This window comes from Liolophura sinensis, chromosome 6 (assembly GCF_032854445.1).
Source record: "Liolophura sinensis isolate JHLJ2023 chromosome 6, CUHK_Ljap_v2, whole genome shotgun sequence".
In the NCBI taxonomy this organism is placed as follows: Eukaryota; Metazoa; Mollusca; class Polyplacophora; order Chitonida; family Chitonidae; genus Liolophura; species Liolophura sinensis.
In genome coordinates, this window is record NC_088300.1 from 25,081,606 (window position 1) to 25,225,784 (window position 144,179).

General features: G+C 39.4%; 3 protein-coding genes across 5 annotated transcripts; 2 read left to right on the forward strand and 1 right to left on the reverse strand.

The window, feature by feature from the left end:
* Positions 1-886: 886 nt before the first annotated feature.
* Positions 887-7,489, reverse strand: LOC135466783 (tubulin-folding cofactor B-like). Its single transcript, XM_064744469.1, has 7 exons — positions 7,210-7,489; positions 5,746-5,889; positions 5,067-5,160; positions 4,381-4,525; positions 3,563-3,618; positions 2,493-2,565; positions 887-1,562 (listed from the first exon to the last, which is right to left on the reverse strand). Exons 1-7 carry the CDS (start codon positions 7,327-7,329, stop codon positions 1,442-1,444), a joined length of 753 nt encoding a protein of 250 aa, XP_064600539.1. The 5' UTR covers positions 7,330-7,489; the 3' UTR covers positions 887-1,441.
* A 195-nt stretch (positions 7,490-7,684) lies between these two features.
* LOC135469102 (baculoviral IAP repeat-containing protein 6-like) lies at positions 7,685-59,335 on the forward strand. Of its 3 annotated transcripts, none has more exons than XM_064747630.1 (58): positions 7,685-7,868; positions 9,493-9,674; positions 10,247-10,381; positions 12,060-12,310; positions 12,703-12,831; positions 13,147-13,220; positions 13,625-13,674; positions 14,010-14,105; positions 14,344-14,456; positions 14,832-14,986; positions 15,243-16,622; positions 17,930-18,133; positions 18,635-18,854; positions 19,492-20,035; positions 20,490-20,734; positions 21,327-21,500; positions 22,386-22,511; positions 22,913-23,167; positions 23,610-24,363; positions 24,892-25,230; positions 25,664-26,457; positions 27,712-27,854; positions 28,137-28,268; positions 29,053-29,321; positions 29,677-29,901; positions 30,405-30,588; positions 31,010-31,150; positions 31,437-31,656; positions 32,081-32,240; positions 32,550-32,711; positions 33,161-33,631; positions 34,250-34,377; positions 34,831-35,807; positions 36,368-36,748; positions 37,374-37,650; positions 38,092-38,342; positions 38,772-38,877; positions 39,197-39,427; positions 39,782-40,341; positions 40,750-40,946; positions 41,421-41,565; positions 42,687-42,932; positions 43,666-43,785; positions 44,923-45,072; positions 46,281-46,436; positions 46,951-47,204; positions 47,688-47,901; positions 48,399-48,610; positions 49,380-49,553; positions 50,302-50,654; positions 51,123-51,277; positions 51,991-52,101; positions 52,624-52,838; positions 53,798-53,959; positions 54,502-54,579; positions 55,245-55,433; positions 56,113-56,247; positions 56,942-59,335. In XM_064747630.1, exons 1-58 carry the CDS (start codon positions 7,691-7,693, stop codon positions 57,224-57,226), a joined length of 14,967 nt encoding a protein of 4,988 aa, XP_064603700.1. In that variant the 5' UTR covers positions 7,685-7,690; the 3' UTR covers positions 57,227-59,335. The 3 variants fall into 3 exon arrangements, with proteins under 3 accessions (XP_064603700.1, XP_064603701.1, XP_064603703.1); XM_064747631.1 differs by having other exon boundaries at positions 42,687-42,923; positions 43,663-43,785; XM_064747633.1 differs by having other exon boundaries at positions 42,687-42,923.
* A 3,386-nt stretch (positions 59,336-62,721) lies between these two features.
* Positions 62,722-83,760, forward strand: LOC135468512 (uncharacterized). Its single transcript, XM_064746800.1, has 10 exons — positions 62,722-62,866; positions 70,571-70,781; positions 71,247-71,288; positions 72,544-72,710; positions 75,153-75,237; positions 80,737-80,863; positions 81,103-81,153; positions 81,529-81,656; positions 82,135-82,185; positions 82,706-83,760. The coding sequence occupies exons 2-10, from the start codon at positions 70,587-70,589 to the stop codon at positions 82,856-82,858; spliced, it is 999 nt and encodes a 332-aa protein (XP_064602870.1). The 5' UTR covers positions 62,722-62,866; positions 70,571-70,586; the 3' UTR covers positions 82,859-83,760.
* The last annotated feature ends 60,419 nt before the right edge of the window (positions 83,761-144,179 follow it).

A 144,179-nucleotide genomic window follows, 5' to 3' on the forward strand; every position in this document is an offset into this window, starting at 1 on the left:
AAATAAGAATGGTGAGAATATTAGATGTGATGAAACTTTCTCCTCACATACTACTGTCAGCTGCTTTCAGACGTATTTTGAAACTCTAAAAGTAGTAAATAACTGCCATATTTTATGTACTTGATAGGTGTTTAAACATTGTACTCAAGAACATTACCCTTTACAAGAGGGTTCAGGGTTCACATCCATAGCCATGAATTAATACCAGACAAGCTTCCTGACCTAAAGCCACACAAGAACCATTGATTTATTTGTTTATTTCACTGAGGTTTTATGTTGTGCTCAGGGATATTTTCATTAAACAACAGCAACCAGCGTTATCATGGGAGGAAACTTATCAGAGCCTCTGGGCAAGCCCACTGCCATCTGCAGGTAGCTCTCAGGCCTTCCCATGTACATGTATGACCGGAGAGGAAGCCAGCAGGAGCTGGTTTTGAACTCACAGCCATTGGATTGATCAGAATCTCCTGGGTCACTGTTCTGCGCTAACCACTAGGTTGAACCTTTGAGAGCAGGGCTCCAGCCAGAGACCTCCGCCAAGACTATATGCTCATTTACATTAAACTGAAAAGATTTATTTGTGCTCTTGGTAATGTACATGTATATCCAAAAAAAACAAAAAACAAACAAACAAATAAATAATTTAAAAAATCATTGATGTCAAAGTACCAGAAAATAGGATTTGTTCTTTGAATTTAGCACTTAAAATCGTATTTTATAGGTAAAAAATTAGATGCAATTTCAAAAAGCCCCAATTTGTAGAAGTACATGTGTAAATGCTCAAGCATGAAAGCTGAATTTTTTACCCATTCACAGTCTTCCTCTGTTAGTATTATCAACCAATGAACAATGTCTTTTTTCACCATTAGGAGATTTTTTTTTTTTTTTTTTTTTTTTTTGATTGGTGTTTTACGCCGTACTCAAGAATATTTCACTTATACGACGGCGGCCAGCATTATGGTGGGTGGAAACCAGGCAGAACCCGGGGGAAACCCACGACCATCCGCAGGTAGCTGACAGACCTTCCCACATACAGCCGGAGAGAAAGCCAGCATAAGCTGGACTTGAACTCACAGCGACCGCATTGGTGAGAGACTCCTGGGTCATTACGCTGTGCTAGCGCGCTAACCAACTGAGCCACGGAGGCCCCACACCATTAGGAGAATGGACACAAAGAGCTTCATGGTCTTTCCAGATTTACAAACTTCAAAACTGTGCACAATGAGTCTATCACGAACATTTCCTTCTCTGTTTGCCACATATCACACAGAGCAGATTAAGAGCTAAGATACTCACTGACAGCGCATATACACATTAACATAAATGAAATGATATATGTGAGGTGAGCACTTATGCTTAACAATAAAGGCATACGATGACTGAAACTGTCCCAGCTGAGCAACGTGAATTTCGAGAAGATAAAGCATTAGTAAGTTTGCTTTCACATTTCATCATCACTTAACATTAAGTCCTCTTCAGGGAAATCGCCCACTGTAACTGTCCCTGGTTTCACAAAACCTCCATACTTTGGTGGACACTCAAAGTACCGTTTTCCCTTGACACTGCAAGGAGACACAGGTGGAATTTTCAGCATACAGAGACATTAGAGTATGAGATATTACTTTGTTTACTGTTTCAAAACGTACTATAAAACATGGAATACAGTGGCCTATGACTTTGGTTTAAAACCTCCCATCAAAATAAAATACCCCAAAAAGTGCCAGTCAGTCACTGAGTCACCAATATCTCTCAACATGGATGCTGCGCTTATATATATATATATATATATATATATATTTGAATTAATTCCAAAACATCCATCATTTTAAATACTAGGATGTCTATTTTATTTGATTTGTGTTCTACACTCTTTACTTCCCCCTCAAGAATATTTCATTTACACCACAACGGCCAGCATTATGGTGGAAAAAACCCGAAAAGATCCCCACAACCATCTGCAGGATGCTGAAAGACCTTTCCACATACAATCGGAGAGGATGAGAGCATGAGCTGGACTAACCATGCTAACCACCAGGCCATGGAGGCCCCTATGAGCTTGACTGACTACTGAAAATTTGGTATAAGGGAGGCCAGGTAAAAAATTTTGACTGCTCCAACGAAATTGAACTTTTAGCTTAGGCAAAGTAGTCATCACTAAGGAACAACTCAGAAATAAATTTTCCCTTACAAATTTATTTTCTTTATTGGTGTTTAAAGCCACACTCAAGAATTTGTTCATGTACAGTGTACAGTGACAGTCAGGTATATAGATGGTGGAAACCTGTGACTGCCTGGCTCAGTAAATATCCACCTTTTGCCATATATGTAAACCTTCTGACCTTATCAAAAGCTGATAGCTGAACTTGACCTTATGACCTCAATGGTCAGGGGCTGATTAGCTGCCATAAGAACAGTGCTTCAGACAAATTCATTCCACTGCATACCACAATGTGTGTATTAAGCTCCTAACAAGAGATATGAGATAACTGTACCTTCCATCATTCTTTCCTGTCGGCTCATCATACTGTACACCCACCCAGTAACCTGGCTGAAAATCAGTCAGTCCTGTTAAGGGAAAGAACAATAAATAAATTTATTTATTCACTTACATCTGGTGTACAGAAGGAGATTTCATTGTCAGCCTTCAATGCTCATGTCACATTTTCAGCAAGAACATTAGCAAGTTTCAAGAGGTGTGCTGGCTGAATACAAAGGGCTGCCTATTCTGCTCATATTGTATTTCAGCTTTATACATGATGGGATATTTCACTCATATGATACTACATAAAAATTTAATGGGTTAGCAAGAACAGAGTGTTATCCTTATTAAACCTCCTGAACAACATAAACTGATAACAGTACTGTAGAGGTTAATGTAGACAGTGATATTGAGTGCTCAGGGCCCACTCTCTGATCTGACAATGCAGGGAGACATTTATACTGCTGACTTGGTGTGTCCTGCTTTAACATCTGTGTTGCAAAATCAGGACTTTATTGCAACCTGACAAAACTTTACAGCTGGCCCACGTGCACAGTATCACATATGATATTTTTACTTCAGGCTGTGGTGGTGCAGTCAGCAGATGAAGGTTCTGTCTTGTAAGCAGCAAATTTGGAGTTCAATCCTGTGTCCTGTCATACTAAAGACTTTAATATCTGTAGCCTTAGTACCACCTGAATTGGCGCTCAGCGTAAGTGTCAGTGTTGTGTCTAGTGGCTTCGGAATGGCATTGCAATGAGGCACCACTGATAGTATGTCGGGACAGGGACATTGATATTAGTCCCAATCTAACAAACACTCATTTCCTGGAAAACTGACGAGTAATAAATGCATGCTACACAATATCACAAAAGAGAAACAAACAGATAGTTTCTCCCTGGAGCAATGAAATGATGGAACAACACAGATCATGTTGCCCCTTGACATGAAATCTAAATATTTTAAACCTCAGAAAAATTCTGTAGCTTATATTTTAGAAAATTGCAGGGTTGGCCTTGTTCTGGGCAAAATGTATTCCTTATCTGTTGTCTTTTCCTTCAAGCTCAATATGCGGACACTCACCAACATATTTAACAGTTCCTCTTCTTGACATCTGGCCTGGAACAGCCACCTCACACCTAGGAATACAAGGATTACCACTGGTTGCATCATGGATTAATGATTAGTTATTAATGATGATGACCCAATGCTGTAGTATACGGGAGTTAAATCTCACTACGGTCACATAAACATATTAAATATATGTCAACCCATTCTCGAACAGGGAATTTTCTCTCTTCACTTGCTCTACAATTTACTTGCCTTTTTGATTGGTATTTTACACCGTACTCAAGAATACATTTATATGGAGGTGGCCAGAATTATGATGGGAGGAAACCCAGCAGAATCTGGAGGAAACCCACGACCATCTGCAGGCTGTTGACAGACCTTCCCACATACAGGCCAAGAGAAAGCCAGTTTGAGCTGGACTTGAACCCACAGCGACTGCATTGGTGAAAGGCTCATGAAAAGGGTCATTGTACCACGCTGGCACGCTGATCAAGGAGTCCATGGAGCGTGGTTGGTCTGGAAATTAAGCAGCCTGCTGTGGTGACATCAGTGGTGATAGCTGTTGACACAACTTTGTTAAGCTGGTCCTGCAGTCCAAGTATGTCCATTGATGTTATTCCCTAATACTCCCAGCTACTGATGGAATTATGCATAAACCACAGGGGTTTATAAATATAGAATATACCTGAAAATGAAAACCTTTGTCTCAGCTTTTTGGCATATCTTTTTTTATTTTCCTTAAAACTGTACTCTTTGTTTTATAGTGCTTCTTCATGTATCCTTTGTGTATGTATGTTATATTTTGTACTTCAATTCCTCATGAATCTAACCTGTCTCCAACTCTGATACTCTCAGCTAACTTCTTTTCCTTTTCCTCTTTCTGTGCCTTTTCTTCATCCAACCTCTTTTGTTCTTCAGGATCAACTTCTCTGAACCGTCCTAGTTTATTTCGCTCTTTAAATGCTTTCACAGAATCTATAACAAAGACACAATGACTTATCATTCAACTTAAGATAAGGTTTTTGCAGTACATATAAACATCATAATTACTGTTACAATTAAGCAATTCTTAGCTTCTTTATTTCAAAATGTTATAAAAATATATATAATTTAAAAATATTCAATGTTCATCAGTCGGATTGAGAAGGTTTTGAGGTCATATTCATATATAATCGAGGGAAATAAGTCAAAGAAGAGAGGTAACTCTTTCTAACATACATGACATTATATCCAAGAAATGTGGATTTCTTTTGCTGACTATGGGCATTGGGCAGCCACATGTTCTGTTACTCTTATTTTAATTACACAAGTTCACACATTTTAAAAAATGTACAGTTAGCTGCACTTTATTCCCTGCCAGGGTACAAGAAGCATATACGAAATCATGATTCACCATGAAAATACTTGCACATGACATGGATATAGGCCATTGAAAAAACTAATGTAAACTTTGGAGTTATCAAATAATTATACATCTGTGATGAAAAGTGAAGTTCATCACCAGTTTATGCTTCACCTGTTCTTTGGTCATACTCCTCTGCAGTCAGTTCAAACTTTTCTACTTTTGACACATCTTCAAATTCCCCAGTGCGCAGTGATGAATCAACCACCTTTCAACATATATGTTTACACAAAAATCTCTGTATTTAAAAGATCATGGTGAATAGCAGTGCTGACCCCGAATTAAATAAAGAAATAATCTGGGAATCTGTTAAATAGTCATTCTTCAGCATAAGGGCTAGGGCTCACTTTCTCACACATCAGAAATCAATTTGTCAAGACTCTTCTCACAACTCAAATGTCCTAATGACATATTATCCTGGGCCACATTACTTTTCAGCTTCGGAGTCTTTGGTTTTACAATTTTTTACAATAGTGGGCTGTCTACTTTCATAAGCAACAATCTTTCTCAAGTGAGCTAAACAAATATAACAAAATCTAGAACAGAAAAAAAATATCAAACCAAAATAAAAATGACATATATAAATTGCAATTGTGCATTCTTTTATGAAGATATTTAGAATATCATTACGTTTTGAATACACTACTCGATGTTTTTTCTTATCTGAACTTGCCTACAAGGCTTAAATTTACTACTTACACAGTACTACAAACACATCAGTCTCAGAAAAAAAAATCAAGAAAACCTGCAGTTCTTCTTTTCTCCTTAACCCCTCAATCAAAAAATGGCTTACATGTAATCTCATGCCATCCTCTACAGGATATGATCCAAACATAGCATTATCATTGTCCAGTTCACAGATCAGTTTGTTGTCTTTAGTGTACAACTCAAGTTTCATTGAGCCTGTTGATGACCCAGTTAGCAGTTCCAATTTTCCCTGTGAGAACACAACAGTATATCATTTAAACTTAAAGGTACTACGAGTGGGGGATGGGGAGAGATATGTGTGTGTGTGTGTGTGTGTGAGGTGGGGGGGGGGGAGGTGTCAGTTAAAAAAAAAATAAACAGAAAGTTACACATGTAGTTTATTCCTGTTTGTAATTACGTTTGTAATTTTTGCAGTTACTTGATTTCTTTTAACACAATACTCAAGAATTTTCAATTACATGAATAGGGTGGCAGTCAATTTTATAACTGGTGGACACAGGAGTGTCCCAGGTAATCCACTGATCTTTGGTAAGTAAAAGATTACTTTTCAAGCTGGTTCAGAATTGGGCGCAATTGTGTCCCAGTGTAGCAAAATGAAACTTCAACTCTGTACAGGCTGTCACACCTGACTGCACATCCATTCATTGTAGAGTAAAACTTTTGGAGTTACTCCACACACACACACTGCTCAATAAACACACACAAGCCACGTATTCCAGTGCATTGTCCTAATTCTCTGTGACCATAATGATAGATTTTTTTATTTATTTGATTGGTGTTTTACGCCGCACTCCACTTTTCACTTGTACAATGGCAGCCAGCAGTATGATGGGAGGAAACCGGGCAGAGCTCAGGGAAAACCCATGACCATCCGCAGGTTGCTGGCAGACCTTCTCACTTATGGATGGAGAGGAAGCCAGCATGAGCCGACTTGAACTCACAGCGACCGCATTGGTGAGAGGCTCCTGGATCATTACACTGTGCTAGTGTGCTGACCAACTGAGCTGCGGAGGCCCCCTCCCATAAGGACAGATGTAAGTTGTATAAGTTTCTTGTCTCTAAAGTTGTGTGCAGTACTTCATCTAAGAATTAAGGTATGCCTTTTCCACATGGTTAATTGTCCATTCAACAGTGTTTTGATAATTTTATTTTACTAGTATGAGGTCAATGATTTGAAATTTCTCATGACCTTATGTCGTCAAAGCTGTCAATTGTCAAAATTCACATAAAATGTACTGGGCCTAAATAATGCAAAGAACAAAAAAAAAAAACATCCCATTCTCTTCACTCTACAAGTTATGTAGCTAACTGAAATGGGTTACCATTGGAATGACACAGGCTTTGGAGATAATTATGTAGCACTAGGTAAAAACAGTAGCAAGGCCATCTGTGACAAGCAACAGATTCGCGCTTCTGTAGTTAACCCTGTCCGTAGTTAACATCAAGACTGATTGTTAATTTTCAAAACACGTTTACAACTACAGCCTGACTGCCCAACAAACATCTTGAACAAAAATAAGTGCAACTACGATGGCAAATTCCCTCGAACCTTCAAATTAGCAATGGTAAGATCTTTCGGGAACCTCCTTTCGCTGCCGAAACTGTTCACAGAACTAGTCACTGTAACGTGGACTAATGCCTGTGTAATCACAGAGTATTCCTCCGTCATGATGTTTACGTTTAATTTAACCTGTTTTTAAGCCCATACGACCGACACAAAATCTACAAAAAAGATACAGGTGGATGACTCAACGCGTCGCGCAGATAAAATCAGCGTGTTATAAATTCGTCTGCATTGTCCATACGGAATTTCATTGCAAATCTCGCTCCATGTGTCACGTGACGTACTGATCATGCCAGCTTTCTGTGATTATCCTGAGTAAAGAGCCTATAGGACAGGCCGAAAATTTGGATATTAGTTTATTTGAAGAAAATCTAGTTATCATAATAACACATATTTCAAAAGCTACTTTCACTTCCTAAAATAACCTGTGATGTCACGAGAGTTGCGAAGCTCTGAGCGAGTAAAGATGGCGGCCACCGAAGAGTGGTTCGTGGGGGAAGACGGGTGCATATCCGTTGGGGAACCCACCGCCTCGGTGACGTACCACTCATCTCTGAACACGATAATAGTTGTAACAAAAGAACCGGCTTTGAAAGTCATCGATGTAACGTCTGGGTCGCTTCTGCAGAAGTCAAATTTATCAGGTAGGCAAGGTGATCACCGGGCACTCGTTACTCTGCCCGGAACTCTATGTGGGGATTTTTTTGTCGTCTGTTGTTACCGTCGCATATTTTACAAACATCGCAGTCGTACGAAAACATAGAATACGTATTCTTCTAGTCGATTTCTTCTTTAGTTTCCACGCTGCTTAATAAAAAAGATGCGACTGTCATAATGGTCAAGAGTGTTTACAAGATCTATTTGTTGTGTTGTTGTAGTACATTGATAGTAGCGTTCTTGAGGGCATTGAAACATCCGGGTAATCAGTTGTGTAATCTGACAGCTGGCAGTTTTATGAAAGTAAACAGGTAGAAGTATTAACACGCAGTTACCACAAGTTTACACACGGACCTCTGTATTTGTTTACTCACTGAAGCCATGTTTTGTTTGCTAATTTTTTTTTTCTCATTGCCCATCCCCAAACAGAAGAAATGTCAGATCATCTCTAATTCTCATTATATATGTTATCATGGATTACATAAAGTTACCATTGATGTTATATGTTACATACTTAACTAGATACTGTGTTTATATTTTAATTTATATGTTTATGAAATCTGCAACCAACCAATTGCAGATCTAGCCCTATTAGATCACTATGAATTAACTTCCCTCTAGCTTTAAGAATAGCACATTTCCTTATTTGGCAACATACTTTCATATTCTGAAAAATGGCTAAATTTTCCTGTCGCATACAACTTTTTGTCTAGGCTGTCAGAATAGTTTACATGTTTTTGCTTATCATTTATGTGGTTTAACACTGATGTTAAAAGTAAAATAGAGCCAGAAATGAAAAGGGTGTCAATATTAGGCCTGCAGAGGTGGTGTTGTAGTGTAATTTATTCTAAGTTCATTTGCCATTATCTGCAAGCGTTAAATGTGATTTAAGTAAAACTTTTATGCATTAACTATAACGTCTATCCAACGGGATGGATACTTTTAATGGATAAATTTTAATACTGACAGGTTTAGGGTGAGATCAGATAATTGTTTATGTGACTTTGTCACTTTCTAATGTGACCTGATGAGCAGTCATATCTGATCAGAGATGGGCAGATAAATGTCATTCAAAATATCACCATGTGGCATGTGATGTGGCACCAGTTTCAAACATAAATTAAGTCCCAGGCTTTGTGCTGGTGACGCCGTGATCAGCTGTGCGCCATCACTGTTTTCTCTCTTGCCTGATGAAGGAATCTGGTGTTAATTTTAGCCAAGAAACGTATTGTCAACATAAACGTACTGTATTTCTGCTGTTTTTTCATGTGAAAGTGCATTTTCAGAAGCATGTAAAGGCTTTTAAATTATACTTTTGATGCCATGACTTTTTCTGATCAGGAATTAATCAAACTTCATAAAAAGCTCTTTCCATGAGGTGAATGAATCAAGACGAATGTGTGTATTGAAAAAAGGCTGTACTTAAGGTGAAATGCAATATATATTGGCTTAGTATGCATGTCCGACAACAAGCATTTCTCTTCTTCATATATTATTTACAGACTTCTAGATAATAAGATATGTACTGCTACATATATTCCCTGATGTTTTAAAAACAATAAAAGACAACAAAACTTGCAAATTATTAATTTTTTAATATTTGCCCCATAGCATGCAAGTCAGATGCCATCCACTGCATGTACCTGCCAGTGAGGGACAGACTAGTGTTTTGGGATGAGCACAGGGTGGGGGTGAGAAAAGACCTGAGTGGTGTGATGCTCCTGGACACAGCTCTACAGGCATCTATCACGAAAACAGAGGCCCCTGTATGTGTGGAGTTACCATTGGCTGAGGTAAGGCAGGTCCAAATTACAGGTGTAAGAATTTAATTGCATTTCATACCACTTGGGTTTTATAGTGGTTTACATCATTGAAATAAAATACTTTCCATATGTAATCACCATAGTATGCCTTAATGTTTCATTCATTCTGTATAGAAATTTGAACAAAGTTCTTGCATGCTATCAGATGCAAGTTATCCAATCTTCCATATATTCTATCGAAGTACCTTGAATCTCTTTCACTGTCAACATTATCACAACACACTTAAATAATGAGTTCAGAACCTAGTTCCTTCAGTTTGTTTTATTTCTCACAGTACTGACGTGAAATGGTGAACAAAAAAAAAATAAAAAAGTGGCCAGTGACCACAAAACTAGTTTACTATGAGCTAAGTAATGTGTAAACAACATTTGTATTCTGTTAATATACATGTATGTTAATCATGTTTATTTCACAGAGGGATATACAAGTTGTCTTGAGTGTGGCTGATGTGTACAGTGTGAAGGTGCCTGTACGTGTATAGCCCAAAGTAGTGTTTAAAAAGTTTATGAATAAGTATTGAATCTCTTTGTTTACTTTGTAGGCCACTCACCTGTTCAAATCATTGGTGAATAGTGAACTTCCAGGTGTGGATTATATAGAAGAAGTGTTAAAAGAATTAGAGAAAGGAATAGATGCTGCCCAAGAAGCAACAAAGGGAAATCATAAAACAGCAAAAGTAAGTTTATTGGCATAGGATTTTGTACACAGCTTTATTCCCATAAATGTGCATTTTTCCTGGTAAAAAAGGCATGACATATCATTTTGATATGCACCACGTGTAATATAAATTCCAACAGTTTGATTGGTCCTTATATCTTTTCGTTCATCCAATCGACCAATCAAAAGTTACAACTCTGCTGTAGTGGCACTACTTTTTTTTCAACTTTTTCTTGGCGTCTGCAAATGTCAACATGGCTGACTGTCGACGTGTTTGTGTTATTGAATCCTCATCCAAATCTTCAAAAGAACACTAGCTGATGCCTAAATTCCAATTAGCCATTACAATTCTGTAGACTGTTTTGCTTGTTCAACCTTCGTTAAGTTAAATTGTCAGTTGTTTTTACTTTAAAGTTGCATGACGTGTACTCAGTGCACATAAAATTTGTCTATTTTTAGACAGTAATTCTTTATGTAGTAAAATGTAATATTCTTCTCATAAATATTAACGTGTTTAACGATATATTGTATAAAGCAAAGTTTTGACATGTCTTTGGTATAAAAAAGTCGTTATGTAAATAATTTCTTTTGTACTATATTATACTCCACCATGTACTTGTCATTTACCGATGACGCTTCACTTAACCTATATGTGTTATATCACTACGCTATTGGACGTCAGTGCAATTTCCGAAAAGTTTAAATCATAATGATTTTTCCTGCTATAAATTTACAATTAGACATTTATGGGATAAATACGATATGAAATTTGTGACCCTCGATATCAAATTTATTAAACTCCAGAAGTAGTTTTCATTTGTTGAGGCTCGAAGCAAATGAAAACTACTACTCTTGTGTAATAAATTTGAGTCACTCGGGTCACCCATTACATATCCTCTATTTACACCTACATATATGTAATATATAAGACTGGGAGGGTAATTCGAATGTGGATACCACTACATGTAAACATGTAAGAATCCTATTTAACTGCTTAAGCATTAAAATCAATGGAAAGATGTTTATGCATGTGTATTTGCGTGATGGACTGGAGAAGTGCAAAATCTGTGGAGGCATTGCATGTACCTCTAGCTGACTTTGGTCATCTGATCCTAGGATTAATGTTTAAAATCTTATTTATATTGAGGAGGTGATTTCATAAATCTAACTGAAGTCAAAAATTTTTTATGAGGTGGTCAAGGCTTTAATATCTTGGGCACAAATATTTACTCCAAGATAGTATTTCAAGTTGACTTTTAAGTCAGAAACAGCGTTCTGGAATTAACTCCTGGCCAACAACTGCTACAGACTTTTGTGACAAATGACTTTAACTCCGATTTGCTTGCTGCAGCAAAAAGTACTGCTACAGAATTTTTCATTCTGGTAGTAAGATTGCTGTCTTTTCAAAGGCATCTGAATTGTAGCCAGGAATGCAGAATCACAAAAAGTGATTTTATGGGCCAAAGAAACTAATGCGCAACAAGTCCCTTAGTGTTGATGAAGTCATCTGTGTCAGATTTTGTTTTCCTTTTGTGTGTATCTAGAAAAGAGCTGAACCAGTACAGTGTTTTACCTATGTATAATGATCCTCATGTCCTTCTCTTTCATTGGGTTACAGTGACATTGATGTATTGGGGATAGAAACTAATGACTATAGTGCTTTACCTTATAAATTTATTTGTTTCTTTTTTTTTCAGTGGGCTACAGTGACTTTGATGTTACCACACTGTGCCCTCAAATCAGTCTGTGGAAGTCTAGTGATGGAGATGAAGCGACTCCATCACCACAGCCCAGGGCTTTCTGTCGCCTCTGCAGTCAATGACAGGCTGAGTTATCTCCTCCCATCCACCCTCCCAGACATCAGTGGCGGAAACGTTGACCGCTCTCTCATGTTCAGTGAGGCTGCGAGGAGAGCTACTTTTGGGAAATGGCCGCACATGAATTACAAGTATGCTGAATAGATATTCTGTTTGTGTTTGTTATTGTCAACATTTTTGCTGCAGACACAATTGTCTGTGTATGACTTATCTTCAGCCTTTAAGAAGTAATCAAGCCAGGCACGCGGGTTTCCTCCACCCATAAAACCATTACATAAGTGAAAAATTCTTGGTTAAATAATGGTCAATTAAATGAATAATGAACCTGACGTGCAGTAGTGAGTATACAAGGTGTGTTGTTTTAATAATTTGAAATCATATTATTGTTACATTGTTACATGAAAAATAATCCACTTAAATGAAAAACATGTTTCCAGTAAAATTTAGTGGAAAAGTTTACTCATATTTAAATGTTGTTCTTTTGTGCTTGAAGTTTTGTGTGATTTTATTTCTTCTATTGCAGGTGGGCATTACCTGAGCCCATGGCCCAGGCTGGCTTCTACCATCAGCCTAACTCCTTAGGGGATGACAGAGCTATGTGTTTTACCTGTAATGTGTGTTTGGTGTGCTGGGAACCCACAGATGAACCCTGGTAAGACCTCTCACATAAAGTTTGCTGTGCCTATTGCAGGTAGCTACATCAGGAAGCAGGAAATCAGACACTTCAGTGGTTAGCTAGCTATGGCAGCATAATGACACAGGAACCACTCACCAATGTGGCCACTGAGAGTTCAACTCACACCAGTCAAATAAATTATTTTAAAAAAAAAATTAAAATGGAGTTGCATATTGAATTACGGCCATTATTGCTGCAGCTTATTGGCTTTTGACTATGGAGGTTACATACCCAAGTCTAGCTTGTACTGGTGCGACTGTAACTGTATTCTAATTTCTGTTCTTTCTTCAGGTCTGAACATGAGAGACATTCTCCATCTTGTCCCTTTGTGAAGGGAGAGTACACACAGAATGTCCCTCTGTCTGGTATGTATGCACGAATAAATCGGCACTCATGAGGGTACATGTACAGTGTAGTTTGATGTGATGATGTCTGTATATGTGCAAGAATGTAGGTGTATTCAGACTAAACATGCCCTGCTTTAAAATATTACTCTTTTCACTATTTTTATTTATTTATTTTTGGATAAGAAAAGTATTTTATTGGAGAAATCCAGGTGAATATTCCGAAATTTCAATGGTGATAATCATATGAATGAATGGCTTAATGCTACTTCAGCAATATTGCAGCTATATCATGGCAAGAACTTGTTTAAACCAGACCACAATAATGATAACAGTATGAAGATATGTACAAAAACTAAGTACCAGCATTATTCTCATTGTACATGTAACATTGTGTATGTTCTGATTTGTTTATCTGCCTGTAGTGACTCATGCCACTCAACCAGCCTGCTTTCATGGTGATTACTCAGACAAGGTAAGCTTCGTGTCTCGTGCTGTTTGTACTGTCCGCATTTCACTGTACACATTGTGACAGTTGGTAATTTTATTGATCTAAATGCTCTCGATGGTGTTATGGAAAGGAAGGTTATATTTATAATTTAATTTTATTGCTTGGGCACATGTACAACCCAGTACTTTCATTGATGTTGGTAATTTTGAATGTAGAGTGTATGGATAATTTAAAAATCTACTTACATACATTTATGATAACCATTTCATCATCATTGGACATGAAAATAAACACTGTAAAGAGAGAACCTGGTGAAGAAGATTTGGCAGTAAATTTGTGATTTATTTATTACTTTTCAGATTGAATGTTTGAGCCCAACCAACAGTGAGAATTATTTAGCCACTTCTACACTGAATGGAAATGTTGTGGTATGGAGCATTGGGCATATTCTGAAGGTAAGGAATCATCTCTGTCTCTGTTTAAAATATTAAAATACACATAAATGTGTACATGTCAGGATTTGTATGTTATGGAAATTTATTAATGCCACATTTTATTAAAAAGATCATCATTTCTGTGACTACTCCAAAAAGATCATCATTCTGTGACTACTTCAAAAAGCAAACAAATTAATGTTGATCTATGTGAATAGTTTTAAATCTGTACTGAGGTGTTCTTTCTTTCATCTTTCAGAAACACTGTCAGTTCAACATAGAGCCATCAGACAGTGTCATTGCACTGAAGACTGGCTTACAGAGAGATAAAGAAGAGGCATCTGGTAGTAAACCCGCTGATGGAGCCAGGAGGTATAACATGCCACCATTTTAATTACTCTTGTCAGATTTGGTCAACTGCTGTGTATTATATATTTACTGTAAATCTTCAACCTTTTCAACCACTTTTTTCATTTATATTTCCGCATATAATTATTATGAAAATGACCTTTCATAAAGTTGGTCACTGAGGCAATTGAGTAGGTTGAAGAGTTAGGGTAATCGCACTTTTTTGCCACTAAATTTTTCTAAAAACTACATGTATTCCTTAGTGCCTATCAGCAGCCAAAGACCCTTGTACAACATACTTCATTTCAGATATAATTGACAAATTTATCTCCTGTCAAAAACCTTGTAGGCCTAATGAGTTTCACTAAGGGAACCTCTTTTTTCCTTCTGTGTTATCAGTCTGCAGAAATCACCCTCACCCTCCACACCAGAGCCTGTGGAAGAAGGGGAATCCCGTGTCACTCCAGGGATGGACTGCCCACCAGTCAGCTTGTCAACATCTACCCTTACCAACTGCATCCAGGAAATCCCCTTACATCATGATCCAGCTAAAGGTACATTGCTAAAATCATTCAATTATAGTTATGACTTTCAGATAATGTTAAATTATTTGAAGTACATTCGGTACTGTTAACCAATTACAGGTAAGATTGCTATGATTTTGGTGCAGTCTGTCTCAAAGCAAATGTGAATCTAGTTTGTCCATTTTACTTAAATTTTGATTTGTTGTGAAAGTAGATTCCTTGTGGACCAAAGCTAGTTTCTTGGCCTGATCGTGATAGTACATGTAAAACCTGGTTGTGATTACAGAGAGCCGACCACAGAGGAGAACCCGGCCTTCTCAGGATGTGAGAGTACACTCTCTGTGTATTGTGGACAAACAGAAGCTGGAGAAACTTGAACAGGCTGCTGATAACCTTGCGACAGCCCAGACATCATCTTCACCCTCAGCATCCCCCTCTGCTACATCCACATCTAGCTCAGGCTCAGCTTCCTCACCAGTGAAAGGAAGCTCAGTCAGTTCAACCCCCTGCCCTAGCCTCTTGTGTGGTGTTTCCTTGAGGACGGGCAAGTTTCTGTTCACAGACTCTGACGACTCAGAAAACAGGCAGGACGACATGAGAACGGACGTCCAGCTCATGAACAAAGTGAATGAGGTTGTTAGCACTGATGAGCCTCCTCAGATTATCACAGACTCTCAGGAGTCCTTGCAAGATTGTACAGCAGAAATATCTTCATTTATCCCTTATTTATTAGTTGTTCCAATTCGGCCCGAGGAGTCACGAGTCAAAGGAAGCAGTTGTTCTGGGGAATACCCGCTGAAGGCATTGACCAGTGCGAGCAATGTGCTTCCCCTGCATAACTGCCCAATAAAAGATGATTGGGGTCCACTTGACCCGATCTACGAGTCGGATATAGACCCTGATATTCAGATTGTAGGTATCACACCTCCTCCAGGGAAAACCACATTTTCAAACTCTGTGTCAGACTCTCAGAAATTGACTCACTCGTTAGTGAATGGGATTCCAGAGGGGAAAATGGAGAATGCCAAAGAGTTTCACCCAGAATCACCGTTGAACGTAGAAAGCAAGCCTGTGACAGTACTGAAAGGGTATAGCATGTTACAGTGTGTGGAGTTGCCAAGCTGCTGCCAGTGTGAGTCATTAGTAATCAATGCTATTATACCTACTGTGGATAACTGTAGTGTTATTGTGACTCTGGTCCCCAAAGAGGCCCTGGACATTAATGTTCAGCAGTCTGACAGAGGGGGAAAACAGTCTGAGAGCCCACCAGAGGTGGATACTGAAGCCTCAGGGGCAGGGACAAGGAAAACTAGCCCTGCTCCTAAAGGGGGCTATATTCTTATCTACAAGCTTAAAGTGATAGGGGAATTTCTGGGGCTGGAAGAGACACCCTCAGCCATTCGGGAGATTGACAATGTGGGAGATGCAGTGACAAGTATTCTGACGCTCCCCCTTGAGTTCAGTCTTCAGTCCGAGGAGGAAGAGACGCCCACAGAGGCTCAGAGTTCCTCAGTACTAGGCCAGTCGCAGAGTACGTGTGCTGGACAAGTGGCTGTGACCACAGCAGCAGGCAATGTGCAGATCATCAACCTATCCAATTTGACTGTTTGTGGGAAAATTTCTCCAATGGAAGGGGATAAGTTTGTGTCTCTTACCTACTGCTCAGGTTTGTGTTTTAATGAAAAACAAGTGGCTATCTTTTATGATGGAAATGTGTCATGCATTTGTCATTTAAAGACCTTCTAGAATAACATTAGTGTATAGTGTGTGTGCGTACAAAATGTTATGCAGTGAGCCCAAGTGTACACTTTGCTGGGGTGGCCACCACATTTTGTGGAGACATGCATGTGTTCTGTCTTGACTTTCCATATGCCAGATGAAAGTCGACAACCTAAATACGGGATTTAAGAGTTCAGTCAAGGCTGTCTGAGTACTGCCAGTGCACTGGGACTGAGTTTGTCATCGTGCCTGATGTCTTTGGTATAGCAGCTGAGATAAGGCTTTAAGTACATTAACATTCTGCTAGGATACTGTCATGGTATGTAAGTAATGTTCATTGAGGATTTAACCCAAGAAACAGTACTGTTAAAATCATCTGGTGTCTTGTTAATAAATACAGGGAACACTTGGTAGATTTTGGTGTAAAAAAGTTGGGTCTTAGTAAGTGGATCAAAGGGCTTTCCCCAATATACATTAGATTTAGTAGGGAGCCTCTGTGGCTCAGTTGGTTAGCGTGCTAGCGCAGCGTAATGACTCAGGAGCCTTTCACCCGTGCAGTCGGTGTGAGTTCATGTCCAGCTGGCTTCCTCTTCGGCCGTACGTTGGAAGGTCAGGCAGCAACCTGCGGATGGTCGTGGGTTTCCTCCCACCAGAATGCTGGCCACTGTCGTATAAGTGAAATATTCTTGAGTATGGTGTAAAACATCAAATAAATAAATAAATGAATTAGATTTAGCAAAGAGTCTTTCGATGAACGAGTATGTGAGAAATGAAAGCGAAGGAAATGTTCAGATTGTGGACCACCTTTGTAAGATATTTGGGTAATGATATTCATTTCTTTTTCAAATACAGGTACATGTACTGTCATTCCAAATTTTTTTTTTTTATGCTAGCCTCTGTTACAAATGTTGCATCTCTTTATATGTTGCACACGATAAAACAAAGAATACAAATGCATGTTTTAAGCATAGGCATTATACTCTGTAAGTTTCGGTTTTAAAATAAATCAACTGATAGCCAGTCACCATAAATTAGGTTTTACATTTTTCATGGAAATAGCTTTGCATTCACTTAAAGATGAATTACTTTTTTCTCAAAGAATATTCCATAGCTTATCTGAGTCTTGACACTTAATAAAGCCTGGTGCCTTGTAATGTTTGAAGGCCACTTTAGCTGTCAAAATTACAAAGCTATCCACATTGTCAGCTCATTTATATCGTGAACATCTATTCTCATGTGCATCTTGTTTTCTAGGTATGGAACGTCTGTGTGCATCTAGTTCAGGGGGGAAGCTTCATTTCTACCAGATATCCCAGCACAATCCTGACTTCTCCGAGCAGGACAACGCAGTCACATCTAACCACAGCAGATTGCCACAGACTGTGGTGATTGATGGTTCAGATGTGACGGGTAAAGGGGAAGACCAAGGTGATCAAACGCCACACAAGTCACCATCAGGCAAGTTATCAATGTAACCATTGTTTGCTCATTATTCATTTGACAATACGTGAATATGTACATATACTGAGTGCTTTAAATGCATTGGACTATTAGTGCTGAGGTCGCATGTCTACATCAGACTCCTGCTGTGACATTGGCTGCACATCAGGAGGCTGTTTCAACATGACACTTCTTGAAAATGAATATTTCAGAAATATTTTTTTATTGTAGAAATAATATACGTGTAGTTTCGAATTTAACATATCTATAAAACTCAACGGTATCATAATTTTTGTTAGAACATTTGTCTGTTCCTGAGAAAATATTTTTACTTAAAAACACAAAATTACAACCAGAAAAAGATTTTTATCTTGTGAAATGTTTCCTAATTTTAGACTATTTTATTGTGATGAGATTACTTTTTATCTGACTCTATCATTCTGTTTTGTCAGCTTCCATCATTTTAGTTTCCATTTCTTTCCTGGAAATTACCTTACATTTTGACGTTTTTATCTACAGGGTCTGATATTCTTGCTAAACAACCTCTAACAACAGAGTCACTGATGCAGCTTCATGACTTGATACAGTTGAAAACCTTATGCCAAGGTTTAGTGCAACTGTACCACCATGCTGGGCAGAAATACAGCAAGAGCAGCAGCAACGGCGCCACCCCACAGCATTTGCAGCATCAGGGGGAGGCAACTCAGCACACCAGGACCTGGAAACTTCAGACAGACAGGTATTGACAGTGTTGTGTCATGCTTCCATTTCCTCAGCTAGTTACACGTACCTCTTTGCACATCTTGAAAGAACACATGATACATGTTTTGGTTATAAGATAACGTTTAATTCATGTGTAAATAATTATTTTAGGGTAGCTGAACTGTAATATACATATGGAAGAACAGTGAAGACATTTGTGATGAAGTGTAACTCTGTACAAAAAGATTCATAATGATTGCCAGATTTTGATTAAATCCACTGGACAATTTATGAATGCACAGCTTTTTTAAAATTTTTTTTTGCTTTATTGGGGGGAGGAGAGGGGGGCTGGAAGTAGTGGTATAAACAGAAGATTGTCTTCATGTACCATATATAAGTTCACCTTCAAGATTTGGCAGTATGTGGAGGACACTTCTAGTTTAGTATGTGATAGTACAAGTTATAGTAATGCCTTGTGATACATAATGAACCATTATTTCCTTAACCTCTTATTTCAAAGAGTGTAGTAAATGATTAAACTGTCATAAATAACACAAATTTGGTGGAATGCTCTGTCTTTAACATGCCTCAGGGAGTGAAATAGCTTTAACACTGAAATCTGTAAAACTGTAATTGTTGCAAGTTTCTTATCATTTTTTCACCATTCTCTTCAGCAACACCTGGGATGAACACCTGTTTGAACTGGTCCTCCCACGCCCATGTTATGTAGGTCATGTAGATGTCAAGTTCTCCTTACACTCCATGTGTATGAGCCCACCTAAAGTGGAAGTCACTCTGCTCAAACAGAACATTAGTAACATTGGCCGACAGACAGGCACGGTGTCCAGCTCATCGGCAGCCTCTCAGGACAGCAATAGCGTGTCATCCAACACCAGTCTGCCCACTGCAGACGTCGATGAGGCAGTTGGTTTCAATGGCATTCTTAACCATGGCTTCAACCCACAGTCAAAGTCAGACAAACAAGAACCTGCCGCGGTGAATAATGTTTTAGATCCAGCTTTCTTGGAGATGCATAATGCGGAGATCCTCTGTGGACCAGTTGATATCGGCTCCTGCCTTGACTTGTCCTGCACCAGCGGAATTATCTCCCTTACCAGCCCACAGCTCTTCAGTTGTAAACCACGATCTTTTCTCGTCCATATTAAGGCCCTGGCTTCCAAGAACTCTGAGAAGGAGGAAAAGCCGAAAGTAGTCCGGGTAAGATACGTAAATGCATTAGGCTAAATGAAGTACTAAATGCATTTTTTGAAATTACTGAAGAATCATGCATGTTCGGTGCAATGAACACTTCGATCCAAGCTGAATTGACCTTTTTCTCTTGCAATGAATGAGTAATAAGTATCAAGTTTGCCATCAAAACATTGCAAAGGCACAAGTGTCTTTAGTGGCAAGGTTGTTAAAATGTTTCACAGGATGACGTGGTGTGAGACAATTTTTATATTTTTCAGATTATATATCTAAAATCAGTCTTCCAGCTACCCCTTAATATTAAGTAATAATAGATTTGCATGTTACTGAAATGCTAGACATGTTCACGCATGATTTTGAAAAAGAAATTTTTTTTATTCTTTTACCTTACCATTGACATGTCATCTATAAAGGACATAAAGTCAGGTAAAATTCATGTTACCCTCTTTTTTCCCCACCTCAGGAGAGCAAGAAGAAATCCTCCGTGGCTGGTAACAGTCATTCCGGTGCTAATGAGAAGCAGAAATCAAAGACAATCAAGGCTTTGTTTGAGAACATTCCATACAATGGTTCTGGGCTGAGTGCCATGGAGAGACTGGCTGCTACAGCGCCCAAGGCTAAGCTGGAGAACCTCAAGGGTTGTGACTTCATCCAGGAGATCTCGGTGACTGTGAGAAAGTGCAAGAAGTCAAATGTGCCAAAAGAGCGGTAAGGACAAGACTCACTTCTGAATGGTTATTTATGTCATTAGTGTGAAACGCTATACTTAAGACTGTTTCACCTGAACAAAGGAAACAGAAGTGCTGCGCATAAACCACCACCTTTTACCATTTGTCTGACAAACCTCCTGGCTGAAAGCCTCAGCTGAATCTGCACGATCTGGATTGTTGCCTGCCACCTTGCTGGTACAAATGTTTATTATAAATGTGGTCCATGTTTTTCAATGTCTCAAATGTAAGAGTTTAGTATGTCATTCATACAGCTGGAATCTAATGTTTCAGTGCTCAGTATCTAGGTTTAAAGGGTGGTTGAAGACTTCTTTTGGGCATTTAGGTTATTTGTAGTGGTTAAGTTACATGTATTGTGATTGTTCAGATGTTATGCTGTGCTCAGGTAGAGGTAGCCTCTGTATTAGTGTATTTCACCTCAGGGCAAGATTTATTGGTTTTCTTCTCTTTTCTTGCCAAGTTTACTAAGTGGTTCTCCTGTAAACATGGCATGTGCTTGCTTCCATTGTTTTACATTGGGTGCATTCTGTCTTTAGCACACTGTCACTAACACTCGATGTTTGTGTTGTCAGGTTACAGCGATGTGCAATGCTGGAGCTGGCCTCGTTCCAGGAGCGCTTGCTCGGGGTGGCGTGTGCTCAGGACCAGAGCATGGAAGTGACCACCAGCTGGGACCACTGTCAGAACCTGGCCCTAGACATCCTCAGCTGGATCACCTCCATACAGATGAATGACCCAGACAAACGGTACGCTCACAGCGATACATCAAACAAAAAAATGTACACAAGAGGATTTGTAATTACTATTTATTTCAGATGAAGCTACTGATATTCTTAACTTCAGTCGTTGCTCTGGACAAACAGTAAAATACAAAGATAAAACAAAATAGATAAGAAAATGATTTTTACTTAAATTTTACTTAAATAGTGACTCAAAGTTTTACTATATTCACATGTATCCTATGTAGTTACTATTTCTTGAAAATAATTTTAAAGTTTGAATCTAATAAGTGTCAGGCTTCATGAATGACTTTGACAAACAGGATAGTGACAGAGTTTAGGAAAAAAATAAGTATAATGTACTTGTATTTTGCATTTTTCTGTAATTTTGCGGAGTTTTGAAATTCAGAATTTGCTGTGGGTATTTTTTGAAATCAGGTTACTGTTAACCTTACATTTATCAAGTAAAGAATGTATTACATACAAATCAAATACATGTTTTGGTTAAAAAAAAAATTTCTAATTAATAGTTGTTGTTTATATGAAATGTTTCTATTGATCCAGGGGCCTCCGTGGCTCAGTCGGTTAGCGCGCTAGCGCAGCGTAGTAACCCAGAAGCCTCTCACCAATGCGGTTGCTGTGAGTTCAAGACCAGCTCATGCTGGCTTCCTCTCCGGCCGTACGTGGGAAGGTCTGCTAGCAACCTGCGGATGGTCGTGGGTTTTCCCCAGGCTGTGCCCAGTTTCCACCCACCATAATGCTGGCCACCGTCGTATAAGTGAAATATTCTTGAGTACGGCGTAAAACACCAATCAAAAAAAAAACAAAAAAAATCTATTTATCCAAAGTTTATCAGGGAAAGGAAGCACAAATGAAAAACATCAAAAAATTATTTGTATTGTTTGTTTTCAGAGACAAGAGGAAGTGTGTAGTGCTGTTAATACAACAAAGTCTCACTGAACTGGTCAAGGCATGTTTTATCTCAGGGACACGGGCCACCGCTCACAAATGTGCTCGGCTCATAGCACTGTGTATTGAGTAAGTGTAGCATGAGATATCCATTGTAAAACGATGCTCAGGACAAATCTTTCCAGAGAACTGTGAACATATTATATTGGCAAAGGAAAGAAGAGTTTTGCCTCATTTTATATCATTGTTTTGTCATCTCATCATTAAGTTGAAGCCAGTTTTCACACCCAGCATAAGACTTATCTTCCAGCCTCTAACCAGATTAAGTTTTTTGATGAAATTGGTTGCTGTGGATTCTTTTTTTTTTTTTTTTTTTGTCGACTCCCTGAGAAACCACTAACACCATTGATTGTTTGAGCTAATACTAAAAGGTATTAAACCTCAATCAAACAAATCAGTATCTAATCTCAAAGAAATGCTAAGTGCTTGTTTGCGTAGGTGTTGTTAGTTTGTATTTGTCTGTCTTTCAGATATAGTAAAAACTGCACAGACCCAGATCTGGCTCCAACCTTCAGTTATGTCCTGCTGAATTCACTGTTGGATAGCCTCCCTTTGTTACCCTACTCGTACTCTGCTGGAGGGCTGAAGTGGTACTTCACTCTGCTGAACCGTGCAAAGTGTATGAATGTTGGCAGTGTGGCCGAGAAGTGTGTGGACATGCTGACCTGTGTGGCCAAGCAGTACAGTGAGAGGACAAACCCAGCCCACTCACTGTTGAAAACAAGGTACTTTTTAGACATCATTCTGTGTCCTCTGATTACACTAGCCAAATCTTTAGTTGTACCTTAAAAAAGCTAAGAAATATATAGAATCATGTAGATGGTTGTAATGATCATTCTTTCAATAGATGTTTAAGTGAAACCACTTTACACCAGAGTTTATTTGTATCATCCATATGCTGAGAATAAGTGTATTGAAGGCATGCAGTTTTAGGTTGATGGATTTATTTCCTGAAGGAGTTTGTATGTATTCTTTTATGCTGCAGGGAGTGGTAAGAGTCTTAAAGACAGCAATGTAAATCTCCAAATTTTGCAAGTGCTTATCTTAACTGATCATGCTTATTTGTAATTCATACCAATTGCTCAGAAAACAACCATGCTTATATTTATTGTCAAAGAACATCTATCATTTCATATGTATATGTACATGCACTATATTGTGTTGTAGATATGGATTGTATGGTCATCCCTTTGAAGTGGATTTGTTTGACACAGACCCTCCCCCTACAGTCAGAGTAACCTCCTCATCCTATGCCTCAGTGGTGGGTGGCTGTGTGACAAACTCCGCCTCAGCCAGCACTGTCAGTCAGGGCCAGGACGAGGTGGACTTCAGGGACCTATTCATGTCGATGCCTGACAAATCTTCTGGGAAGTCACAGTACGAGTACCTGAATAACTCAGTGTTGGGCCTGCTGGAGGTGGAGCCTCTACATTTCACCTGTCACTCCACCAGTGACGGGACACGCATGGAGAGGCTGGATGTCCTCTCTGTCAATCCCACGTCAAACCCTTCCAACACCTCTGTGTTATCAGGCACGATAAACTTTGGGGAAGGCCTGTCGTCTGGAGGAGCTGCTGGGGCGGCATTAGGCATGGCATTGTCGTCATTGTCCACAGCCATGTCCACAGCTGAGCAGCAGTTACAACAGTTACAAAGCCAACAGTATCAGCTGATGAAGCTACAACAGCAGAAGCAGAAGCTCGAGCAGAAATTGGCTGAGTCAACAAAATCAGGCTCGGGAGTGGGCGTGGGAAACATCTACACCTCAGAACTGTTCCCCCCCACACCCAAGACCACCCCTCTGTTCATGACCCCTCCCGTGACTCCACCTAATGAGAGCTGGCAACAAGGGGTCTTGTCCTATGGGCTGCCTGTAGACCTTGATCCAGGCAAACCACCCTTACCTAAAGGCAGCTCCAAGGTAAATCGTGCTTTGCTCTTGTGATGTTTGCATGTGCACTCCAGTACAGAATATGTATAATTGTCAGGTTTTTGTTTCTGTGTCATACATTTATTAGCAAATAGACATATAAATTTTATTACATACACATTCTGGTAATGTTTGATGAAGAAGAAAAATATTCTATTCAGAGTGCAAAATGCAACTATTTTGCTGGAACATTACATGTGCATCTGGTCCTCGCTGGCTGAGATGGTTAAAAAGTTGGATTGCTGCATGGCAGCGACTATAAGATCTTTGACCAGTAAGGCCGTGTTCTCAAAACTAGGTCTCGCCACCTTGGCAGCAGGCATTGTCATTGCTTTGCTGAATGTCAGTTGTTTACTCCGAGCACTTTGGTTTCCTCTACCCATATACTGGACAGCCGTCATTTAGGAGAATTTTTCTTAGACATCAATAAAATAAATAAATAAAATTATATATACGTCACAATGTCGTTTAAACCCAGAATGTACAGCACTAATAACAATCCTACGCTGAATGTTTCAGAGTAACTTTGGCAAATACGACCTGCTGCCGTCCACAACCAAGTCTTCTCTGCCCATCACCCAGACCCAGAACCTACTGCAGACGCCCCCACCACAGGTACTGGTCATAGAGAGGATGCACTCTGGGGCCCGCAGGTTTGTTACCCTGGACTTTGGCAAGCCCATTCTGCTGACAGACTTAATCATCCCAGCCTGTATGGATCTGGCATCCCTCTCCATAGATGTGTGGATACAGGGAGAGGAGGTGGATGGTCAGAGATTGGTGGTCGCTTCAGACATCGGCATGAGGTCCTTGATCATGAACAACATCATGCCTCCTCCTATCTGCAGATACCTAAAAGTGAGTCCAGTAGACTGTGTGCTTTATAGCCATGGAACTCATTGGGCGATGTGTTAATCATGGATTGTCAACTACACACTATTTCAGGAGTGGTTGTTCTTAGTTCAAATAATGGTCACTGATGTGTGTTACTGGAGATACTCTTTCCAATATGCTACGTGTATCTGTAGTATCATATTATGGAAGTTTAGGTGAAAGTTACAAAAGGTAACATAAAAACTTTTCCTTTTGTTTGATTTAACTGATTCTTACTCCTTATTGTTTCAGATGAATGTTGTTTAAAGAAATGTTTTTTTTCTGTATGATCTTTTAGTAGGAGTCTGAAAAATAAAATGAACAGTGATTGTTAGCTTTTTTCAACAGACTGATCAAATTATGTTATGTGGAGAGTTGATCTATAAGAGACTGTAGCTATTGCATTTCTCTTCCCTAGATAACAACCATTGGACGTTACGGAGGGAGTACCACTCGATCACGGATACCGATTGGTACATTCTATGGCCACAGCTACATTCTACCCTGGGAGTGGAATGGTTATGCTCAGAATCTTAGTGCACCAAGTACCAGCTCAGCTGTGAACCTCACAGTGGTGAACGAACAACCTCAGCTCTTGTCTCAACTAGGGTTGTTAGTGTCACTCCAGGAGGACATCCAGTGTCGATACAGCCTGGCAAAGGCTCGGCTGGAGAACCTACTCGGGGGGCTGGACTCTTCTCAGCATGCCACCTCCCACACCCAGTATTTCCTGAAGAAGACAAACAAGAACAATGATGAAGACAACATGGTGATTCAGGCTTACCATGACTGTCTACAGCTCCAGCTACAGTTTAACCTGGCTCAGAGAGCGATTCATAGACTGAGGCGGGCATTCGGGATTCACCCCGTCCACATGGCATCGAATGGTAGTCTTCCCACTGTGCTCAAGCAAACTGCCACAGATAAACTGAGGTTTGTGCTTGAGAGACTGCTGGATACGCTGCTGGGTATGACAGTTGTCTCCCTTTCTAACCCCCAGCTGCCAACGTCACTATACTCTGCCCTGAACCCTGGCGTGTGTGAGTCACTCTTTAGGCATCTGTGTGTTGTCGGCGGCAAACACATGCAGATACACACAGGAATGCTGCTGGTGAGGATCTGTGGCAGTCAGCCATGGTGGGGAGAGTTCCTGGGAAATGTGCTTCAAGAGTTCTTCAACTCTGAGCAGTCTCAACTGTTTCCTCGGGATAGGTATGCTCATATTGACATGTACTTGCTTGTGTAAAATTTTTGGTAAAACACTGAAAAACAAGCCTTACCTAGTCAGCTCTACTTTCAATGTGAAATCTGATTCTTGTCATGGTGCCCATAAACCAAAACTAGAGGAATCTGCCCCATAAAAAAATCACATTGAAACTGATTTTTATATTAGAACAACAGATACCGTGCTTCACAGAGTTAAAGTTGTGAACGTGGAATCCCAAAAATCTCTTCACTTTTGTATTAAAGCATTCACTCAGAAGAACTGCCTCCTTAAAGATTTGATAGAGATATAGACAAAATCTACGGGAATCTTTTAAGATTCTGATAAAACAAGATGAAAGTGAAGACCGGCAGTGAAATCATTCTTCTTCATTTTGTGAAAGGCAGATGATTTCAGAGAATCTGATTGATGTCATGAATGGTATGTAGGGATAACACACTTTCAGTACCCTTCTTTTGAAAAGAACTGACTTACAAGAGCCAAAGTCATATTTGGAGGGTTCTTTTTAAATATAGTAAATATAATTTACTGCAATTCTTCTACCTTTTTTGCAAGGTGTTTATTCAGGCATGTCCTGGAGGCATTTTCTGTGTAGACTGATAAAATTATACTTTTTGTGGAGCACTGAAATTGGCCAATCCGACCAAATTTGCACTGAAAGTTGTTCTTTCATATGCGAAAAGGTTGAGAAATTAAGGTATTTAGGTTTTGATGAAGTACCAATATTAACAGCATGTAAATGAAATTCTGCTTCTTGTCCACCACCATGGAAAATGCAGATGAACTTACACAGATTTATGCATAGGTTATCCAACATCTGTTTGAAAGTTAGAGACCAAAAAATTACTATTTGACATTTCATTCGGTATTTTACAAATTGTACATAATGGAGAGAATCTGTTGATTCTCGATTGTTAAAATGTGCTTTGTGAAACTAAAAGATGCCAACCTTTAAATGAACAAGCAGTAGTATAATGTATTCACAGAAAAGTGAAAGCTTGTTCCACAGAAAAGTGTGCCAATGATCTTTGATGTGAAACTGTGAGTCCTTGTACACTTCTGGAGTTACTTCTCCTTGTCAAGGATGGTTTCGTAAGTTGGAGCCTCATAGTCGATAGAATGCTTAAGGCCCTGGTTTAATGTGATTTCCTTGAAGAAATTTGTTTGATAGCTCACTACATATAAGGTAGAGATTGATTGTACATGTGTAATGGCATGTTATCATTTGTCTTTACCCCCAGGGTATTCATCCTGATCACAGCCCTAGGGCAGAGGTCTCTAATGGGACCCTCAGCGTGCAGCATTATGGAGAGTCTGCTGGGTATACTAGCCAGGATTCTCTCCCCTTTAATACCATCACCCCAAGCACCACGCCATCAGTCTGGTAAGTAACCTTGTGTACATGCACTGCTGTCCTAAGAACATTTTTTCTGTGCGATCTATGCATTGTTGCAATAATTCTTAAGAGAATTGATGTGGAAAAACAAACTGGACACCAGGATAACTTATCAGTTTGTTTATTTTTTGTTTCATTTATGTTTTTGTCAACAAATGCTGTACAGTATCATTGCTGTAATCTCTTGGTGTTCTTCCTATGTACCTGCACGTGTAAAATCCTGATTAAACCCTATATAGATGTTTATTATCATTTTGTTCTGATTAACAGCCTGGTTGGACCTGTCCCTGATTGGGTGGATTTTACTGTTCCTGTGTCGTAACCTTGACAACGGCTGGAGCAGCTTAAATAACTCAGAGGATGACAAGGCAGGGGCCAGCAGCAGCAGCAGCAGGGATAATGGTAACAGCTTAGTGACTTTAATTTCACAACTTTTTAAGAACATAACGACCCATGAACCACATAGAACATGCATTCTGGCCTCCAGTGTTCATAGAGCACTCCCTAGAATCATTAGGGTCTTGCATGAGTTTTGTTGAAGATAATTTGCATTTCACAAATAGGACATGTATGTTAAGCTTGCCCTGCAAGGGGAAATCTGTATGCTTCATTTAGAAAGACTTGTGATTTACTCCAGGCAAAATGGTTTTTTCTACCCATAAATTGAGCAAGGAAAACTTGGATAAGGGCTTCAGCTCATGTACTGTTTGTTAAAAAGGCTGGGAATGTAAAGTTAGATTTACATATGGATAGGTGAACACACAAAAAGGAACTGATCTTTATGTCCAAAGGTATAAACTGGTGCTGTTTTTTGAAACATTTATACGATCCAGAGCTAACAATAAAGTATATGAAAAAATGTTACCAAGATTTCGTTCCTTGGTGTTTTTATTCTGCCGTATTCACATTGTCAAGAGTTATTACTTCACCTGTTAATTGGGTATAGGCCTTTTCTCTCTGCAGCAAATCAGCCTCTAACACTTGAGGTTGCAGGATCAAATCCAGCTCTCCTTGGTTTCTGTTGCTGCCTCAACTACCTGGAGGTTTCATAGGCAACTGAAAAAAGGGTAGTGGTTTTCTGTAGGCATTAAGGTTTCATCCACCCTTAAACCAGACTACGATTCTTGAAGTTAAAAAATCTTGTGCATGGTGCTGTACAACAAGTATGTATGATGTTTTTTATCAGGCACAAACATGCCCAATCGCTGGAGTTTCATCCAGGGAGAGGCTGGCTTACCCTCCACCAAAACCAAGTCCCGCAGCACTGTGAAAAGGTACCGCAGTACCCTGCAGAAGAGACTGATGCACCACAAACAGAAGCTGATGGACTTAGACCAGGCTAAGAAGAAGTTCTACGAGAAGAGTTCAACTAGTACAGTACCCAAGGAAGCTCAGAATGTTCTCAAACAACAGGAGCAGTTGTTCAAGAAAGAATTCTCACAGTATGCCTCCAAGGTAAAGCTGCCAGAAGGCATACTTTGATCATCTTCCTGATGTACAAATATCATAATGTTGTTATTATGCCCCATCAGAGCTGAAAAATGTTTACTCTGTGTTCTCAAGTTTTACTACATGTTAATAAAAAAAGTTATGAAAAAAGTGAAAAATAAAGATATAAGCTCAGGAGTGTACATGTAGTACTTGAACTGATTTCCGTCACCATTATACTATGGCTCAGACAAGTTCTGGTTTCAAATTAGCTTTATTTCTCTATACTTGTGGAGCCACGGTGAATTTGAGCGACCATACCTGCTGCCACTACCCAACAGCTCTGGATATCTATCTCAGACACAGCATGTTTCGTTTGCAGCATTTAAAAGACATTGTGCAGATTCGAAGAACTGACGGTGAGATCCTTAAAAAGTTACCCAAAGATGAGAATGGAGGTAATGGCTCTAAGGACAGTGACAGTGACAGTGAACTGCCCCTGATTCTGCCCAGAGAAAAGTGTTTACCTGTTGTCCGTGGCCTGATGTCACTAATCCTATCCATGGACTTCACCTGTAATGTAGATCTCTTCCTCATAGCCAGCAAGGTGAGTACCAGGCATTCAGCTTTTAGGGTCTGCCAAAAGGTTGGTTGTTTACTACTCTGATTTCCTATTTCCTATTTCACTATGAATATAGTGTTAAACAATAAATAGATAAATAAATACTTAGGTATTCTCTGTTGAAAATGTTTGCTTGTATCTGTACTGCCATTTATCGCATACACTGTAAATGAATGAAGACTGGTGCATTCTCTCTTGCCAGTGTTTGTTCATATCCCTACTACCACTCATGGGGTTAGCCAGAAATATTAAATATGAACATACCTTTTTGGAGCCATTGTTTTATAGCAGGGTTTCCAGATCTCATTTCTCCTATCTCTCCCATGTTAAAAGTGCTGAAAACAGGTGTCCAAATAGCAACAGTTTTTGTGTTACTAATCCTCTTGGACAGATAGACGGGTAGTTGGCTAACTGTATGCTGCCATTTGTCATTTACTGTGTATTCCAGGTGTTTGCCACTCATCATGTACAAGTGCTCTCCGTTTCAGGTGTTTGCTCGTATCTGTATCGCTACACGCCCTGCCATCAGCCTGTCAGAAGCCATGACCCAGGAGCAGCTGGAGAGGCTGATCATGCTGTCAGCTAACTTTGAGTTTAACCATGGTAACGTGGCATGGGGAGGACCCTGGGCAGGACATGCCATCACTTGTCTGCTGCAGGATATACTTGATGGTTAGTTCAGGACTGATCTCATATTACAACATGTTAACTACTGTATTGTTTTGTTAATACATGTACATACCAACTGTAAATATGCGTTACCTTATGCTAATCATGGGATATTTATCATTTTATCTATTCTATTGTAAGAATGTAACTCACACCTATTTAATTTGGTTCCTTGACAAATGTTGGAATACGGTGTTTGATAGAGTTTGGGGATTGAAACAAGCCCTGTTTTCCTTTGACTGTTTCTTATTGCCAGCATTTCTATGATTGATTTATGAACCTAAGATACCTGATACATTAAAGTGTATCCAGTTTAATACATGGAAGTATTCAGCGCCAGACTTTCCTTATTAGGTGGATATCAGCAAACTTTGGGCATCAGTACTTCTCAGGTTTGGTTTTGGTATCTTGTTTATGTTTTCAGGTGAGAAGTTGTACCCCTCAGGGCTAGGCCTGGAAGGTGTGACTGATGATGAGATTTCAGGAACGATGACAGAGACTGATGAGAGCCTGGCCAACAGTGTCAGCTTACCAACCATAGAGGAGACCATCAGTGAAAGCTCAGGTTAGTTAGAACATTTATTAATTCATTCCACAAAGCTTTTAATAAATGAGATTTTCCCAGGAAAAAAGGCTCAGGAATTTAAATTAGGACTTTAAGTTAGAACATTTAGTATTTCCTTTATTAAGAGTTCAAAAAAAAAAAACCTTCTTATTTAGAATGAAAGAAATGATGAATAATGAGGAATTGTCGCCTTACTGAAAAAAAAAATAGTAGTCTTCCTACTCACTTAAATGCTGTTGGTGTTGAGTGAATCAGCAGTTTGTTATTTCTGTGATTGTGTTAACAGAGATTGAGGTTCTGGGGAAGGACAGTCCAGTGAAGGGTATTCAGGAGAAACATGCTAACCTCATGGACATGGCTTATGGTTCTGATGAGGGAGAGTACTACGATGTGCCGCCCCCTAATGTCACCCTTCCAGAACCCCCTAACGATGAGAACGCTTACCAGATCATGTTTGGGCAGCCATCAGCCGTCAAGAACAGTCAGCTCATGAATGCCATCTCTGTGTAAGCTGGACTTTTCACTGTTGTGATAATGTTGGTAAATTTGCTGTATACAAATACATTTTATACAAGGTTGGAAATAATTTTTTTAGTCTGTGCAGGATGTAATGGTAAATTTGCCAGCAACTCACATTATTTAAAAAGTTTCAGTGTTATTTTCATTGCAGTTTTATCTTGTATCAAACGGTGGGTCCCTGCAAATCCTTGTCTTAATACTTACTTTCAGACTTGCATATATTTTAATTATTGTCATTGTTACCACTTGTCATTTTGAAAGTAGGATTTTGGTTCACTAAAGTATGTCTTATTTCCAGTGTACTTGGTGTATCTTTTCACCTTCTTTTTCACGTGGATTGGTGGAAACATGAATAACCGTGATGGATATATTGCTTATGTGTTTGTGTATTCTACATTTTGTTAACAATAGGGCTTTACAAGGTCCAGATGAGAAGAAGAAGCTGGGATACTGGACAACCAAAGTGGCAGATTACCTGAACAGTAAACCCTCGGGATCTCAGGGCGTGTCTACTGCTATGGACTCCAGGCTAGAGTGTGGACTGGACACCCAGCCAGAGCTAAGGCTAAAGGTGACCTCCTCATCGAGAAAACGTGGCTTTATTCTCTAAAATCTGGGCATGGTGTTCTGAAATAAAACAAACAAATAAACTGCTTTGATAGTTGATCAAAGACCACAATGTCTGAAAAAATCATAATGCCAGAAAAGGTGTGTGAGTTTTGCCGAAAAGTGGAAATGTTACATGGGCATTTTGTTTTTGAGGTGACATTTTACACAGTATGAAAAAGATCAAAACAAATAGTGGAGATTAGCCATGTAAATGGTCACATTGAAGTCAAATCAAGACCTGCTCGTCTGTACATGTACCCTTTATTTTCAGATGATGATGTCCATACTGACTGAAAATATTCAGGTTGCTCTAACATCAGCTTTGCCAGTAGCTCCTCCCACTGGCCATAGTCTCAGCCAATCAAAACCTCCCACAACAGATGAAGAGCAGCTGTCAGAAGCCAGCTTTCTGGCAAGCATCAATATTGACCAGGTAAACATTGCACTTTCATCTTTTTGCATGTGTATGTGCTTCTGAGATGATGATGCCTTGCTCTAGTGCTGGAGAACAGGGGAGGTAACTGTGTAATTGTGACAGCATTGCAGAAGTTTGTGTGCTCTCAAGTCCAGTGTTACTATAGTACAGCCAGATCCTAACCATCAATCCTGCGCTCATTGTGGTCGGATGGTCAGTGTGTCATACACCCACTATACGCCAACCCTGGCCAGACCCTGATCAAACATGTGGTCATCCTCCGCCTCCCATCTGAGTAGGGTTCATTTTAGGATCGGCCATTTTGCTCTCCAATGAAAACCAGAGTATTTTCTTTGTTGTGGGATAAACTTAAATACATGTAGTTTGACAGTGCTGTACATTTTCCTTGACATTTTCTTCCAGCAGTGGCATGAAGTAGTAACTTTATGGACATGTTTGTGTTGTAGGGTCGAGCCTCTTCTCTGATGTTGAGCCAGTGTTTTGACAGCCTGTTTGCTCAACTCCTTCAGCAGAGAGTTAACTTGGACTCCTTACTCCAGCTGTGGCTTACTCTGAATGAGGACAGCATCAACCACGACGACGGCAGCACTACCAGTTTTGACCCGGCTCGCAGCCCCTCCATTCTATTGAACCAGACATCTGTCACCAGTCTGCTGGCAGCCTTAGCCTGGATCCCTAACATCCCTGTCAGCACATGGGTGTTGGCCTTCCATGTCCTCACACTACTGTGTAACCAGCGTGTGACGTCTGCGCAGCAGCTAGGGGCGGCGTCTTCAGGCTCCGCCTCTTCCTCTGCAGGCCTGGCGTCTATGGCGTCCCTGGTGATTGCAGACAGTAACCTAACACCTGTGTTAATGAAGTTCCTGTCAGGAATGGTGATAACAGGCCCGTCTTCAGCCAGCTTCCAGTCCACCCAGGTGAGAAACTGTGTCCTTCTAACCAAGACTATATTATTTTCTCTTTCATGTATACCCTTTCTTGCAAGTGAAGCATAAAATAAAAGGCTGTTGCACATGTACTAAACTTCTATATGGTGTCGTCTCATTTTTTTTTTAGAATACTGTAAAAGTGCTTCCAAAAGCGAATAAAAAAGGTTACTTCTTAACAGATTCTGATGCCTAAATTTAAAAAGGATCTTCATGTTTTTGTTTAATTATATTCCCTTACAGGTACCCTATTCTTCAACCTTTTCGTATGTGAAAAAGGAACTTTCAGTGCAGTTTATGCACCCTTTTCATTTGATTTTATAAACAAAACTATACTCTTTGAATTGGCCAGTTTCACAGCTTCACATAGAGTTCAAACGTTTTCAGAATATGCTTAAACACCTTGCAAAACATGCGAAAAGTGTGAATAGGTTAGAATAGAATTACATTAGGTAATTATTTATGTTTTTAATGAGTCAACAATTGAAGTACATGTACATTGTTTGTAATATGATCCTTCCTTTTGATAGTGCATGTATAGCTAAATATTTATTTTATTTATAATTGGTAAACTTTGTATATAAATTATCATTTCTTTCTTGCTGACAGGTTGGTCCATCAGCTACCAAGGCATTCTTTGAATTTCTGTCACGACTGCGTGTGAAGAGTGCTGAGGAGAATGAGCAGAGTCTTAAAGAGCTGTTGTTGAAAGTTGTGTACAGTCTCACTGCTGACAGGTAATGCCTTTGTTCATACGGATAGGCAGACAAACCCCAATAAGTTTGATGCAGGCCGAAAAGTTCAGTGTGTCAAAATAGAAGTAATTGTAACAAAATAAATGTAGTCTTCATATGAAAGTGAATTGTCCATGACAAAGCTCCCCCTTGTATACGTGAGGCAACACATTCCAAGGGAAGCTACTTTTGTTATGTGTATGGATTTTTTTGTATTGTATTTCATATATTTTATCAGGGAAGTTATTTGCATAGTTGTCTGGTTTTGAAAGTAGAATTACTTTTGGATAAATGTTTTTTTATTTTTAATATATTATTTTTATTTTTTATTTATTTATTTTTTTTCTGTTGCTGGTTGACTGTTTAATAGCTGACAGGTGAACTTGTTAGCAAATCCAATTTCCAATTAAAACTGTTAGCTATACAATATAACTATTTGTGCCTTTAATCTTACAGGGGAGCATTTTACAGTGGCCTAGGACCGTTGGATGCCCAGTGTAGGTTCCTGGATTTTGTGCTGGACCTGGCTTTTGACCAGGTAGAGATCAGCAATGCTATCAGTGTGATTGAGTCCATCAGCTGTTTAGTTCATCAGCACATCCTTTGCCAAGAACGTGTCACCTGTAAAAGTTCATCAGAAGTCAGTGTTAATGCCAGGTCCTGCTTTGGTGGAATGTTTGCAAATCTCCTAAGGGGCAGTGACTCCAGGTCAAACCTCGGAAATTCCAACCGAGATGTCCTTATGTGCAGCCTTCTGAAACTAGTTAACTCTCTTGTTCAAATCAAGCTGCCAGAGCGATATGGCCGATCTACTTCTGCTTCTGTGGTAACGGACGTTGCTCCCGAGCCTCGAACGCCCGTGTCTTTGTCAGAATCTATAACGGACTCCACTAAACTGAGCCAAGCCCTGGCAACTTCTACCCCTGCTGCCAGCACGTCTATATCTGATGAGGAGAAAGCTAGAGAGACTGATGCATCTAGTGGGGCTCCTAGCTCTGTACTCCCGGGTTCTAGCAGAGCCCAGAGTTCTCAGCCAGAGACCAGGCCCCCCACAGTCTCGGACAATCCTGGGGTGTTCTTGGCAGAGATCATCCTGGGCCATAGGACAATCATGTCAAACCTCATCCAGGCACTGAGCTACTGTAACAGCAACACGATGGCTATGATCATAGGCAGCAGCGGACTGTCCGGCAACATGCAGGACACAGTGACCAGCTCGGATCCTCTGTCAGTAGGGGACGGCATTTACCAGATACTCTGTACCCTCACTAAAAAATGCTCGAACAGTAAGCTCATTCTGGAGCCCATATACGCCTACCTCTCAGGCCATCAGAGGGGTCAAGGATCGCTGTCACGCCTGTCAGAGCCACTGATCTGGTTCATCCTCAAAATACTGGACTCTGTGCAGACGATCAGGAACTTCCTCAATATGGGTAGGTGCTTGTTTTCAGATTAATTATTGTGTACATCCATTGCATGTATATGGAATATCCGCAGAAAGACTGCAGGTGTTAAAGCATTCTTATAGACCAAGGCAGACCTGGTTTTAATCCCATGTCAGGCCATGCCAAAAACTGTAAAATAACAGTGTAACAGTGCCTGTATGGAAGGGCGCCTCATTGGTGAGATAAATGTGGCCTTGGATAGTTATTGTGGCTGCCATTATGTGTGATTGTGTGAGTCAGTCAGATGGCTGTTCTTGATTACAGCGTAAAACACCAATCAAATAAATAAAAAAACAAGTAAATATTCTTGATTACAGCGTAAAACACCACTCAAATAAATAAACAAACAAATAGCTTAAGCATACGTACAAAATAGAAAACTGCGTACTTTACACATCATATACAGTTTATTATGTATAGGGTCATTATTTCAAAAAGGTATTGGGATTTCCTTTATCCGTCTTTCCCTGTAAACTTTTTATTAATACACTGCCCAAATTTTAACTGTATAATCTGTTGATGTTTAATGCTTGGCTGTTGTTGGACAGGTGGTGTGGAAGTGATCTGTGAAAACCTGGTGAGCTGTAACCAGAGGATCATCAGTAGTAATCCCAGTCTAATCTCCACAATCATGCATCACCTCAGCAATGGTAAACCGGGAGTCAATGAGCCGAGAAAGAGCACAGACGTGGACAGCTCAGAGGGATGGCATAACTTTGCACCTCTGGGAACGATAACATCTAGCAGTCCGACAGCCAGTCCTGCTGACGTCCTGATTCAGGCATCACCTCCACACAGAAGAGCTCGCTCGGCAGCCTGGTCATACCACTTCTACCCGGACGAGGCCTGGGTGGACCTCACCATACAACTGCCATTTGCAGTGCTCCTCAAAGAGGTGCAGATTCAGCCCCACCTGACTTCACTTGCAAGTAAGCTGAGAAAACTGTCAGTGTGTTACAAATCATCCTCTATGACAGTTTGTAACATGCTCTTGCAGTTGTCTATATGCATATAACTCAGTAATTCAACAGTTATCATCTGAACAAAAACTGGGGTTATCCAGTATGATTGATGGGTGTGAAATGTGTTAGGTCCCATTTATATCATTGGAAAACAACATGGGAGAAGATAAAGTACAAAAGTTTATCATTTATGAGTCCCAAATTATTAATATTTGCATGATAGTCAGTTTTGTGATGACCTGGGCTCAATTTGATGTCCTTGTTTTCATTTTAAGCTTTTAAAAATGAGTGAATGACCAAACATTTTGACTGCTGCAGCTCATGTGGAGTTTTACATGAAAACATGGTAACAAGGTTTCATTTGCCCTAGTTACGGACCGTTAAGGTTTGTGTTCCAGGTTTCCATTGTTTCTATGGTAACGTACTTGATTGGCAGGTCTCCTTGTGTGCTATGTGTGGGATAATTGTGATAGGTTTGTAAAGTGATGTATTCTTTGTACTATAATGGGGAAAAAACTTCAATGTGTACTGTTTATAAATATAAACTATACTTATTGAATACTGTCATTAAAAAATGTTATTATTGTTATAGCCTGTCCAGCCTTTGTGTCTCTTGAGATAAGTCGAGATGGGTCCACAGTTACGCCCCTTTGCCCTCCGCTGATGACCAGCAGTCTGGCGTTCATCAAACTGCAGCTACAGAAGCCTGAGATAGCCACATCAGTGATAATTCGTTTACACAAGGCTCGTGACTCCACAACCATAGGCCTCTCACAGGTCCTCCTCATGGGCTACAGCGCCTTTGGGGAGTCGGGCTACAAAACTGGCAATATATTCCTGCCTACTGAAGACCTTGTCTCCAGAACCAGGTATGGAAATTCATTCAGCGCTGTAACATGTTTTTGGGTTTGTTTCTTGTCATTATTAGTACAATGTAATTTCCTCTGCATTCTCAGTGCAAATGTACTTTTGGTGACCAAATGTCAAAAACTTACCTGTCAAATTACATTTGGTAAATATTTTACCTGTCACATTACATTGGCAGACAAAACGTAGGTGCAGGCAGAAGGCTTTCTCAATGTCTAGCACACTATTCCCATGAAATTGTCATGGGAAACATACGGAATATCGAGGACAAATTGTAACTTAGACACTCAAATTTGGCTAAATCTGTAACCACAAGTATCATGTCAATGTAGTCATAAAAAAGCTGGTTTGTACACATCACCATCTGTAATAAAAAATATTTGCAGGTTTATCATTCTTTCTATCTATTCGGACACCTCTACCTGTTCTGTTGTTATCTACAGTTTTGGCTGGTTGCGTCTGCTGCATCACTGCCTGACAGCCCATGATGAGGTGACGGAGCAGGTGTCAGCCTCTGCAGCCCTGGTCCCTAACCTCCTCACCACCTGTATGGCATTACTCGTGTCACCTGTGGCAGGTATCTACGCCACCAACATGGAGGCAGTGCTGCTCAAGATAGGCTTACACTCCTCCGTGATGGGCCTGGCCCTCATAGACAACATTCTGAAAAATGTCTCTACTTTGCAAGAGACGGGTATGTATGTTCATTTCACGAGTCAATGGAGATGTGAAAGTAAACAGTAATGAAAGTTCACCTAAGGTTTAGAATTTTTCAAGTGACACATTTTGCTTGAATCATCCACCTCATTGGGCCACATAGGAGTCTTTTGTGAAGTTTGATCATTTTCTTGTCAGCAAAACTTAATTGTTGGCATTAAATGTATCTTTTTAAGGCCCTTTGTGCTTCTAAAAATGACTTCAAAATGGGAGTTGTTTATGGTATTGTTTTAGTCATGTGGTAGAGTATATGATATCAGTTTCATTAAAAAGCTGCTTTTCACAATTAACAGCTGAATAAATTGTAAGTGGGTCAACGACAAACGAAAAGCACATCATCAAGTTTACTAAAAACACTTCTGTACTGATTTAAGACTCTAAAGTTGTGTTTGTTTTTACATTTCAGATGCCACTGTTCCATACTTAGGCAAGGTGAATGGCATAGCAAATGACTCCACCATAGAGATATTGTACAGGCTAGGCATTACACAAGACCATAGTACAGTGGACAGGTGGGTATAGCCTCTTGTAATGAATTCAGCATCAAAATATCGCTTGATGTTTTACGATTTTCGTGAGTACCACGTAAAACACCAATCAGATAAATGAATAAATACTCTTGACCCCTCACAGATATAATTTGCTACAGTAACTCTTGTGATATATTACCATTACTATGGCTTTGAAGACATCGTTATTCAAGTTTCAAAATAGGATTTTGATTTTTTTAACATTTAGTTATAATAGTTTGAGTTCAAAGGTCTTATTGCTGTGTTCTAATCTCGGATGCCTCATGCTGCATCATGTAACACCATGCTGATGTGTTGACAGAATTCGTGCCCTGGCTCAGTGGTTGGGTGATAGTGCCGGGCTAGCACTACAGAGGACGTCCATGTTTGCTGAAAACAGCTTCCTCAACCCACAGGCTAGTCACAACCAGTACTTCTCCCTGCCTAACCCTGCCCCTGCCCACATCCACTGTATTGGGGCCATCCTCTGGCAGAGTAGGGGTCAGGCAGATGAGCATGCCCTAAGGGATGTCATAACAAAGGACTTAGTCAGGTAATGGCAGTGTTTTGGTTTTAAACTTAACTCTCTAGATCTTAATTAGATTAGATTTTGGTGCTGCAGGTTTGACTGTTGGACTGTTGTAGTAATTGTGATTGGCTACTGCTTGTCTGTAAGAATTAGATATCTCCAGAACTGTTTGACGGAAATTAATCAAATATAGTTTCAAGCTTTCTTACGAAGACCTTTGTAATTAATTAGGTTTTGGTCGTTTGACCATACTTGAGCTATTTTAATTGTGTACTATTTGTCTGCAAAATATCTCCTAAATCTCTTAGTGTGGGACTTTTTTAGACAGTTAATATAAGAGCACAGGGTGATTTAAAGTTGACTGTTTCTCTATCACAGTGCCATCTACAAGTGGTCAATGGTGTTACCTGCTGACTCCCCACTGAAGCGAACGGTAGATTTTGTGTTGTGCTCACTGTGTTACATCCGTCCTGAGTTCTTCACACTGGTCCTGGAATGGATAGGTGTGGTCGTGGATGTGAACAGCAGTGCTAGTCTCTCCATCACAGATGACACCAAGGACCATAACTCCCAGTACGACGACGGACACGGGCTAACAGACGATTCCAAGGAGGCGTGCAGCAGCACGCACAGTGCCCAGCCAATTAGAGACAATACCCAAGGTCACATGACATTTCAGCGATTCGGTCACTTGACCTTGGACGAGTGTCACCTTAGGACGTTGGCGACAGCGTGCAAGTCCCCTACAGCCATCAAACAGTTACTTGACACTGGCTTCCCAGCTGTGCTAGCACAGGGGGTGTTCGAGTTCTGTTCCCGGGAAATGCACCAGTTTAACACAGAGCACCTATCCCCCACAGAGGGCATGACGGACCAGAGTAAAAGTATGAATGGATCCACATCAGGCAGGGAGGGCTCCAACAATGTCAACTTTTGGGGTAGGTCTCTAGGGTGATAACCTGACTTAAAATCATGTTCATATCTCAGTTTTGGGTACATTGCGTTACTAGTACTTTTGTCGTGGTTTATACCCTATGTTTTGTACCCTTGACAGTTTAGAATTCTCACTTCCTCCATCCCATAAACCTGATTGGCATCACATATTAAAGTGATGAATTCTTGAGTTCTCAAATTCTTGGTGTTGAACATGTATGATATTAATAAATAAAACAAGAATTGTAACTAAAAGTCTTACCTGAACTGAACTAAAAGTTTTTACCCAAATTTGAATAGTATGTATGAAGAAACTTACCATTTTATCAAGGATTCTCATTAATGTTTATATAGCATAGGCCTACAATATATCATAGGGTTCATTATTAGCATGGGAAGTTGTTGTGTTGTAGATCGCTCCCTGAATATCACCCCTGACCTGATGGCTGCTGTGCTGAACTTCTTTGCTGAGGTGGCCAGTGAGGTAGTGATGAAGGATTGGTTAGGGGGCCCAGAGGGGAACATCTTCTGGCCTGCTCTGCTGACCATGCTGTGTAACACTCTACCCCCTCAGCCAGCCAATGGCCACACACTACATAACAAACACAAGGTATGCTGTAGAGAGCTGTACATGTCCTAACGCCGGGTCTCATGATGTGATTTGTAGTAAACACTTGTGACACATTACCAAAATGAAACATGGGAACAAACGTGACATTTTGGTGAAATGCCCTATATCAATAGGAAATTATGTAATTATGCATTTTCATTTGACCAGAATTATGTCAGATTTGTTTTGAATTAGGAGTCAGGGTCTTTGTCCGCTTAAGTTTATGACACATTACACAGGGCTAGGAGAGCATATTAAAGTCACCAGCCTTTTGAAGTACATACATTTGGCTTCTTGCATTAACTGTAAGTTAATAATATATCTGTATTTTATTGCACTTTAACTAGAACTACAAGAGCTCTGATATGTACAAACATACAATATATTAATGCATATGAACAGGACATAACCCCAGTTTTGTGGGAAGGTTTTGTTGTCAAAGTCTTGCTGATATTGATCACATTTTTGTCTCAGGTGACGACAGTAGAGGAACGGGCTGCTGTAGAGACGGCAGCTGTCTCTCTTTTCTCACAGGTCATCTTCTGCCACATGGCCAATCAGCATCTCTTTGCCAAAGTTCTCTGTGATGTCATCAAAGGTCAAGGAGAGGTCAAAACTGGTGAGGCATATTTCTGTAAAATGGTACTCTGTTCTGTAGCAGTCCAAATACCAGTCAGGAAAGCTTTTAAGGACTATTATGAGTTTGTGGATGTGCAAATGTCCAAAAAGGACAGGAAAGACCCTTTCTTATGAAAAAGGAAGGTTTAGGAAACAAGTACACATCATATAAGTGCAAATTTTAAGTTAGATGTTTAAGGCACATACCTGCGAAAGAAATTCAGAATTTTTAAGTTGGTTTAGCTATATGCAAAAATGAGTTGCTTTGGACTCCTAAATAAACCCCCATGAGTCTATATTTTCCGAAAAATGTCAGTTATGGGGAAATCCGTCACTGGTCCAAACTGTCCACCCGACGAGATAACATGCAAATGAGGCAGTGCAAAGATTTCCAGCTTGCAACCTTGGCTTGTGGATCGCACATGTAAACAATAGGATGGATTAAAAGTGAATTAAAACTCTGGTAAACCAGATACAATCTTCCTGTCTAGCGATAATGTTTTATAAGGTATTTGTAATTCCCAGCAATCTGTATGGCAGAACTGAAGTTATATGGTAGACAGCATAATCACATCACAATACCGTGTCTGCCATTTCAAGTTTACTGAACACCTGCCGTCATCTAGACAACATGGGGAGGTCATCTAGACACATCGAGTGAGTTGATGGTCAAAGGGAAACCCCGAATAAATTTGAACATGCAATTGTTCACTGAAAGTCAGATACATGTCAGCAGACATTTGGAAGTCTAGACTTCATGAAGATCATGTCAGAAATAGCAGCCCAAGTGTTTGATGTTGGCATTATGTCCCTTTAACTTTTCTGTAGTATAAATCACTGTAGAGTAGCAATGGGGGCCTCTGTTGCTGAGTGGTTAGCGTAGGGCAGCGGTCACTGAAGAGCCTCTCACCAATGTGGTAACAGTGAGTTGGGAACATATGTCAGCAACCTGCCATAATGTTGTGTGAAATATTCTTGAGTACAGCGTAAACCACCAAATAAATATTATAAAAAAAATAAGAGTTGCAGTGTGTGTCTTGACGTCAGTAGATCATTTGAGACTCCAGTGAAATTGAGAGAGTGTATTCAAACTCATCACTAAGGTGTATTGTTTCCCTTCAGGTGTGATAAGCTCTGCCTCTCCTCTGTCCGGCTTCACTCGCCGCCTTTTCCTACAAGTGTTACTGGAGGATGAGAAGTTATTGGTGGCCATACAGACCACGTCTAAACAGTTCCGCTGGGAGATTAACAAGATCAACAGCCACATCCAGCACCCTAAGTTTGGGGCAGGACGCCTCTACCGGACCATGGTGACCAGTCTGCAGTCAACCTGTGGTCAGGTCATTTCCAAGGTCTCGGGTAAGCCAGGTTTGTCTCCCCTTGGCTTTTCAACCTTTGCTTACCATGCTTCTTCTCATTTTGGACCTATTTAACTGGTTTACCCCATGAAACTGTCCTGAAAAGTTGAACTTATTTTGACCTTACATATTAATAATATATGATGTACCAGAACGATATGAATAATTTGACATCAACAGATCTGATGTTAACATTCTGGTCTGATATATTTAGAACTGTTAAGGACCACACATATTAGTGGTCCTGTAAAATGAGAAGAAATATGGTATAATATACCATATGGTACTCTCTGTGAGTGAAATTTTGACTCAACCTTCTCAAAATATACCTAAACCAATCTCTCTCTTCCCATCGGATATTAAAAACCTAGCTTGTTTTACTTACCTTCCTAAAATTTCTAGTAGACTTAAAAAGTGTTTCGTTAAGTATCCGTTCCTTAAAAAATATTTTTTGATGAAAGTTGTCTATCTGAACTGTTCTAATACGGTGTGATGTGTCTTCAAAGGGATTTCTTATTTATACCTATGATGGCTTTGATATGTGAAATCCCGATCAATCTTTTCCACATTTTAAATGGAAGTTTATTCATTCAGTCAAGTTCATTACTCACTGTTGACGAGCTGTATGTTGATCTTAAATCTTTCAACTCTCATTAATGCTTTTCATTTGCTTGAATTGGTCTGTTGCGCTAGGACTTGAGTAAATGTGTTGCTTTATGTTCTCTCTGCCTTGTCACAAGCAGATACGCCCACCCTGACAGCAAGCATCATGGAACAGCAGGAGAAGAAGAGAACTGAGGACCCCAAAAAGGACACCAGTGAGCTGGGCATGGAGGTGGTTGAGTACCTGTCTACTGCTGCAGGTGGGTTATACTGCTAAAACTACCTTCATTGATCTCAAATTTCGCCCACAAAGCTTCATTTTTAGAGGTTAATAAATATCACAAAATATGATTTTTGGTGCTGAAATTCTCCAGTAGAATATCATCCCAGGTTCCCAATAACCCTCAAGACACCTTTTTAAACTTAATAGAATCCTCAGAATCAGGAAAAGTATGGACAAAATTTACGGGAATTTAGGGTACAAGTGTAGTGTAGGGTAAATGGCATGCCTCTATTCCGTGTAGCGTTAATTCCACAGCTGATAAAAGTATGGATGTGAAAGCACAAGGTTTGTCATCATTCTAGTTAGATGATTTCGTTATTCAACTATTGATATGAATAAAATGACTCATATATATGTGTTATTGAACGCTGCAATTTAGATAGGAGAATGCACCATACCCTCTTTCTTGTCAAATTGGGGCTGCTCATATTAGCCAACATATATGTAATTCTTACAGGAATATTGAGTTTCTTTTTTTTCTCATGGCTAGACCATCTAATGCACAATATACTCATATCTTTACTTTTCCAAAAGGCTGGTAAAGAAATGTAATATTCTACTTTCAACACTACTATCGTCGTCATATGACTAAAAAAGTGTTAAGTATGACGTTAAACCCCAAGCACTCTCTCACCCAACATTACTAATATCTGTCCCAACTTTTAGGAGAATTAGGGTACATGTATTAGTTATTAAACCATCAGACGTATGTTTGTGACATAAAACCCTATACTGCTTATGGCATGTACATTGTTTAAAGGCACAGAAGGATGAAAGAACTGCCATTGAAGGTCATGACATAGACGTGTCATTCCTCTTGTGTATATAGTTTGACATTCAATAAGGCATGGCTGCAGCTGGTTACATTTGTAAGAAAGTGATCAGTTCACTTACAGGAACTGTGATGAATAATTCATTAAAAGTTGTGTTGTTTTTTGTTGTTTTTTTTTGTTCATTTTGTTTATATTACATGTAGGCACAGTATGCCTTTCACAGCCAGCTGATTTACAAGAAGTTCAAAATTTTCTTATGTGAAGGGGTCTGAAAGGTTGTCCCCAAAGTACATTACAGTTGTCCAGATGTACTAAACAAAGATCATTGTGTGCTTATATAGGTGTATCAGCAAAGGAGAGAAGAGAAAAAAGCCCTGCCCAGAAGAATTTGCCCCCACGACCCCCATCAAGGAGAGGGCGACACACAGCAGAGGTGCTAGCTGCGGAACTCAACATCCCCACTCTCTCTCTGCATCATGAACTCATACCCAGTAGGTCCACACTCTTGCTGTATATCCAGGGTTAGGGTTAGGAGGTCTTGCTGATCACAGCCTTACAGTCCAACCCAAACACAGGGTATCAGAGTTTGGCAATTTTTATTATGTGTCATTTATGGTCATCGCTATATCATCACTGTTTGGCAACACATACGTGACCAACGGAAGTTTGAAACGTCCACAATCACAGTTAAGACCCACAAGGTGCTCTCTGTTAATTGAGGCGAGTTTCAGAACTGTTCTTAAACTACTTAATCTTGGAGATTAATGATTTATGAAGTGAAACCAAAATTTCTTGCAATTTCAAGGAAGCCTTGGGAATTTATTTTCGTCTGAAAAGCAACTGAAGAGAAGTGTTGGAAAGCCTCGTAGAACTGAGAGATTTTGATGACTATTCTGTCCGTCATTCTTTTAAGTTGTATTCTCCAAGATGCATGAATTTTCAGAAACTAGATTGTGGGCTCCCATGGCGAGAGACTGTCAGTAAACTGCCCAATCAAGTCAACTCTACTGTTGAACCATTTACACACAGTGTTGAGTGCCAGGAATAATCATAAATTGAAAAGCCAGCTAACCATATTGAAAATATTCTTGCCAGGATATTCCTGTGTTCAGTTTGGGCTTTACACATCGGTATTGATGGGTGGAAAAAGTATACTACTTACTATGAACTGAAAGACTTAATACAGAGTTCCCACTGATCCTTGAAATTCCTACAAGTGTTTGGAATTTGTTGAAGGTTTTTCCAAGTACCTGATTTTTTTAATGTCAAGTATCACATTTTGTTAGGGACCATCCCCATAAATCGTTTGCATCAGGTTCAGTTAAAATGAATGAAATGAACGAACACTCAAACAATGGGTGTCAAGGGTGTAGATCTGATTTGTTTCTTCAGAGAAAAAAAGAACAAACGAATCCAAACAATTTATGGGGACGGTCCCTTAGTTCTAACTGAATCCATAACTAAACTTCCAAAATAGTATCCATTGATCACCACATGAAAATTTGTTCTTGTTAAAAGCTCGGTAGCCATTGAAAGCATTGTAATTAAGTCATTTGATCATTTTGAAAAACATTGCCTTTCAGTGATGGTATCCCTGTAAATAGTAACATTGGCTTTATGCTGCAGAGTGCGAACCAGCTTCCACGGCATTCAAAACCTCATTCACAGTTGGTTAACACCCTTGTGTTCTTGACTTCAGGACAACCACTGCCCAGTGAGCTAACTCTGTCCCAGCTGCTGACCCTCCTGTATCAACATGGACTGGCCCAGGGCTGCTCCTCCCTGGAGTTTACAATGAAGCTGTCCCGCAAGAGGATTGCTGGGTCCTCATCTACATCCATCAACTCAGATCCAGGTATGTTGGTAGACTTGTGCTACTCAGGTTGATGTAGTAGGGAAAAATTTGGTTTGGACGAGACATCTCAAAATATCTGAACTGAAAGTGTCATAGATAAGATTTTTTTGCAGGGAGATTGGAGGGAAGCTTTCAGTATTATATTAACAGAGAACAGAAGTGACTGGTTGGTAACTTCTTGCTTGTGCAGTACATGAAGAACAGAAGTGTACATGAGATATGTGGAAGACAAATGGTCACCTTGAGGCTACTGCTCTATGTGGTGTGTGTTAAACATGAAGAAGTTTGAATTTGCTACAGGTAGATAAATTACCTTAGACACTGTTTCCTCCACCCATACACCTGACTGCCATCCTATACATCTGAATGAAAAAGATTGGAGTTAAACATGAGTAAAATACGTAAAATAAATAAAGTAATGAATGTTTTAGAAACACTTCGAATCCTTATCAAAGATTGTGCAACCTGTATACATTTATCTACTTATCTGTATGTATGTCACTGTTGTTCACAGAAGAGTCCTACGAGTCAGAGGAGGTTGACCTGGACCGTCTACCAGATGACCTGCTACTGGAGACCCCAGCATGTCAGTCTGCCCTGCACGTATTTGCCAGCGTGGGTGGCCTGGCCCTTCTGGCAGAGCACCTGCCCCTCCTCTATCCTGAGATCACGAGACAGGCCACTGTGGGGGAGACGGAACACAACAGTGCGGGCGACATGATCGGCTCAGACTGGGTCACGGTGGAACCCTCAGATGACTATTATGAGGTGGGTGGTAGAACTTGCTTGTGTGAGCTCACCACATTACACTGCATGGCACTCAACACAATTCAGTTATAAGAATTTTAAAAAATCATGAATACTATCATATCATTGAACACACACAATTGATTTATTGTTTTTATTTGATTTGTGTTTTACACCGTACTCTGTGAAGCTTATACAACGGCGGCTGGCATTAGAGTGGGAGCAAACCAGGGTAACACAATTGATGAAGTGTGGTTGTTTTCACAGCTCAGTTTTCCCCACCCATAAACCTGATTTCTGTCACGTGAAATGTCCCTGTGTATGGTATAAAACAGGTCTTGAATTCTTAAAAAAATTTGCCATATGTATGAACTGGTACCAAACTATGTTTACCATGCTGATTGCCATAAACCACTAGCATAAGGGAAAAATTCTTCAGCACGGTGTGAAACACCAATCAAGTAAGTTAATAGATGTTTAATGTGCTGTTTCTTTGTTTTTCAGCCCTTCTATGAACCAATGTCACCTGCACCACAGTCCAACTCGCGGCCAACAAAGCAGGCCCCTGCTGCTCTACCCACCATTCCTCCCCACTCCCTGGTGGCATTTGGGCTCTTCCTGCGGTTGCCAGGATATGCTGAGGTTCTGTTGAAGGAGAGGAAGAAGGCCCAGTGTTTGTTACGACTGGTTCTGGGAGTGACCGATGATGGAGATGGAGGTAAATCTTTCTGTGCATATCAGTCTGAGGAAAAAAAACAATGTAAATTTAACTGTTATGTTATTTTTTTTTATGTTAAACACATGTAGTGCTTGTCAACAGGCATGGGATTTGTCTTGAAAGAATTCCTCATTTTTTGTCCAAAGATTTGAGGGGGGGGTGGAATTTGGATGTACCATAGATTAATAATGCCTGAAACGACAAAGTGATCAGGTGTGTTAGTTGTTTTTTCATCCCAGCGTCACTAAATTAATTTAGTCATTCACATGTACACGTATAATGCTAAGAATAATTTTTTTTTTTTTTTTCAATTTCCCTTGAAGTTATCTTTCAAAATGTTGACATACATGTGATATGTTACAATAGCTTGGAGCTTGGTTCAGGTAGGAGCTAATGCCTGAAACACATTCTTTAAATTTTGTCTGTACGTTATTGCAACGATTTTGTTCTTGACTGCAGGTGAATCAGTGTAAATATTTTTTCCTGCCCTATTTTAGGTCACATCTTGACCTCCCCCATAGCTGGCTCTTTGCCCACCCTCCCATTCCATGTGCTGAAAACCCTCTTTGACGTGACAGCCCCTAGCACAGATGACGGTGTCCTGCTGAGGAGGATGACTCTGGAGATTGGAGCTCTTCACCTGATCTTGGCCTGTCTGTCAGTCCTCAGTCACCATGCCCCTCGCTCCGCCCCACCTGTACAGAATGAGGTATGGCTGGTTCAAGTTAGAATGATAGCAATGGGAGCGCTCCCAAGGGACATAACTCCTTGTAAATTAGTTTGTGAATGGGTATGATCACTCGACATCCTACCTCTACTTGCCTATTCCAAGCTGTGTATAAAAACCCCATGCTCTGCTGTTACACTGCAGTGCAAGTGACATGATTCTGCTTTAGGAGCTCAATTACACATAAAACAATGACACATTAGAGAAAATAACAAAGACGTACACAGCTTGGACTGATTTGATTTATGCGGGCAATGTTCCCTACTAACAGTCCCGGTTTTGCACGTGGGGGATTTGCATGTGTTGCAATCACGCTGACAAACAAAAGGTTATTTTAACATTTGAATACTAGTTAAGCAAAAGTGCTCCAAGATGGCTGTTAAAAAAGATAATGCAAACCTTTCATTGGATGTCACTGCTACTCATAAAGAAACTGGATTTTCATCTGAGGAGTTGATTACAGCTACTGTCATGTCGTGTAAGTTTAACACGTCCTGCCTTGGGATATAGCAAATTCGATTGATTATTGCCAAAAGTTGACTTGTAGAAGAGAGTACCACACCCAGAAACTACTTCATTGTTGACATGTACCTTGATGCACATAATTTTAAGTATGGGAGACAAAAAAATTATTGATTTTGTACCACCTAAATTCTTTGTTTTTTTTTTGTTTTGTTTTTTTCAGAAATCTAGTGAGCAAATTCTGTGATACTACTTTAATAAACTATATTTTCTATTCTACCTTGTACAGACGGTGAGTACCCCTACCAACAACACGACGACCCCAGTAACAGAGGAGAAGACGCACCATTACTGGGCTAAGGGCACAGGGTTCGGGACAGGTTCCACCACTTCCAGCTGGGACGCGGAGCAGGCCTTATTGAGGCAGAAGAGTGAGGAAGAACATGTCACCTGTCTCCTACAGGTAAAATTGTTGCTCTTTCCTACATATCTCTACAAGTATTTATACAAGAATGGTGGAGATTTTGCAGAGGTACTGAAGTAGGCTATACTAGAGATTTTGGGGCAAGAATTGATCAGCGGATATGCAGTTAAATGTTTGCAATCATTTTGAAATAACCTAAACAATTACCTTTCATAACATATCAGCCTAGTCTGTGCACGAGTTACCATTCCAAATGTATAATTAAGTTGATAAACTTTATTAAGCGGGTCACATTGTATTAACTTTTTCAACTTTTTAAAACCATAAATAGTACAGGCATGACTCTGCTATGTACTGAAAAATGAAATAATTTGAACCATCATTGGTACAGAAAATTTGATTTGATGAATGAATATGGATTTTTGCTAAAAAATCTCCAGTACAGGCTTTTTAATTTTTTATTGGATTGGCTTGCATATGACTTAATGGGGATTCATAGTAAAAGTTAGATACACTAATGTTCTGATGAAATGAATATTTTCACTCTAATTCTGTCTGTAAATACTCAATACTGATTATGGCTTTATGCCTCTTTCTAGTATTCTAGCCATATCATTGTCACTTTGAAGTTTTGAAGTTTCATTTCTGTGATTATGAAAGGAAATTTTAATTTTGGGGGAATTAATTCATATTTATAGATGATAAGAAAGTGTTTTTTGATATTCCAAGTACAAGTATGTAATTTGGATACTTTTGTTTTTAAAAATACATGTACTCTGCTTTGCAGGTCTTGGGCAGTTACATCAACTCAGGGGGAACAATTCCCAAAGGCTTTCAGTCAGGCTCAAGCTCTGAAGAACCAGACGACAAGAGTTGTCTCCCTGCTGTAGTCCCAGAACTGCTGACCCAGTCCTGTCTAGTGCCAGCGATCTGCTCATACCTGCGTAATGACTCTGTCCTGGACATGGCACGCCATGTACCCCTGTACCGTGCTCTGTTAGAACTGTTACGTGGCCTGGCTGTGTGCCCATCCCTGGTGCCTTTACTACTGCCCCTAGACAAGGAGGATTCCGGCTCCTCCATAGGGGTTCTCCTGGAAAAGATGAAGGGCTGTGTGGACACATATGCCTCCAGGCTTAAGTGAGTCAAATGTTTTTGTTGCCACCTTTGTATAATGATGTTTGGTTGATACTTTCATACATCGCGGCCACTTTCACATCACTGTGTACATGTAATTCAATTATTCATGACTTCTGTCCGTATTCTGAGACTTTATTATGCTATTATTTATTAAGTCCCCCATACAGTTATGAGAAAGGGCTTTGTGAAAGGGGCCTCAGAATTACAGTGGTGAATTATTCAATCCTCACAAACCCTTGAAGTGTTGTTATAGCAGGTTGTGAAGTTCACTCTATGTTATAAAAATACAATTGCTATTCAGGTGCAAAAACATTATATCTGAAACATTCCTGAAGCTTTGTCGTTTTAATAAGATATTGTGCTGGCACTATTCTTCTGCCTCTTTGCAAACCAGCTTTCCGTCATGTGACTGAGGATTAGTAGAAACATTTGGTTATTTTCATCTTGATGTCTGTTGTGTGGTTTCAGGTCTAACAAGTCCAAGGGAGGTAATGGGAGTGGTGGAGGGGGAGGTAGTCATGAGGAAGAGGAGGAGAACGAGGGGCTGGCTCTGCTGATACCAGATATACAGGAGACAGCCAGAATTGTGCAGGTGTCCACTGACAGGCTCAAGGATAACTCGGGTAATACTGTGGTGTACTACTTTGTATATCAGATAAATGGTGTACAAGGTCATGATTTATTTAGCATTCACTAGAACAAACACAAGGTGCAAGTTCAAGCCTGACTTTGGTCAGAGAAATTGTAGATTCTCCCTCACATTGTTCACTGGGCCTTAGTGGCGAAATTTGGTGAACAGTTCTTGTGTGTATGTTTGCATAGTCTAATGTTTGTTGACTGGTAAAGACTGCTGGCCTTCCACCAGTATGGCATCCAAGTGTATATACATCACAGGTGGGAAAGTTTGTCAGTAGCTTGCTGAAGTTCATTGGTTTACTCTGGGCATTCCCGTTTCCTCTGACAGCCATATTGTAATTGAAAATTTTCTCTGTATGCTGTTAAACAGCAGTCAAATTGTACATGTAAATGGTTAATTCTGTTGGAAAACTGAGGGTGGTGAAAGTCAGAGTACATATTAGGAGATTTTTGCCATGGCTACCATCGGAAATGTACACTGCTTACTGAAAGTCATCAGGCTTGCCATGACCAGTGTAAATGCATGCAGAAACAGTTTATATCAGTTCCAAACATTTAATAGATTTTTTACAGTTCAGTTGAATAATTGGAAGTAAGCTTGACCTGATTTAATATATTGCAATGTATATGTAACAGAAAAGTGGTGTACCCTAAAGACAGGTCTGTAAGCTGTATCAACAACTCTTTTGTTTGCCCTCAGATGAAATGGCTGATTGTGGAAGTGAGTCTGACAGCAAGGGAGGCTCCAAGCGTAAACGTAATGAGACTGCTGATGAGCGATACATCAACACCATGAAGGAGCTTCAATTCGGTGAGTTCACACATTCATGCTGATGGGAAGCTTTACCAGCCTTTTACACAGTTACAAAATGCAACACACAGTTGTGTAATGGTACATTACTGTGTTGCATTCACAGCACACTTTCGTAAAAATGGTACAGATGAGGAAAAAAGAATTAGCACTTGGCATCTTTTGGATTAAATGCAGCCTATTTACTCCATTCTGCTTGAGTTTATAAATGGTCATTTATTCATTTTTTCTGACCTGTGTACCAGTGCAGATTACAAAGTGAGTCATTGGTAATCAGGTTGCCTGATCATAGAGGTGTTCCGAAGGTATGGGTGTGCTGTATAAAACTTTGTTCTGGGCAGCTTCATTTGCCCTTCCAGAACACTTGAGAATTTATCAGTCTGTGGATTTAATGAAATTAATTGTCCGAGTTTTTTTTGCATATTGCATGCTCATTTATCATAAATCACGAAAAGCATTCGATACTCATAATATTCATAACCTGTGGATTTAATACACGTTTGACTTGCTTTTTATCTACAGATACTTATGAAATGGTGGTGGATGAAGGAAATGGCATAAAGTTTACATTGAACCATCATTATGAGTCTAATGTGAAGGCGACCGGGGATGTGAACAACCCTGCTAGGGCGAGGCGGCTGGCCCAGGAGGCTGTCACCCTTTCCACATCTCTGCCCTTGTCAGCCAGCAGCAGTGTGTTTGTCAGGTGTGACGAGGAGAGGCTTGATGTCATGAAGGTAAGCTCTCTTCTACTTTTGGGAGGCGATAGATCCAGGGTCAATCCTGGGTCGGGTCTCACCTGAGACCTTAAAAGAGGAAGTTGTTGCGCAACAACTGGTTGGCTCATATCAGTATAGTGGTTCGAGCGGGCCGGCTTACTTGCCTTTGCTAAGTCATCTCTGTGAAGCAGCACTGGATAAAAGAGTGGCGGAAATCCGCCCTGCAACAAGGAGGCACATTATATGCACTTTAAGGACTCCTTTGTCATCATATGACTAAAAAATTGATAAGTACTATGTTAAACCCCATGCACTCACTCACTCACTCTTAGTTTTACAGCTATTGTACTTGTTAGATATTAGAGTATGGCCGGATTGCCTATTGTATTCAACTTGATATTACTTGTACATATATCGTGTGGAAATGAGTATTTCAGAATTGGGGCAAAAATACAATGAACCTTTGTAGGTCAGAAAGTATACCTAGAAAGCTTGAGAGTTAATCGAATACAGGTACATTTTTGTGTTGGTATTTTAACATTTATGAGCTTTTGGTCATTTTAAAGATATACAGATAGCAAATGTATTTGCTACACAGATGAATTATTAAAGGCTCATGTCAAATTACTGAGTACTGAAATGAGGAATGTTTTTCCTGAGAGTTTTGTCTTTGTGTTAGATCCTTGGTGGATATTCTGAAAGAGCACCGTGAATCTATACATGTACCTTTTCTGCAGGTAAAATTATTACATCAATAATTCATCAAATATAGGTTTGAAAAAGAGACTGTGTCCATAATTAGGACAGGCAGTAAGGTCCATGAAGAATGATTTGTATTTCTTTGCGACATGTATCTGTCAAATCCATGGACAATGTTGTTTTTGCGGGAGTTCCTTTAGTTTCTCCTCTAAAACTTCCCTGTTATCATTATTATAATACAGCCGTAGCTTGACACTGAATTCTATTGCTTCTCCCAGGTGCTTATTACGGGTCCCAGTGGTACTCCGTATGCTAATGGAGGGTTTGAGTTTGATGTGTGTTTCCCTCAGGACTATCCCAACTCACCTCCAAACATCAATCTTGAGACCACAGGCAACCATACTGTCAGGTTCAACCCTAACCTCTATAATGATGGCAAGGTAAGGCACAGATGTTGATATTACCAATCCACTTTTGTAACATAAATTATTCCAGATCAAAGCAAGAAAGGATTTTGTGGAATTTGTACAAGAAAAATAATTGATATGGTCAGTGTGCTCCATATCTACCTGTACAGAATAATTGATTGTTTGACTAACAGGTAAAGATTTTCTCATTTCATTCTGTGTGGTAAAAATTTCTAAGTTTCAAAGCTGCTGTAATAAAGTAAAAGTATTATTGAAGTAGTAACAATGAATGTCTTAATATTTTTGATCTTGGATATACAAAAGTAAAATGATTTAGAATTATCTCTGAAAAGAACTCTTTGGCCCTGTTATTATGCTGAAAACAGGGTGTCCAAATAGCACCAGTTTTCTATTTCATGCGTCCAAGGGGGTAGCTGATTAACCGCATGCCCACCTTAAGCTTGAACATCGTCATGTGAGTTCAGTAGTCTCGAGTACAGCATAAAACCTAATCAAAGACAAAAAATTACATGTATATGATCATTTCTCCCAAACCTCCTCTGTCCATTGGTTAGGTATGCCTAAGTGTTCTCAACACCTGGCATGGTCGGCCAGAAGAGAAGTGGAACGCTCAAACCTCAAGTTTTTTACAGGTCAGTATGCAGAAGTCTGTCCAAATTTCTTTGCGTATTGCGTGCTCATTTATCAGGAAATACGAAAACCATTCCATACTCACATTTTTTTGTTTACTTCCACCCAATATGCAGTGCTTTAAGAGGAGATGATAAAGTTTTTCCCCATGATAGAGTCAAGTTTTTGACTCTATGCACTTGCTACAGTTTGAAATTGTCAGACTGCCAACAGACATGACAGAGGATTATTAAAGTTGAAAACAGTCCAAAACTAATAGTGATGCTTGACTGTGTTAATCAAGAATGAATGACTGGGGTTGAAATACTGGTAATACCTGTTTAATGTGCTTGAGTTATTTCGGCCATAATATAACTAGGAAAATTATTTTTTTAAAGGATTTTTTCAGTATTGTTTTGATTAAATATATAAAAATTAATTCCTGCTAACCCATCTTTGCAGTAAATCTGCGAAAATAAATTCCAGCAAATATTAAGTACTTTACAGTAGATGTAAAAACTCATTGTGACATGTTTGAATACATTATTTCTCATGTAGTGATCAGGAGTTTCTGAACATTTAAATATTTGAATGCCAGAAAGTGACATTCCTAGCTGTAGATTGTTGTAAAGTTTCTTTCCGTTCATGCCTGCTGTGATTACAAGCCTGCCCTGCTCTATTTCTGAAGGTGTTGGTGTCCATCCAGTCTCTTATCCTCGTCTCTGAACCTTACTTCAATGAACCCGGCTATGAGAGATCTCGAGGCACCCCGCCTGGCACAGCCAGCTCAAGGGAGTATGACGCTAACATCCGACAGGCCACGGTCAAGTGGGGCATGTTAGAGCAGCTCAGGAATCCCTCCCCGTGCTTTAAAGAGGTAAGCTGGTAGCTCCAGATGTCAGAAGTTACTGTTACTCATATAAGATATGAGGAATCAGTATCTGGGAGAAAAATATTTCCTTCGTTCTGACAGCAACTTACAAAATTTTTTACTTGTTCAAAGTTTTGCCTTTCCTGTGGCAAGATCTCTGAGTAAAATCTGATGACAATTCATTAAAACAAGCCGTGGGTCTGAGTTCTAAGTTTGTGAAAGACAGTCCTAAAAAAAAACTGGCAATCTTTGAGTGGTTACCAAATTGTATGGCAGTTATGCAAAGAACTTCGGGGGCCGAAGGGGTTAACATGACAACACAGCACAATGACCAAGGAGCCTCTCACCAATGCGGTTGCTGTGAGTTCAAGTCCAAATACTGCTGGCTTCTTCTCTGGCCGTACATGAGAAGGTCTGCTAGCAACCTGCTGATGGTTGTGTCTGTCCTTTCACACTAATGCTGATGGCCATCGTATAAGTGAAATATTCATGAGTGCAGTGTAAAACACCAATCACATGAATCAAATAAATCAAATAAATAAAAATAGAGCTTAGATCATGTTGATATTCAGTTTTTAGTTTTATAAGTTGATGGGAGCTTATGTTTCATGCTTTGTGTAAGAGTTTTGTCTGTGAACACATACGTATTTATATGCAGTTAAATGAGGTGACATTTATTCTGCAGGTTGTGCACAAGCATTTCTGGTTAAAGCGTCACGAGATCCTGCGACAGTGTGAGGAATGGATCAGTGAGATGGAAGGTTATACCAGTGACAAGAGGACAGGCAGGTCAATAGCGCACAGTATCATGGCGCTCAAGGTAAGGCGGCCCAGTCCAGCTGATCTGCTACATGTGATATGATCTAATGGTTAGAGCGTCCTCCTTAAAGTTGGGAGAAATGGTGATCTAACCCGGATGGGGTCATACCAGACTTGCTGCTGCATTGCTTAGCGCTCAGTACTGAGAGTTTGGCACAAAGAAATTGGATTGGTGTAGACTGTAGAAGTAATACTTGTATAATATGACTAGCTGGGCTGTAATGTCTGGCTGATAAAATACTACGCTGTGAAGTTTGAACATCATGAATATTGTTCTGCCGAGAGGGGAGATATTTGTAAGGAAACAGTTTAACAGTAAAAGAAAAAAACATTCATTTCTTTTCTATCACGGGTCATGATACACTGACTAGCACTGGTGACAATAATCAGTCAGCAATGATGATTGAAGACAACTCATTTTCCATCAGTGTGGTGTGCATGTCTGTATGTCACATACATGTATCAGAAACTTTCTCATGAAATTGTTAAAGTTTATGGTTTACACCAGGCACACTGGTTACCTCCACCCATAAAATGATAAGTGTGTGCGTGTTTGTGTGTGGGATTTTTTTTTTTTTTTGTAAGTCACCCATACAAACTGACCACCGTCAGACCTCGAGTGAAAAATTCATGAATGTGACATTGAATAACTATCAGATAAATAAATAAATAGAGTGATTGTTGTCTGTTGACAGAGACACTACAACCAGCTGAGGGAGGAGCTTGCCAAACTGAAGCCCCCAGCTGACTTGGAGGAGGAGGAAGAGGAGGACGAGCCTATAGACCCCCAGGAGAAGCAGTACTCCACAGAGCAGGGGGCGGGGCCAGGGCCTGGGGCCACCGCGCCTGAGGGGGCAGAGAAGGAGATGACCAGCACCTCTGCCCAGACAGCCACCTTCCCTGATCCTGTCCCTCCTCAGGCAGACTTCGGGGGACACCTGGAATTCATCATGTTAGGAGAGGACGTGGTGGACTGCTGACGATGGCTGCCTCATAGGAACCTAATTTATTCTTCCTTCTTCCTGGGGTTAAAGCCATCAGGCTTCTGAAGCATACACACAAACCTGCCGTTAAGACAGGTGGTCAGTCGCAGTGCCAGGCCATGGGATGAGGACAGCTCCGGTCTGATATGACACAGGGGTGTCCAAGCCCCCTCATCCTCATACACAGCAGGGGGTCAAGGCTTAAAGAGGTGTCAAAGTAAACAGGAAGCAGTACTATATGGCATGCAGATACGTGGAAACCAGAAAGAATACCTAAGCAACTCAGGGTGCCAGAAGCTGCTTAAAACTGACTCTACCATTTATACACCTATACCATATCTTTTAGAGAACATTGGGGCGTACATGTAACATTGATTCTATCATATCTGTACTGTACTTCTTGGAGGGTATTGGGGATACATGTAACCTGAACGCGAGGTGCAGTTCACACTAAAGTGTACTGGCTCTCTTGTCTGCCATATGATGCAGGCTGTGCCAGTATTTTCTAATTTTCAGGGTTCACTTGGCATTTGTGTGATGAGAGATTGAATTGCTGGTCAAAATCTCCTATGTGTTTCTGTACGAATTAGTTCCCATGCACCAGTGTGCTTGAGCTTGGGCTTCTGGAGGTGGAATGTGAACTGTCAGCTTGCATTTATATGTGGGTGGAAGTATATGGGAACTATTATTATAAGTAACATGTCTAGGATAACAGATAGGTGTCTCTTTATACGGCATCTACATGTACATACTTATACCATTTCTGAAGAGCTGAGCATTTTTCCAGTTACGTTTTATTTATTTGTTCTTTTCTTTTTCTCTCTTTTTTTTATGACATGTTTACGATGTAGAAAGCAACATTTACAGATACCCATTGGCATACATGGATGTATATATGTCTATGAGGAAGAGACTTTTGTGTGTGCGCTTGTGTGTGTTTAGGGGTTGCCATGGTTTTGTAATGACATGAAGGGAAAATGTAATGATCAGCGATAATTACCAATATTATTATAATTACGGCTTTGCTTATGTTGAAATGTAAACATTTTTTTTTCTTGAAAACATATTAGATCAATGTGACAAAGTTAAGAGTGATATCAAATAGAGTATAATTGAAAAAATAAAAGTACAGAGCACCTAGCATGGAGAACATGTTTGCTGTGTCTGGTACCTACTCAGATGCTAATATACGACTCATGCCTGTTTAGATAAATACAGGCTCTCCTATGCTGAGCATAGGATCACATATGTGGGACGCAGTTTTCAACAAGTGTAGAATCAGTGTTTGTATTGACTAAACTGGTCAATTTTAGAAATCGCACAAACCTTCTGTACGATATATAGAAATGTGTATTTATTGAGCTGTGTAAAGAAGTATATTTTAAATATTGTTTAGGTAGTATTTAAACACAGTAGACTGCACGTTGTGTACATACCACCCTTCACATAGCAAGTGTCTGTATGACCTATACAAGTGATACGAAATAATAGAAGAAACTACTCATATACTGTTTAATGGATATTTAATTGTCTTTTGATGGGTTAATTAATCTTTGTTGAATTGTTTTCTTTTTTGGTATTGTTTCACAGCCCATTTGATAAGTAGTTTTAGGTTTGTTTTTAGTCTGAAAATTTTCCACATTATGTTGTACTGTGAGATTCATGATTACATCACAGAAGAAAGTCTGCTGTGTGGTGTGGAAAGTTGACAAGGGTGGTTGTCGATGTAATAGCTGCCAAGATAACAGATGTATGATAGCTAAGGGGAAATGACACTTTGCCATAAAGGGGACTACTATGTCGTGAAGACGTACCTAAATCCCACCATACCATGGGATTGACCGTATTCTGTTGTTCTGTGATGTCCAAGGGGATATAACTGATGTTTTGTCCAATGCCCCCCTCTGTGGTTGCTTTGGTGGTTTTGATATTTGACTGTGCCGTAATTTGTGTATAAACTGTACAATTATAGGAACGTAATATGTACAGCCTGTTTTCAATATATATATATAAATATACATACATATATATAACTCGGCTCTTGAGGATTTTTTTTTGTGAAAAAGCAAGAGAAGAATAAAAAAGAACTCTGGTGATGAATCCTTCCTAAGTGTCTTGTTTCAGTCATTTCCTCTGAGCTACTATTGCTGCTTTTCTGAAGAGTGTAGAAGTAATACCCTCAATCCCACCAAGAGTGAAGCTACAGTAACACGATATCTGTAAGTCGGATAGTTGTAACTTCATATAAATTGAACAGGGGTCGTACATGGGATTTTCTTCCAGCATCGTGAGTTTACACCAGCGAAAAAGGCGACGTAAACAAAGCCGGGTCAATCTAGGACCGCGTTATCTGATCCATCAGTTTTGGTTGCCTAAATTAGAACGGCTCACTTTAGTCCACCTGTTTTGTCCGTGTAAACGCAAAACGGGAATTGCCAGCTCAGATGCACGCTAATGCGTTAGATTTACTGATTAACGTGTAAGGGCAAGCAGCCATAAATTGGCGAACTGAACGGAGGCGGCTTCAAAACATAATTTCTACTATGAAAGATTAGTGTCAGGATGCTTCTGTGAATTTTGCCCAAGATCCGCAAATGCAGTACTTCTCACAAACTTCGCGATTGATATTTAAGTATCACGGCGCCGTGTGACGTCATGAGAAAATCGAGTTCAAAAATTTTGTGAAATTTCCCACTCATTTAAGACTTTCGATATATTTCGGAAACACAGCCTTTCCATAAGTTTTCTCCGCGAAGGAAAGGTTTTCGCCTCTTACGGCGGGAAGAAAAATTTTAAAACGTGGAGAAAAACGCGCAAAAGTTTCCATTGTTTTTCGAAATTTATAGTTGAATTTATGATTTTGGTCTAATTGGCTTCTGTGTCATGGTTAATTTGCTTTTGGATATGTTTTGAATCATTTGTTCTTTATGTATTTCTTTTATTATACTAAACCCTATAAATCATTGTTAATCAGTAGAAAATGTAAAAAAAAAAATTCGAATGGCACGAACAGGCCACCGTATTCATCACACAGAAACCTCTGCGCAGTAGTATCTATAAGTGAAATAGTTTTGAGTGCCGGTACGACTAACTCAACAGTCAATCAATAAGGAAATAAAGGTTGATGCTAGTGTGAAATGAAATATAATCAGTCCGCGTCCTTCGGTAATACGTACGGAAAGATAGAGCCAGATAATTTCCTAGCATGTTGCCTGTAGTTTTTTTCTGATTGAGTGTTGAAACAATATTTAAAATATACTCTGATTCATGTTTTAATTTGATTATATGTGTACCTCAGTCATTCTTTGACTGATTCTTTTATTAATTAGGTATTACTTGTAACACCATGATTGTTGTTTTGTTGATACTGTATATGTAATAATATAGAAAATTCCAGCCATACTCTCCGACCAGACATGATGGGGCGTTGGTTTTTTTTAAAATCCAGATTGTCACATATATACGACATGCAATTATCAAAACATGTTCAGGAACTAATTATGCTTGCATCGATTAGGATTTCCATGTGTGAAAGTTATCAGCAAACTTCGATAAGTACGGTCATCATTGGATATCTTACAGTGCCACGATTTAAAGGCATCACCAAAGTGATGCGTTATGCGTCTGATAGCTCCCAAACGTTCGGCCTCTGTTCAACCCTACCTGATCGCTGTTTGTAACTCGAAACTTTTCAGCTTCATGCTTTGGCGGTTGAGTTTTCCAGCTCAGTGACAAACGTGCACCGATCGAGATATCGCCTAAACGCTCTTCTTTCTGCTGAGATAAATAGGCCTACCGTATTTTATCAAGATGTGTGTGTTGTTTGTTACTCTTTACACTTCGTTCGGTTTCAGCGACGATGCTGTGAGGGGTTGTGAAAATGGTAAATCCTACGACGAGTATAGATATCTAACTATAAAGGAACAATTCTGTGGATGTTTCTCCTCGATTGTCTCCACAACTGTTCACCCGATCGCCCTCACACTTGCCCAGGTGTATTGCTGAGGGCCCAAGGACATGAAGTGTCGACTGTTTCAAAAATTACATATTTACAAAAATTACAATTACAAAAGTTGGATATATTGCGTATGCAAATTAGACAATGGTCACGTTACAAATCTCGCAAAAGTGAGAAGAAATCTCCACTGCTGTCGCTGATTTGAACAACCTCGCAATATGTTACTGGTTTAATATATCTTTGTAGCAAAATCTAGAGCCTGGACATAATTAATTTGACGAGATTATACACTACCCATCCAGGTACATGGCTGCAATGCGCCATGTTGATATTTACCGAGGATGCCGTATCGGCTTATGAAAACCTGATAAGACATCACTTACATTACCCCCCACTACTAGAGCCATGGGAGAGTTGCGGTGGGGGGCGGCGCGGAGGGGTGATTTAACCTGACCACTAATGTGTCGGTAGAGGAGCAATGCTGCGATGACGGCATTATCCAGCTTCTTTGCCTACAATAGGAGTTTGTAAATATTAAGGTACCCTAGGCAGTGTCATACTCCAAATCCATAAAAAGTGGCTTCTCGCTAGTATTTAGGATCAAATGGAAAAATTGATGTCAGTATATGTATAGGCCCTCTCTAGTAAAATAAGTCGGTGTCATGTGAAGCAGGATAGACATGACATCATTACAGACGAAGAGACAGCGTACGAGGTGGTATGAATCATGTAGCTTTTGAAAATTTCATTAAATGCAAAGTTCTTATATTTCAGTATATTGTATGTAAGAGTGAGAGATAATAATCATTGGATGCATATGTTGACATAGAGAAATGTCGTCCCAAGAAAAGAGAAAGAGAATATATGGTACAAATCTGAGGACTTGTTGCGCTTTTCATCGCTTCTTTAATGAAGTCATATAACGAAGCCCCACGCATAAAAAACCACCCGGTTATTCGAGGATCTATCAGTGGGGACTTAACGTCTGTAATCCAGTTGTTCATAAGACATTCACAGGAAGACACACGTTCATGCTGACTTTTAAATTATGAAGTGATAGTCTTGAGACTAGCTGGCTTCGGGTCAATTGATTGTTGAAAATTCAACAAGCAGTACAATGCAGCGACAGCCCGTCAGCGATCGACTCACAAAAGCTCTGCGTAGTAGGCTGTTACATACGTGTGCAGATAACCAAATTGTTCAGTGTTGTAGCAGAACTTTAAATGCCCAATAGTCCCATCTCAATACTCCATTATTTACGCCTATGTAGAACTTAAAGTCTGCTCCACACATGGCTGTATATGTCGGCTCTCCGCTCGCCCAACACTGTACCCGGTTTAGATTCATAATAACGCCTAGAGCGTGTGGCAGTTCAGGACCAGCCCTATATGTTCCCGGAGAGGATCGTTTCTAAGCTGGAATTCCCCTTCTTGCCATTGTTGCTCCCTGACCGTTCACACGGAATAGCTCAGCCCAGTTTTATAACCCGCCTGATAACACCGATCGGCAGCGTCTTCAGGCCCGGTACGTTTTAACCTTCCAAGGTCTTTTCGAGGAAACTTCTCCCCCTAGCATTCAGGCATTCAGGAGCCTGTATACCTACTGGGCCTTCCAGCTGATCTCTGACGTCGACGTATTTAAGTGATACATTGTCGACGCTTAAGGTCATCTTAGTTAACGTGAGTTGATTTGTATTCTCTGTAAATAACCTCATTATGATGATACTTTATGATAAATGATACTCATCTTCAGCTTTAACCGACTGGTAGCTTCGACAGCTTTTTTGCATGAAGGCAACTTCGCCATATTGGACTTCTTACAGTCTACGCATTAAAAGAGAAGGCGAGCAAACCGGTGACTTTGGAGGCATATAGCTTGCAATGATAGTTTGTCAATTTGTCGCATTATTCTAAAGGTCACACTTCCTACAAATTAGTTTCTTTTGTCGGTTTTAAAAGGTCAATCAGCGCAATCAGAAATGCGCTGCATATAGTACTCTATATATGTGTGTGAGTGAACTGGATTTAACAGCAGGGACGATCACTTAGTCCCTTCGGTTTATACACACACATGTCGATACGGCCTAGAATCCGCAGAATTTGTTTATTCAGTGGTTCATATTTCAGACTTAAGTTCAGATGTGAAGTCTTAAAAAAAGCTAGAAAAAATATTCCAGGAAAGACTGTACATGTGTTTCCCATGGAGTGTTTCTGGGCAATACTCTAGGTACAAACCTAATCTAAGAGTGCGAGGGACTGTTACAATAGGCATCACCTATCTACGTGCACGTGAACGAACATGTCTTCCCTTGTATTATTAGTATACCTCCAATGAATTAATACATTTGGGCCTGCAGTGTTAGGGGAAAGTCAGACAGTGTAAATATCGATTCAAATTTCACACCTGTAATCTGATAAGTGATCTCCTGCATAAAGCATACCATTTCCCTGATACATTGCTAATCCTTCAATCACGCGATGGGTCTTTCTGCATATACAGGACTGTATAAACATCAACGACGAGTTCATTTCACAGCTATGATACATGAATCCGGAATGCGAAGCTTGTGTTGTACACATTCAGGCCATATTGATTATAGAGGTGGTCTAGATAGACATCTTTCTTAACGTCTGGATGGTGTTACTCAGTCTTCTTCGTTGTCAGTGATTATTTCATGTTGTGCCCACTCTTGACGGTACAGCCAGTCACAGACCGCTGACAATTTATCACGGTAGGATATTGGTCAACGGCATACGTAGGCCTCTAGCAGTAGTGCGCGAATGACCACTTGAGACAAGAATCTGACCGTAGAAGTACCCTGGCAATTTTAAGATTCGTTTTCATCCGACTCTGTACTAATCGAACTAGGTCATCTCGTATAAGAGACATCCGTAATACGACTTATAATGATCAACTGTCCAGATGGTAATGAACCCTACCAGAGACCAATAAGCCGTCGGGATATTTGCTTTATACTAATGGTCAGTTTCCATGGGAACCGTTATTACAGTGAACATCAATATAATTCAATCCAATCACAGTCAATAATTCAATCTCACGCCTACCAATGACTTTTTTCATGTGTTTGAGCTTTCGAAAATTGCAGCCTTCCAAACTGTCTTTTCTGCAGTCAAATCCTGGAGAATGGATGCAGGATATTAGCAATAATGTTCGCAGTAATTTTTTATATAAAGCAGCTTCGCGGTCATTAGCCGCAGTTCATTGCCACGAAGTGACTTTACTAGTCTAGGTAGCCAAGCTTAATTACATTTCCCAAAGTGACCATACAGGAAAGTCGTGTCCATCCTGACCACTTTAAAAATCCAATTATAATGCGTTATAGACGCCCGAGAGTAATGAGTATAAAATGGTTAACCATCAAACTGCATTGTCAAAGCTTCGCCGCTTTGGCTGCATTAAACGCAGTGTTGTACATGCGTGCATTTTCATACCGTACACATCTATGGCTGTATAACCGAAGATTATATAGATAACGGTTTGTCAGGCCGAATCGTCTTCATCTTGCCTTGATGCTCGTGCAGGGTTCTCTAGTATCACTACTCCCTAAAATGACGAGAGACAAGCACCTGCTTCAATCTGTTGTGTACGAGCTGTTCAAATAAGAAACGTTGGATCGATGCCAGTCAACACATGGTAGTACCCAGCAATCTGTGTAGGTCACCATCGAATCACCTTGAATTGACAAGGTTAGACGTCAGAGAATGCTGTATATAGGCTATGGCCGCAAGAAAACCACGTATTTGTTAAACGATGAAGAAAATCTTAGTTAAAGAATGACTGGGTTTAATAACGGTTTTTAATTTGTCGTATTAAGGGTCAGTTTTCCCAAAGGTACCCTCAACACATCGGATATTGTAATTCTTGAATTGGATTAAAGTATCAAATAACGGATGCCTTTTAAATATTCCATGCGGCTGTGAAAACCTAGAATGGTTTTCTTGCGTCTTTCCTCAATGTGACAGCACAGGCAGTAAAATCTTGCAGTCAAATCGCAAGTCAGCGTTAACGGTGAATATAAAAAAGGTATTTTTAACATCGTCCTTTTATTTGGCTCTGATATAGAAAGCTTTATATCCATTTTTCCATTACACTTCGCAAGTACTAGTGTGTGGTTATCGTATCTCTGAACCATGAATACAAAAAATGCTCTAAAAATTGCAATCTATTATTCAACAGCGAAAAATATAATAATAATTACCCTTAAATAAAATAGACACATTTTGCAACATCGCCAAAATTTGAAAGATCGTAGTGAAACCTTACGCTTGGGCTTCTTCACAAGAGCTAATATTTGCAACTCAATATTTATATGTGAAAAGCAACATTCATTACCAATAGTTTTACAAATGAACCAATGCAACAAAACAAAACAAAAAACAGTTTCCGGTGATGTTAAAATGCAGTAATATCATTTGCCATCAAGATAAATTCTTAGGATCAGAAAGATTGTATCGTTTACGATACACAAACGCCTCCTATTTATTTTCTGGTATAGTGGCCCTTTGTGTTTGGCCATTTCCTACATTTATACGCACAGGTATGTACTACCCAGGGCCAACCATCATCTCGCCTTCTTGGTTTAAGTCATGGTATCATTTCTGTATCGCCATGCAGTGAGTCGGCTTGCCTTCTTCTGCCAGCAAGGCATCCCTTGAGAGAATGAAAAACATTGATTTTATGTCAGCCAAGGAGAAAGTCAGAATTAATGTTCCCATAGCGGATCTTTGAAAGCTTTCCAATGCCCCAGTCTTACTGTTATGGTTCTTTCAGACAGGATAAATTGCAGAATCTCCAATGTTTTCAATTCGTTGTGGCACTATGTTGTGTTGCATGTATATGTATCATCCCAGTGGGGGGTACGGTTCTACGGAACCTCGTATTGACCACGTCTCCTATAAGCCGTGCATGCAGCTATCACAGGACTCACAGTCTCCAAATTAACCTACAAACCCTGGGCCCCTCCAAGTAACCATGCTAACATTCACTTGAGCGTAGATGGGTCTAGCCCGCACCACGCAGGCAGGATTATACCGTAAAGGCCCATTACATGCGCGGAATTCAGGAGCCAGGATAAAGTATAATAAAATTTGGCTGTGCATAATTCTCTCTCCAGGCAACCTGTCCTAAAAGCATTCACTTCTACCCGTCTCAAGGGGCTTCTGTGAAATACAAAATTGATTTGGCAGACGACCGATAATTACCTTCAGCAACAACCATTCTCTCATTCCTAGGAACCGTTTCATTTCGATGGCGAATTTAAACCTTTCCTGGTGCTTCCCATTGTTTATCATGTTCCCTTAGAGGAAGTAGTTTCATGGAATTGTCTAAAGTAGAATTTCATTGGTTTGAGTAATACATGAACTCATGTATCTAATGAATTAATGGTATAATAGATTGTTAACTGTCGTTTGTTGGCTAGATTTCTGTCTCACGAAAAGTGTCTAGACATTTAAACTCAAAACCGCAGTTAGCGAAATGACCATGACAAGCAGGAGCGTCGATCCGGATTCTAAAGCTTGAGGTAATGATTTCCTTTAGGGAGGCTATCATTACATTGGGTTTTACCATGGATTTTGCCACGGGCGGAGCGACATAAAGGCATCCTGATTCACAAAAAACTAACCCATTTGCGTGGAACTCACAGACACCTACGTGTATCTTGGCTGCCAATGGCAACTCCATGCACCTCACAATCAGACAGTTCTTTGTTATGTGGCCTTGCAGTACGTGTGTAGTCATCATTTTACAAATGAAACGACTTATAAACCTCAATTTCCCGACGGAGGAATCAGCAGAATGGACAATACTATAAATATGTCAGCATTGGGACTGACCTGCTACAAGGAGACACCTTCGCAATATGATAAGCCTACACTATAAACCCCATGCAAACAGATAGACAGACTGGCTATGAATTTCTACCACATGCAAAAGTATTCTCATTATTTTATGTCGTCCAAAGATGAAAACTGCTGATTGTGCCTTTGTCTTCCTGTTAAATTGGAGTTTACATCATTGGCATGATTATTTTGGTCATGCATTCTGCGGCAAGGTAACCATGTAGTAGGCAAGTCTCTGAGCGTAAATGTAGATATCTGTAGCACTAAGTGCCTAAATGTAACGCCATACAAACGACATCAGTCACAATGCTTTACAGTACCAAGAAATAATCTTGAGATTATTTGAATCTTGGTTTAGTGACGAACCCAGAAATATAAATACTGTCAATTTTAAAGTAACTGGCTGGTTTACACATAGGATTGAACTCTTTATCATCGCCGTGTTGCCCATATGTACTCAACGACGCAGGCCATATGATGATATTCTATTTTAACGTGTCTTAACATTATTGCAGTGAATAAGTAACTAATTTACAGCATAGATGTTTGAACGATCGTTTATCACTCATAACTAACGTGATATATGTCAGTATAAATCAAACTGGGACAGTTACGATTCGTTGTGAATGCGTCTCACTACTGGGATTCTAAGCTATAAAATGCACTTTCTACTATAACATTGCGTAATAAAGAAAAACGTATGTGTTTTTTATTGATTTATGGCGTTTGTGATCGTATTGTTTCAAAATTACGCGCGGCTGACTGCCGAGTTGTAGTTTTTCCATCAAATATTTGATTTTTTGTGTCCTTATCTGCGTGCACCGTCTGTAAAACGCTATGCAACATGGAAGCCGTTTTAGAATAATATTTCACTTAGCGGCCAATATGTATGTTTTGTCCAGACGATTCTCATTGTTATATATATATATATATATATATATATATATATATATATATATATATATATATATATATATATATATATATATATATATATATATATACATATATATATATATATATATATAAATGCATGCCCTTGTGAATAACTCATGATACATATCCAGTCAGACACTTTGATGGAAGCAACACTACTTAGTCCGGTAAATCTTCGTTTTAACGACTACAGATGTTTCATGTCATAAAGTCTTTACAGACAGCTATGGTGCACTGTTGACTGTACTGAAAACATGACACCCCACTTGTCCACACTCACAAAGCTTTAATTTTCAGTAAGCTGACATCTGATATATGGAAACCAGGCATAAAGCCACAGCGCTTCTAGTGTGGGACAATTTGCACGGTCCAGTAATCGTCAATGATGGCCATGTCTGGAAGTTTCAGGTGTGAATGTAGTTTACAAGGTCGTACATTTATGGGTTGATAGTGAAGGGAACTGGGACACAGATTCAAATGAAATGTTTAAATACAAAGCAGACTTGCGGTGTCCTGCGGGATTTAACTATATACATACTTAGGTCTTTTGTGGCTATACCTACAGCTGAACTGACACTTTTCATGACACATTGACAAGGTCCGGTTTGTGGCAAGGAAGTTGTGTTGAAAAGCTCTCCTCAGACTGGGTACCGGCAGGTTACATACGGTAACGCTTTGACATCGGTTGTTTGTCCATGTGGTAATTGGAAATTGATAGGTAAGCACACGTGAAACAAGAGCCCAAATTAAATGACCTTGTTCCTGACATTTTCCCGACTGGTATGTATAGTTCCTCTTAGGCATAGACTAACTGGTCTGCCCACAGTGTGTGTCAGTGGGCTGTGAGTATATATTATAAAATTGAGAGTAAATTTGTCTCTACTTTCGTGTGAACTCCCCAGGAACTACTAGGCCTACAATTACCGATTCAATGACAATTTAGTACTTATGTTCCTAAATTAAAGCACAAGGTAATTTGACCTATAGACTCGTTAAATCTGTATCATGTCATGGGAAATATGAACTACCTTCTATCTGTTAACTTGACTGTTCCGGCAACATGAAATAAAACCTTGTCTAGTTTCACTGTGTATATATAACAATCATAAGTTTGAAACGGCACTAGTCTGACTTTGTGAATAGCTTGCACGTTCATGTGAGAAAAGATAGCAACTATGGTATATTATGTGACAGCTATTAACTACGTGTATAGTGGTTAAATTCTACACTAATTACTGGATGGTGTTAAGCAGCTATCAAATAAACATACGGTTTGCTGTTAAATGCCAGATCCTTAGTCCAGCTTTTCAAGTAAAAGGCTTCACATACTAAAATATTCCCTGTATCTCGTTTTCTTTTGTCATTAAATATTATATACAAAACAACGAAATGGAACTGTGGGAACGATATGACGGCACTAGTATTATGAACAGTATGTCACTACTATAAATGCAAATGCAACAGAGGAAAAAACTGAAATGGTAAAGAGGAACTATAGTACAAGGGATAATATGTTTACACTGTGGACAAATAGAAGATCGTGATTTATTTATTTGATTGGTGTTGTAGGCCGTACTCAAGAATATTTCACTTATACGACGGCGGCCAGCATTATGGTGGGTGGAAACCGGGCACAGCCCGGGGGAAACCCACTACCAGAGAAGATCGTGAAGGCAGTTCCGTAGAGAGTACAACATATATTACAAAAGGCACATGGTAGGGATTTGCATTATCTTACCCTTTTTCTTAGCTATTTAGTCATTAGCGTGAAAAATAATGTTTGGTCTTTGAAAGTGCATTACCATCCTTGACCAATAATGCACCGAAAAATCAGGACGATTTCACAGTCCATTAACTAAATAATGAAGTCGATGCAAGCTGATATATATCGGAGGGAGGTCTACCTTTACCATTTATGAATGTTTCCTGATATGTTTTCTATCAGCACGTTTCTCTGTGTTTTGTCTTTATTGTCCTAGGTTTAACACACTAAAATGGCTTTTTGCTAATTCAGATTAGTGTGGTTACCATTCTGTATGACACCGAGTGTTAGTACGGCGGTATCCATGTGTGGAACGTCAACAGTCTCTCCTTATATTCAATTACCTACAAGATAAAAGTATGCTCTACCTAGCTACGTGTAGATGACATATTGCCTCAGACCCCTGTTAATTATCCACAATCGTGAATTTTAAACTTTCACGATTAAAACTCATAACTGCCCAAAGCCGAGACAATTTCCATCATTTTGATACCAAGCATGCTCCTCTACATTAAAAACGGCAGGGTGGCAGAGAAAAAAGACTTTACACCCCAAAATACACAGCATTTCATTCCAAGGAACGAAAGTGCTAATGGGATCCTGATTCCACATTAAATCCTCTCACAGCGAGGTAAGATTCCAATTTCGCATCTGGATCATTCTGGAAAACCCGCCTTAGTTTATTGAGCCAGGAACGATTGATTTACTTTGCCCTTTGGAGTGTCTTCCTACTTACGTATTAATCCGGCTGCTGTCTGGTTTAAATACAGAACTATTAAGTACAATGTTTAATGTTCCGCGAGTAAACGATACTATCCCGACAGGATACACAGTGGAAAGATGTCCGAGGGATCCGAACAACTGCCGTGCTTGGCGGACATCCAGCAGGCGCACGAGCGTATCCGGCCGTATATCCACAGAACTCCAGTGTTTACGTCCACCACGGCGGACGCTCGCTGTGAGCGGAAGGCCTTCTTTAAGTGCGAGAATCTTCAGAAGACTGGTTCCTTCAAGGCCCGCGGAGCGCTGAACGCGGTACGTCGAAATTGCAGTCAATAATTCACATTCACCTTTGTAGAAAATACCTGTTAAGTTAATGAGAATGTGTATATCCGTGATATGATCTAGTAATTTGCTTTTAAATTTGATGTTGTACTTATCTTTTTGTTTATTGATAAATGCTAAAACACCGGACAACCCTTCCATCAGCAAGTATTTCGAAACCACTCGGCTCTGGCTTGTAGCAATAAATGCTCCCTTAAAAAAACATAGGCCACGTCGTACGGTGAAATAATCTTGAGTATACACCACCAAAGACTAATCGAATAAATGAATGAATAAATAAACAAATAAATAAATGTAATAGTGTAAGCTCTCGAATTGATGCGCGCTTTAGGGTATTGTGGATTATTTGCTCTTTCTACCAGCAAGACATTGGCCAACTTCTTTTTGATATGAACAGGTTATGGTGATATTTATTTTTTTTGTCATTTTTCACAGGTGTTACGTCTCAAGGAGAAGTCTGGTGACAAATCAAAAGTGGTAAGAAGATGTCCTAACAAAAAATCTATATACAAGCCGACCGATTCGGCGGCCTGTTGGTTATAGCGTCCGCCTCGACGTCGGAAGACCCTGGGATCAAATCCGGTTCGGGTCATATCGAAGTCTTTAAAAATGATAGTTGCTATTGCCTCACCAGGAGCTCAGAACTGAGAGACTGGAGCAAGGAAACATGGCTGATTGTCACGGTGTCGGTATAATGTGACTGGGTGGGGTGACATGTCTGCTGTCTTCGTCATGATACTTCAGAGGCAGCACTTCAGAGCCACAAGAAGACACATTACATGTATACACACCTAATTACTCCTCGTCGTCATATAACAGAAAAATTACATACATACATGTATGTGTGCTAATCGAATCCAATCTGGAAGCTCTTATTATTTTTGAAGACGTCAATATTGAAACGAAAGAAGAAAAACTGGACTCAGTGGTCTGAGTTTTCCGCTGACAAAAGTATTTGTCTGTTTTTGGCGACATTTACCACGCAAGGCTATGGATACGTTTATAAACAGTTTGAGTATAAATGTTCACCCAACAAGTCTGTCGTAATTTGAATACTGAAATGGATAACACACTTGAGAAAGCGCATGATCTAGACACGTCACCAAATCCACAAATATAGTCATTCGACTAACAATATACTGAATGCTAGGATTTCCCTCACAGAAAGAAAATTATGGTGATACTTCACATTATGGCCCAGCAGAAGTGCAACAGCAAATTTGATTCTTCTGAGGTGTGCTGACATTTTATCAACACCTTGTTTCATATTATAAGAGCCTCCGTAACCGAGGGGGTTGGCACGCCAGTCCGGTGCAATGACCCAGGAGTCTCCCACCAATGCAGTCACTGTGAGTTTAAATTCGTGGGAAGGTCTGGCAACAACCTACGGGTTGTCGTGGGTTCCCCCGGGCTGTGCCCGGTTTCTTCCCATCATAATGCTGGCCGCCGTCGTATAATTGAAATATTCTTGAGCACGGCGTAAAACACCAATAAAATAAATAAGTAAATAAATAAATAAATAAGTAAATAAATAAATAAATAAATCTTTCATATCATTCAAAGGATTCAAATAAATAAAATATTGCAGAATACAATTTGAATATCATGTGTAATATAAGGTTGAATAGGATATATCACTCAACGTTTCACGTGGGTATGCTTTTAGCTCTCATTCCAGTAATATGTATGAAATTTAAATCTCTGTGTATCCGATTGAATGTTGACGTTTTAGATCACCCACAGCAGCGGTAACCACGCACAAGCTCTTGCCTGGGCGGCTAACATGGCGGGTATCCCGTGTACCGTCGTAGTCCCTAACAACACTCCTATCACCAAGATAAACGCCATGAAGTCTTACGGAGCAAACGTGGTACTGTGTGAGCCGACAGTTGAAGGAAGGTATGTGAATATCGGATACAAAGATGCTCCCTAACTCCGCTCTCTGTGAAGCAGTCAGAGAAAGCTCTATGAGCCAAAGATATTCCAAAACAACTCTTGGTTATGCAAAACAAGTTTGGGTTTGGTAGTGGGCCTAATCACTTTAACTTGTCAGCTTAGCGATAGCATTCAGACCTAAGAGGATGATTCTAGCTCCAGACCCAAAGGCCTGTCGAGCGAAATCGATATAAGTTAAGCATTTAACCTTCGCATGTCTCCGAAAAAAAAAACAGTGGTTAAATAGGATCACGAAGCCTTGTTAACTAAGTTAGCCTTCAGTGTTTTACTCAAATCAAATTGCATCGACCATTGCTCTAAACAGAGCAGCTTATTTTTTTGTGTTTTCAAGAAGTCCTTCGGTTGCATTCTGAAAATAGATATTTTGCTTTATGCTCAGCTGGGCACCACGAGTTCAGTCTCGACCTAACCTCTTTCCAGACGATAATGAAACCGTGCATGTATTAAACATGTTAATTATACTCAAATCAAATTGCACCGACGTTTAGTTAGACTACAGTCTCCTTAAACTTGTCGCTCATATTCAGCTTTTAGTCGTATTTCAGTATTGTGAATTAAAAAAAGTATTTTAATTGTATTTTCTTTGCAATAATATGGACGCCCAACATATCAATGTGTAGAGCTTGTGTTACGTGTCACGAAGAAAAGGCAATTTTGACAGTTAATACCACTGATTTTACAGAGAGCTGCTTTTAGCTGACAAGTTAACATAAACATACTATTGTAACCTTTATTTCGCAAAAACCTTCGGACATATTTTTGGAATCTAATTTTTAGCGTTGCATTGAGTTGTTCCTCTTAATATTCCAGCTCTCAACTTTGAAAGAGGTAAAAATGGATCTAATATCATCCCTCATTGTACTTCTTTTAAAATAGCCATGTAACATCGTCCTTGCACTTGTGGACTGCATAACCTGGGGACGACACTCAAATTCATAATGGACATAATCTAATATTAATGGGCAAGGCAATGTTTCGCGGGCAAATCAGTCAGAGGTGAAAACGTACAGATGTTAAACATTTCTCTCTCTGACCCACCAAAAGGACCCCCCCCCCCCCACTCCCCTCACTTCCAGCCTCTTTTACTTGCTAACGCGGAACAGTTGTGTAAGATAAGTAACGAGTCGGCCTGGATTTTCGATCACTGCACCACAAATAGAAAGATATCCCTTTTCACACGTCTCCGGGTCCATCGGCTACAAGCTGCAGGCAGTGAGAGGCGTGTGCTAAAAATAGCTCTCCTAGAATATACACTGAAATATTTACCGTTAGCTCGAACTCTCCATTATCGGACCTCAGTACAACGGATGTCCTCAAACATCTGTTGGCCAGATCTCATTCGATTTCAAATAAACATCTCTATTCGAATCTGCCTATTTCCATCGAAGCAACACTTTCTTCATGGCTGACAACTTGGTTGCTAGGATGTGGTTGCGGTTCAGGTCCCAGCACCTTTATCAGATGGAATGGGTACGATAATACACCCAAATGTTGTTGCCCACGTGAAAAGTGCGTTTTTTTTCTGTAATCCAAAATGTCATATATTGTACTATTTTCCAGCTGGCACTTCAGCGTTCTTGGAGCTTAAATCAGCCGGTGATGCATTTACACAACGATGTCTTTCTTACGGTTGTAGTAATATGTAGGAGATATTTACTGGAAACAAATTACCACTCAGATCAAAATGGTTCTCCTTCCCATCATAACGACCCAAACTTGAGAATCTTCGTTTTGTATTTTTTACCATTATATATTTGATCGGACGCAAATGAGTACTAATTATCATCAGTAACAGAACAATGGGCTGTTGATGAATCATCTGTCATGGACGTCGTATGAAACCCTGGACATTCTGGTGTATTTATTGATTGATTTATTCATTTGGTGATTTACACCATATTACGTAATATATAACAGTTCACTTATGCCATAACACTCAGATATATAAAGCAAGCTGGTCAGATAAAAAAAAACTCCCTCCTAGCGAGGTAGCCTACACGACAAACATCCTGACGTAAAGCTGCTGCCGGGAGGGAGGTTGGGGGTAGCTGGATACGGACACACGGCCTTTTCTGTTTAGCGGTAGTCTTCTCTTAGGAGAACCCTTTAGCCCAGCGAGGAACTGTGTCACTAGTCATTGCCACAACTGAAGGATGAGACAGCATTTAATAATCAGCAAATTATCAACAGTTCTTCCCGTTCCCGTTATCCTACAATCTGTACTCTTAACACTGTTAAGAATCTACCCTCAGGCATATTTCGTCGACAAAAATAACAGTAGAAGGTGTGCGGATACCCTTGCTTGACATTATAGTGAATACCAAATACTAAACGTATTTCCGTGTGTCTCAAGGTTTGTATTATTTTGTCTTTTTTCTATTTTAGAAAGGGCACATGTGACAGGTTGGCTGCGGAACAAGGCGCAACTTACATTTCCTCCTGTGACCATTTCGACATTGTTTCTGGCCAGGTAGGTAGAAATCAGTTAAATACAAGATGTATTGGGATTCGTCACTTGGGTACTGATCTTTTCTCTGTATCTTTTCCATATATCAGATTGGTACTGGTAGATGTCATTTAGAAAGAAATTTATGTAATAATCAGGGAGCTAGCAGAGGTTTATTTGTCAGGTGGCGTCCGAAAGGTTTGACACATTGAACATACAGAACCATGTGTGAAAAAGCCAAAATGGTGATTCTTAAGTTCGGCAGCCGTGCACAGCCCCATGGAAAGTGGAAAGTACCCTAAAATCAGTTTTATCGGTCAAGATTGCGTACGAGGATGAAACTTATTTCACACATTCTCATGACAACCTCATCTCTAAAGGTCAATTCTTAAGTTCCCAGCCCAAGAATAAAGCGTCTTATGAACGGCCTAATTAACGCTAATTGTTACTGTTATCTGTCATGTCGCGTACGAGGAAATATTTTAACCAAGAGATAACTGAGATGTGGTAATTATAAAATGGTAATTCTCAAGTTCCAACTCCATGCAAAAATCCATTTAAGAACGGGTCAAAGGTCAATATTTGGCCTACATTACCTTAAAACCAGGGTATCGGTCACAAATGAGTACGAGGATGTATTTTTATATATTCCTCATGACAACCTGATCACTAAAAACCAATTCTTCAGTAAATAATTCTTAAGCTTATGTAATAAAACACAAATGAACGTCAATTAGGATTTTTCCTGTGTCCGGCTGGATACGAGTAAGGTACCTTGTAGATATATTGATTTTAAAATGCTAATAAAGTTCCACCATGCAAATATACACTTAAGAACGGATCAAAAGTTATGAACCGGCCAAGGCAGCAGGACTGCTGTTCTAAAGTTTGCAGCTATTGAACAAATTTATAAATTCATTAATTTATCTGACGAGTATTTAATAAACCAACTTCGTGCTCTTTGTGCTCGGGGGAGTGTCGGCCATCTTCAGGTGCCTGGCAAACTGTAGGACTTAAAGCCGCAGCCTAAACATAGCGACCTCGATTGGAACATGAGTCATTGCTTTAACATTTATTTATTATCTATTTATTTATTTATTTATTTGATTGTGTTTTACACCGAACTCAAGAATATTTCACATATACGACGGCGGTCAGCATTTTGGTGAGAGGAAAACATGCATAGCACGTAGGAAACCCACGACAACAGCAGGTTGCTGACAGAGCTTCCCACCTACGGCCGAAGACGAAGCTAGCATGAGAAGGACCTCTTCAATATAATGAAACCAAGCCACTGAAGAACCACCTATTTAACGCTTCTCTGACATCTGTTGGAAATGTCGGTTACGCAGCTGGACTTGTGCAACAATATGCACCAGGATATGGTCACTATAAAATGGTGATTCTTAATGTCTTCAATCCTTTGTTCTTATCGGTGTAAGAATGGATCAAACCTAGTGAAACGACTGAAATTATTTTCGGGAAAGAAATAATTCGAGTATTTCACAATAACCCAATCGTGTACATGCTTGAAATTCGCTTTTTGTAAAACAAAATCTGAAGAGAAAAATGAGAAGTCTGCCATTATTTGTGAATGTTAAATGCACTTAGAATTATTGTTGGACATCATTGTCTGTGTCTTTTCTGGAGAACGATAGTTTCACGTTAGCTAACCTTCTACATTTGTCAAACACAAATGACATTCCAAACTCCATCGGGAAGAACAAACTGCACAATGATATATCACTCTGAAAAATATATTAAACAACAATAATAAACAATATGACTAGTTCGATCTGACAAGATTATCACTTAGAAGATTCACTTTACTTAATGTTAGAATATTTATTATCAAGCAGAAGATTGATAAAGGAGATTCATCTGATGACGAGGCTTGTAGTGTTTCCTCGTCAATCGAATCACCCTGTATTCCTCTGGAACCGCTTTGTCCGGGAGCTGCGGTCCTTCAAACCAAATAGGTGTGTATACACTCTCGCAAAGATCCCACCCATCATTCTCTGATGGATGCTGGGAAATTGTGACGTCACTGGCACGCGTCCACATTTGCACAATGAAAGCAGCTCTCATGATGTGAGGCTTGACTTTCGGTTCGCATGGAGGTATTAAGCTTGCATCAATGCCTTTCATGTTTTCCAACGGGTTTTTACCTTTAGTCTTCGGTCGGTACGTCCTTTCACAGCCTTTAAACCTGCAAGAGGTCCCAGATTTCTTTCCGCCGTAAATAGCTGAAGTGTATCTGAGAAGCCCCTCTTAACACTTTTCGTTTGTTGTCCAAATGTCTCTGAGTGCCATCTGAGCGGCCCGTCCTTTTCCGACAATGCAAATGGCCTTTTCTTGCCTTTCTGAGCAAAAGCTGCTGTGTAATCACATCCTGTGAGAGCGTGGAACGCTGGAAGGGCTGCGCATATATTTTCCCCCAAAGAAAATGGCAACAGACGATAAGCTGATGAACCGTCTGTCCTTCTTTGATGCTGTACCTACATCCATCCACATAATACTCGTGAACTTGCTGCAATGGTTTAGGTAATATCACAAGTATGTCAGTGTTGGACGTGCGAACAACTGCATCGCTACCCGGAAGGTCTGTGTACAACTCGTGCAGGCCGACTTTTGTGTCAGCCTCTTCATGGTAGTTGTTGGGCTAATAGCTAATTCTTTTGTTTACTTGTTCTTCTTTGGTGTGAAAGTGCCAGCGTTTTCGTTCTGGTACATCAAGGTAAACATGACAGTTTCCAAGGACGTATGAAGGGTCTGCCCAATCTTTTGCCAGGAAAGAGGGTAACTCTTTTTGGAGCGTCGTGGACTTCAGTGCAGAGCTGATGTCTTTAGATTTCCTCTGAGCTGGACCGGTTATAACGTAGGATCTACTGTCATCAGACACTGTTCCTCTTTTAAGTCGTTATGCGTCTTTCAGAGGTGGTTTCGGAGAGTAATCAAAAACAGTGCTTCGCGCAAGGCCACCGTACGTTGGAGGAAGATTTAGTGGCAGCGAGTGAAGTAGGTACTGCCCATCTATGATGTAGGCAATGGTCTTCTTTTGGCAATTTCTCTGCCTCTATTTTTTTTCCATTATCAATAATTTGCTCTTGTCTGTCTTTGTCATCGTTCCATCAGAGGAGCACATGAAAAGAGGAACTGGGGTAAGCGGGAACTTAAATATATACTGTAAATAAATTTCTGGTTCTGTAGCTATGATAACCCAGCGTCCCATCAAATCAAGGGTACATTTCAACACAGCTACCATTTGTCTGTTGTCCTTTTGTTGCTGGCTCATTCTGTGGAGAATGTTTGAGTTGAGTTATCGGAATTCTGGCCTCACACCTAGCTGCATCGGTCTCACATGCGTGAATGAATTCCATGTATTGTGCCTTTGCATTTTCTGGGATATTCAGTAGAGATTTCTGCACTTCCTCAATGGCGGTTGTTCCGGTATGTATGTTGAAGAATGTGGGAACCGTTTCCTTCATGCTACCGAACCGATTGAAACTGCCCGTAATTTGGCCGCTAACGTTTCTCTTTGGAATCCATTTGTATTCGTAGACTGAATCTTCTTTGACTGAAAGTCCAGCCATTTCCTGTTAGTGACGGGTAAAGGACGCTCTTGTGGACTTTGTAAGCATCCACCACAGACGCGCATCGTAATTGTTAGTTGCAGACGTTAATCCCAGCACCATCAGCGTTGATCATTTGATCGAGTGTCAAATCTACAGGACATCTGCTGAAGGGATGATTTGTTCCGCGAACAGCAAAGGTGCTTTGCTCTGGTATCTGACTCAATCCAGTGTTGGTGTTTTCCACATTCACCAAGTCCAGCTGAGACTTTGTGAGCCAGCGACTGTAGTTGATATGGTTCGTGGCCAAGCGTTAATAAGACCGTTCATACGTGGCTTAGTGCATGGACTGGGGACTTAAGAATTGGCTTTTAGTGATGAGGTTGTCATGAGGAATGTGTAAAATAAGTTTCATTCTCGTACGCAATCTTGACCGATAAAACTGATTTTGGGGTACTTTCCACTTTCCATGGGGCTGTACTCGGCTGCCGAACTTAAGAATCACCATTTTGGCTTTTTCACACATGGTCCTCTATGTTCAATGTGTCAAACCTTTCGGACGCCACCTGACCGATAAATCTCTGCTAGCTTCCGGACTATAACGGTATTGTAACGGTTGTTACAGTTAACACTTTCTGGATAGAGCACAGATTATAGTGCTGACAACTGACCACTCCATATTTCGAACCGTCGACAGAGTCAAGCTTCACATCGCCAGCATTCACCGTAGCCTACCGATCAGCTACCCCATATTTTTAATTGATCACCCATTCTAGATGATTGAAATGTATTGTTGGCGATTTGGTGCCTGACCCTGGTTTGAACCCTGGAGTGGTCTCAGTCAGCTATCAACACCAGAGCCAATGCTATATCCAGACAGTGTAATTCCCAGTAAAGGTAACACTGTTACTCCACTGCACCTATACAAATGATATCTACCAATCTGATATATTCAGTTGAGAGGCGTGTTATTTCTCATCATTAGAAGAATAATGCCTGTTCGCCGTAGTCTTCCGGTCAGTAACTGACCTGTTGATCTGTTGATCGAGTGGTCAAGACGGTTGATATATAATATTTGCGATTTGATGCATGTCTCTGAGGTTGCTTGTTGGAAACCCGGAATTGTCTCAGTCAATTTTCTGCACCGGCGACTGTGTTTATCTAGAAAATGTAATCATGAATAACAATAATGCACTCAAAACATTTAGTTAAGTCTGAGTGATGTTAGAATGTATTCTTTTATTATAACTGGTCTTTTATGTTCAACATAATATCCTGTTATTCTAATAAAATCTTTATGTTGAATTAATAGAATAATTGATATATGCTATATTTAACAGAGCGATCTGTTGCAATAGCAGAATACATTCTAGCAAAACTCAGACAACAGACTTTTAAAATTAAAATTAAATGTTATAATATCAAGAACTCGAGAGTCGAGAACAACAAAAAGGGCGCGGAAAAATTCGCGCGGTTTGGCCTCACTTCTACCCGCTGGTTTTATGATAGGACGCGCGAGTCGAGAACTCGAGAATGCGAGATTAGTGAAAGCGCGAATTATTATTGCTAATCTCGAGCAGTTTGTCAAGCAGTACCGCTCAAGAATAACTACAAAAATCGCTCGATTTGTGGTACTCTCAATTCTCGTGTCGTATACCCGCGTCTTTTGTGACGGGACGCACGAGTCGAAAAACTCGAGAATGTGAGATTAGCGAAAACCACGCGGTTTTTTAAGCTGTTCTCGCTCGATTTTTGACAAACTGCGTGAGTAAGTCCTTGAAACGTTATACCTGAATTCGATGTCGTCATATATAACGATGTTAATAATCGGGTTAATAATTTCGTCATTCAACAAAAATCGAGTAAATGAATATTAATCGGCTGCATCGACGCATAGATTCAGGGGGTATTGGATGATAAAGTGCTTATAGCTCTTGTATCAACATTCCAGGGTACAATCGCTCTGGAGTTTCTGGAGGATGTTCCGGACCTGGATGCCGTGCTGGTACCCGTTAGTGGGGGTGGGATGGTTAGTGGAATAGCCACTGCTGGAAAAGCCATTAGACCACAGCTCAAAGGTAAATCTTATTTATTGAGAAATTGACAAAAATTGAATAAAAGTGATGTCCCACATCGGTATCCAGAATTGCATTCACGGCCATATTTTTCTTGAGGACAATTTAAGCTTGATAATAGACATCAAATGAAGCTAAAGCGGACAATTTTTTTTGTAGATTTTTAAACTGTAGAATATGTGTTATATTTGTTTTATCTTAAATGGTAGTGGAATTGACCCTGGTATCTACACATGTTTCAGTGTTTGCAGTTGAAGCCAAGGGAAAAGATTTGGAAAGGTCTCTAAAAGCTGGTGAGTACTATCAATTAGAAGGAAGGCTTGCCTTTTCAAAGGGTTTTGACGATCGTATAATTGCTTTACTTCAGAGTTACTTTGAGTATCTATTACACAATATCCATGTACTTAAGATGCGTTTCTGAATATTAACGGAATTATATATGAAATATCTACTTTATTTATTTTGTTTCTGTTTTGCGCCGTTCCCAAGAATATTTCACGTACACGTTTTCGGCAGCCTGCGTTGTGGTGAGAGGAGACCGACGACCACACGGAAATATTCATATGTGCATTTTCATATTGTCTCCCTGTCATCCTGGGATGATAGTGAAACTGAAACAATGTGGCACTGGAATCTCCCATCACGTGGTTTACATGGATATGTTGTAGGCGAGCGACTATGGCCAAACCCCCCACAGATGGTGGACACGATAGCCGAGGGAATCCGCTTGCAGCAACTCGGACACCTACCCTGGCTGATTGCCCTCAAACTGGTGGAGAAAGACGTCTTTACTGTTGTAAGTATGGGACAGTTACATCGGCTTATAGTGATTCAGACACAGTAAAAATCACCATCAAAACTGGGCAAATCCAACATCACTGTCATGCAAAAATCCAGTGTTCATAACTCATCTCTTTGATATTTATGCATGTACAACATAAGTGTCTAAAAGCTCTTAAAGCACAAAAAGTATCCCCAACCAATATCAGACTGGAACCATTTTTTTCGAGAGAGGAATCAGGTCTCTGGTAAGACATAATTAGTAATACCTAATGTCTTGGTGAAAACATTAAAGAAAAGGGCATGTTAAGTTATAAAAGAGATATTATGAGCATATTTATATAGGCTAAGATTTGAAACAACAGTATGGCTAATATATATACTAAATGAATGGATATAACATCAGTTGCCTCGATGAATTAAGTACACACTGTCTTTTTCAAACACTTTCATGCATGCAAATTGATTGAGCTTTATTACTTACCTTTTTACAGGACAACGAAGCAATTATTGAGGGCATGAAATTTTCTTTCGAACGGATGAAGGTTAGTATATGCATGAAGGGTATATATATATGGAGCTGCCTCACATGTTAGGTCAAAAACGGAATGTAGAAAAAAACACAGAGACGTTTTCGTCAAACGTGCACATATATGAAAACACAAACGGAAGATGCCAGTAAATTATAGGCTTATATCTAATATCTGTAATGTTATTAAATGACTAACCCTATATACGGCGGTCATATGACCTAGTCCTTCCTTTGCTGTTGGTGAGTCCTATATGAAGATGTACTACCTTGTTTCTTTGTTGTTAATGACTTCTGTTAGAGAATGTGATATTTTGTTCCTTTGTTGTTGATGACTTCTATATGAGAATGTGCTACTTTGTTCCTTCGTTGTTAATGACTTCTATATGAGAATGTGATATTGTGTTCCTTGGTTGTTGATGACTCCTATATGAGAATGTGCTGCTTTTCGTTTCTTTGGTGACTCCTGTAGGAGAACGTGCTGTTTCGTTCTCGGTGATTCCTATACTAGAATGTGCTATTTCGTTTCTTTGCAGTTGGTTATAGAGGGTGCTTCAGGAGCTGGGGTCGCAGCGCTATTCTCCGACCGTTTGAAGAAAATGAGCCCTGACCTCCTGAAGGTCGGGGTTATTTTATGTGGTGGTAACCTTGACCTTGACCATCTTCCGTGGGTGACATCAAATCAGTGAAGTTAACTTTTGCAAGCAAATCCATATGCCTTGTAGCAAACAAGTTTGGTACAAATCATGCAAGTATGATCCAGCTGGCTGAAATGAAGTGCCACATTTTGTCCATATACAATACTAAAAATATAAGCACATCATAATTACGTAACCAAAGGCTTCAAAAAACCAAAAATGTTACAAAACACCAAAAATATACAACATCACGCAAGATATTTAAAGATTGTTGATTTATTGTACACATGTATGGATACGTATATATATATATTCTCAGGTAACCCCTGGGATGGTACATGCTGCCATGGCGATAAAAGTCAGCCGAAGAGTACGTCCCCACATGAATTAGTTGTGATTTGAGTTTACTTGTTGTCGTATAGAAACATGTTGTAATACTGTTACATTTAAGTATATATATTTTCACTCATGTATACATTATATAGAGGTATGTGAAAAAGTTTGATTCAGCTCAACATCGATTCGAGGGGGAAAAACACGTTAGTTCTGACCAATGTTTTCTGGGACAGTCACGTGAGGTAATGCATCGACAGATTCATGACGTCATAATTTGTTGTTCCGCTCATTTCATCTAAATCATGTTTTATTTTTTTGTATTTTTGTATAGGCACACGTTTATAAATAACTTTTGCGGTCTTTCTGTGAAAGCCAGTGGATTTTTTCACACTATAACAATATTTGCTCTATTCTCTGATGTCTCTGACGACGTTTTCTGTCCAAAATACTAATACAGACTCTAAGACAGATTTTGCCCCAGCGAGCTTCATACAATAAAACATGACCTTAAAGATATTGCTTTACATGCTATACATGAATGAGATCACAAGGAAAGTACACTGAAGGCAAATACACTGACAACTGTCAACCATGAATTACTCCATTCTTTTTAACGCCAACTAAACCACACGCGTGCTCTTTAATGGACTGGCACGTACCAGTTTGACCATCTCCCGGTAACCGCACTGAAGCCCATTTAACCATACGAATTGGTTAATAAATATAATCAATTTTGCTGTCAGTTTCATACTTGCCTGTATAGGTCCAAAAATCGATATATACTTTCCTTTATGCATACGCATCTATGTACATATATTTATATTTGACATTTAAATACAACCCTACGGATCAATGTTTTAATGCAGAGAATTAAAATAACGCGCTTTGGTCAGGGAATTTCTAGATTTCCCCCACTCTCTCTGATTGTAGGGCCTCGGTAATAGTATAAGCGGTGGACGACGTTCGTGTGAACGTTTGTGAAATCTAATGCATGTTATAAACGACTAACGAAATGTCATATGTGAGAATTTCGACAGTAATTTGCCAAAGGCCTCTGGTTTACCCCAGGCACTTTGGTTTCCTCCACTCATAAAACTGACCCCAATCTTATAAATGAAAACAATTTTGAAAAATCAAATAAATGAATATATTAAAGAACGCTAAAATCCAAAATTTTGCTCACAGGCGTATAGGACCTTTCTCCAAGACAGATTAAAAAAACTTATCGATTGATAAGTAGATTAAAGGTATAAGGTCCTCCATGTGAGGAGAGCAGCCACGAGAGCTAGATGGCCAGGAATATGCCCATCATAGATCAGTATGTACATTGTATGTACTAAACAAACTTTCCGGGAAGGAGGTAACTCCGTAAAACTAACGATGACATTTACTATCCTTCGTGTGATTTTGGGTGTAATTCACTGGAGTACTACTTACTGCACTGTACATGTATAAAGTGTGCAAGTGTAAATATGTAAATGTCACCCTCATGTCTTGTTACTACCTTCCTGATACTGATGGATTGTAATGGCCCCTGTATGGAAAGAACACCGGGAGTAAACTCAACTTTGTGTCTGAACGCAAGCATATGCACTCTCGACCTGTGGGTGTAACGTCGTACTTAACAACTTTTCAGTCATGATGACGAAGTAGTCCTTAGAGCGCTCGACGTGTGTATGCTAACATGTACCTGTACAGGCCTTTACATAAATTCGCAAGCACCATTCGCAAAAGCGATCTCGCTTTACGTCAACGCTCGTAGATTAGGAAGTTTCTGCGGGTTTTTTGTTTTTGTTGTTGTTTTTTTTATTGAACAATCTTAATATCTTCTTTCAAAGCAGTTATATATGGAAAAATATATCTATATAGATTTATGTATTGTGGTTAGGTGGTTTAAAAATAAAAGATCCACACACTTGGAACGGAATTACCGCTGGTCGGAAAACATAAGTCTATATGCCTCATTGATCCAGTAGAGAGTTTGATCCTGGTACTATGTATTTTTTCTTTGTTCTATTTTTGCGTTACTTGCTTCAATTATAAAAAATTTCATAAATCTGTATAATACATGTATATAGGATCTACTGATATGCAGTATGTAAATTCAATATTAACACAGATATTTTGTTTGTAAAAGTTTGCCAATCTACATGCATCAAAACTCTGTTGCATGGTGCCCTGTATGGAAATAGAAGTTCATTGTACACGTATGGTTATGTATGGTTGTAACTTTTTTTTTATCACTGTTACATAGTGCATTAGGGCCTAAACTAGTAATTCGTATACCTACACGTATAGGGGCCTCCGTGGCTCAGTTGGTTAGCGCGCTAGAGCAGCTTAATCACCAAGGAGTCTCTCACCAATACGGACGCTGTGAGTTCAAGTCCAGCTTATGCTGGCTTCCTCTCCGGCCGTACGTGGGAAGGTCTGCCAGCAACGTGGGTTTCCTCCTACCGTAATGCTGTCCGCCGTCGTATAAGTGAAGTATTCTTGAGAAGAACTTGTGCGCCATGCGGGAAAAGAAAAAGAAATAAAACTTCAAGATCGTTCACCATATATATTAGACGAATGCGAATGTATTATTATGAATTCAAAATATTGACTTATATACGGTATAAATTAATATTTGTACTGAGAGATACATCAGTCAATAAATGCATCACATATTAACCTTTTTCTGGTGTTTTACAAACACTTATATATGCACTATTTTATATTATTACACCGCCTCTGTACAGCCAGTATCTAGCTCCATCTAGGGTCAGATTGATTTACTCTTATTTACAACCGCATTCATTATACCTATGAGTGTGATTGGTATTTTCGTCATTCTCATAGATTGCCCTCATTTTTCTCCAGGGGATTTTTAGTTTATTAGACGTTAAACCCCGAGACACAACAGTCTTAATCCTTGTGAGAAAGGCGTTAACAGTAGAAATGGAGTCATATAACTATATATAGCTAAACCAATATACTCTATGTTTAACATATGCCTAACGAAATATTACATTTTGACACATATGCCTAAATGTATACCACTGCATGCACACTATGTCTTCATTCATTTTGTTGTTATGTTGTTGTTTAACGTCACTGTTAGCAGCTATAAAAAAATCCATAACGAGGTGTTCATTCACTAAGCTGGGAACGAGATTGTAAACGTGGCAACTTTACCTTGCTGACCATTTGCATCCCTATTGCAGCAAAGTTAGCTCCCCTGAAGAGCAAATTCCACGGCGAAGTTAATGTCTGATTAGAAATAGATGACCACTCATCTATTCATATATTACGGGGACGGTTTACGTTTAATGCTCATTGACATGATTAGAGAATGTTAGAATGATATCTAGTGATTGGCCATAAATTCGAGGAAAAATTTACTACAGATTTATACAAACATTGACGCCAACAGACAGTACAAACATGTTACATATAAATTAACGGCATGTTGACAACCTTAGCTACATTAAACGTTCCATAGAAAATGCTAAGAATGCTCAACCCTAACAGCGATCTGTACTCAGGTTTATCAATATTTACTATATTGTGGTTAAAACTGTAGATAAAACATATAGGTTCATATGAACAGTAAAAGTGGCAGTTTTTGTTTATCATACGTGCAAAGGACTATATATGACACATTTTTGTTTTGACAATCAAATTGAACAAAGTCTGTGGACGGTTACTTACATATGTCTTACATTTTCCGCTTAAGAGTTTCCTCATGAAACTTCTATGGTTGCGGTTGTAATAGACACGTGGGTATCTGAATCTAGATGAAAGCCTTCATCACTGTCTCATCGCTGGACAGTGTTAGACAAAATGACGCCCGTTCTGATGATAATCATCGCTAAATTGAAAAATTCAGTCAGCAATTTCCTTTTATGCATATAACATTGAATCTAGGTGTGCAGATCTTTTCTGGGTCTTTATTTTTCCAATGTTCTCCCAACAATACGGATGTAATATTTGTTAGTAAAACGAACAGTGTTTTTAAATTTCAAACAACATAAAATTTGGCTCATGCAAAACTCATCCTTGTGAAACGGTTAACCGGGTAAAAAGTTTTACAACACAATTTCAGGCTTAGAACAGTCTCGCATTTTTATTCTAACATTTTAAAGTAAAAGTAATGAACTCTGACGCATACTAATGACAGTCCATCAGCAAATTATAGCCCTTCCAGCAATCATTATCAAAACAAAATTTCCCAGAGATCATCAATATTTTCTCAATGCAACAAGCTATAATACTTGTAATGAAAATCATCAATGAACAAAATCTTTGTACTTCTTTAATTGCCTCTCACCCGTGCGGTCGCTGTAAGTCCAAGTTCAGCTCATGCTAGCTTTCACTCCGACCGTAAGTCGGAAGGTCTGGCAGGAACCTGCGGAAGGTCGTGGGTTTCTCCGGGCTCTACCAGTTTTCCTCCCACTATAATGCTATAGTGAAATATTCTTGAGTACGGCGTAAAACACCAATCAAATAAATACATAAATACTTCTTTAACCTTAAGTGTTGCATTTACATTATAATCCTACTCGATAACATGAGATAGAAGATGAGATGACAATATTTAAACACAACACAATGTAATACGATATCAAACTTTCATCGGTATCAAGACAGTTTTGTTAAAATACTCCTCCAATAACAGCCGATCTAACAGCGTAGTTATTAATAACGTATTAATATCCTGTCTCTGGCAGGTCTTGCGATATTTTAGTACTCATCTATTCATATATTACAGGGACAGTTTACGCAATATTTAACAATCGCCGACAGAACATATCCTTCAGTGGATGCTCAGTGACATGATTAAAGAATAAAAGTACTTACAAACATTTACTACAGATTTATAAAAACATTGAGGCCAACAGACAGTACAAACATGTTACACATAAATTAACGGCATGTTGACAACCTAAGCAACATTAAACGGTCCATAGTTTTACGCATTTCGCGTGACAGAAAATGGACTGAAAAATCTTATGGAACCTAAAAAGCCACCAGTAATTATCATATTTTGGCACCAAACGAACCAGACGGTATTTCCCCGGGGAAAATTCAGAAAGTTTTAGTTTCTCCCGCCGTCTGACATCACCACTTCCAACAAATATGAGCATGTATCACATGATCCCGGAAGAGTCTAAATTTTTTAACTCCACGCTGAAGAGTAGTGTTTGGATGACAATGGATTCACGTTGTACCGTTTTTCAACCGATCTACACCAGCATATGGTTTGATGCTCATTACACAGCACATGCTGATAAAACAAGCAAAAGTGAGATAAAGGTACCCTATATGACTTGGGTTAACTTGCGAGAACGTGGAAATTAATAATCTAGTCTTATGACGTGTGCTAAAAAGCTGATGTAACTTTACAGCTTATAAAAACAACCGTTTGTAGGCCTCTGATCAAGCCATAACTGGGGCCTCCGTGGCTCAGTCGGTTAGCGCGCTAGCGCAGCGTAATGACCCAGGAGCCTCTCACCAATGCGGTCGCTGTGAGTTCAAGTCCAGCTCATGCTGGCTTCCTCTCCGGCCGAAAGTGGGAAGGTCTGCCAGCAACCTGCGGATGGTCGTGGGTTTCCCCCGGGCTGTGTCCGACTTATACCCACCATAATGCTGGCCGCCGTCGTATAAGTGAAATATTCTTGAGTACGGCGTAAAACACCAATGAAATAAAATAAATCAAATAAATAAATAAATAAATCAAGCCATAACTTATACATTGTCCCCGCCAACAGTGTGACTGATCATAACCGAGTGGGTCATCTGCAAGGTGTACCCTAAACTGGTTTAAAAGAGTAGGTATTGGTGGGCTTAGACCTCTAATCTACCACATCTTCACTTACTTCAGAGTTTTTCTGTCCCCGGTTAGAGGTAGCCATTGTCCCGCCAACAGTGTGACTGATCATAACCGAGTGGATCATCTGCAAGGTGTACACTAAACTGGTTTAAAGTAAACGTTAAAGAGTAGGTATCGGTGGACTTAGGCCTTTAATCCACAACATTTTCACTTTCTTCAGAGTTTTTCTGTCCCCGTTTAGAGGTAGCCATTGTCCCGCCAACAATGTGACTGATCATAACCGAGTGGGTCATCTGCAAGGTGTACACTAAACTGGTTTGAAGTAAACGTTAAAAGAGTAGGTATTGGTGAACTTAAACCTTTAATCCACCACATTTTCACTTACTTCAGAGTTTTTCTGTCCCCGTTTAGAGGTAGCCATTGTCCAGTCGGAAAGTTAACTGATGAGAAATTATCCAACATATGCTTGTGCGTATCTGTTTAAGCAATATGGTTAAAATTGGTTAAATATAGGTATATACATGGCAAATTTTTGTGCATCAGTTCACCGACAGAAATATATATGATAAACCCGACGTTTATCCTTTCAGTGTAATTTACTGCTTCGTAAAACAGTCCCCGTGAGGGTAGGAATGTATCACGTGCAATACATAAATATTGTGACTCCCAGAGTATTAGGATGGACATGCTGAGTATTAAGCAGATTTTATTCTGATGACCTAGAGATGATACATGTTAAAAACATAAAAGCCCATGGACTACCTCCCTCGCCCATAAAGACTATTCTTTATATGTTGCTAAATATTGTTTAGTCGTTTACATATAAATCTTCCACGGTATTTACGCCTACCAGGACTATCATCTTCAGCTGTCATCTTCAGCTTAAACGCAATGCTGGTTTCGTTCTTTAGCTGTGTCACATCATCTTAGCAGAGGGGATGCATCGTCTTGAAGATTAACAATTCGGTGTGGCTTGCGATCGTGTCCTATAGATATCAATTTGGAGTGTGTCTACATGTTACTTTCCTGTGATTTCATCGATGCTTTACTTTGTCCGTGTTTTACACCATATGGTTTTCTCTAGGTAAACCTGTACTAAGTGTCAGGTTGCCCAGGCTTGTTAAGCTTGATTCAGTGCGCTGAACTGGTCTCCATATTTGTTTCTACTTATCAGTCTTATCCTCTACAACAAAAACACTTTGTAAAGAAGAATTACACAAAGGTATTTAAAGCACTATTTATAGGTGTAAGCACTATGAAGAGATAGCCGAGATAATACACGTTGGACGCAACTGGCGTCTCTAAAGTTTGTATAACCATGACATAAACGCCAAAAGGAAAGTAACAGATGACATACAGGATGATTACTGTGACCACAATAGCTGTAGAGACTTGCTGTTTCTGTGTCGGTGTATTTGCAGTTTCCACAGAACGTCTCTTCAAGTGCACGAACTTTGCCACATGAAAACCTGCAATTAATGCAACCGGCATACAATATTCGATGATGAAGATAACTATCTCCACGTATTTCCCTTCCTCTGTGCTAGCACATAAGAAAATATTTTTCCCTTCAACTGTTTCCATTTTCCTGAAATGAGTGTGAAGGAACGCCACCCAGCAAATCTATATGCTAAAGCTAGTTTGGCATATAGATAGGCCTGTACATAGATCATGTCCAAACTGGAACTGTTAAGCCCCATCAAAATCTAGACGGTATCGCCATCGCAGGCTTTGAAATACAACTGTGACAGGATTAGAATACTAAAGTACAAGTAGTTGACTGATTTTACATTAACAAGTCAATCTGACGACGATACATTAGATATTTGTCCCCTCGCGAAGCAGCTAGTTTTAGTCGTATAGCATTGTGTTAATAGTCACGCATTAATGACAAAAACACATACCATTAACATGCCCAAATTGGGGTAAAAGCATTCGTAACACACTTAGTGTCTAAACACACTTAGTGTCTAAACCGATTAGCGTAAGGTAGGTAAACACAGCAGACTGACTGTTGTTTGCTTCCACGAAATGTTGTCAAAAGTTATAAAAACGTAATTCCTTATATGCCTACGTTTAGCTTCGTACTTAACAATTTTTCAATCATATGACGACGAGAAGTCATTAGGTGTATATACATATATTCTATGGCAGGGCGAGTTCACGCCCCCAAAGTTCTTCCACCATTGAAGTATCATGACGAAGACACCAGAAGACACCTCACCCAGTTAGATTATACTGACAACAGTCAGTCATGTTTCCTTGCTCTAACCTCTCACTGCTGAGCGACAAGCGAGGAAGCAGGAAGTACCATTTTTAAAGTCCTTGGCAAATTTCATAACTACCGTCTTTTCTCATTAGAAAGCGGGTATACCAACACAGCTATAATTAATGTATGTTTATTTTCATTGTAATTCATTTGCACACAAATATATACTCGGGACTTTAAATAGAAATGGCCCATCAATGAAATAAATAAATAACTAAATAACTAACTAAATAAATAAATAAATAAATAAAATGGAGATCTTTTCTCCTTAAGATGGAGTCATGAGTTAATTTTAGAGTCAAAAATCTTCCTATCAGCAAGGTTGATACTGCGCTATAGGCTTCGTAATCACGCTTGCTTTACTGAACATATATTTCAGAAACTACTCTTTCGACAGCCATTGCGGCCCGCGTACTTCCGCCGGGGCATTTTCAGCCAATCGCTGATCATCCTTTATACGCGTGTATTTCCTCGTTCCGAAGTCAATCCACATACGTGCGGATCATATTTTTTTCATTGACACAACATTACACAACAGCAGTAAGCAGTGCTATGAACGTGTGCGGTGTGCTTTTATTGAAACGATCATGTAGCGGAAGCCACTGTGTTATCAGGCAGTAGGTCTACCGGTGAATGCGAAAGAGTCGAAACAGCCGATGGATGTAGCCTATGTGGTTGTTTAGTCACTAATTTTTGTCCAGCCTATTTTGCCTCAAAATGACCGTCCCCCCAACTATAACCCTTAACATGTTGATGTGCAGGGAGATGCTTTTTGCGCTAGCTCTTCTAGTGCTTCTAGTCTAGTGTAAAATAAATTTATTCCATACACCGCATACTTCTCATTACAGCCACATCCCACATTGTTTTCAGTGTCATTAACTGAGGTGAAATCTGAGGTGATTGGACCATGAATCATGCATATTTATGAAGGAAAGTTCAGAGGTTTGAAGAGTTAATATGGTTCAGTAAATCAAAGAACATGATGTCGGACATCGCTAGCTTGATTAAGTGAAGATGGTTCTTCATGACTTGGACAGCTCTCAAACAGCTTAATATAGACTAGTCGACCTGATGTCAAGGGTACTGTGCCTGTATACGGCGTCAAGACTGGCACTTTCTTTAACAAAACCTTCATAGTCGTCTAATGTATGTTGTTAGGCTACGGGACATTTAGTCGACTTACCGTAAGAAGGCTACAAAAGTAGTTGACAAAAAGGCCGTTTCACAAGAGTAAAACTGTCCAAAGCGTAGTTTACCATACCCACTTCAGCACTGTGTTACAGTTAGGTAGCTGGGAGACATTGTCATAATGTAACAGAAAGCGGCGTTAAGCCCCAGACAAACAGATATATAGATGCAAAGAAATATTAATAAGTACTGAGGCCTGAAAACATGTGTCGTTTTGTATCTCCAGGTAGCTCCATATATGACACAAGTGTTGACGGAATCGGAGTTGTGTCACTATCTCCAGGTTGGAGAAAGGACCACTTAGTCATTATTTGATTCAATTATTTATTTGTTTCATTGGCTTTTTACGCCGTACTTAAGACTATTTTCTCTTATACGACAGCGGCCAGGATTATAGTGCGAGGAAAACATGCAGACCCCGGGGGGAAAACTCACGGCCATCCACAGGTTGCTGGATGACCTTCGTCTTCGTCATTGAAATATATCCTGTGAAGAAGTAGATACTCTTCTCCCAGAAGATTTTGAGAAGACACACCTTGTCAGCTTCACACATGAATCACATATGTATTTTCGAATTATACATTATCCAAAAAAAAAAAAGCAAGTACGTAGTTTCTAATGTTCGGGAGCAAAACTTGTCCACGAGGCAGAACAGCTCGATGGTAGGATCTTCTACCTTCAGTACTCATGCAACAAAAGGTTGACCACGGCAAATGTTGTAGCCTAAAACAGCTTACTAAATCTAAGCCATCGACTTTCCTACTCCTCTTGTATACTATTAAGAAGTCCTCCAAGGCGATGTTCGCAAGGCTCATTTCCAAAAGAACCCAATAATCCAGAAGCTGAGAGTGATAAAGGATCCGTTCAATCATCACGCATATAAATTTCCTGTGTATTCTTTATTACCATAACTCATTATATTTGTAGACATGAATAAAATCAGTAAAACCGTTTCAATACATTTTACTGAATATTTATTATCAATGTTGTCCATCTGGAAAGACAAAGGGATAAACACAAGAAATTATCCAACATGTAGTTCATTGCGGCGGCTTAATTATTTTCTTAACTAACCAGTATGGTTAAACTTGCTGTTAAAATGGGTCTATATATAAATGTATGTAAATATGTATGTATGTATGCACACCTATATATATATATATATATATATATATATATATATATATATATATATATGCTTGTATGCATACCTGTATGTATGTACGCTTTTATGCATACCTGAATGTATGCTGGTATGCATACCTATATGTATGTATGTATGCTTGTATGCTTGTATGCATATCTGTATGTATGTATGCTTGTATTCATACATGTATGTATGTATGCTTGGGGTTTAACGTCGTACCAAACTTTTCAGCCATATGACGACGAGGAGTCATTAGGTGTGTGTACATATGCTGTGTCTTCTTGTGGCAGGGTGAGTTCATACCGCCAACGTGCTGCCGCCACTGAAACATCATGCCGAAGACACCAAACATGACACCCCCACCCAGTCACATTATAAAGACACCGGATCAAACAATCATGTTCCCTTGCTCTAACCTCTCACTGCTGAGCGGCAGTATAGCAAAGGAAAATATATGACTTATTCGACGTGTATCCATTGAGAACATTAGCGAAAGGAAAAGATGAAGGATTTTTGAATGTATGGTGAGTATGGTGTGTAGGGTGTGTAGCATTTTTGAAGAAAAACGTTATTTACATACGTAGCATTTTCCATCTGGAAAAACTAAATGGAGAGAAATTTGCATAAATTATCCAACATATGTTTGTGGCTTAACTACTAAATATGTAGTGGGTTAATATATATATTTATTCAATTTTATTCAATTAAAGCCATAGCATCTAAAGCCGAATATCCGCATGGGGCTTTAAGTTTTCCAATCGATGGCCTCCCAGAATCTCCGAAGGTGAGCGAGTGTAATAGACAGAGTGGTCATCTGGATCAAGATGAACGCCCTCACAACTGTATCCTGGCTGAACAACGTTAGACAATGTGACGGACAATCTGATGACTATGACTGTGCCACGTGTAATACATTAATGTATTGACCAATCTCCAAGAAAATAATGCTGGACCAAGCTGAATGTCCTGATGTTACATGCCCTTTAACAGACTTTAACAGAGACCTTTAGTTAGAAGTTACAAGTTGTAACTTATAACGTGTAACTTCAAATTTTACCCATTGTAGTTTGAAGTTACAACTTGTAACTTCTAACTAAAGGTCTGTACTTTAAAGACCTACAGGTGTTAGATCTTTTTAACAAGCAACTACTAACTCATGGTCTGGTCCATCGTCCATACTTACTCTTCCATTTAAATAGTGTCAGGAGGTTTGGTCATAAATTCTTGTTTGGTCTTTTAAACAAACTCTGTCTATCTGTTTTTATAGACATTATCTTCAGCTTTAACGCAATGCTGATTCAACAGTTTGATGTTGTTTTAAAAAATAACTATTCTGAGAGGCTTGCCATAGGGTATTATAGGTACCAGTCTGGAGTGTGTCCACAGGAGTTTCTACTCCAATGATACACTGATATGTCACTTTGCTGTGGTCTCACCTGTGTTTCACCTTCCTGGCGTTTTACGCCATGTGGTTATCTCGTATGGTTGTTGAGTCTTGGAATCGAAGAGGTATTTTTTCCTTGTGGAAAAGTGGTCTGCGTATTAGTATCCGCCTCTCCTCGCTTGCCCTTATGAAAGCATTTTGTAAAGAGGAAATACACAAAGGGATTTAAAGCACTATTTATAGGTGTAAGCGCCATGCAGAGATAGCTGAGATAATACTCGCTGAACGTAACAGTTATTCCTAAAATTTCGGTGAATGTGACATAAATGCTGATAGGAAAGTAACAGATGGCATACAGGATGATTATTGTAACCACAATAGCTGTAGACACTTGCTGTTTGCCGAAGTATTGGCTGTTTGCACAGAACGTCTCTTCAAGTGCACGCACTCTAACACATGAAACCCTGGAATTAATATAAGCGGAATATAAAATTCGATGATGAAGATAACAATGTCTAAGTATTTTCCTTCCTCTGTGGTGACACATGAGACAAGAATTTTCCCGTCAGAGGTTTCGACGTCCCCGAAAGTGGTGGTGAGGACATGATTAGTAGCCAACACCCTGTGTAAATGATAATCCTCACTTTTAAACAGTGTCCTAGAATGAAAACTAGAACTGTGCCAAAGTTAACATGTCAGTAGGCCTATTAAACACATTTAAATGCTTATAGTTTAGCATAGACGCTTGTATACAAACACATCTAAGCTGAAGCTGTCACCACCGGAGATCGTCGAAGGACTGAGTGGAGTGACGGTATTAAAATTTATGAATAACTATTGCTTGATGCAGAAATAAGTCATTCTCCATACATTTTAGATTCATTAATACTCCTTGTAATTTTAGTTCGAGTCACCATCAAACATTGTTTAAAATGGGACATAAACAAACAAGTGCGAGTACACGCACGTCATTGTAATACTTGCTTGGTGTAAAAGTATTTCGAACAAATCCCGGTCCGTGTATCGAAACCTGAGGGTAAGTAAATAAAATGGCTTGAGCTATTGTTTCTCTATACACTTCACTAAAGCTTACAAAGGTGTAATCTAATGAACTGTGTGTGGGCTTGTGAAAAAGGTATTAAAACAGCTTTTGTCTCTCATTCACAGAGGAGATATACAAACTAAGATAAAATATGTTTACAATCCTATCATATACACACACACAAACATTTTTAACATAAAGAATAGAAATCTCTGTGGCGTATAGAGCTGGAGACAAGGTTTAGTTCAGTTTGGTCATATCTGTATAAGGTGATCTTTATTGACATAGCTCTTAAGCATCCTTGTACACTGATCGGCCCTGAGTCGATGCTTAAACAGTAGCAAATTACACGGCCACTAGCACAATGGCTTAATCACACTTGGGTAAAAAAAATGCAGTGATGTTAATTAGTCAAAATGCTGTGTTTTCATAGGGATACACACTGGGGAAGAGTAGATGCTTTTTTCAGAGAAAAAACATGGCTAGTTCGTGTAGTTGCTCAAATTTAATGAGACGCTCTTCCCCACTCTCTTTGTAAATTCCCACTTTTATTCGGAAATGCGGCATTGTTTAGACAGCTTACTTTTTGGGAACTTCAAAGGTACAAAATGAATATATCTAGAACAGTCTGTACTTTTGATTGTTCCAAGAAAGAAGTACTGCCAATCAGATGACAGACAGAGGGATCATCTGAATCAAGATGAATGTCCACATCATTGTCTCCTCTCTCGTTAATGTTGCTGACGCCATTTCTATTGACCATCAGTGTTCCATAATCATTATAGCCCCAGAAGTGATCATGAATGCTGGACCAAGCTTAAAGTACATCTTCATCGGAAGCCATCCTAAAATACCACCCCCCCCCCCCTCCTTTGTGATGTAATGTGTGACATCTCTAACCTCACGACCTACTAACATCATGGGTTTAACAATTAGTGATTAAGCCCGTGCATTGTCCCATATTTACCCTCCCTTTCAAATTTTGTCAGAATGTATGGATTTAAAATGATGTTTACCTGTAATAGCTTGAATCCGAATCTTCAAAAGAGATCAATTCATCTCTGGTTTGTACATTGAAAAACAGAAGACTTCATCATGAGCTGATTGAAGGGTATGCATCTGTTTTCCCAGATGATGTTTCACAGGGGTTTCACTTTACTGTCACGGAAATGTTTGACTACTTGATCACTAAGCTGATGTTTCATCGATTCCTGACTATGGCCAAGTCGTGCTAAACGACATGCTAAACGTTGTATTATTTTCAGTGCCGAGGCTTGGTAAAGGGGAAGTATTTGCTCGTTGTGGTGATGAAGTCCGCATAATTATGTCCACTTCTCGGCGTTTGTCCGTTGGAACACACTTTGTAAAGAAGAAATACACAAAGGGGTTTAAGGCACTATTTATAGGTGTAAGTGCTGATAAAAAATAACCGAGAAAATGTACACTGGACGCAACCGGTATCTCTAAAATAAGTGTAATCATGATATAAATGCTCATAGGAAAGTAACAGATGACATGTAGGATGATTATTGTGACGATAATAGCTGTAGAAACTTGCTGTTTCTGTGTCAGCGTATTGGCAGTTTCTACAGAATATCTCTTCAAGTGCACGCATTTTGAAACCCTGAAATGAACGCAAGCGGAACATACAACTCGATAATAAAGACGACCATCTCGACGTATTTTCCTTCTTTTGTGGTAATACATGTGTACATGATTTTTCCGTCGGAGGTGTCGATTTTCCCAAAACCCACGGTAAGGAAAGCCAGCCCAGCAAAACACGGGAACACCAACCAACACACTAGACAACAACACAGTGTGTTCTTCACTGTCACGTACTTCATAGCGAAGAATGGTTTGACCAGAATCAGGTATCGCAACACTGAGAAGATCACCATGTGGTAGCCACTAACTCCAGTAGTACAATACATGCCGAAAATCGTAATCTGACACAAAGTGCTGGTCTTTGCATCGTCATATGTGTAGAAGAGTCCTGTACATATTATAAACACAAGGTGGATAGCGTCTGCGAGGGCCAGACACATAAGTGCCACATAAGTTGGCGTACTTTGCCAAGTATATCGTTGGTAAATGGCAACAATTAAATATAAATTGGCAAAAATCCCTACAACGGCAATAGTACAAGCAATTGCGAACACCCAATCAGGTGTTGAAATGTCGAGAGAAGCCACTGTCGAATTCGTATCATTTCCGAAACGAGGCATGCTGGCAGATATTGTGTAAATTTGATTCTCCACTTTTCAACAATGTCAGTGTCCAGTAACGAAGAGAACGAACTTTCCAGTTTAACGTAGAGAAGTCTGTATTTAAATCACCAGTAAATAGAGGTGGTTGAGTTCAATCAAGATCTAGAAGGTATCACCGCAGTGTATTCTCGATGGTTTGGAATGACCCCTTTGAATTGTCCAAGTTGTTGGTGGATGTAGAAACAAGTCAGTCTGACATGGATACATTAGATACCCTCCGCTCCTGTCCCGACGTTATGCAGTTAGTTTGAGTAATTAAGCATTGTGGGCACTGGGCCATGCACTAATTACACACAGGTGTAACTACATTAACGCTATTATCATAGATGTATGCTGGTAAACTGTTTGCTTACACACCTCGGTCCCTGTCGGTCTATACAAGGTAGACTAACAAAATAGTCAGATAAATGTGTTCGTATATTTCATTTTATGTTGTTTGAGGTCATAAAAATGAAAGTCTCGGAAATATGCCTGTTATTTAAAGCTTTTAGACCCAGGAATGACCCATAATAAAGCCATTATGTCAAATTTCACCAACATATTCATATTGCATTTACAGAAGATGTCGACCAACCAGCTAAAACTTGTGTACATTACCAATAATTTATACACGCACAAATACATGTTCAATGTTTCTAACAGAGATGTCCGGCATGTAAACTGGAGATGTGGGATTGATCCAGAGTCGGGTTATACTTAAATGGGCTCTTCTGGACTTGGTGGTGAAAACATAAAAAATACATAAAGTTCAGATGACGGTGTGGCAAAGGTTAGCTGTTAATGAACGCTTCAATATTTGTTTCGATTTTTCGATCTTAAAGAGAAAAGAAGACACTTATGCTAGAGTTTGATCTGACCAGCTAACAAATGTGTTCAACCTGGGTTTTGATCATATTTATATCCATAAAATATTCAGAATAAATAATCATAAATCAGGCTAAAGGACAAGACAGCACCTGGCTAAAACATATTTCAGTCGAAGCAGGATTCTCAAGCTTTCTTAAAAGTATCATTCTTTATTATTTTAATGAGATTTCACCTGAGAACATGTAGAACAAAATGACAATAGGCCCTACTGCATAAATGGGTTGTGTGAATCTAGGCAGACATCTTGAGAATTCTGTCCAATAACACAAGCTGCTATAAGCTGTGACGTAGCCTTGTCCATTCACTCCCTGATGTCACGTATGATAACACAGAACTACTGCATAAGACATCATTGTAAAAACCTTTACAACGATTTAGTTACGTGTAGCCGAAGGGCCATTTCACACAGTGTTGTGGGATAGGTGTGTATCATTTACGGACAAGCAACGACGTAAAATTAGTTGATTTACGAGCCGTGTAATATTCAACGGTGGTATCGCAAATTATGTCAAACAGTAGCATACCGTCTAGGCCCAAACCGCATTTATCTTCCAAGTAGACCCTAGGTATACACGCTGTTCAAATTATACAAATACATTTCTGTTGTTCATTTTAGCTTTTAATCAGCGCTTTGTAAATAACAAATATTAGTTAGTGAGAAATTCATGCGGGATGCCGAAGGTTTATGGGAATAAGAAGACGGCATCTCACCGGACAATGCTTAAAATTAAGTAATTCTAATTAATTACTAAAAATTAGTTGATGCATTTTTTTTCTCTAAATTTATAACAATAGAGGAATTTAAATTTTGCTCCTTTGTCTTTCTCGCATACTTGGGATACTTTTTCCTGTTTTCTTTTGTAAAATACAGTAAAATTATTGATACGCAATGTTCAAGCCGAGGTATATTCTCTGAAGTCCGCGATAACTAGGTCAGGACTGCTCTCATCTTCGGAGACATCACCACAAAACTTAAGCATAAAAAATCCATTTTCGTTTTCCAGAATTGAGCATGATTCCAGTTGTACAACAATCCTATTGTAATTTTGTATACATTTACGAGGGGTCAAAACCTTAAGCACAATCCCTTCATAGGCTAGGACCTGAACCAGGAATACCCCGGCTGTGCATCTACAAGCCACTTAAACTGTAAATGATATAGCAGGCTTATCAACAGTTCAAGCAGTGGAAGAAATATCCTTCCAGTATGTCCAATTTCCGAGAAAGCCATTTATCACTTGAGCCTTCATTGCTGAGTCCACACCTTTTATCATTCATAGGCCACTGCTTTGACTATAATATGAAAATATCTTCGGCGTTAGAGAGCTATAGTAAACGTGACATCACCTTGCTGTCGATAATGGAGACGCGCTGAAGCTGCGTCATGAGGAAGTTTAACTAAAGTTTTACTGATTTGAAAAAAATTGAATATTTAATGCCAGTTTAAGATACTTTGAATGGTAGTTGTTCAATGGACATAAACATTAATCAGGTGCTGTCTTTCACTTTATCTTGAAGAGATATGAACAAGAAATTTACATTAAAATAAATTTCTTTGACATGCATGACATTCCAGTTTAGAACATTATTATGCAAATATGATATATACCAAGAGATGGTAGTGAATACCAACCATACAAAATATTTTCAAATACCCTTTTGTCTTGAAAGAAAAAATCGACAAAATAAAATATTTGCATATACGTTTCAATGCTCTTTCATCTGATATTGACATCATTTTTATGTTTTCTTCTCCTTTAACATCCATGTAGCCTTACGTCCAGATGTCATGTTAGGTGTCTTATGTATGGATTTTCAGTGAGGCAAAGATTAGAAAGTAATTGCTGGTGGGTTTAAGACCTTTGATTCCTTATCTTTGCTCCGCTTGTATTTATAAAAGACTGTATTTCTCGTTTAAGAACGATGGAAGAACGATGGAAGTTGATGGAAGTCTTCGTGTAGCTGGAAAGACAAAATATAGATAGCTGAGCAACCAACAAACAGTTCATCATTGTGGATTAATTTAAGAATTATTTTACGGTATAAATTGTTGACGCGATGTGCCCATGTACAGAGTAACCTTGAAGTATATGACAAATCATAGATACATCCTTTGTGTTGACAACAACATTAAAATGTCGACACATTTGTTTCTGGAAAAGATCACTTAAGGTTATATATTCGGGATAAGAATATCTGAATCAAAGTGAACGTCCTCACCACTGACTCCTCGTTGTATAATGTTAGAGTGACACCCGCTCTGATGACCACTGTGTTCCGATAGTGCATGTGCGCACACCAATTTAGAACTTTATTGTACATCGTGTTTCTCAGCCCATGTTCAAGTACACCACTATTTCTCTTTGTTGCAATCACGTTGTACTTTGCCTACTTGTGACTGACATCCCTATTTTGCCAATATTTCCATAACGTTTCGCGTAGTAAGTATTTCACGACAGATTATTGTCTCTTGGTAAAACTTTAGTAAGACTCATATTAAATTAAATGCCAAGGCTCTATAACGAAAAGGTGGTGGGGGAATTGGGTATTCGTTCGTTACGGTGAATTGGTTTGTATACATGTACTTGTGTCTAATTCTCGTCGTTTGTAAAGATGAGAACAGAAACAGGTTTAATACACTATTTATAGGTGTAAACGCTTATAAAACATATTCGAGAAAATGCACATTGGACGCAACCGGTATCTGTAAAATAAGTGTAATCATGATATAAATGCTCACAGGAAAGTAACAGATGACATGTAGGATGATTATTGTGACGACAATAGCTGTAGAAACTTGCTGTTTCTGTGTAAGTGTATTGACTATTTCCATAGAGCGTTCAGAGATTAGTGTAAGCAGAATATAAACTCGACAATAAAGACAACTATGTCGGTATATTTCCATTCTTCTGTGGTCACGCCTTTTCCCGAAATCCGTGTATGGAGAGCCAACACTATAACACACGAAAACACCAGCCAGCGCATTAGGCAAATTAGCAGAGTGTGTTCTTCGCTGTCACGAACTTCATAGTGAAGAATGATTTGACAGAATCACGTATCGCAAAGCTCAGAAGATCACCAGGTTAAAGCTGCTAGTTCCGGTTGTGCAGTTTCTGCCGAATACCAGAATCTGACACAAAGCGCTTGTCTACGCATTGTCATGATCCCTGTACAAGAAACATACACAAAATGGATAATGCGAATCTAGGACAAAAGCCCAGCGGACAGAAACTCCGGTGGATAAAAACACCGTCGTCTTAATTAACCTATCTAAAAATCTAACAAGGATCTCTTGCAACTATAGGAAATCGTCTCACTTTGGTGCAGGAGTGAGGTGTAATTTTTTCATGCAGAAAAACAAGAAAAACAATTACTGAAGAACATGTGTGAGAAAAATTGGAGTGATGCGTTTGTTTGTTTTATCGGAAGACAGAAGTAGTATCGAAAGCAAATTTTGCTATTTTAAGGCCTTTCCCGCGGGAATTCCCTTCACAATAAAATATGATTAAGTGAACCAAAATCATTTGCACATATTTGGTGTGTAGTTAGGGTGTAGTAAGCTATAACGAAGGTTCGTGTAGGTTCACGCAACCATATTTTTTTTTAAATAGAAAAAAAATAATTTGGACGTTGAAAGGAACTCTTCATTCACCCTAATATCCGTGGCTTTCCTGGATTAATATGAACCACACAAGAAATTCTTTTTTTTATGTTTCTTCATATATTGTCAACCTATAAGCTTAAATATATTATTGTAAATCTATACAGACTATATACAGTATTCTTTCAATTAAAACTTTACACTATTTACTTCAGCTGACATTTAATCGGCTACACATGTTACATAACAACTTCAACCACATACCGGGGAAGCCCTTGAGTCATTTCACAGATGATCTGTTATTGTGTGCAGGCTGACAATCAGTCTGAGCGACAGGGGTTTCTCATCAAGCTGCGAATGGTCTTTTACAGATGTCAAGGCAACTTTTACACAGATTCAAAACAGGCATGGCACTGGTAAACCTGGAGATTTGCCGAACCCAGGTATATATACCAAGTAAACCTTTCTAGATTGAAAATAATATGATAGTATAAAACTGAAAATTAGAACAGATCTTTCATAGAGTTGACTGGATTATACGTGATGTTTCATTTTCTGTTATTGTCTGTTTTAATTCATGTGCCTCATTGTAAAACATTGTTGTTTCTGGTTAAAATTGTACTAAGCGTGGTATGTTTTCAATGCCCAAGCTTGGTAACGCGGAGGTACTTGTTCCTGGTGGTGAATGTTTCCTGTATATCCCTACCCACTTCTCTGCGTTTGCCCTTATAAAATCGCTTTGCAAAGAAGAAATACACAACGGGATTTAAAGCACTAAGTGTAAGCACTGTGAAGAGATAGCTGAGAGAATACACATTGGGCGCAACGGGTATCTCCTCAGTAAGTGTAACGGCGTCGAAAGGGTGAACAGGAAAGCAACAGACGACAAACCCTGGTGATTATTGTCACCACAATAGCTGTAGAAACTTGCTGTTTCATTGTTGGTGTTTTGGCCAATTTCACGAAATGTCTCTTCAAGTGCAAGCACTTTGCCACGTGAAACCCTGAAATTAATGCAAGTTTTCCATTTCACCGAAATCCGCGGTAAGGCAAGCCAGCCTTGCAACGCATGAAAACCCCAGCCAGCGCATTAGACACGAGCAGAGTGTGTTCTTGACTGTCAGGTACTTCATAGCGAAGAACGGTTTGACCAGAATTAGCCCCAGTTGTGCAGTCCCAACCGAATACCAGAATCTGACACAGGGTGGTTGAATTTACATCGACATGGGCATCGAGGATCTCTGCAGCTATAAGAAATAGAGGGTGAAATCCGTCTACCATTGCCAGACACATAAGACAGGGGTGCACGTCGCAATGAATGCTGTCTGTAAATCGCAATAATCAAATACACACTGGCTAAAGTCCCTACAGCAGCGATGGTATAGGTAAGAACGGACACCCAAACAAATCGGATTGCATTGTCCAGTAAAGCTAGTGTTGAATTGGAGTGATTTTCATTAGAGGACATGATCGATACAACCTTAGTAAATTGTAATCTTCACTTTCCAACAGTATCATCACTTTCCAACAGTATTATTGTCTAGGAGCGAAAGTTAAAAATGTTACAAAGCAAGGTATGTACACGTCACTTGCAGGACCTTTCGATATAATGCTGTATCGTCAATGCAATATCTCCAAGGGAGAGGAAGATGACATACAGCTTGCAGATGGAAGATTGAGGAGAGAAAGCTTGTTGCTCAGTTGCTAAATTTCATATTAGAATCTACATAACGTTTTAACTTTGAGCAATGTCCCAACGTGAAAGCCTGATCTATTGCCCAGCCCTGAAAGGACTAGTGACCTATTGCCCAGCCCTGGAAGAACTAGTGATCTATTGCCAAATCCTAGACACACTAGTAATCTAATGCCCAGTAGTGGAAGCACTAGTGATCTACTGGCTAGTCGTGGAGGCACTAGTGATCTATTGCCCAACATTCTAACATACCTCCAAAAACTTTAACAATAAAAGCAATGATAAGCGCAGTTGATAATCTATAAACAGTTGCCGTCCTCGTCATGGACACTGGGATGGTTCCATTCCGCTAATAAAACAGATGGGCTGAGAAATGGGGTCAGAACTTCTGTTTTCTTCCAACTTTGACAGCTCACATGTTCCGAGGACAAAGGCAAAATGAATTTACATCAGACAGTTAAGTTTAAAGGTGAAATATTTGCCACTATCGACATCATGTGGCCAACAGGCACTTATCTCGTGTATGCGATTTAAAGAGGCGGCATCAAATAACAAGCATCTAGGTACTATACCTGGTTATAAAGCGCAACATGGGCAACAATGCGTTTTTTCGAGTAAAACAACGCCATTTTTTCGAACAACATGTCCAAAACGGCGAATTACTGGTAACGCAAGCAAGAGATGGGAGTGAACAGCTTTTGTTCGAGGATGGCAAACATCTCCCGTGATGCAGACCTCAGTCAGCGGGTACACAAACCACTGTCTCCGCGCCACTGCAATCACAGTTCTGGGCCACGCTGGTAAAATTCATGGGATAATGTCCGTAACTGGCGAACAGAAGGAGTATAGGAGTTACATACAGAAGCCGTGTGAAGAACAACGCCGATGTATGAGCAGTGTTTACACTGCCATTGTTTCCTCCCAGTCGTTAGAAGTCCCTGCGGCCTGTGTCAGCGGGTGTGACTCCATAGCAACCGTTACCAAGACAGAGTGTGACCTGAGCTGAAGAAGTTGTTGGCGTGAGTTGGTGTTGGCGGAAATCGGCTCCACATGGTTATCAAATTCTTGGCAACGCTGCCATCTCAGGAAACACCTTTGAATTCAGCTTCAGCTGAATGTACAAATTTCTCCACGGAATAAATTGTTCACTTCTGACAGTTTTTTTTTTATTAGTTTGACTTCAATTGCTTAAACGCATCATTCCTCTGTCGTCACAAAACTGTTGTGTTCGAATTTAATGCTCGAACTGAAATGGAGCGGTGCTACATGTAAAATAAATGTACATTTTTTGGTCAATAGCTGTCACGTGTCTCCATCTGAATGAATAATTTTTTTCTCATCCATTTCATTGGCGTGGACTTGCCCCAAATCATAACAACACAACCTAGACCGTTACATATTAACAAAAAGGAGAGTTCGGTTGTTTGTGGTGTTATTTCCCACCCTAATGGCCACTCGCTCTCAAAAATGGACAACTCCCGTCAGCTATGCATTATCTGGGTGATTTGAACATGGCAAACTACGTTTTATTTCTTAATTATCATATAAGATGTTCTTTCTTAATTTGCTGAATACAGGCGACTGGTTAAAAGAAACCAACTAAACTGTAAAATCAGCTATACTCGCTACCAAAATTGCCTTTCGTTGGCTACACGTAACACGACAAGCTATACATCCTGATATCTAGGACGTCCATATTATTACGAAGAAAACTGTGCTTAGTTTTTTTTTAATTCATAATGCCTAATTCCATAAGCTTGGTTTCGACGGCAAAAAAAACCTCGTCTCATACTTTTTCAAAAGCAAGTGGCATGCTTGGCATTGGGCATGGAGAGTAATTTGTACTAACCGTTTGTTGGTGCAGCCATTGCAAAACATACTGTGTAAGATCATATAATACAAGTGATAAAATAAAATTGATTTATTAATCTTATATAATACTAAAACTTGCAAACAATTTCAGATATGGCAATGTCAGAGACACGGTTTACAGTAAAGTCGATTGCAGTTTCGACCTCTGCCAAAACATCATAACTTCGAGCATGTATCGAGCATGATGCTGTTTTTGCATAAAAATGAGACCAACGGAGGTAACGAGTTGTTATCAGAGTAACTCAGATTTACTGGTTTGTCTGCATTATTTAACTTAGTATATGATAATCAAACACATACGATATAGCAATATTGAAGGCCACCAATTAAATTGTAATTTATGGACAAGATAATGTCAGCTTTCAGATGGCTCAGAGAGATTCATGGGTAACTAATAGCCCTGATGCGCCAGCCCTGGTGGACCCTCGTGGTACACTCTGGCAGATCCCACTTACACTGTATCCCTCTGTGGTAACACGAGCACGGGTAAACCTAGACAAAGGCCACACTGTTCAAGCAGCACTGAGTATAGCACCAGAACTGTCACATTGGTTACACAGCCAGACAATGGCTTTTTTCTTGAATACTGCCTTACCATTGTTTCCTTCAGTGGGTGGGCTTTACAATTTACTTTTTACCCATGAAACCCGCTGAAAACTGACAAGCAAATATACAAATTCAGAAAACCAGGTAAAACGTATTTGAGGGTTGCAAATTTTGGTTTCAATGCGGTACAATAATACCGCAAATGATATCCTCTTAGATCCCTACCATTACAAACAAAACATTTTCATTTCTTTTCAATGAATATTTATTAGCATGGTTATTTGATCTCGAGTAGGCACGTGGAAATTTATAGCCTAGATCATATGAAGTTTGGTAACAAGCTGGTCTAGCTTTAGTGCCTAGAAAAACAACAATCTATACTAATCAAAAAATAACTAAATGATTCACTTTTCATGTCAACAGTGTCACCGACAAGATATACCATAATCTGATTTGTCGTGATTAAGTTACCCATTAAAACATTAACTAAAGTAATTATTTTCAGATTTAAAACCTTGAATTCATTATCGTTTACTCCTATTATTACTCTACTCGTGGTACTTAGAGCTCGTCATTGCCCAGCCGAACAGAAGAAAACTATTCAACATATGGTTGTGCGCAACTGTTTAAGCTATAAAATCGGCAATGCAGTGGGCCTGTATATACCGTTAATTGGCTATATATTTGTATGTTTTTTCTCATATAATTAAGACGTACAGCATAGAGAGAAACCCCAGAGCAGCGACAACAATGTCATGACTGGCAAATGCTCACACGTTACTGCTGAAATACGGCCTCTTGACAATTAGGGTTTTATTCTAACTGTTCATCTAAAATATTAGCAAATTAACCCCTCCACCCCCAACCCCACCCCCACCCAGCACCATGACTTAAGCAGAATTAGGTAAAAAAATGCAGTGACGTTAATTGCTATTTATTAAACGTTACTGGTTTAGAATTACTCAAAATGCTGTGTTGTCATCACAGGATCATCGTTAGCGGCATTTTTACTTGGCTGATGTCCTGAAACATCTATTAGAAAATTTAGGACATTCATCGTATTTTCCAAATGAAAATTAAAACTCCTCAAACGAACTTCTTCACCACTGTCTCCTCGCCCCACAATATTAAACGAAGTGCCGCCATTTTTAATGGCCATGAGTGTATCACGTGTTAGAGTCACAGAAGACGAAGATCAAAGTAGGTGGCCAGTGCTTTCCATGGGTACGCTTCCTGGCATGTCCCCTGATGTCAGACACCTTGTAATCTGATGAGGTACAGCTGTTATATGTTTAACAAGAAACTGCTAAGCCCATGGTGGTAAACAGTTCATAGAAACGCTTCCATTTAAAAGGTGTCAGAATGTAGCTTGTTAAATTATGTTTAGTCGTTTAGTCATGAATCTTCCAAGTTATCTATGTCTATGGCAGAGTTGCAAAACACATAGATATCATCTACTGTTTAAACACAATGCTGATTCTGTAAGAGCAGAGATGCAACGAGTTGAAGAGTGGCTATTTTATGTGGCTTGGGACGGTGTCTTATGGCATTAATTCAGATTGTGCCCAGACAATTTTTTCAGCTGATAAGTCAATATATTTGGTATGGTTACACCGATTCTTCACTTTGCCTGTATTTTACGCCATATGGTTTTCTTAAAGTTACACAGGACCAAGGGTCGAAATATTTTCAGCGCTTAAATTTGGCAACGAGGGGGTATTTGTTCGTTGCAGTGAATTAATCTGCATATTTATATTCACCTCTCCGCGCTTTCCCCGGTGAAAGTACTTTGTAAAAAGGAAATACACAAAGGGATTTAAAGCACTATTTATAGGTGTAAACGCTAGGAAGAGGTGTTTGAGGGAATACACACTGGACGAAACGGGTACCTCTAAAACTTGTCTAACCGTGTTAAAAATGGCCAAAGGAAAGTGACAGATGACATATAGGACGATTATTGTGACCACAATAGCTGTAGACACTTGCTGTTTCCTCGTTGGTGTAGCGACAGTTTCCACGGAACGTCTCTTCAAATTTACACACTTTGCCACATGAAATCCTGAAATTAATGTAAGCGGAATATAATACTCCAGAACCAAGGTGAAAGGTTCCAAGTATTTCCATTCCTTTGTTGCAATACATATGTCATATTTTCTCCCGTCAGAGATGTCGATCCTTCCGGAAATCGTAGTAAGGAAAGTCAGCCCAGAGACGCCTAAGAACCCCAGCCAGCACATTAGACAAGAGCAGAGTGTGTTCTTTACTGTCACGTACTTCATAGCGAAGAATGGTTTGACTAGGATCAAGTATCGCAATACTGAAAAGATCACCATGTGGTAGCTGCTTACTCCAGTCGTACAATGCATGCCGAAATTCAGAATCTGACAGAATGTGCTTGTCCTATTGTGATAGGTATACAGGACCCCTGCAGCTACAAGGAACAGAAGGTGGATTCCGTCTACCATTGCCAGACAGGTAAGTGCCACATACGTGGGTGATCGTCGCAACGATTGCTGTTGGTAAATGATTATAACTAGAAACACATTGGCAAAAATCCCAACAGCGGCGACGGCAAAGAAAAATGTAAACATCCCAGTAGTTAGGGTTGAGTTGCTCACCGAAGGTAATGTTGAATTGGAATGATTTCCATCAGAAGACATGGCACCTACGCCCTGTGTCAATCAGAGTCTTCACTGGAATGAAGGTTAAAACGCTGACAGGATTAGCGTTTGTATGTGCATAGGCCTATACTAGACACCTTTAAATGCTTATACTTTGGCATAAACGTCTATATAAATCCTATCTAAACAGGGAAAAGCTTGATAAATCCTAAAGGGACAGGATATAATGCTACGGTATTAGAATTTATGTATTAGTATAGCGTAATGCAGAAACACGTCATCCTCTTATGGACAGATTATATATTCATGTCCACGCCTTTACAGTTATAGATCGAGTTAAAAAGCGATATGTAAAACGAGACATGATCAAACGAGTGTGACTACACCCATGCCATCATACATGTAATAGTACAATGTAAACGTATAGTAAATACATCTAGCTCTGTGTAAATCTAAGCCGATTAGTACCATGTAAATAAATACAGGTTTTACTACAAGTGTTTATACACTAAACAAAATATTACAAATGTGATTGCTTAAAAGTTTTTTTTGCTTTGCAAACTGTTGAACGCTGTTCCGACTCGTGAAAAAGCTATTAGAACAGCTTTTAAAACCATCTCCCTTTACCAGTCACAGAACAGGTATACATACAATTCAGCTAAAATATGTTTACATTTCAAATAATGTATTTGCCCACAAATGTATTGTGGGCACGTAGAATAGAGATACCTGCTGCGTAAGCTGAAGTCTTGGGTTCAATTTGGTCTGAACCCATATGGCGTGGCTCGTATTGACTTACCTTTAATGCCTTATGAACTGTGCGGTTCGGCCTCAGTACACTGTAAATTGGTGACGTCAGTTAGGTAGTATTCTGAAAATGGCAGTTAATAAGTACGTCCGTATACAACGAGCCATGGTCGCCTTAAACACCACAAAAAAAGCTATATAAAATGCGGTAGGTAATGTGATTCGCAACCATGTTTTTTTTTAATCCACAGCCCCACAAATTACACAGCGAATAATTGTGGTAAAGTCATGTCAATACCCTAAGCTTGAGAAAGAGATATACCAATGTCATTGTAATACACCCTGGGAGGAGCAGAAACTCGTCTGTCCAGAAGAGAAACCTTGTAACTTCGTGCAGTTGTTCAAATTGAATTAGATGTTCTTCCCCACTCTATTTCGGAATTTTCACTCTCTGGGTAAAATGCAGCTTTGTTAACAAGGTTTACTTTTTGTTGGGAACATCAAATAATGAGACTAGACAAACAGACATTCGTATGCCAGCCGTCAACCAATATGGACGTTCCAGGTCAATAATCGCAAGGCCAATTCCCAAAGCTGAGAAAGTATATACAGTACCAAATTAAGAAATCATGCGAACAAACAGTCAACAGTTTTCAATAACACATTTGTGTATAAATACGGTATGCTCTGTATTTTTTGAAGACAAAAGTACTATGTGTCAGTTAGTATGACCAGAATGTAAGACGTTCTCTCTTAGTTGTAAAACATGTTTACAAAACGTCGCTGACGACAAATGTTGCAGGCAAAGAAAGCAGTCATTTGGATGCGGTGCTATAATAACACATATGACCGATAGATTTCCGCTGAAGCTCTTTAAAACTGTTACCCAGTACATCGGCGACTCGAAAGAAATGAACAAAACACTTTCACATTTTTGACTGAACATTTACTAGCAATGTTGTTTGAAATTGTGTGAACAGATATGCATATTGAACCTTGTAACACAGAGTATATGAAGTTTGATAACAAGCTGATAAAAGGAAACTGTTGGCGCAGGTGAAACCACAACCAAATGCTTCACGTTTCATTTTTAAAGTGTGAGCCAACTTGACGAAATGTTAGTGTGGAAAGTTTAAATTGAGTTGGACTCTTTACGTCATTGTAGGTCAACGTTTAAACTCCAATATCTTTATACTTTGCTCAGAAATCTTCGTGAACAGAATTTTTCTTCAAAATGCAATGTTGATGGAAAGAGAAAAGAGAGAAAATTCCGCAGGGATTATCCAACATTAATTCATCAGTAAAACTACTAACACTATATGATAAATCCAAGATGTATCATTTGTTTTGAGATCAATGACGAAAATGTGGACGATTTTAAATTTGCAGAAAATATTGCTTACATATGTGATATTTCCTGAATGAGACTTGAGGTTGCATCGATGAGTTTCAATAGGTTAGCGGCTGTAACAGGCAGAGAGGTCATCTGAATAAAGATGTACGTCCTCACCACTGTCTTCTCGCCCTGGAATATTGGACAAAGTGACGCTCATTCTGGTGACCGTGAAAATGTCACGTGTCACACATATAAGAGTGCTGATCAGGCTTTCAGGAGTGAATCTCGCTCAAGTTGAGTGTCGATCTTTCCATCTGCACGCTTTCTAAGATGTCCCCTTGGGATGCTTTATGGCTTACGGTGGTGTCTTAGGCCTATAGACATCAATTTGGAGTACCGGTATGTTCAAATGTTGCTGTGGTTACTGTTGTATGAATATATTTTATGGTATGTATGGTGAAACTTTTACTTTTTTCTTTCGGTGCAACTGTACTGAAACTAATATAAATTTCAGTGCTTGGCCTTGATAATAAATTTCGTTCCGTGCGGGGAACTGGTCTGCACATTGATGTTAGCACTTTTGCCCTTATGTACACACTTTTTAAAAAAGAAATACACAAAGGGATTTAAAGCACTATTTATAGGTGTAAGCACTATGAAAAGATAGCTGAGAGAATACACACTAGATGCAACCGGTGACTCTAAAATTTGTGTAACCGTGACATAAATGCCGAGAGGAAAGTAACAGATGACATATAGGACGATTATTGTGACGATAATAGCTGTAGACACTTGCTGTTTCTGTGTCGGTGTATTGGCAGATTCCACTGAACGTCTCTTCAAGTGCACGCACTTTGACACATGAAACCCTGAAATTAATACAAGCGGGATACAGTATTCGATGATGAAGACAACGATCTCCATGTATTTCCCGTCCTCTGTGATGACACATGTGTTTTTATTTTCCCGTCGGAAGTTTCGATTTTCCCGAAAGCCATGGTAAAGAAAGCTAGCCCAGCTACACACAAAAACACCAGCCAGCACATTAGACAAGAGCAGAGTGTGTTCTTCAATGTCACGTACTTCATAGCGAAGAATGGTTTGACCAAAATCAGGTATCGCAAAGCTGAAAAGATCACCATGTGGTAGCTGCTAACTCCAGTCATAAAATACATACCGAAATTAAGTATCTGACAGAAAGTACTTGTCTTCGCATTAGTATAAAGGACTCCGGCGCATACAAGGAAAAGAAGGTGAAATCCGTCTACCATTGCCAGACACATAAGAGCCACATAGGTGGGAGCACGTCGCAACGATTGCTGTTTGTAAATGGTAATGATTAAAAACACATTGGCAAAAATGCCTACAACGGCCACGGCACAGAAAAGTATGAACGCCCAAATTGTCGAGGTTGGGTTGTCCAGCGAAGGTACATTAGGGTGCGTATGATTTCCATCGGACGACATGGCTGCAACAAAGTTGAGCGAATCGAAGTCTTTACGTTTTCAACTGTATCGGTATCTGTGAACGAATGCTAAAATTAGCCCAATTTAGCGTTCGAATCAAAACTGAAATGGTTAAGCTCTATAAAAATCTAGATGATATCTCCACGATCTACAATAGCTTGAGACCGCCTGTTTCAACGCCTGGCAGTTAGTTATAAATCAACTCATAAATCATCGTGTGAATCAATCAGGAGTTTCAAGAGTTCTGAAAGCACATAAGCCCATTATAATACACGATTGGTGTAAAAGCATTGCAAATACAGCCTTTTCTGTGTGAACCTGAGCCGATATTCGATTAGCAGATAAACAAACCAGCCTGATTATTGTTAGTTTATACAAAATGTTATCAGAGCTAATACAAATATACTTAATTAAAAGGTGATCGCTATCTATACTTTGTAAATGCAAGAGTGTGTGGTGAATATGGTTTGATGTAATTAGTAAATGGTAAACGATTATGGTGGGGAAACTGAATCTGATCTAAAACATGTTTACACTTCCTGTCATTGACACGCACACAAATGTATTATCAGCATTTAGAACAGAAATGTCCACCGTGAAAGCTGAAGGTATGGGTATCATCCAAAATGTGGTCATACCTAAGTGTCTTCTTTTTGACAAATAGACTGGTCGATTTGGTGTCCAGTATGGTGTCGCTGGGAGGTGTGTCATGCCTGGTGTCTTCAACATGGTGTTCAAGTGAGGCAGCTACATCGTCGTTAGGTCGCAGAAAAATAATGAGAGCGCAGAAAGAAAGACATGAATAAAATTCTTGAAAAACTGATAAAATGTGTGCTCTAATGCCACCCTTTTCTGTTTCATCTCGATACCTTGCACAAGGACTGAAGCACCCACTGTTGTGTCGCCACCTCCACCTTGGAGAGGGGACATCCTACTCATTATAATACATACTACATAAAAGATATTCTTCTTTCCAAAAGCTTTAGGTTGGGGACAGAAACCTTGTCATCAAAATCGAATCATCTATGCATTTTGAACATGTATTTTTCCAAACTCTCCAAATTGTGCAATGCAGAAAAACATAGTTTCTAACGTATGAAAACAGAACATCGTCAGTGACTCTGAGCGACTAGAACATAACTTCTTCTGGCCTATTCATAAAACATGCCAACAGATCGTCAACCACGGCAATTGCTGCAGCCCAAAACAGCTGAGGGAATCTGAGCTCCTGACATTCGTACAGCACTCGTAAGCCATGGTGGAGCGTTTGCAAGACCCATTCAAAAGAGCGTAACATAATGTAGACCTGAAATGATGTAGGCATTGAGACTGATACAGGTGCCAGCACAACCTCACAGGATGTGGAGACTGAGACTGATATAGGTGCCAGCACAACTTGAAATGAAGTAGGCACTGAGACTTATTGCACCTTCTTGGAGTTTTAATTTTAAGACAGCCTTTAACTGTCTGAATACATCATGGAAGACCTTCTCTTCCATATTTTCTGTTTTCTGTATTTTCTATTTTATTATGTTTCTGTCAGTTGTTTCTAATTTTTTGGATGTATCTTTATCACCAATCTCAGGGTTGGTTCCATTGTTTCTTTCTCCACTGTGACCATAGTAACACATTCACGGGAAATCCCAAAACGTCAAGGCTTGTGCCTTCTTGAAGTTTGAATTCAGAATGACAGTCAGTTTGTTTCAAGTCTTCAAAATTCTTCTTTTATCATTTCCCTTTAACAGGCACAAGTTGTTCTCTGTTTTTATCAGTTTCTATTTATACTGAACATAGTGAGGCGAGGCCGAAGACCTTGCCGAGCTAAGAGAGGCCTATAGGTAACGTGTAAGTTAATTTCATTTAGTCGTCGTATTCGTGAGACAAGGTAAATTTGGCCGCCGAACTTACGGTGTTTATAATAGCAGCCATGTTGAAAGAATCATGGGAAAAGTAGCAAGAAAGTGTCATCCGCACCAGAATATGATAATTATTTCTGCATGCTTATGATTTTTACTGCCATATGACACACTTTCATTATTAACAGCGTTTCTTTCTAGGCCACTTTTGGTTGATGTTGGCGTAAGAGGCCAAAGGCGAAGACACGAAAAAGTTCATCGTCGAGGTGTCCTAGCAATCACGTGGAAATCAGCCATCGGCTCAGTCTGTATACTAGCTGCAACGGTGGTTCAGTTTCACATGACTCACTTGAAAGTAAAATGATCACATATTCACATACTCCCTCAGAGAATGGTGCACATTCTTCAATTTAATTATTAGTTCACGTGTGCTCTCTGTATCTAAAAATGAATAATAACGTGCAAATTAAGGATATCACAATTTCCTGTTAGAGCCACAAACATTGACAGTAATCACCGTTGATGTATAAGGCTATAAACCAGAAAACAGTATCAGCCACACAAGTTTAAGACATGAGACCATCCAGATTTATCTATATAGGAGGTGGTAGCTTAATATGGGTGTTATCACGGTATGAGTTCGCACTCCGTAACAATAAGTTATTTTACGGCTACGGATTTATGTTTTCACTAGGTTTATATCATTCACGTCATACATCTACTAGAAATCTAGCATCACATTTCAAGGGCTTCGCTTCCTCCCCGACCGTATTTGGGCAGGTCTATTGGCAACCTGCGGATGGTCGTGATGGGCTCTGCCTGCTTTACTCCTCACCCGTTTCGGACTGATTTTAATTATCCATGCTAGGAGGGTGTGATAGAGGCAGATGGAACAGCCAATTATAAGCGAAAGACTCTTCCCTGACAATAACCTGACAGACAGCGTTTAAAGAACATAGAAATAGAAGAAAGGAGAAACGCACCACATTCAACAACAAATACATATTTGACGATTTCTTTGTTTACTATTTCAGCTCCTGTAAATGTAGATAATGTTTAATCATTAACCTGCCTAAAAAGTATAGATGTATATAAAGGCCTACACAATACGTTCGGTCTTAGGCTTTGTCTATTTCATATTATAGTCTTAATAATATAGAACTGGATATAACCGGAAACCATATCACGTCAATGTATGTTTACAGGGACACAACTCTTCCTGGAGTGTTGTTTTTGATGTGCACGCATCGCATACGGACGAGTCAGTGCGGTTGCACACTTAATACTTATGTGTATAATAGACACAAAAAACTTCTCTACTAAACACACAAATATTTACCAGAGTTTGGAGGTTACATTTATAAGGCGCCAAAACAACCTAAAATAATGCAAAGACCGAATTGATGTAGGTGGCAAACAGCCTAACATGATGTGGAGAGTGACAGTGATATAGGTGTCAAGCAGTCTGAGAGGATGTGGAGATATTGGAATCACTACAACCGAAAATGACGTTGAGACCGAGACTGATATATAGGTGCCAAAACAATGTAAGAGGACTATGGAGATCGAGACTGATATAGGTGCCAAATCAACGTAAAATAATGTGAAGACCGAGACTGATATAGGTACCAAAACAACCTGGGATGTAGACGTTGAGACTTACATAGGGGTCAAAACAACCCAAGATCATATGGAGAGGCTGACATAGGTGCCAAAATAGCCTATGATGATGTGAAGATTGAAATTGATATAACAGGTGCCAAAACAACTTAAGTTGACATGAACATTGAGGCTGATATAGGTGCAAAATCAAACAAAAATAATGTACAGACTGGGTCGGAGGTAGATGCGGTATAATTATCACACATATAATCAATAAATTACTTTTGTGTTCCTTATCACCAAAATTCGTTACATGAATGAAATCAACAAAGCCATTTCAATTAATTTTGTTTGAATGTGTGGCCCGGTGGACAGACCATACAAACATTGTTGGCCTGGATCTAACCATATCTAAATGACTGATGTTTCACGCTAACAATGTAGCTGGTCATCTAACCCAAGTGGAAAGGTCTATACACTTTGTGTGTACATAAACGTCAACGTTACAGAAGCAATTCTTGGAAGGTTTAGAACATTATCTTATCGTTTCGCTGGTCTTACAGCTGCCTGCGGATAGTCGTGCGTTTTCCCAGGTCTTTGCCCGGTTTCCTCCCGCCATAATGCTGGCCGCCGTCATATAAGTAAAATATTCTTATGAACGACGTAAAACACCAATCAAATAAATAAATAAATATCGTTTCGCTGTGAGTTCTGTCAGCTCAACTTAAATGAAGTCTACGTCTAGCTGGAAAGACAAATGGGAGAAATCATCCGCCATGTGGTTTATTACGGGCTACTTGAGAACAATACGGTTAAATTGCTGCTCAGATGCATCTCTATATGCCGGAAATGGCTTAAATACATGGTTTTATATGGCACATATTGTTTTTCATCAAGGGAAAAGAAATTAAATAACAATATGGCTTATTGTATGTACCAAGTGAGAAGACCAAACAGAAACCCTGAAATGGGTCTATTTTACAGTAAATTGGTTAAAAAATTTATTTTTGTGGCAAACATTTTTTATCATGAAAGATACAGAAAACATATAACAAATCCTAAATATGTATCTTTGTTTGGACATCAGTGCAAGCAAATGTGACAAATTTTGAAGAAAACGTTACATATTATCAACTTTCCCAATGAGATTTCGAATACTCCACACAGGTACCTTGAGAAATCTCCGCGGCTGTAATGGAAAGAGTGGTCGTCTGAATGAAGGCCCTCTTATTATCACAGCTCTGGTTCAAGTAGCGGATCACTTCAACACATCTCCGGCCTGCAGGATGGTAAAGTGTTGTAAAATAGCCTGAGGGTTGCGATGCAGTGTCATCGACATCAGTTTGGAGTGTACTCATCACTTCATACTCCACCCATGCTTCATCTTACCAATGCTTCACTGTATAGCGCCCCTTGTCAGTGTTTCGCTGACGTTTTCACAAAACTCACCGATTTTTCTACACGTTTCACTTTTTGTGTTATTTAACTGATCTTTCCCTTTGCCGATATTTCACGCGTGTTTCATTTTGCCACATCGTGGCCTCTGGATAAACATGTAATCAGCGTCGTATGATCTTCAGTGCACAGTCTTGGTAAGGAGGAGGTACTTTTTCGTTGTGTTCAAGTGATCTGCACATTTGTGCCCGCTTGTCGGCGTTTGCATTTACGAACACATTTGGTAAAGAAGAAATACACAAAGGGATTTAAAGCACTATTTATAGGTGTAAGTGCTAAGAGAGAAAAGCCAAGATAATGAACATTGGACGCAACCTGTATGTTCCAAATAAGAGTAATCATGACATAAATGCTCATAGGAAAGTAACAGATGGCATACAAGATGATTATTGTTACGACAATAGCTGTAGACACTTGCTGTTTCTGTGTTGGTGTATTGGCAGATTCCACTGAACGTCTCTTCAAGTACACGCACTTTGCCACATGAAACCCTGAAATTAACGCAAGCGGAACATAAAACTCAACAATGAAGACAACAAGCTCTACGTATTTCCCGTCATCTGTACCGACACAGGTCTTCATTACTTTCCCGTCTGAAGTGTCAATGTCCCCTGAATCCGTGGTAAAGAAAGCCAGTCCTGCTAAACAAGAGGGCACCAGCCAACACATTAGACAACAACACAGTGTGTTCTTCACTGTCACGTACTTCATAGCAAAGAATGGTTTGATCAGTATCATGTATCGCAAAGCTGAGAAGATCACCATGTGGTAGCTGCTAGCCCCGGTTATACAATACATACCGAAGGTCAGAATCTGGCACAAAGTGCTTGTTTTTGCAGTGTCATGTAAGTAAAAAACTCCTGTACACATAAGAAACATAAGGTGGATAGCGTCTACCAGGGCCAGACACATAAGCGCCACATAGGTGGGCGCACTTCTCAGCGTTTGTTGGCGATAAATGGTTATGATGAAATATATATTGGCCAAAATCCCCACAACTGCCAATGTACACGAAAGCGGCAACACCCAAGCAAGGTTTGACAAATCCAGAGAAGGCATTGTTGAATTGGTGTGATTTTGCTCAGAAGGCATGATGGGTACAATATGAATAAGTTAAACCCTTCTCTTTCCAACAGTGTCAGTATCTAGCAGTGAAGACTGGAATATGCCCAGTTTAGCATGCGAAAATCTCTGGGCATCAATCGCATCTATACTGGGATGGTTGAGATAAGCTAAACATTGTGTGAATCGAGCCATGCACTGATTGCAATCAGGACTGAGTTCACATGCCTTTATCATCCCTGTAAACCAGAAAGCACTGCAAAAACTACTCGGTCCGTGTATAGCGAAATCGATTAACAGAAGTTAGGTTAATAGCATAGTCTGATAATTGTTTATAATGCAATACTAAATGAATTTCACTATAATTTCAGACAAATGTCCCTGTTTTCTTCCGTCATAATGCTGGCCATTGTTGTAGTCACACACCCTTTGGTACAGTGTAAAACTCCAATGAAATAAATAAAGAAATCAAATAAACCCATTATTTAATCAGTATAAATAATACACATGTATTTTCATTTTATTACAAACTTGTTTTTATCTCCTACTTCCTGTTTCTTTTCTTATTTGTTTGTTTGACTTTGTGAACCATGTACATTACAGATAATGAAATCAAATAACAGATGTTGCAATATTGTCACTGCAAACTGTTTTGTCGAATGCATATATTTTGCTCTTGCAGCGAATTTATGTTGTACCTCTTGTTGAATTCTATATGCAATTGTTTTTTATGCCGTGCAATAAACATGCTCACTTATATGGTGTCGGCCAGTTTTATGGGTAAATGAAACCATATATAGAACCTGGAAAAACAACTCACATACTTCCCCAGATAGCCTGTCTGCCACTTTTGTATTGTGATCTTTAAAGCAGATACTTTCCAATCCAGTCTATTAGAAAATCTTTTACAGGTTTTTTTTTCAGCACATTATTCTACTTTATTCCAATCTATTAGTTCACGTGTGCTCTCTGTATCTAAAATTGATATTAACCTTCAAATTCAGGATATCACAGATTCCTGTTAGAGCCACAAACATTGACAGTAATCACCATTGATGTATAAGGCTATAAACCAGAAAACAGTATCAGCCACACAAGTTTAAGACATGAGACCATCCAGATTTATCTATATAGGAGATGGTAGCTTAATATGGGTGTTATCACGGTATGCGGGCCTCCGTGGCTCAGTTGGTCAGCGCGCCAGCGCAGCGTAATGACCCAGAAGTCTCTCACCAATGCGGTTGCTGTGAGTTCAAGTCCAGCTCATATTGGCTTCCTCTCCCGCCGTACGTGGGAAGGTCTGACAGCAACCTGCGGATGGTCGTGGGTTTTCCCGGGCTCCGCCCGCTTTCCTCCCACCAAAATGCTGGCCCCGTCGTATAAGTGAAATATCCTTGAGTACGGCGTAAAACACCAATCAAATAAATAAAAAAAATAAATCACGGCATGAGTTCGCACTCCGCAACAAATTGCTATTTCAAAGCAAAGGATTTATGTTTTCACTAGGTAAATATCATTCACGTCATACATCTACTAGAAATCTAGCATCACATTTCAAGGACTTTGCTTCCTCCCCGACCGTATTTAGGCAGGTCTATCGGCAACCCGCGGATGGTCGTAAGTTTCCACTGGGCTCTGCCTGGTTTACTCCCGACATAATGCTGTCCGCCGTCTTATAAAGGAAAATATTCTTGAGTACGGTGTAAAGCATCAGTCTAATAAATAAATAAATAAATAAATGACTTCTTAAATTATTATTTCTGGAGGTTGTGATCCAGGCTGATGAAACAACCAATTATAAGCGAAAGACTCTTCCCTGACAATAACCTGTCAGTATTTAATTATTTTTTTATTTTTGATTGGTGTTTTACGCCGTACTCAAGAATATTTCACTTATACGACGGCGGCCAGCATTATGGTGGAAGGAAACCAGGCAGAGCCACGACCATCTGCAGGTTGCTGTAAGACCTTCCCACACACGGCCGGAGAGGAAGCCATTATGAGCTGGACTTGAACTCACAGCGACCGCATTGGTGAGAGACGCCTGGGTCATTACGCTGCACTAGCGCGCTAACCAGCTGAGCCACGGAGGCCACCGGATAGTATATAAAGAACATACAAATGAAAGAGTGGAGAAACGCACCACATTCAACAACACATATATATATATTGCAATTTCTTTCTTTCTATTTCAGCTACTGTAAATGTAGATAATATTTAATTGTTAAATTGCCTAAAAAAGTATAGACGTATATGAAGGCCTACACACTACGTTCGGCCTATCTGGCTTCGAGCTATGTCTTGGTGATAGATACAGGAGATTGATACACGTCAATATACGTTTACAGGGACACAACTCTTCCTGGAGTGTTGTTTTTGACGTGCACTCATCGCATACGGACGAGTGAATGCAGTTGCACACTTAATACTTACTGTGTATAATAGCATGAGCCGTACAGCTTTAAGACTTATGCACAAAAGACCTCGGATGTGACAAACAACACAATCTAAGCACGACTTGTTACAGTTATTGTTATATACAGGGCTGGACAGATAACACAGGCTGCTTAGAAGTGATTTTACTTCACGCACAATTCTAGCGACAAATTAAACTAATTTCGATCCAAATGAGCCGATAAGGCAAATTAAAGCTGTATTTAACGTGATCACATGACTCTACATAAGTATACCGTTATATAGGGCTCACTTTTTCTTTATGACACGTTAAGATGGGTGATTCTTGGACAGGAAAAGGTTAGAGATAATTTATTTGTCAAACGTGTTTTGCCAAAATGTACGACGTTTCAAAACTATAATCGTATCATGATAAGCGACACACGGTCTTCCGTTATATTAAATTCCCCAAGAACAAAAAAACAAAAATAAAATCACGACTGAACACACAAATATTTACCAGAATTTGGCTGTTACATTTATATAGGTGCCAACACAACATAAAATAATGCAAAGACCGGACTGATGTAGGTGACAAACAGCTAACATGATATGGAGCGTGACAATGATATAGGTGTCAAACAGCCTGAGAAGATGTCGAGATTGAGGCTGACATAGGTGACAAAACAACCTAAGAGGATGTAGACACTGAGTCTGATATTGGAATCAATACAACGGAAAATGACGTAGCGACCGAAACTGATATATAGGGCCAAAACAATGTGAGAGGACTGTGGGGATCGAGACTGATATAGGTGCCCAATAAAATGATGTAAAATGATATGAAGACCGAGAATAATATAGGTGCCAAAACAACCTAAGAGGATGTGGAGACTGAGACTTTCATAGGGGTCAAAAGAACTTAAGAAGATGTGGGGACTGAGACTGATGTAATAGGTGCCAAAACAACCTAAGTTGACATAAACATTAAGGCTAATATAGGTTCAAAGACAAACGAAAATAATGTAGAGACTGATGTAGTCTGATGTAGATGCGGTTTAATTGTCACACATATAATCAATAAATCAAAGCCATTTCAATAAATTTTATTTAACATTTTTTGTTTGAATGTGTGTCGCCCGGTGGACAGACCATACAAACATTGTTGGTCTGGATTCGTGCATGACAGAAAAAAACTGTTTGTAGTGATCTAACTATATCTAAATTACTGATGTTTCACGCTAACAGTACAGAAGGTCATCTAACCCAAGTGGAAAGGTCTATACACTTTTGTGTGTGCCTAAACGTCAACGTTACAGAAGCAATTCTTGGTGGGTTTAAAACATTATCTTATCGTTTCGCTGGTCTTGCAGATGCCTGCGGATAGTCGTGGGTTTTCCCCGGTCTTTGCCCGGTTTCCTCCCACCATAATGCTGGCCGCCGTCATATAAGAGAAAGTTTTTGAGTACGGCGTAAAACACCATTCAAAGTTCTGTTCTGCCAGCTCAACTTAAATGAAGTCTACGTCTAGCTGGAAAGACAAATGGGAGAAATCATCCGCCATATGGTTTATCATCGGGCTACTTGAGAACAATACGGTTAAATTGCTGCTCAGATGCATCTCTATATGCCGGAAATGGCTTAAATACATGGTTTTATATGGCACATATTGTTTGTCATCAAGGGAAAAGAAATTAAATAACAATATGACTTATCCGGGGTGTATCCACTGACTGGATATCGGTGAAAGGAAAATGTGAAAAAAGTTTAAAGAAAAATGTTTTTCGCGTATGTACCATTTTCCAAGTGGGAAGACATAACAGGAAAAGTTGAGAAAACCCTGAAATGGGTCTATTTAACAGTAAATTGGTTAAATATTTTATTTTCATGGCACACGTTTTTTTTTTATCATGAAAGAAATAGAAAATATATAACAAATCCTAAATGTATCTTTGTTTGGACATCAGTGCAAGCAAATGTGACAAATTTTGAAGAAAACGTTACATATTATCAACTTTCCGAATGAGATTTCGAATACTCCACACGGGTACCTTGAGGAATCTCCGCGGCTGTAATGGAAAGAGTGGTCGTCTGAATGAAGGCCCTCTTATTATCATAGCTCTGGTTCAAGTAGCGGATCACTTCAACACATCTCCGGCCTGCAGGATGGTAAAGTGTTGTAAAATAGCCTGCGGGTTGCGATGCAGTGTCATCGACATCAATTTGGAGTGTACTCATCACTTCATACTCCACCCATGCTTCACCTTACCAATGTTTCACTGTATAGCGCCCCTTGTCAGTGTTTCGCTGACATTTTCACAAAACTCACCGATTTTTCTACACGTTTCACTTTTTGTGTTATTTAACTGATCTTTCCCTTTGCCGATATTTCACGCGTGTTTCATTTTGCCACATCGTCGGCTCTGGATAAACATGTAATCAGCGTGGTATGATCTTCAGTGCACAGGCTTGGTAACGAGGAGGTAGTTTTTCGTTGTGTTCAAGTGATCTGCGCATTTGTGCCCGCTTGTCGGCGTTTGCCTTTACGAACACATTTGGTAAAGAAGAAATACACAAAGGGATTTAAAGCACTATTTATAGGTGTAAGTGCTAAGAGAGAAAAGCCAAGATAATGAACATTGGACGCAACCTGTATGTTCCACGTAAGAGTAATTATGACATAAATGCTCATAGGAAAGTAACAGATGGCATACAAGATGATTATTGTTACGACAATAGCTGTAGACACTTGCTGTTTCTGTGTCGGTGTATTGGCAGATTCCACTGAACGTCTCTTCAAGTACACGCACTTTGCAGCATGAAACCCTGAAATTAACGCAAGCGGAACATAAAACTCAACAATGAAGACAACCAGCTCTACGTATTTCCCGTCATCTGTGCCGACACAGGTCTTCATTACTTTCCCGTCTGAGGTGTCAATGTCCCCTGAATCCGTGGTAAAGAAAGCCAGTCCTGCTAAACAAGAGGGCACCAGCCAACACATTAGACAACAACACAGTGTGTTCTTCACTGTCACGTACTTCATAGCAAAGAATGGTTTGATCAGTATCATGTATCGCAAAGCTGAGAAGATCACCATGTGGTAGCTGCTAGCCCCGGTTATGCAATACACACCGAAGGTCAGAATCTGGCACAAAGTGCTTGTTTTTGCAGTGTCATGTATATAAAAAACTCCTGTACACATAAGAAACATAAGGTGGATAGCGTCTACCAGGGCCAGACACATAAGCGCCACATAGGTGGGCGCACTTCTCAGCGTTTGTTGGCGATAAATGGTTATGATGAAATATATATTGGCCAAAATCCCCACAACTGCCAATGTACACGAAAGCGGCAACATCCAAGCAATGTTTGACAAATCCAGAGACGGCATTGTTGAATTGGTGTGATTTTGCTCAGAAGGCATGATGGGTACAATATGAATCAGTTAAACCTTTCTCTTTCCAAGAGTATCAGTGTCTAGCAGTGAAGACTGGAATATGCCCAGTTTAGCATGCAGAAACCTCTGATCATCCATTGCATCTATACAGAGATGGTTGTGATAAGCTAAACATTGTGTGAATCGAGCCATGCACTAATTGCAATCATGACTGAGTACACATGCCACTATCATACCTGTAAACCAGAAAGCATTGCAAACACTGCTCGGTCCGTGTATAGCGAAATCGATTAACAGAAGTTAGGTTAATAACATTTTCTGATAATTGCACAACATACGTAATGTTATCTAAGGTAATAAATATGTAGTTGCTGAAATGGTTTTTATTAGATGTTAAAGTCAAAACTGACAAGTGAAAAAGCAATTAACTCATGACTGATCAACACATTTCTTTTCCATTAAAAGAAAATGTCAAATAATAGAGCTAACATATGTTTACATTCAATTTAATTTATAGTTTACAAATGTATGATCAGCATTTTGAATAGATTCGTTTATCTTATTGTTTTGACGCCATTCTCAAGAATATTTCAGTAAAACGATTTCAGCTACTATCAAGGGTGGAGGGATCCGGAGTGCCCAGAGAAAACCACCGATTTTGTTTCTGACGAACTTTTCTTCATTTGACACACAAATATGCACACCTTATTTGTGACAGACAAGTGGATTTCAATGAACGTTAAAGTACCCAAATGGCAACACCGTTTATTGCCAACAAGACCGCAAATAAGTGACAGGGGCGTAACCTACAAATTCCCTGTGCGAGACAGATCATCTGTGTAAGACATAAGTTTAATATAAGGTCGTGTTAAGCCTATAAGATGGTTCTGCACAGAAAAGGGCAGCCTAAGGAGAAAATATAAAATGTCATCTGTGTAAGACATAAGTTTAGTATAAGGTCGTGTTAAACCTATAAGATGGCTCTGCACAGTAAAGGGCAACCTAAGGAGAAAATATAAATTTATAAATATTTTATAAATACAAGTAGTATGGGATTGGCATTGACTCCTAAGCATTTATTGTGGTGCTAGCCAGCTTTTTTAAAACCACGTTTTCATTAGCTTGAAAAAAATTAACTTCGGAATTTTGAACAGTATCCTTTTATTGGAAATAAATCTTATCCTTATTAGCTGTCATTCTTTAATGGAGGTCTTCATCCAGCTGGAAAGCCAGGAGGGAGAAAGTTGAGGAGAAATTGTCCAACATATAGTTGCGGGCTAACTATTTAAGCAATATTGATAAAATTGTTGATGAAATGAATCTGTATAAACATGCACCATAACTTGGTTAAATATGTTTATTCATATGACTCACAACAGATAGTATCACAAAATTCAAAGTACATCCTTTTGTATTTAGGCACCAATGAAAGGAAAATGTTTAAAATTTTTTTTACACTTACATCTGTGAGAAAGTGACAAAGATGTTACACAAAGTACCGTCCGTTCTTGTGACTATGAGCATGTCACATACCACATATAAGTGTGCTGATCAGGCTCCCAGAAGATGGACCAAGGTGAGTGTTCTCTGTTGGTCTGTTTTCGAAGATGTCACACAGTCTGTACTTAGGGTTCTTTTCAAATGTAAGGTAATTAAAACAAAAAACATCATATTAAGTTTAAAAGCAGTGCTGTTTCACGAGTATAAAATCTTTTCAGAGGCAGGAAGGTACAGTGTGGAAGAGTAACTACTCTGGGTTGCGATGCTGTTTCATCGACATCATTTCGCAGAGTGTGCATATTTTGTGCTCTACCGAAGTTTCACTGATGTTTCATCAAATTTTGGTATTTACAATGTCTGAAGAAACTTGTTGTTTCATTGCCGGTGTATTGGCTGTTTCTACAGAACCTTTCTTCAAGAAAAAACACTTTGCCTCATCAAAACCTGAAAATAATGTATCGGAATATAAAACTCGACAATATAGACAGCCACTTCGACGTATTTCCCCTTATCTGTTTCAATACAGGCGTAAATTATTTCCTCGTCAGAGGTGTTGATCTCAGTGAACTCCGTAGTACGGAAAGTCAGCCCAGCTAAACACGAAAACACCAGCCAACACTTCCCTGTTACGCACTTCATAGCGAAGAATGGCTTAACCAGAACGATAGATCGTAAAGTTGACAAGATCACCAAGATGTAGCTGCTAACTCACGCCGTGATGACATATGTGTGAAAGTACACAAAAGAAATGCAAAGTACAGGGTGTCCCAGAAGTCGCGCACCATCCAGGCTGAGGTTGAATGCTTGAGCTTCAAATGCCCCATCTCTTCAAAACATAAAATACAATTCAATTCTTTCTTGTACTGTTAGTTTATAGGCCATAATTAACTGTGAAAGAGAGAAAAAAAATCAAAATCAGTGTTAAATCTGAAACACAGAAAAAAATTAAAATCAGGATGGTGCACGACTTCTGGACACCCTGTATTTTGCGTCTGCCACTCGCAGACACAAAAGTACCACATAGGTGGGCGCACGTCGCAAGGATTGCTGTCGGTAAACAGTAATGATTAAATGTGTACTGGCAAAAATCCCTATAACTCCGATAGTACACAAAAGCTGCATTACTCAAGCAATTAAGATGAACGATACTGTTGAATTCATATGATTTCCATCAGAAGTCATGGTTGGTACAACGTTTGTAAATTAGAATTTAACAATATATATAACAGTGTAAGCGGTATCAGTGCCCAGCAATAAAGGTTATAGATTTATCGTCCACAACTCGAGCCTTCGGCTATTCTCCCAGGATAAATCATTTTGTTCAGAACAAACCTGGAATATTGGCATACATTTTTATTTATCGAACAACAAATGGAACAATAGGGAATTGGCAATAGGGAATTCTAGCCTGCTGGATTGACACTCCCATTCTGACTGGTCATGTGACTGAATAAATCATTTACTTGCGGAAATTTCTAGTTTGTTTCGGAGTAGAACTAAACTCAATTATTGATAAATTTGATAGCCTTTAACTTCATATTACTGGACTCTAGGATTGTAAAATACACAAAAATGTAATTACACAATCCGATTTGGTTCTTTATCAAGCAACACATTTAACATTTTAATTGATTCCTTCCAGTCCTTCAAATGGCTGTGGATGCCTTCTACCAGTTTAGATGTGATTTGTGTACAACCTCATGTACGTTCTACTGGACACATTCTAGTCTTCTTTACTAGATACTGATATTTTTTAAAAGTGAAGATTCAGATATACAAAACTTGTACCAACGATGTTTTCCGATGGAAACCATGCAGTGGCTTGGCTCGACATGTCAAACCTTGCTTGGGTGTTGCAAGTTTTCTGTACCATAAGAGTTGTAGGAATTTTTGCCAGTGCGACGTGCGCCCACCTATGAGGCACTTATGTGCGTAACATTGGTAGACTATTGCGATCTTCTGGTTATTGTGTGCAGGGATCTCCTACACATACGAAGGTGCAAAGAAAGGCACTTTTTGCCTAGTTCTAACTTTCATGTATGTATTGCTTGACTAGAGTTAGCAGATTACACTTGCTGATCTTCTCAGCTTTGCGATACAGGATTCTGATTAAACTTCGCTATGAAGTGCGTGACAGTGAAGAACACACTAGGGTGGTAGTCTGATGTGCTCATTCGTGTTCGCGTGTTCTGCTAGGCTGGCTTTCCTTACCACGGATTCGGGGAAAATTGAAACTTCTGGTGGGAAAATAATATACGCATGCCTTTTCACAGATGTAAGACAACACGTCGACTTATTTGTTTTAATCTTAGAATTATATATTCCGCTTACATTGATTTCAGGTTTTCGTGTGGCTAAATATGCGGACTTGAAGAGGCGCTGTATAGAATCTGGCAATAGACTAAATGTGAGCTCTTGAAGAGGCTCTGTATAGAATGTGGCAATAGGCTAAATGTGCGCACTTGAAGAGACGCTGTACATAATCTGGCAACAGGCTAAATGTGCGCGCTTTGAAGAGGCGCTGTACATAATCTGGCAACAGGCTAAATGTGCGCACTTAAAGAGATGGTGCATAGAATCTGGCAATAGGCTAAATGTGTGCATTTGAAGGGGCGCTGTATAGAATCTGGCAATGCGCCTACAACAACGCAGCAATTTCTTCAGCTGTTGTGGCCACAGTGATCATTATATATATTGTCTGCTACGTTCCTGTCTCTTATTATGGTTACACCCATTTTATAGACAGCGGTTGCGCCTGGTGTGTATTCTCTCGGGTATCTTTTCATACTGTTACACCTATAAATAGTGCTTTAAACTCCTTTGAAGTGGACCCAAATGTATGCTGGCAAAGGGAAGCATTAGTGAAACTATGGCAAAGTGTGTCTGCATGCAACTCCGTGTCCATCTGACATAGGTAATATTGCAAGTTTCACACTATTTTTACACGCTTTGCCTAAAAAGATATGACCAGACTGGAAAAACACCCTTTGCTGTCTATTGCTCAGTGCTTAGATGTGTATAGACTACATTTAATAAATGATTGAATGACTGAGGTTTAATGCCACACTGCTGGCTCTGTTAGATAGTTCTTGTTGAGGATTGTTGAGGGTAGTTGAGCATCACTTAATATACTGTCCGCCATTTAAAAGGAAGGTATTCGTTGTAAAAAGAGAAAAGCGATGGGTCCATGGGCTTCTTGAGAGCTAAAGATTAAAGTGTCCAGCATCGGTCGGGGATAGGTGGGGAATGGGGGGCGGTTTGTCTTAGGAAGCGTACCGCAGAAAAGCACTCGGTTTGGTCCAGATTTTGGTCCATCTTCCACAAAGTCATTTCTTACTGAAGTCAAATTTGAAATACAATCTTTAAGATTATTTCCGGGCGTTAGAAATTAGAACTTTGTTCATTCCATGAATGTTCACTTTAGACAAATGTGACCAAATTTCAGCTTCCAGTACCAAATACCACGCATTGTGAAGAGGTTTTAAATTTTGACTTAAGTCAGAAATGGCTTTGTGGAATCGACCCCTGATCGGTTCACATATGTGTAGCACGTTATACGCTTGTAGGCTATACAGAAGGGGTAGTATGTGTAGGACGTTATACGCTTGTGGGCAATATAATAGGAGTCGTAGATATTGCACGAAACACCCATGTGGAGTAAAATTCGTAAGTCAAAAATACGAAATAGGCCCGTGTAAATATGGTTGAGATAAGACATGACCACATTTCCCTTTTATTGATTTCAAACTAATGGACACTCTTTAATGCCGTCTATTACCGTAATTATGCAACGGCATAACGTTCCAGTGAGGCAGCCAAAAAACTGCGTGAGTTTTAGGATCTCACTGCAGTCACTGCCGTGATATTTTTGTAATCCAGTTATGTACATGAGTGTCAGAATGGACATGTTTCATTAAGCCTGTGTAAAAAAAAATAGTCTTTTTTCACAAACTATGAAGTTTGTCGGAGACTGCTTGCCGTCAACGAATATGTCGCACGTAGAAACGTTCGCCAGTAAAATCAAAGATCGGTGGTTCCCTCGAGGAAATCAAGACTCCTCCATCCATAATTTATTGGCCGCCTTCAGATAAGATAAGTGAAGGCGCTAAAGAGTGAATGAGTGCATGTGGTTTAACGTCGTACTTAACAATTTTTCAGTCATACGACGTCGAAAGAATCCTTAGAGTGCATGTAATGTGCCTCCTTGTTGCAGGACGGATTTCCACTACTCTTTTATCTAGTGCTGCTTCACTGAGAGGCCTTACCGAAGGCAAGTAAACCGACACGGGTCAACCAGCCGTTGCACTATCCACTTCATGCTGAACGCCAAGCGAGGAAGTTACAACTTCCTCTTTTAAGGTCTTAGGTGTGACCCGACCCAGAAGGCGCTAAAGAACAATTAAAAAGACCGTTGTGCACAGGTATTTATTTATTTGATTGTTTTTCCACTCCGTAGTCAAGAATATTTCACTTATATGATGACGGCTAGGATCACAGTGTGAGGAAGATCCCGGGGGGAGCCCACGAACATCCGCTGATTGCTGGTAGACCTTCCAACGTACGACCGAAGAGGAAGTCAGCATGAGCTGGACTTGAACTCACAGCGATTGTATTACATAACATTATGAAGACACGCTTGACACATATGACTCATGTAATATTTCATGTTTTCTTTTCTTCATGTTTACTTTTGATACCGTCTACATAACTTTACTGGCTTGGATCCCACAAAGCTAAATGGAAACGAATCTTAGACAATGTTAAATGGTTTTTATCATATAATTTATAACAGTGTAGGCCATTTTAGAAGAAAGAACTGTTTAGATTTATTTGCAGAAGAGGGGCTTTCTTCGCTTTACCAAATTTCCTGCTTTTTTCGCCTTGCTCTTCCTTGTTACGAAATTATACTTCTGTCGTCAGAGACGAGATAACTGTCATCCAAGTTCATGCCACCTTGCCAATCAATAAATTAATGAGTTAGGTGTACGCCATATTATTCACATATCAACGTTCCTCTTATTAGTGTTTAGTTTCTGTTCAGTGTGTGACACCTTAACACGCAGAAAGGATCAAGCTGCAGCCCGATTCTCCTCTCAGCAAACAGATGCCATACTCTTAGGTCTTCTGATACTCGGTTAAAAAAGCCAAAATTGTGTTACTGTCACGATTGTGCCTGCTTCAGTCCTTGTTTGCCATTTATGGTCCTATGACTGTAAAACGAAGCACGGTTTCAGAACATACTATTTATTTATTTATTTGATTTGCATTTTACGCCGTTCTCAAGAATATTCCACATATGCAAAGGTGGCCAGCATTATGGTGGCAGGAAAACAGAGTATGCTATAATTTATCTTTGTTCATATAAATGTAAATTCAAGACATTGTCGCCATGTCACAATATCACAGTTTCTCTGTGCTGCCTGAAAACATCCTAAAGAGACTGTAGATGACGCCACATTCACGCACACAATACGGACACCTGACCGATGAGCTGCATAACATTCAAACCTATAAAGAATCACTTTCGCATGACCCGACTCAGGATAGGAATTATGTCTCCAACTCACGCAGCGAAAGTCTCTATTCTGAGTGCTGAACATATATCTGTGTAGAGGATTATAGTGAAAGTAAACATATTTTTAGCTCTATTGGTTTATTCTCTTCTGCTAATGGCAAACGAAAGTTTCGGTGGAAACTGGCTTAACAGCTTTTCCAACTTTCAGTCTTGCGTTTATAAGTTTTAAATACCAGAGGCCTTTGAAATGATTTACCCCAGCAAAGATATGTTTGCAAGGCTTTTATAAAATGCAGCAGCTATTATAATGGCCTAAATGGATTTACACCTGATTACAACTAGTACATGACTCCACTGACACAATGAGTTATAACTAGTGGGGAACAATATCTAATCTATTCTCATCAGAGTGTATGGCTTCTGCATCTACAAAGATATTTTCTCAGTAGCCTTGTAGTGCTCCGAGAGTCTAAAGTGAACCCCCTCAGTTTGTATAGAACTTCCTGTATGCTAAACAGGCCAGATTCTAATCTTCGCTACGGGAAACTGATACTGGTGAAAACTGAAGGTGCTAATCTACACAGGTTGTGGCAATCATGAATTCTGATGGAAATCATGCCAATTCAACAGTTCCTTGGCTGGACATGTCAATATTAACTCCTTGGGTTTTACCAGTTTTCTGTAGCGCCGGCGTTGTGGGGATTTTTGCCAATGTATATTTAATAATTACCGTTTACCGTCGACACATCTTGCGAAGTGCGCCAACCTATGTGGCACTCATGTGCCTGGCATTGGTAGACGCTATCCACCTTGTGATTCTTATAGGCGCAGGGATTTTCTACACATATGACGATGTGAAGACAAGCATTGTGTGTAAGATTATGATTTTCGGCATGTATTGTACGACTGGAGTTAGCAGCTACCACATGGTCATCTTCTCAGTATTGCGATACCTGATTCTGGTCAAACCATTCTTCGCCATGAGGTACGTGACCCTGAAGAGCACACTGTGTTGTTGTCTAATGTGTTGGCTTGTGTTCTCGTGCATTGCTGGACTGGCTTTATTTACGACAGACTTGGAAAAAAGCAAAACCTTTAACGAAAAAACAATAATGACATGCGTTATCACCGATGATGGGGAATACGTCGGCATGTTTGTTTTAATCCTAGAGTTATATATTCCGCTTACGTTAATTTCGGTGTTTCATCTGGCAAAGTGCCTGCACTTGAAGAGGCGCTGTATTGAATCAGCAAATACACCGACAATGAAACAACAAGTTTCTTCTGCTGTTGTGGCCACAATAATCATTATATATGCCATCTGCTACTTTCCCATGAGCATTTATGTTATGATTACTCGTATTTTAGAGACACCGATTGCGTCCAGCGTGTATTCTCTCGGATATCTTTTTGTAATGCTTACACCTATAAATAGTGCTTTAAACCCATTTGTGTATTTCTTCTTCACAAAGTGTATTCGTCGGAACATATGCCGAAAAGAGAAATGTGCAAACCAGATCACCGCAGCGAACAACTTTAGAACGATTTTATCCAGAGGCCAACAACAGTAAACAGTAAAATATCGGCAAAATTATGTGTCAGCAGTGTGACACATTCATAAGACTTTGCAAAAATGAAATTGCAAATTCATATCCATGAAGCAATATATCCGCGAGAGTTATTCCTCAAAACGTTGTCTCCATGCTACTAAATAGATGTGATGCAGCTGGATGTGATTGATGCTTAATTTATTACAACTATGACAGATACGGGCCACTCTGAGTGAGTGAATGAATGAATGAATGAATGAATGAATGAATGATTATCGTTCAACTGCACAGTGATGGATCTATTTAAATGCCTTGATTAAAGGCCAAGGTAAAGGCCAAGGTTATCATTTAATAACCATTGTGATATAATTTTAAAGGAATAGTAAGTATGGACGGTGGGGCAATCTATGTGCTTTACTGTTTCTTGTCAAGGCTACAACGTTTGCATAGGTCATCAGATTACGGACTGCGTTGCGCCAGAGGGTGGTGGTTATCTTAGGAAATGTACTGGACTTTCAGCTCTGGTACTTTTATTGTATATAGCCTATAGACTCATATTGTAAGCCATTTTAACCACATTCTTAATATAGATGCTCGTTCATAATAAACCACATGTTTGGTGACTTAATACGCAGCCTTCTGACTCGTATTTCCAACTAGACGAAGACAGACTTCATTAACCTGTATTGTGTGTATTCTTAAAGGGGATTTTTTTTAACGTACATCTTAAATTATTTATAAAGTGTGAAAACATCGCCAGATATGCTTTGTTGACCATCTATAATACCCGAAAACTTGGTCGCTCTGCGACGCCATATTGTCAACTTTGACAGCCTTTTCTTTGAAAGCCCACCTTTGTCAATCAAGGAAAGTAGGTCTTTTTTAGTGCGGATGAAATTAGTGAATGAGACACAGGTGTGACCTTTCATAGTTCACAACCTCATAATCTACCCAAGGGTAGCTTACAATGCCTTCGTGCAAGACGGTGTTGATTTTAAGTTAGGACCACGATTCTGATCTTGGTGATTTTCAGTCAAATTAGGCGTACGATCCCTCTTTACAAGCTGCCCTAGTTGAAAATTTACAATGGCCATACAATTCCTTTGCGCAGGTAGCGCAACTTATTTTTAGAAGCAATTGTTAACTCAGTTGTAGGGCTTACAATCGATCGAATTCCCTTGTTGAAGTGGGCCCTGGTAACTATATGGCGACCTTACATCTGCACATCCTGGCATCTGCATTTATCCCGCAAACGGTACCGATGAGCCAAAGAATGACAGGTGAGAGAAAGCTCCCATGGGAGTTCACTTGAGGGATACGGCTTCATGTCATTGTGTAAGGCGGGGAAATTTACAGGGACTTAACATCTTACACATTAAACTGTTGATCTTTTTTGTCCCAAACTGCGTAATTTTAGCTAATTCTCCCTTTTTGCACTTCAGATAGCACAATGGGTATTTTTGTGTACAAGGTTTAATGTATCTAAATACCAACATATATAAGGCATTGTCGGCTGTGAAGTCCATTGCTATGACCGTTAGAAACCTCTGATCATCATTTTTGAAACTATAAGGCGATTCTGGTCATTATTCTATAAACCGCTTGAAGATTCCGATTGTTATTCCAGACACCATTTGAAGATTTTATCAATATTCTAGGCATAACCTGCGGTACAATACTTCGAGATTATATCACGGTAAGTATATGGCTACCGCCCAGGATTGGAGTTATGAATAAAAAGGTACCGACCAGTAGCCGCACTTTAAGCTACTCTTCAGCTAACCACAGCATAATGCAAAGTCAGAATTCAAATAGCTGAAAGAACAAAAATGATAAAAAAAAGTTGAGTTCGTCTTGTTTCGCACCACAAGTCCAGGATTTTCTCAGTCTATTTCTGCAAAGAAAGGCTAAAAGAAAAAATTCATAGCATTTTATCTTTCATGTTAAACCAGCAAAAAAGCACAGACCGGATGAAAGACTATCTTGCTTACAAAAGCAGTGTCATACAGCGTCATATATCAGCCATCAAAAGGCACTATTTTATTTAAATAATATATGGCACTATACATATGTGTTCAAAGTAAAAATAACACATTATAACACGCTTGGAGGCCTTTCACAGACTTTCCTGGACAACGTAAAGTGGGTCCATTTGTCCATTTCTGACACTATGTCTACCACCATCAGTTCATATGAGACAGTCTCTGGCATAATCTTACTGCACACATAACCACACATATGCTCCAAATCCCGGAATTTCATTAACAAGGATTCCTGAATCAAATGTGAAAATCTTTTCTGTACATACATACACGGGTGAAATAAATAACAATGCCCGCCAGCAGACAACATGACGAATGTGGCGTTATTAGCTGTCATCAGAACTCCAGCGTGACCGTCCGTCAGCCAACGCCGTAACTGTTTCTGTAAACAATGAGACTGAGTTTGAAAACTGTGCTCTGTGGAGACGATTTTCACTTTATCTATCAACGAAAGACCCGATGGAACTTTCTTGAAACTAATGGTAAAGTCCGTTGTTCCGGAGTTAAAGTTAGTAGGAAGCTCTTCCGGTTTCAGTGTCCCGTTCTCTAGTCCGGGATTCCGTCCGGTCAGATGACGGACCCGTGTACTGTGAAGATAGTCTCCCTGTAGCAGGAGCCTGTCGATGACCTCAGTTGACCAGGAAGACGGGCAAAAGGTCGTGGCTTGAAGAAGGGCACATAGAGATGTAGCGGCTGTCTGGCGACCAGGGAACTTGGCACCGCGGATGTCCGTCAAGGAGAAATGACCTCGAACAGTATGGATGGGGCGTCGTTGTTGTTTGTCTGACTGTGATACCTTGAATGGCCGGAGTACGAACTCGTACAGTTTCCCTTTGCGATCTGTATAAAATAAGATAAATGACAAGGTAGCATAATATTTGCGTTAATTGTCAGTTAATAAATAATTAAGGTAATTATATATCTTACTGACAGCAAAATTTTCTCTGAGGATGGTTTTGTGTCAAACACACCTTGCCACAGTAGGTTTAGGGCACAATTCAGTTGAGATATTTATACGGCAATGTCAAACCGACCCTTACTATACCTTTGCGAAGTGTGTCCATATTGCTAGGAAGAAAGACAGTTTCAATCCAACTACAAGTCAAAAGTTCTTGCTTTTTGATTGCTCACATTGGAAATGATACCAGGAAGTTACGGATGTCTTATATAGGACTACTTCTCCAAATAAACATGTCATGTGAGTGAGAAAGGCTCATTCCAGCGCCCGTCGGGAGGTACTCCCTACGCCCTGACCCATCTGCTAGGTTAACATCGGGGTAACTTTTGTTTATTGTGGTTTTAGCAGAGTAATACGGAGACCCTTCTGCTCAGTGGCATCATGGGAGCAGTCCCGTGGGATCAACCCCTCTTACAGGAACCTCACCGCTTGAATCTCTTTATCAAACCCTGGGGTAATCAGAACTTTGTATTAAACACGCCACAATACACAGCTCAGGCCGAGATGATCGCCTACAATGCACAGCCCAGTCCGTGCCCGTCCCCTGTAGCGTGGACCTTTGTAGGTGGCTGTCTAGGGGCAGGGCAATTCGCCAATCCGGCATTCTCTCCAACTCGGGCTGATGTGTAACTCTTCATGTCAACATGGAACCTAATATAAAAGCTCAATTATACATGTACATCTACGGACCCTAACCTATAGAAAAACGGTAATCCCACAAACGATACCGATGAATGGTTGAACTAGCGGTATCGGTGTGGGAAAATTGCAGGGATTTGACTTCTAAGTAGTTGTTAATTTCTTCTCTGCCCAAACCAGTAATCCTTGTTATTTGTGTGTTGTTTAGATGAAGGTGCGTGTACATGTATATACAGATTGTGTAATTGCCTACTGTATTTTTAAATTTTAATGGCATGGTCTAGTACCTGTTACTACTCATCTCTAAGCCAACATGATCGTGAAACAAGTGTGCTGAATAAGTACAATGCTAATTGTAATTCACGTTGATTGTTTGATGGCCTTTACGTTAAGATGTTAAGAAACATTTGATTTAAAAACCTTCAAACAATATGACTCACTGATTAAAGTGAACAGCTTAAAACCATGTTCTCTATACATGACGAGATTTCGTGAAGCCTCAAAGTGCCTAACTATTATTGCATAGTATTGTCAATAGTACACGTGAAAGTACAACTATATCGCTGTCACTTAAGTTAATTTGATAAAAAATAAACACTCTCCTCTTTTCCTAAATAAAATGAATAGTTTGTTTGTTCAATTGGGTCATTGGGTCATTTTCCTCATCAGAAATAAATATTTTTACCAATTTGCGATCCGTCTTTGTGTGTTCTCCAACACTTTACCCTCTCAGGACAATATACTAAAATTCTGCTATAAAGCAATGTAAGTTTCATTTTCACAAGCTCAACTATTGAAAAACTTGTGTTAAGCAATTTATAATATCGACCCTTGTTTGAAAAGCTCGCGGTACACAGGGAAATCTGCATACACTTCAAGTTTGAAAGATTTCATACTCAGAAAAGCTATTTAAGGGTTTACTATTCAGTCATTTTTGTTATATATTTAATTAATGATTTACGCCCGTCTCAGATCTGCGAATGTCGGACTTGTAGAGTGTGCAGTTCAAAATTTGAAAACTTGTTTTCTTTTTTTTTTTTAAGAGGGGACTCTAAATACATAACCGCTACCGTTGCAATCAGTCCATCATTGCAAAGACTTAATTAGTACTTACTACCTGTCTTATTCTTTGAGGTTGTAAAAGAAAAAAGAACACTAATACTTGTCCATGTTTAAGGGCACTATTCACAGCATTACAGTACCGAACAATTAACACAAACTGTGCTTTATATAAGCAGTGATACTGGTAATTACGTGTTTTGCGAGTAATCGTAGCCATGATGTCTATCTATTCTTGGAACATGTACATTATACAAGAGCTAACATTTACAACTATACAGATAAAGGATCGGTCCAAACAATAAGACAGTTAAATATAAAAATACAGGGAAGGTTAGTTTTGAAATAATTAGCTGTATCTATTCCTAGGACTGTGGTCACAAAGAGCGCCGTGTTTGTGAAGATATTCCCTGAAGTTAAATCCGTTTACTCTTCCAAACGCGTACGTGTTGAAATCATTAATGCCAGTAGAAATTAATGCTGTGTTGGAGGATTATCACGTCTCAACAGAGAACCATGCACAACATTCCTCTCCATGCACGTGGTGTACGAAATTTTCTTCACGCCCTGTTTAGAAGTGTAACTGATTTCTGATTGATGATGAGTGCATTATTTGATGAACTGGCCGCACAGTATCCAACTCTGACCTTGAAACATTGTAAAGTACACGGCACAAATTGGGCCAGATAAAGGACAGATTTATAGAGATACCTGCATGTGATTTGTATCAAATCTCTTAGCACGAAGTTTTAGTGTCTGCAGAACTTGTTCTGTACAGGTTTTCTTTATTCGAGCTTATTGTGTCCATGGATAAAGTGGTAACTACCGTGTCATCGATGTCGCACGCTATGTGGATCGGAATATTCTGATCACCATGCTAAACATCAGTATCATCAATAACATTACTCTGAGAAAACCGGTGGGTATGGCATTCTACTACTTGAAATATTTTCAAAAACAGTTTGAATAAAGCCATATCTGAGGGAAATGGACAAGAGGCCGTATTTCGTCTTGTGTCTCTGCTCTGACTTTACTCTGTATTGTGTAATCCTTGCAGATTGTAATTTCGCAACAAACAGGGTTCCGCTGCTGGGCTAAGCGTTCCCGGGGCTGGTCCCTTTTCATTATTTTAATGACAACACAGGTGACTGTAATAAAATGCAAGTATAACATAACTGCATTTTTTCAACTAATTCTGCTTCATCCTTGATAGTAGGGAGACATGTAATCTTCTGCAATATGTATTTAAGCATTTAAATAAAGAGTTAGAATTAAACCATGACTGAGGTAAACTGCCAACGGGTAGTATTTCACCGTTTCCGTATTACCATTTGCCAATTGTTACACTGTGGACGCTCCTCTCATTTAATTCTTAATGCTGTAAGTCTTTTATATAATACGGCTTCTGCTTCGAATTACTGAAAACTCTTAACAACACTGTAGAAACCACCTGACTAATTCATCCGTTCACATCATCAACTCTGGATTGTCTGCGCCTATCTCTTCAAACGAAATGAATATGTAGAGCAACTTTCCACCCAGTTTTGTCTTTAATTAGCAAAAAAAAACCCCAAAAGCAAAAATTAAATAAAATATATAAGGGTAACATATATCTAAAGGGCACTATTTTATTTTTACAAATATGGCACTATATATTCAAGTGAAGCTCACAACAAACCCAACACGCAACTTTTAACAGACCTTCCTGGACAACGTAAAGTGGGTCCATTTGTCCATTTCTGACACTATGTCTACCACCATCAGTTCATATGAGACAGTCTCTGGCATAATCTTACTGCACACATAACCACACATATGCTCCAAATCCCGGAATTTCATTAACAAGGATTCCTGAATCAAATGTGAAAATCTTTTCTGGACATACATACACGGGTGAAATAAATAACAATGCCCGCCAGCAGACAACATGACGAAAGTGGCGTTATTAGCTGTCATCAGAACTCCCGCATGACCGTCCGTCAGCCAACGCCGTAACTGTTTCTGTAAACAATGAGACTGAGTTTGAAAACTGTGCTCTGTGGAGACGATTTTCACTTTATCTATCAACGAAAGACCCGATGGAACTTTCTTGAAACTAATGGTAAAGTCCGTTGTTCCGGAGTTAAAGTTAGTAGGAAGCTCTTCCGGTTTCAGTGTCCCGTTCTCTAGTCCGGGATTCCGTCCGGTCAGATGACGGACCCTTGTACTGTGAAGTTTGTCCCCCTGTAGCAAGAGTCTGTCGATGACCTCAGTTGACCAGGAAGACGGACACAAGGTCGTGGCTTGAAGAAGGGCACATAGAGATGTAGCGGCGGTCTGGCGACCAGGAAACTTGGCGCCACGGATGTCCGTCAAGGAGAAATGACCTCGAACAGTATGGATGGGGCGTCGTTGTTGTTTGTCTGACTGTGATACCTTGAATGGCCGGAGTAAGACCTCGTATAGCTTCTTTTTACGATCTGTATAAAATAAGATAAATGACGTATAAAGAAGTATGGTAATATTTGCTTTATTTGCTTGTTAATATATAATTAAGGTAATTATATATGTTACCGACAGCAAAATTGTCTCTGAGGATGGTTTTGTGTCAAACACACCTTGCCAGAGTAGGTTTAGGGCACAATTCAATTGAGATATTTATACGGCAATGTTAAACCGACACTTACTTAGAAAACTTAGAAAATGTAATGATATATGTTACAACAGCCACATTAGGCCTAGAACGCAATTTAATTCAGATATTGATTTAACAAGGCAGTGCGAGAGCCCGCATTTACTATACCTTTCCGAAGTGTGTCCATATTGCAAGAGAAATAGCATAAATCTAGCCACAAGTCGAGAGTTGTTGCTCGGTGATAGCTGACATTGGAAATGATACCAGCAAGTCGACGACTCCTTATATAGGTCTACTTCTCCAAACAAACATGTCATGTGAGTGAGAAACTCTTATACCAGCGCTCGTCAGGAGGTACTTTCTACGCCACGACCCCACTGCTGGATTAACGTTTGGTTAACTTTTGTACACTGTGGTTTTAGCAGAGTAATGTGGCGACCCTTGTGCTCAGTGGCATCGTGAGAGCAGTCCCGTGGGATCAACCCCTCTTACAGAAACCGCATCACCCGAACCTCTTTAGGCCAGGTATTGAAACCCTGCTGCGTAATCAACACTTTGAAAGTTTGATCTCACAAGTTATAATATGGAACTCGGGTGCAGATGATAGCCTTCAACGTACAGCACAGTCAGCGCCTGACCCCTGTGGAGTGGACCGTTGTGGGTGGCTGTCTCGGGGCGGGGCAATCCGCCAATCCGGCATTCTCTCCAACTCGGGCTGATGTGTAACTCTTCATGTCAACATGGAACCTAACATAAAAGCTCAATTACACATGAGCATCTGGGTACCCTCGCCTACTGGAAAACAGTAATGCCACAAACGATACCGATGAATGGTTGAATTAGCGGTATCTGTGTGGGAAAATTGCAGGGATTTGATTTCTGAGTAGTTGTTAATTTCTCCTCTCCCAATACGTGTAATCCTTGTTAACTGTGTATTGTTCAGAAGAAAGTACACGCATAAGTAGAATTACTTCGACAAATTTGCGCTACTTTTTAACACTCAAGCTTGCGAGTGCATGTAAGGCAACGTGCTCTTAAATTATGATTGATTGAGTTTGTAGCAGCCTGTTGGATTTTGACATTGATTCTGATTTGGTTTGTGGTGATGAATTCATGTCATGTATATCATGCCTAACAATTACATAGAAATTCGCCACACCATTAGGCAATTCGTCAATGAGAAAAGTTAAAAGTAATAATTTTATCAAATGGTTCCGTTTTTTTCGAGAACAATCAAGTGTATTTATATTCTCAAACTTTTGAGCTTAAGTTGTATAAAATTATCATTTATTTGTGAAGGTCCAAAAAAGCTAAAGGTGTAGTATTCTGCTTGGAAGTTTTAAAAATAAACAATTAAAAAGCATAATATCAACGTAAAACCATTTGTTCAATAATTTCGTTGCGTGATTTGTTAAAAAGGAAAGCCTTTCTGTACAGCTCTATTCATTACTGATGGTAACAACCATTACTGTGATCCTTAGTAGCACTTTTCTTAGTCATACACTGAGATTGTCGGACCTACTTTTTTAAACCCTCTGAACAAACTTAAAAGAGACCCAAAATCATATGTGGAAAACGGCATTACTGTCTACGTCACTATGCCGAAAATAAAACAGTAGATTAGTAGAGCAGTAGCTGTAGCAGTAGCTGTTAGATGACCCTATCACTTGAAACACAGCGTTAATAGTCTTTTTAGCTTTATACATTCAGTAATAAATGGTAATATGTGTGGAAAATACACTTGAGCTTTAGTAACAAGTTAAAACGGTAGTGATTTCATGACATATATTTAATCTGCCGCACTAACATTTTGAAATTTTAATTGTGTATTTAAATTTTATCTTTGATTGCACCGAGAATGTGATTACCATTAAAACATCATTCAGCACAGAATCGGTCTTAAGAGCTGTGTCTGGCTTGAGTGCCTCAATGGATGGACGTTTCTCAGCAATGGCTTTCTAGGGGCGGGGTCAAATGCTGTTCTCTGAACTTTACAATTTATATAGTGTATATAGTAAGTCCCGAGATGATTGTCAGGTGACATATCCTGTGTTCTATATTATGATTAAATATCACAAAATATGGGATAAATTCAAAATTTTTGGCCAGATTTATTGATTACGTTCACTGCAGGATATGCAAGACATTTTTAGTTGAATTTATGGTAAAAATTCAACTAGACCTTCACTGTAACCTCACATTGTCACATCCTTCACCCGGAAGACATTAATCCCTCAAACCAACGAATAAAAGAATTACAGGTGGTAGTGTGGGAACGGTCACCTAAAATTTTGGCTTCAGGCTACATGCGCACACCTTTACTCCCACTTTACCTGTGTGGTCAGGTAGATGTAAACTCTAATGCATCTATATAGTGCATGCATGTTAAGTCTTTATAAGCTATTCGGTGTCTTCACAATTTCTTCTACCCCTAATCCAATAAACACTTAAATGTATGTGTTGTGTTCATATAGCAGGTTCTGGCTCGGTTCTTTGATTATAAATGTACAAATACCACAATGCATTATACAAACATTTAACCCTATGCAGTATTTTTGGTCTTGAAAAAAAAATTACTTGAATTAGTTAAAACATATATATATATATTTCTAAAATAGGTCCCGAGATGATTGTCAGGTGACATATCCTATGTTCAATATTATGATTAAATATCACAAACAATGGGATAAATTCGGAATTTTTGGCCAGATTTATTGATTACTTTCACTGCAAGATATACAAGACATTTTTTTGTTGAATTTAAGGTGAACTAGTTTTTGACTAAAATTTACACAATTGGTCTTCAACAAACGATAGACTTAGCACAGGTGACAGGAGTGTCGTCGACCGCTTTCTGATAGTTCAAATTCAGTGCCCAGGGCCGTGTTTGAACCCGTACCTCGAGTGATCACTAAACCATTGAACCATTTTTTATAAAACGCCAGAACAATCCAATAGTCAGTGTCCTACCCAAACTTAACCTAAATCTAACGAACATTAAATATTTACTTCAAATTGATTCCTGTGGATTTATAACAATTCTCGCTGTTCATTGTTTGTTAGTGAATGTCATCAGGATAATCCAAATAACAAGTTGAACTCTAAACATGATTGACCAAAACCAGAAAATTTAAAAATCCTAAATATATTTCATATCTCTTAGACACGCTAGCTCAACTCCTTTTTGTTAACGTATTACTCGTTACATTTTGCTATCGTCCTCTTGACACAATGTGCGTTTTTAGGAGATTATCGTGTGTTATTAATGCTTTGCTTCATTTTAAATTATTTATTTAGGATTATTAACAAAGGGTTTATCTCGTCTGTTTTGATTATGTTTTACTCACTTCGCAGTTTTTCTGAACTCATACTACACCTGACACTCATTACCATAAGATCTACTGAAGACTGTCAATACATTAAAATAAACTCCTAAACACAACAATGTTTGGTTAACAAATCTGATAACAAATAAACACGTAAGAAATCTAATAACAGTTTGCACAGAATATGGCAGAGAGCAAACAACAGT

Excerpts from the sequence above, each read along its gene's own strand:
- LOC135466783 (XM_064744469.1), bottom strand. The coding sequence starts at position 7,329 with ATGACGGAGGAATACTCTGTGATTACACAGGCATTAGTCCACGTTACA. Across the intron at positions 3,619-4,380 it reads AGTATCAGAGTTGGAGACAG|GTGTGAGGTGGCTGTTCCAG; the intron begins GTTAGATTCATG and ends TTGTATTCCTAG. Across the intron at positions 2,566-3,562 it reads AGGAACTGTTAAATATGTTG|GACTGACTGATTTTCAGCCA; the intron begins GTGAGTGTCCGC and ends TTCCCTTAACAG.
- LOC135469102 (XM_064747630.1), top strand. The coding sequence starts at position 7,691 with ATGGCGGCCACCGAAGAGTGGTTCGTGGGGGAAGACGGGTGCATATCC. Across the intron at positions 12,311-12,702 it reads TGGCCGCACATGAATTACAA|GTGGGCATTACCTGAGCCCA; the intron begins GTATGCTGAATA and ends CTTCTATTGCAG. Across the intron at positions 12,832-13,146 it reads GAACCCACAGATGAACCCTG|GTCTGAACATGAGAGACATT; the intron begins GTAAGACCTCTC and ends TTCTTTCTTCAG.
- LOC135468512 (XM_064746800.1), top strand. The coding sequence starts at position 70,587 with ATGTCCGAGGGATCCGAACAACTGCCGTGCTTGGCGGACATCCAGCAG. Across the intron at positions 72,711-75,152 it reads GAGCCGACAGTTGAAGGAAG|AAAGGGCACATGTGACAGGT; the intron begins GTATGTGAATAT and ends TTTCTATTTTAG. Across the intron at positions 81,657-82,134 it reads AGAAAGACGTCTTTACTGTT|GACAACGAAGCAATTATTGA; the intron begins GTAAGTATGGGA and ends ACCTTTTTACAG.